Source organism: Macrobrachium rosenbergii, chromosome 42 (genome assembly GCF_040412425.1).
Source record: "Macrobrachium rosenbergii isolate ZJJX-2024 chromosome 42, ASM4041242v1, whole genome shotgun sequence".
Lineage (NCBI taxonomy): Eukaryota > Metazoa > Arthropoda > Malacostraca > Decapoda > Palaemonidae > Macrobrachium > Macrobrachium rosenbergii.
The window spans coordinates 56,236,728-56,363,700 of NC_089782.1; the positions used below are offsets into that span (position 1 = coordinate 56,236,728).

The following is a 126,973-nucleotide window of genomic DNA, read 5'->3' on the forward strand; positions in this document are numbered from 1 at the left end:
CGTCACACCTGGCGTGGCAGGTCACGCAAATCCAATCATTTAAACTATGTATATAATTGTTTACCTGTCTCCGATTTGTAAACCATGTATTCTTCTTTTGCAGGCATCAAGATTGTATCAACTTCAATTCTGTCCATTGGTATAATTTAAAGTGTACTCGTTCACTGTATTTATTGTTAATTATTATCGACCTCAGGTCACCCTTGTTCCCATTGTATTCCGCGGTGCGACGTCAGTCTGCCGCTATATAAACCGCCTGGATCACCAATAAACCAGCAGTACCTTTTTCCTGCTCGTCTTATTTTGCACCTCTTAAAGTGGTGAGCCCGGAGTGGTTCCCGGAGCCATTAGCGGACCGATACGGTGACTCAGTCTTGGCTCCAGGAACTACCCTCACGCCCCTAACGGTCTAACTATGGTGCTGTAACCAGCGTTCGGGCGTGCTGACTCTCGCTGGCAAATCACCAGCATCATTAACAGACTCACAAAGCGCGCTTCCCAGTGCGTCTTGACGTGAGTATCCCACTCCAATTAAGAGGGCAAGAGCAAGCATGGATGCGGACATCCCCTCCCTTGTTCTGTTAACCGCTAACCTCGCGGATTCGGATGTCTACCTCCCTCCCATATCACCCGAGCCCGGCCCAGCACCGAGGCTCTCGTGCTCCTCCACAACCCTGCCTGCACCCTGCACTCTCCCCTGCCCGGGGCCCTGCCCGGCAGGACAAGCAAGGGCCGCCCTGGCCATAAAGCTGCCGCCATTCACACAGGGGAACCCGTCGGCGTGGCTGTAAAGGGTCAAGAGTCAATTCAGGCTGGCGGAACTCAACGACGAGGTGCTACAAGCAGACACATTACTCAATGCCCTGCCAGATATCTGCAGAAAGCTCGTCCCGTGGATGTCCGCCGCACGTCCCCTCACCTACCACCTCCTGAAGAAGTCCCTCCTCGAGGCATGCTCCCTGCCGGTCGCCAAGCGGGCCGCCCACGCCCTCCCCTCCCCTCCCCGACACCGACGGCAGTGGAAAACAACTCGAAATAAGCCTGTCGCGGGAGCTCCTCCTCCATCAGCTCCTCCCGGAGGTCCTTTTCCAAATCCCTGAGCCCTACGCCATGCCCTCGAGGTCCTGGATCCGCACGGCGCAGCACCTGACAAACTCCATGAAGGCAACGAAGTGGGTACCAGCGCCCGCACTCCCCGTCAGTGTCATCCAGCAGGAGGAGGGCGCAGAGCAGGAGGTCAACGCCATCACCAGGAGGCGCCCAACGTCTCACAACAGGTGGAATCCCCCGGGTCTTTGCCACTACCACAGGCAGTTCAGCAAGGATGCCTGGAACTGCCTGCCGCCCTCTTCATTCGCCCGTCCAAAAAACGGGGGAGGCGGCGGCCAGCAGGACAGGCCGCCATGGCAACAGAAGAACCCAGGAGCCAAGAGCCAGTAGGCTTCTACATCCGCGACACCGTCTCCGGCAGGATGATGTTGGTCGACACAGGGGCCGTTAGATCAATCTTCCCGCTGTCCAGAGAGGACCGCAAGTGAACACCAGACCTGGCTGCCTCCCTGACGGCTGCCAACGGGTCCCCCATCCTCTCCTACGGCACCAGGCTCCTGTCGATCTCCATCCTTGGCCGGAGATATTCCTGGGACTTCGTCGTAGCGGATGTGAGGACCCAGCTCCTGGGTGCGGATTTCCTTGCCCACTTCGGGCTGGCAGTCGATGTCAGTCGGAAACGCCTCCTCGACACCGACTCCTGTCAGTCCCTCCCGTTAGCAACGGAACCCAAGGCGCCCACCATCTGCTCCGCTGCCCCCACCAGTACTCACAGCTGCTGAAGGAGTTCCCTGACGTGTTCAGGCCCGAGCTCTGCCAGGTACGTTCGGAGGCTTCCCCCTCGGCGCCTTCAGGAGGCCAAGAACACCTTCACTGAAATGGAGCGGATGGGAATATGCAAGAAGGCCTCCAGCCCGTGGGCCTCCCCGCCTCCACATGGTGCAGAAACCAGACGGCTCCTGGAGACCCTGTGGCAACTACAGGCGGCTCAACCTCTCAACGGAACCTGACCATTACCCCCTGCCAAACACGCAGGATCTCACGGCCCCCTTCCATGGGGCCAAAATATTTTCTGAATTGGATCTCTTGAAATCTTATTTCCAGGTACCAGTCACGCCAGAGGATGTACTGAAGACCGCCATCATCACGCCTTTCGGGTCCTATGTCTTCGCCTTCTCCACCTTCGGCCTGAGGAACGCGGGGGCGACTTTCCAGCGGCTCATGGACAGCATCCTGGGGACCTGAAGTTCTGCGTCTGCACGTGGATGATATCCTTATATTTTCCAGGTCCCACAAAGCACCAGAAGCACATCGGGCAGTCCTGCAGCGCCTGCAGAGAACGGCCTCGTCGAACGTTTTGACAAGTGCACCTTTGCCGCCCAGAAAGCCAACTTCCTGGGCCACGAGTATATCCTGGATGGTGTCCATCCCACTCGCATCAAAGTCGCAGCCGTCACCAGGTTTCCCGTCCCCACCTCCGTCAAGGCTGTCCAGGAGTTCCTTGGGATGGTGAACTACTACAGGAGGTTCATCCCGGGATCGTACACCATGGCCCCACTGGACGGAAACCCTAAAAGGCCAAGCAAAACCCTTAGTGTGAGGACCCAGCCAGCAGCAGGCCTTCTCCCTGAAGAAGGCCGCCCTTCGCGAGCAACCGCCTTGGCCCACCAGGACCCCAAGGCCCCTTACAGCTGACGACAGACGCCAGCAGCGTCGCCTGTGGGAGCTGTCCTGGAGCAGGTTATCGCCAGTGCTCCCAGCCCACCGCCTTCTTCAGCAAAGTTCCAGCCCCACAGAGGCCCGCCACAGCACCTTCGACAGGAACTCGCGCGGTATAACGGGCAGTCCAGCACTTCAAGTTCCTCCTGGAGGGCACGCCCTTCACAATCTACACAGACCACCAGCCCGCTGGTCCATGCCTTCACCAAGCAGGGGACGATGGTCTTCCAGGCAGCAGCGACACCTCTCAGTCATCGCGGAGTTCACCTGCTCCGTCACCTCGCCAGGAAGCAGGCCGCCGACCCAGAGACCCCACCCTACTGCATCGCCGAGGACTGGAAATACCAGCTGCCGTGGGTCCTCCTCGGGTTGAGAACCGCCCCCAGGGCTGATGGCGCCCCGTTTGCAGCTGAGAAACCCTACGGCAAGCCCCTCGTGGTCCCGGGCGAGCTAGTTACAGAGGACCACCACAACCCATCTGTCCAGAGGCTTCGCAACATAGTCGGCAAGTTCGCCCCCCGCAAGCGGACATATACCGACAGGTCGGCCACCTTCACGCCACCCGGCTTGTCCTCCACCACCCACATCTTCGTCAGAGATGATGCCGTCCGCCCACCACTGACCAGGCCCTACAGGGGGCCCTTCCGCGTGCTGGAGCGGAACAACAAGGCGTTTGGGCTCGCCCTTCACGGGAAGAACGACTGGGTGTTGGTAGACCGTGTCAAGCTCACCCTCCTGGAGGAGGACACAGACGTCACCACACCACACCCTCCACCTGGACAGCCGTCGCCGCAGCCGGCCCCCCGTAAGAAGCGGGCATGCGGTCGCCCCCGAAAGCACCCGCAGTCAGCCGCCCCAACACACAGGGTGTCTCTCCGATGTCCTCACGCAGCTGTGGCACCCTTCAGCGCCCCAGCAGACACGCCAACTAATCAGACGTTACCCACATCTGGGGGGGGGAAGTATTTGTAAAGTCTCTGCTGAGCAAGTTTTCTATGGTGACGTCCCATTTTCTTTGCCTCTACAATTCGTCACACCTGGCATGGCAGGTCACGCAAATCCAATCATTTAAACTATGTATATAATTGTTTACCTGTCTCTGATTTGTATACCATGTATTCTTCTTTTGCAAGCATCAAGATTGTATTCAACTTCAATTCTGTCCATTGGTATAATTTAAAGTGTACTCGTTCACTGTATTTATTGTTAATTATTATCGACCTCAGGTCACCCTTGTTCCCATTGTATTCCGCGGCGCGACGTCAGTCTGCTGCTATATAAACCGCCTGGATCACCAATAAACCAGCAGTACCTTTTTCCTGCTTGTCTTCTTTTGCACCTCTTAATCCCTAAATTCAGAGACAAAAAAAGATCAGGGAAAACAAAATATTGAGCTAAAATCTTACCTAATTTATTATATTTTCCTTAATGAATTGATATTTTGCTGTGTTCTACATTAATATTAATATCTGAAAATGTAAATCATTTATTTATCATACAAAACAAATAAACATACATGTACATATGCATAAAAATTCTCTCTCTTATCTGAGAGAGAGAGAGAGAGAGAGAGAGAGAGAGAGAGAGAGAGAGAGAGAGAGAGAGAGAGAGAACTCATGCACTAGCAACAGTACATACCACAGCATTGAGCTACAAGCTTTGTGAATGGCTAGTTCCAACTCCTTCAACCAACAGCATGTCGTCATGGTGAGAGACAGAGAGGGAGGGGGTGAACATCTTTTTTTTAAACAGCACATATTATGATGATAGATGATATTGAGGGATTTTCCTTTACCATTTGACTGATATTTTGTTGTTTTTTGCATTTTCAATATTAATATTTGAAAATTAGTAAATCAATTATCTATCATACAAAAAAAGGATACATGTTACATATGCATAAAAATTCTCTCTCTCTTATCTTAGTAAGAGAGAGAGAGAGAGAGAGAGAGAGAGAGAGAGAGAGAGAGAGAGAGAGAGAGAGAGAGAGAGAACAAAAATACAACTCACACTACTGACAGTACATAAAAAGCATCGAGATACAAGCTTTGTGAATAGATACTTCCAACTCCTTCAACCAATAGCATGTTGTCATAGAGAGAGAGAGAGAGAGAGTGAACATCTTTTTTTTATACAGTACATATTACGATGATAACAGATCAATATTGGTGGATTTTACTTTAACATTTGATTGATACTTTGCTGTGTTTACATTAATATTAATATCTGAAATTTAGTAAATAATTTTTTTATCATAAAATATGTACTTAGTCATGAAAATAAAATAAAAATACAGTAATTAGTGAATATTGCCCTGTGAAAAAATTTGCATATTGGTGAATTTTCTTTGATATATCTGGAGATAAGTTCCACAGAAAATCCCTCAAGTAAGTGAAAGGCGCGATTGCTGATCTGCGATCTAGCGGGGACCCACTGTATTGCAATCCGACGACACCTGAGCGATCTTCTCTCTTTTCTTCTTCCTAGCAAACCTCACCCACTGTTCAGAAGGCCAAACGCAGCACTCTGAACAGGGACTAATCTTGTTACACTCATGCCTCCCGTAGGAGTTGCAGTGGGTGTGAGGATCTACCTCTACGGAGGAGAGAAACCTAGTACCAGTTACTGTACACGCCCCATCCTTCCCTGGGCATCACCAGAAAATATGATATTTTTATAATAAAATAAAGTTTGTTCATACTTACCTGGCAGATATATATATAGCTGTATTCTCCGAAGGACCAGACGGAAATTCAAAACTTACGGCACACGCAGTGGGGCCAGGTGGTTAGTACCCATTCCGCCGGCTGGGGCGGGTATCAGAACCATTCCATTTTCTATTCAGATTTTCTAGTGCTACTGTCTCCTGAGGGAGGAGGGTGGGTACTATGATTATATATATCTGCCAGGTAAGTATGAACAAACTTTTATTTTATTATAAAAATATCATTTTGTTCATGAAACTTACCTGACAGATATATATATAGCTGAATCCCACCATTGGAGGTGGGAAGAGACAGACCAATGAGGAGCTACAATTCAGAAGTCAAGTTCTTCACGAACATTTGGCTAAAGCTGATTATTCCGAGTATACAGATAAAGTAGAGAAAGTGTTGAAAGAATATTTAGATATTATTGCTTTGAAAGGAGATAAGCTAGGGGTTACAGATGTTTTAGAACATTCAATCTGCTTCCAGAGAAAGGTACAACCTATATATTCCAGTTGCATTTAATTCCTTTTAAGATCAGAGAAGAAGTAGAAAAGAAGTTCAGGAAGTGGGAGTCGGAAAATATTAGGCCCAGTTCCTCGCCTTAATTTTCTCTTACTACGTCCCAAAAAGACGGTAGTATCAGAGTATGAGACTTTCGTAAATTGAACGAAAAGACATGCCCAGATAGATACCCGTAGCCTGTTTGCCTGATTTGTTTGTTGAAATCGTGGCAAGAATATATATTCGCCTCATAGATTCCATGCGAGGGATTTTTTGCAAGTTCCACTTAGCAATAGCCGTAATTTACAGCATTTTCGCGCAAGGGACATTACGAGTTTAATAGGATGCCTTTCGGATTACAAGGGTCCCCAATAACATTTACTAGGCAGGTTAACACAGTACTTCACGGTTTATTAGGAAAGTCGGTATTTGTGTACATGGATGACATTCTCATATGCACAGATACAACTGAAGAACATCTAAAGGTGTTAAAAGAAGTCCTCAAGCGATTACGGCTCAAGGTTAAAGGTCAAATTACAAATGTGAGTTTCAAGAAAAAGAAATTGTTTATTCAGGCTACATTCTAAAGAAGGAGTCAGGAGGAATGATGACAAAGTCAAGGCTATCGCGAGTTTTCCAGTTCCTAAACCAGGAAGCAGATTCGCTCATCTTGTAGGTATGTCGGGTTTCTTTCGCGCTTTGTGCGAATTTTTCTACAATAGCGTTCCATTGACAGATCTATTAGCAGAAGACGTTAAACTTGTTTGGGGTGACAGTCATAATTACTTTTGAGAAGCTTAAGAATGCTTTAGTGAACCCACTTGTTTTGAAGTTTCCAGATTTTAGTCAACTGCTCACCTTGGTGACTGACGTTGAGTCAGAAGCGTATAGGTGTTTGATGTGCAGAAATTTGAGGGAAAATTTACATCCAATTGCTTTTTATAGCAGAAAGTTCAAAACGCGTGGTAGTAACGAAAGGCTTATGTCAGTTGTGGACAAGGAGGCTTTCGCAGTCGTCTCTAGCCTTGTTCATATTTAAAGATGTTGTTGATGGAAATAAAGTTGAGATTTTTACAAATCATCAACCGCTACAGAGCTTTTCAATAAGCCAAATTTATCGCCCAAGAGAGCACGTTGGTTTTTGACATTGAGAGATTTTGATGCAAGCCTTAAATACATTGAAGGTAAGCATAATGTAGTTGCAGATACATTGAGCAGATATTTTCCGGTCGAGGATGAGGGAGTACATACCGAATCCTGTGAGGAAGACGAGAGTAGACATTTGGTGTCTCATGTCTCGGATACTAGTAGTTCTGAGATATTTCATGTAGGGGACAAACACGTTCCTATAGTGCATACTTCGGAGAGAAATAGTGTGTCGGCAGTCTCGGAAGAGATTGTTATTCGTGATGTTGAGGGAAACGCTGTGTGTTATATTACTGGTGAAAATGTCACTTGGGACACTCCTGCTCGAAGAGAAGCAAGGTGAAGATAAATTATCAGATGCTAAGGCATTTCCTTCAGAGGAGTTTCACTGAAGAAAGGGTATAAGCTGCCTTTTCTGACTAGAATTGGAAATAATTTATTGGTTAGGAAAGTTGGGCATAACTTATAAGTAGTCTAAGCATGGGGTGAAATTATTAATAAATCATCGTGGCCAGAGAGTCTAGTACCACAAGTTCTTAGATATTGCAAGAATAAAATTTGTTCTCCTCATTTAGGTGTTGACAAGACGTATGAAACGCCAGGTCAAAGTTCTTTGAAATATATGTTTTCCGCAGTAGAGGCCTTTGTGAAGAATTGCGCTATTTGGTAATGCGATTAGAGCCATGACGACGGGTGTCGCGGTCGCTTGGGTTCATATCCCATACCAACAGGCCGTTTCAGAGAGTGCATATGGATATTCTGGGTAACTTCTCAGAATCTGCTTATGGGTATAGTATATTTATTAGTGGTTGTTGACGAAGCTGACTGCTTTGTCAAGATTTTCCGCTGAAATTCAAATCAGCTGAGGAAGTAGCTTATAGCATTCTTTAAGGGGATAATTTGTAGATACGAATTCTGAATGTCTGCTCAAGACAATGGTAGGGAATTTATTAATAAGACTTGAGGGTCTTGCTTAATTTACTGGGAATAAAGAAAGTATCTATAATCTCGCATAGGCCAGAAGCAAACGGGTTATGTGAGAGGGCGATCGAAATAATTTGAGGCATTGGCGCACACAGTGGGTGGTTCCGGAGCACACATTGGGACAGATCTTTGGATGAAGTGCAATATAGTATCAACACTATGGCGAATGACACAATTAAGATATTCCAGAAGCTTCGTATAAGGTCATTGAAAGTGACCTTATGATTTGTTGTCAACAGAGTGCTAAGGGCGATACGGTTACTTCGTTGATAAATACAGCGAGAGAAAGATTTACGATATCAGTAAAGAACTGAACTTAGTTCGCACAAGAATGGTAGAGAAGAGTAACGCCAAATCAAGGAGTAGCTATTTCAATTTTATACAGGCAGTCCTGGTTGCTGTTGAACTCCAGTTATGGTGATCGGTTTTATGGGGCTTGTCTAGCGACAGAATCGGCAATTTTTGGCATAATCGCGTTTCACTTATTGGCACCAATAATTGGGTATTGGCACCAATACATACCTAACAGAGGCGCCGATAACTCAAAATCGGCACTTTTTGGCACTGATAAGCCCGAAAATCGCCAATTTTTGGTTAGTGGTGATTTTCAGTTATCATCACACACCCAGAACGGAACCCTCGCTGATAACCAAGGACTTCCTGTATATACATACCCAGTAATTATGAGTAGAACGCTCCCACCTCCCCTCACATGGACATTTCAGCACAAACAAACTGAAGCTATTTGCTAAGTTGTTCCTCTTCTTTCCCAGAAAGTGGGCGGTGTCTAGTCACCTACTCAAGCTCGAAGAAGTGTTACCTTGAATTTCAAAATTCAAGCTGCCATTTGAGTAGAAACTACAGCAATGTAATTACAGGGTAAATATATTCACTAAACTTCCTGTATTCATGGGGAATGTGTACCACACCCCCCCGCGAGTAGCTAAAATCCACGAATACCTAAAACCTCACTAAAAACGCTTAGAACTACCTATTTTGGTGGTTCAAAAAAAATGCTTCTACTTGAATATTTTAGCAGTTTTTTCACAAAAAGTGCATTGAGTCATGAAAATGATATGAAAATACAGTAATTAGTGAATATTTCTCAGTGAAAAATACAGCAAATGGGCGAACTTTCCGTGAATAATGTGTATATATGTTCCATAGAGAAATCCGTGAATGGGTGAGTCCGCGAATTGTAGAATGTGAATACAGGGGGTTTACTGTATAAAACTTTATTTTATTATAAAAATGTCATACTGTATACAAAAATACACATGAATTATTTGAAGGGTCTTGAGGGAATGATAGTTTCAGATTCTTCAAGTAGGATGGTGTGATAAGTTTGAGATTTCAGCCTTCTGTGTGGCCACAAACAAAAAATCTATAACGGAAAATTAATTTTATGAAAAAATCAGTATTTTTTAATAACTGCCTGAAGGGCACCTAAATATTAATTTATGTTTATGAAATTCTAAAATAAGAAAAAAAAAAAAATCTAAGTAGTTAAAAGGAGTAAAAAATTTCTTTATGTAAATGTCACTCTAAAAAGACCCTTTAAAATTTTGACAGACATATGATATTTATCATATATCTTAGTCAAATGTCAATGTATGACCACTAAATTGTTTGTGAATAAAGTATAAGCATTCTAGAATAAGAAACAAGTCCAAAAAAGTAAATCTGAGCAGTTGCTAGGTGTCAAAAATGAATTTTTAAAAAATTTCTTGTGAGAGGGTCATTTGAGTTTTGACAGACAGATGATATTTACCGTATATCTTAGTCAAAAGTCAATGTATGACCACCAAATTGTTTGTGAATACAAAATATAAATTACTGAAATGAGTAACAAAGTTTTTGTTCTTACCTCATTATTATTTACAGCAGTCACGGATGATACGGTAGTGGTTAGGACGGTTATATAATAACCGAGCTACAATATTTTGAAAATTGCACAACTTTAAACCGTTTTTCCTGCATTTTTATTTTGTGTCTTTACCCCCTTTCTACTCTGGGGGCCTCAAATAACCGAGCTACAATATTTTGAAAATTGCACAACTTTAAACCGTTTTACCTGCATTTTTTATTTTGTGTCTTTACCCCCTTCCTACTCTGGGGGCCTTATATTTATTGCACTTTACGCTGGTGACCCATGATTTTTCGTTTGAGGCCTGTGGACACAGGTGACACTGGTTCCTCTTCTTGGGGCCTGCAACTTCTTCAAATTCAGAGCTTACAGGGTCGATGTCTGCCCCTTCTTTATAGACAGAGCAAATCAGATACCTGAGTTCTAGGGGCAAGGTTTTGGAGTGTAGCCTAGAAAGAGACCACTGTCTAGTCAGCCCATCAGCCAGCTCTATGCCAAAGTCCTTCCTCATCACAGTCCTTCCCTCTTTTGTCTGTACTTGATGCAGGATGTAAGCATTACTGTAAGAAAGGTTGACAATATTTAAGAAAAACACATAGTCCATCTTTGCGTACTCCTGATGCAGGAAGTCTTGGCCCACAGCTGGTCAAAAGTATCTATGCCTCCCTTTTGAACTTCTCAATAACTGAGGGGTTATGGTGGATGGTGGTGATGAGCTGAACTCTTGTCATCCTACTGGCCTGGTGACAAATGTAAGTGTATACCAAAATCCATATCAAGAACAAGTCAGGTAATAAGGTACCCATCTGGGGATCAGCGATACTCAAAATTGCTTCAAAATGGCAAACTTAGGCATCCAATTACAGCACTTCTGCTCACAGTTGAGGCACACTGAGAGCTGAAGCTGCACACCTCAAGGGCCTGCCAAACACCACTTTCCCTTGTGTTATTACAAAAAATGCTGTTCTGTGTAGGTCCCCCATAGGGCCTGTTTACCTACCCAGGGTTAAAGTTTTCAAATCCCCTTGACGCGGCTTTGGAGCCCTATAATCAAGCCCACGTCAGCATAAAGAAGCAGCGACAGCAGCTGCCTATTACCATGTTCATCAAACGGATGAAGAAGGGCCCCTCCAAAGTCTCCTCCCCAAACCCCTGAAGAAGTACCTGAAGTGATTGAAGTGCCTGATGAAGTGTCTCCCCAAATGCCTGAAATGCCTTCCCAAGCACCTGAAGTGCCTCCCCAGTCACCTGAAGAAGAATCTCTCCAAGCACCTGAGGAAGACCCTCCCCAATCATCTGAAGAAGTGCCTCCCCAACTTGCTGAAGAAGAGGAAGACACGCCTTCAGAGATGTAACTCTCTGCTTTGCTCTGCAGTCATATCTTCATCGTCATTCATCGCACTGCACAGTTAATTCATCATCATTCATCTATAATCAACATTCATCATTGGTTAGTACCCGTATGATTGACGTACATAATCTTATAAAATACTGTTTTTTCCAACACGATATACAAACCATCGGTCCTTTACAACAGGAATTACTTTTAGCGAAGCTGGAAACGGCTGTTGAACTTTCAAACAAGGTGGTTAGGCAGTTAACTACTGTCCGGGAGGCAGAAGTCCTGCTTGCTCGTATGTAAACATTCCAACTTTGCTCTCAGCCATCGCGCAGTACAGACGTTTCTTCGCTCTCTGCCCTGACTTTCATTGAGCTGTTTTCCCAGTGAGATCTTTTCTTTTTCTCGCTTGCCTTGTGTTTTTCTTTCATAATCATGCAAGCGCATGAAGGAAATAAACCTCGTAAGCCTGCCTTCCCCCAGCTTGTGTGTCCTGGGGTTGGTGGGAAGAAATGTAACACATTAGTTTCAGATTGAAAATTGATGTGGACCCACATGCCCTTTTGCTCTTCTTGCAGGGGGTGTGTGTTCACGGGAATCTCCTTGTACCGAGTGTTGCTCCTGGTCGGCTGATCAGTGGGCGTGGTTTGAAGGGAAGAAACAGTACTGGAGAAACCCTTCCAAGGTGTCATCTGAGGGTTACACACCCCCAGTGACTCCCTTGGTGGCTAACCCTTCTGGATCATTTCTCTCTCCCAGCAAGCTTCCCCTTCTGACTGCCTCTCCTTTGGAAGAGAACGCCCCTTCGTCTTCTTTTCGCTCGCTTCGTCGAGCGTGGAACGATGTGGGGCAGCGGAGGATCAGGATGACCTCTTCTTCGGGGCCCCCTCCTTGCCCCGGGGGCGGGGCGGTTAATTTTTCATCCCCTGAGCGAGTGGAGTCTCCCTCCCTTAACCTGACTTTGTCCTCAGGTATGGTGGTAGAGGCTTCTCTTTGGGGGCAGGCCTCAGATCTTGACTCAACCTGGCTCCACCTGGGTCTTCCTGGTGTACTGTCACTGGAGGGTCTCCTGGCTCATCTGTCTGGCGGCCCGGTAGCGACCCATGCCGCGGCTACTGCTACAACCAGCACCGTTACAACGACTGCTTTTGCAAAGATGCTGGTGACTGTCTCTTCTCACCTGAGTACCCAGGTGACTGGTGACCGCTGCGCTGGCATCCCATCGTGCAGTGCCACTGCCTCCTGGCTTCCTGGCCCCGCTGTCCCAGCCAGGACCCTCCATGATGGTGACTTCATCCGCGCCCCATGTTATGGTCCCTGCTCTTGCTGTTCCTGGTGTTGCTGGCTCCTGGGCTTTCCTAGCTACTCCACCTTCCCCTGCTATCCCAGTCGCCCCAGTCCTGGCTCCTGGCTTACCTGGCTCTCGGCCCATCCTGGCTTCTCTACCTGCCCAGGCTGTTCCGGTTCCCCCAGTCGCTGCTCCTGGCTTCCCCGGCTCTCGGGCTGTACTGGCTGCCATGGATGCGTTGGTCTCCTCTGTTGACGTTTCTGCTGTCCGGGTTGCTCCCACAATCCTGGCCACCCCGGCTGTTCCTGTGATTTCTGCTGCTCCCTCGTGGATGCTTGAGTTGGCTGCCATCCTGAAGATGATGAAGAAAAAGTCAAAGAAGAGGTCTAGGAAGGTGTCGTCGTCTTTGTCTTCATCGTTTTCGTCTTCGTCTTCGCTGTTGTTGTCGTTGTCTGCTACCTCCTCCCCTTCTTCTTCTAAGGCTTGTCATTCAGAGAAGAAGAAGGCTGTCTCTCACCCCTAAGAAATCCCGTTCTGGGGCTTCTAAGGGACTGCCTCCCTCCAAAGAGGAAGCAGTGGGGTCTCTTGTCAGCTCTTCCCGTCCTTCCCGTCAGAGAACCGAATTGTTGACCCCTAGGTCTGGCATTTCGGGAGCTGCAGGCGTGCAAACCTTGGTCTGCACATCCGTTGCCATGCCTAAGAAGTCTGCTTCGAAGATTGGCATTGTGTCGGGCGCTCATTCGCGAGCCGCTCCGAGTATCCAGGTCTCTAAGAAGACCCAGGTATCCCGAACCAGTACCAGCGAGCCCACTCACCATACCGATTCAGGCACAGGACGGGAGAAAGAGCCAAGACATGCAGGTGTCTCGGCTCTGCCTGCTAGCACTGCCTCTAGTGCCAAGTAAGGTTCCCAGGTAGTGCTTCGGCCTCTCGAGTCTGAGCATCTGGTGAGACAGGGAGGAGGTCCCTGTACAGTCTTCTTGTGAGGCTCTGGCCTCGAAGATCATGTGATTAGCCCGGCTTGGTTGAGTCAAATGCTCAGCTCGGCTTGCGCGATGCTCTTCGCTCTCTTCGTGACAGCGCTTCACCGAGGCGTAAGCGTTCTCCTGGACCTGGGTTGCTGTCATCACTGCAGGTTGATGACCTCTCTTGGCCCGCTCCTCCTCCTGGTTCCGCCAGCAGGACCGGACCGGTGGGCATGCCCAATACTCCTCACCTGTCCCCTCAACCTCCTGGGGTTTCCCTGGGAGGTGCGAGTCGAATAGAAAGGAACTCTCCTCAGAGTTTGACTACAAAGGCATGCGTTCCTGGCGCGGTCCTCGGATCGACTAGGTTGTACGCCTGCTTAGTGCAGGAAAGATCCAAGGGGTCTGCAGAGGTTTGCCCTCCTGCAGGGAGAGTAGATCGGGAGGACCACACCCTGGAAGGACCCAAGGGTCCTCTCCCCCAGGATGCGGACACCTCTGAAATACAGAGGACTTTTGCAGAGGTCATTGCGTTGATACATCAGCACAACGACCTTGGGAAGGGACCATGGCCTCATCAGTGGATTGTCCTTCGCGCCTCGAATCCTTCTGGGGTCTGAAAAAGGAACCCAAGGTTTTGGTGGGGCTACTGTGGTCCACACTTGTAGAGGGGGTCCTCATTCAAGTGAATAATCTTATTTCTGGGCAAGATAATTCACTTCGTTCAAACTGCTTGGACAAGCTGCTTCCTCCCACTCTGCCTCGACAGAAGCGCTTGGAGAGGGCATTGCCAACTAAGCAGGTTGACCCAGACCTTGTGCATCTAGGCCCGGGTCTCTCGCGGCAGCAGTTTACTGTGGAAGGAATCGCCCTCTCGCAGCAAGAAGCAGTGACCCTGCAAGCCACCACTATGGCGGCTCTCCAGGCAGTCTCCTGGCTGGATCTGTGGTCTTTCACAGTATCCAAAGTGGCTGCCTCCTTGGGCACTATCGTTCCTGGGGAGGACTCCACTTTCGGGAGGCTGTGCCGGTCTGGAGGTAGAGATACCTTGCCCACCAGACGGCAAACCTGTGGGCGAACTTGGTGCTTAAGAGAAGAGACACTGTCCTTTCTCGCTTCGCCAGGTCTGTAGGTCCCAAGTCAGCAATGACCCTACAGGACAAGCAACAGACTGTTGCTGGGTTCTGCTTCTCTCTTCTAGAGAGGTGGTAGATGCTGTAGTGGACAAACATCATGCCGAAGACAGCGACCGCCTTGTCCACCAGGTAGTGGCCAAGACCTCTGGGCCTTCTCGCTCCACTGTGGCTCGGCCTTTGGGCCAGGCTAGCACTTCCTCGACCCTTAAGAAGTCCCAGACTTTGAAAGGTTCCTGTGGACACACCCAGCCTTCTTTTGCCGGGAAGGGCAGGCAGTTGCGCCCCTTTCAGCCCTCTTTCCAGTCCGGTAAAGGGGACAAGGAGAAGAAGAAGAAGGGGAAACACTAGGAGCGGTGTTCCCCTCCAGCTGCTGCCAGTGGTGGGGGTTGCCTATCGAGCCACTGGACAACTTGGCAGCAATACGGAGCCAAGACCTGGGTAGTGGATGTCCTTCGGGAGGGATATCTACTTCCCTTCGAGTCTCAATCCCCATCACCAACTCTCTGGTCCGTCTCCGTATCTATGTTCCTGGTACAATGAAGGATCTCACACTAATGCAAGAGGTGCAAGCCATGCTGAGCAAGAATGCTGTGGAAGTCGTGGCGGATCAGTCCCCAGGAGTGGTGTTCCCCTCCAGCTGCTGCCAGTGGTGGGGGTTGCCTATCGAGCCACTGGGCAACTTGGCAGCGATACGGAGCCGAGAGCTGGGTAGTGGATGTCCTTCAGGAGGGATATCTACTTCCCTTCGAGTCTCAACCCCCATCACCAACTCTCTGGTCCGTCTCCATATCTATGTTCCTGGTACAATGAAGGATCTCACACTAATGCAAGAAGTGCAAACCATGCTGAGCAAGAATGCTGTGGAAGTCGTGTCGGATTGGTCCCCAGGCTTTTACAGCCACATCTTTCTCGTGGAGAAAGCTTCAAGGAACTGGAGACTGGTCGAAGACCTCTCCCCTAAACCGATTCGTTCGCTAGACTCGGTTCATGGTCCACCAGTTCCAGAAGTGGTTCCACCCAAAGTCTTTCTCTGCATGGGTAAGCAGCATCCACAGATAAAGAAGCTGCTGCAAAATATCCAAAGACCTTCAAGAAACTCATAAAGGAGAAGGGCTACCATCCAGAACAGGTGTTCAATATGGACAAGACTGGCCTGTTCTGGAAAAAGATGCCGTCTCGGACATACCTCATGAAGGATGCAGCCAAAGTCTCCGGATTTAAGTCCCATAAGGATAGGGTTACCCTCCTAAAGTGTGGGAATGCGGCTGGCTTTATGTTGAGACCAGGCTTTATTTACAAGGATGCAAATCCCAGGACCCTCAAGAATAAGAAGAAGGTGTTGCTGCCTGTGTTCTGGATGCTTAACCCCAATGCCTGGATCACCAAAGTCAATGGTTCCATCAAAGCTTCATCCCTCAAGTTAGGCAGTACCTGAGCAACTTGGGCATGGAGTTCAAGGTGTTGCTGATTATGGATAATGCTGGTGGCTACCCTCTGCATCTTTATTACCAAGAAGCCCAGCCCGAGTTCTCCCCTGTCAACACCACCTCTCTCCTCCAGCCAATGGACCAGGGTGTGATCCCTGCCTTCAAAGAACTCTACACCCGGAACTCCCTCCAGCACCTTGTGAATGCAATGGACGCTGACAGTGAATTTATGTGGAAGGACTATTGGCGTAAATTCACGATTGCCACTTCTGTCCATCATCGACCAATCGTTGAAGGAAATGAAGGAGACCCTGAATACGTGCTGGAACAAATTGTGGCGGTAGTTATTCACAATTATAAGGGCTTCCCTCCTGAAGAAATTCAACATTCATCCATCGTAAGGTGGTCCAGTTGGCGAGTATTCTAAGTGGAGAAGGCTTCAAGGATATCACCGAGGATGAAGTCAGCACCCTCATTGATGCCCACTCTGACCCTTTGACAGACCAGGATTTGGAAGAGCTGACGAAGTCTGCCAGCGAGGAAGAAGACACGCCAGGTTCAGGGGTGAAGGAAGAGGAAGATGAGGGTCTGACTTTGGAAGTCTGTCCCAAATTAAGAGGGTAATTAATGAGGTGCAGGAGATGGTTTCAACATGGGATCCTTATATGGAATGCTCCTTAAAGTTTTCAAATATCCTTGATTTGGCATTAGAACCCAATAATCAAACCCTCATCAGCATGAAGAAGGAGTGACAGCAGCTGCCTATCACTATGTTTATTGAACATATGAAGAAGGACCCTCCAACTCCCCAAACCCCTAAAGAAGTGCCTCTCCAATCGCCTGAAGAAGTGCCTCTCCAGTCGCCTGAATTAGTGCCTCCCCAAGCACCTGAAGAAGTGCCTTCCGAAACCCGTGATGAGGCGCCTTCCAAAACCCCTGACAAAGCACCTCCTAAAGGGTGAAAAGGTGCCCTCAGAGATGTAACTCCTCTGCTTTTCTGTGCAGTCATATCTTCATCGTCATTCATTCGGGTTAAATTCAAGTTGTAATTCATCCTCATCATCTTTAATCAACATTCATTACTGGTGAGTACCCATATGAATCACGTAATCTTAATATGTAACGTGGTATTAAATTTTTTTAATGCATCGTATTTTGTTTTCTTCTCTCTCTCTCTCTCTCTCTCTCTCTCTCTCTCTCTCTCTCTCTCTCTCTCTCTCTCTCTCTCTCTCTCTCTCCTGTGAATTACCAATGTTTCCCCTGTAAAGAAAATGGGACAGCTTGAATAGTATCTGTATGAAAGAAATGTGCAAGCCTGAATACGTAGGGAGGACTGGATTATTTTCACGTAACTGTAAACCATACAGTACATACATATAATTTTAAGGGTAAAATGTTTAAGATGACTTTGAAATGTTATTAATAATATTTCAACGATTAATACAGTACAGTAATAGGATAATAGTTTAAGGTATATTTGATGTAGGAAGATATTTTTGGGTATGCATTTGGTGCTTGAAATTTCAAGGTAGGCAGTTATAAGCATTTTTTGAAAGGGGGGTTTAAGTATTCGTGAATTTTAAATATTCACGGGGAGGGGCCTTGGTATGCATCCCCCATGAATACAGGAGTCTACTGTACTTGTCCTATTCCACCGGAGAAGCTCCTGCTTTGAGAGCTGCTGCCTCCTCCCAGGGGGACTTCTCTGGTCTCATCAATTCATCTCAAAGATTGCCTTCTCGTCAGTGAAGATTATGTTCTCGTCAACAGAACTTGATCTTATGTATGCTCAGGAATATTTTTAAAGTTTTCGAAGTGTTCAGCTTTTTAGACTGGACTATGGGAGCTCTCGCCAAGAAGATAGAAGACTGTGGTGCCTTGGCAGGAGACTGTGCTTTGAACTGGCTTGCAGTGTCCTCGTGCAAACAAAGCCGTAAGGGTTGGTGCCATGGTGCTTGCTGCTATTTTCTCTCTGGGGGTCCTTAACCCTTAAGGGATGGGCTACATATATATCAAGCAAACCCCCAGACCAGGCAAACTTTAAGGTTGGCCAATTTAAGAAAAAACACATCAATAGAAAGAGCAAGATATACAAATGCACATGGTGTAAGAAAAAATTTCTAAAAATTTTCCCTTACCTTCCACAGGAAGTTGACCACAGGAAGTTGAAAGTGACTGTTTACAACCCTGTGTGGGGCCTCTTTTACAAGACATCCATAAAAATATGTTAATTTGTTCCGACACAATATACAAACCGTCAGTCCTTTACATTAGGAATTACTCTCAGCATAGGCTGGAAACGGCCATTGAACTTTCGAACAAGGTGATTAAGCAGTTAACTACCGTCCGGGAAGCGGGAGTACCACCTGCCCGGATGTAAACATTCCAATTTGCTTTTGACCGTCGTAGACTGCGGACGTTGTTTCTCGCTCTCTGCCTGACTGTTGAGCTTTTTCCCGGTGGGAACTTTCCTCTTGTTTTCTTAGCATGAATGTTGATAAGCCCTTTAAGCCCTCCTACCCCGTGTGTGTGTCCTGGGGTAAGATGCAAGAAATGTCATCCCTTTAGATCTAGCGTTGTTCCTGGGGAGGAGGCGCTAAGTTTGGGGAGAAACCCGCCAAGGGAAACCCGCCAGGAATCGTCTGAGGATAACGCCCCCGACGACTCCTGTGGTGGCTGATCCGTCGGGGGTTGTTTCTCCTCCTAGCAAGCTTCCCTTCTTGCTGCCTCTCCCTCGGGTGAGACTCCCCTCCCCCTCCTCATTCGTTTCATTGGGTATGGAAGGCCGGGGGCGAGCGGTTGCTCAGACATCCTCTCTGGGGCCTCTCCTCACTCCGGGGGCAAATTTTTTTCCCCCGGCGCAAGTAGAGGCTTCCCTTTTTGACCCAACTTTATCCTCAGGTTTGGGGGTGGAAGCGTCTTCTGTTGGCCAGGTACCCGATCTGACATTTGCCTGGCTGCACCTGGGTCTGCCTGGCGTGCCATCACTGGAGGGCCTGGTGTCACACTTGTCTGGCGCTCCGGTGACGACCCACACAGCCACTGCTTCCACCACCACGACTGTCACCGTGTCTTCTTTTGGCAAGCTGCCTGTGATGGTGGCCTCGCACCTCGACACCCAGGTTTTGGCTGTGCCTGTCACATTCCACTCCGTGCTGCTGCCTCCTGGGTTCCTGGCCCCAATGTCCCTGCCTGGCCCCTCGCACATGGTGACGTCGTTGGTGCCTTATATGACTATGCCTGCTCCTGTTGCTGACCCACGCTCGTTGTTGACCACAGTTTCGGCTCCTTGCTTCCCTGACACTAGGCCTAGCCTGGCTCCGCATGTGCCACCCGTGCCTCTGACCCTGGCTTCGTCCCTGGACCTGGCTCCCGTGCTGCTGTATCCGCCCCGGTACCTGCTGGCCCGAGACCATCTCTGCTACCCAGGTTGCGCCTGCTGCTGTGGCCCCCCTGGTTGCTCCTGCTTCTGTGGCCCCCTGGTTTACGCCTGCCTCCGTGGCAACCCTGGTTGCTCCTGTGCCTTCTGCTGCTTTTTGTGGTTTGGGGACTTGACTATGATCCTGAGGACGATGGCGAAGAAGTTGAAGAAGAGATCGCGGAAGGTGTCGTCGTCTTCGTCTTCATCTTCGTCGTTGTCGTCGTTGCCTGCTGCCTCTTCTTCCCCTTCTCCTTCTGAGGCTCCCCAGCCAAGGAAGAAGAAGCCTGCCTTTTCCCCCCCAAAGAAGTCTCGCACCGAGACCTGTAAGGGACTGCCTCCTTCCGCAGGGAAGGCAGTGGGATCTCTCGCTGGCTCTTCCCGATCCACGGATCAGGGAACTGCTGTGCTGACCCCCAGGTCAGTCGTATCGGGAGCCAAGGGTGTGCAGACCACGGTTCGCACTCCCCCTGCTGCTCCAAAGAAGCCTGCTTCTAAGGCCAGCAGGTCAGCGTCGGACACTCACTAGCGAGTTGCTCCAAGTAACTGGGTTTCTAAGGAAACCCGGTACCCAGTCTGGTAATGGGAGAAACCTCTCTGTACAGACTCGGGCATGGGGCGAGAGAGAAAGAGTCCGGGCATGCAGGTGCCTCGATTCTTCCCGCTGGTACTTCTTCTAGTACCAAGCCAGGTTCCCAGGAAGGTGCACCGGTCCCTCGAGTCTGGACACCTGGAGAAGCAGAGAAGAGGTCCCCTGCTCAGTCTTCCTGAGAGGTTTCTGCCTCAAAGAAGACTGGGGCGTGTCAAGAGGACATCGCAAGTTCGTGCCAGCCAGCTGTGCGCTCGACTCCTCCCAGTCCCCGGCCATGTCCGTGCACCCAGCCTGGCTCAGGGAAGGCGAGCATGTAGCTCAACTGGCGCGAGCAGCTCTGCTCTCCTCAGGAGACCGCTTCGCCCAGGCGAAAGCGCTCTCCTTGACCCAGGCTGCTGTCACCACCGCAGGTTGGTGACTGCTCCCGGCTCACTGCCCCTTTTGGTTCTGCCAGCAAGGCCAGTGGGAGTGCCTGATCCTCCTCGTCTGTCCCCTCTACCTCCTGAGCTCCTTCCAGGGGGCGCAAGTCGGACAGGAAGAACTTTGGCGAGTTGTCTCCCCAGAGTTCTACCTCGTGGGCGTACGTGCCTGGCTCGGTCCTCGGTTCGACCAGGTCTTATGCCCACTTGGTGCAGGAAGGATCAAGGGGGTCTGCCGAGGTTCTCCCTCCTGCAGGGAGAGTAGATCGGGAAGACCACACTCTGGAAGGACTTGAGGGTCCTCTTCCCCAGGATGCGGACACCCCAGAGACACAGAGGACGTTTGCTGAGGTAATTGCGTTGATTCGTCATCACAACGACCTCAGGAAGGGACCACGGCCTCATCTGTGGATCGTCCGTTGACGCCTCGAATCCTACTGGGGACCCAAGAAGGAACCCAAGGCTTTGGCGGGACTGCTGTGGTCCATGCTTGCTGAGGGGGGTTACTCGATCAGGTGAATAGTCTTGTGTCTGAGCAGGACAATTCTCTCCGATCGAACCGCTTGGACAAGCTTCTTCCCCCTCTTCCTCGCCAGAAGTGTTTCTACACACCGTCGGAGAGGTCATTGCTGCCTAAGCAGGTTGACCCGGACCTGGTTCGCCTAGATCCGGGTCTCTCGTTGCAGCAGCTTACTGCGGAGAGTATCTCCCTCTCTCAGCAAGAAGCCGCAACCATGGAAGCCACCTCCATGGCGGCCTTCCAGGCAGCCTCCTGGCTGGATCTGTGGTCCTTCACAGTATCCAAGGTGGCTGCTTCCTCAGGCGCTATCGTACCTGGGGAGGACTCCGCCTTTGGGAGACTGCCAGTCTGGAGGTAGGGCCATCTCCTACCTCGCTCACCAGATGGCAAACCTGTGGGCTAACCTGGTCCTGAAGCGAAGGACGCCGTTCTTTCTTGCTTCTCCAGGTCCGTGGGGTCTGAGTCGGCAGTGACCCTGCGGGATGGACAGCTGCTGGGTTCCGCCTCTCTCTTCCCTAGAGAGTTGGTGGGCGCTGCGGTGGACAAGCACCGGGCCGATTACAGTGACCGGCTTGTCCACTAGGCAGTGGCCAAGACCTCCAGGTCTTCACATTCCACTGTGGCCAGGCCCTTGGGTCAGGCTAGCTCTTCCTCAGCCCCTAAGAAGTCCCAGTCTTCAAAGGGATCCCGTGGAAACACTTCGCTGGTGGATGGACGACAGGAACCTCTTGATAGGAGCATCCCTGCTTACTCCCCCTCCGGACATGCTGCTGTTCTCAGATGCAATGACCGAGGGATGGGGCGCATGCCTGGAGGAGTTACTGGAGGAGGTACTGGTGCATCAGGGTTCAGGAGAACCCTGGGCATCGGTTGCTCCCATGCGCTTGGCAGCGGGAGCAGTGAAACTCAAGGTACTGCTAGCGAGCGACCCGGTAGCCCTATGTGTGGGAGCGGGCTGTCTGCTGGAAGCTCTACAAGACTTCCTGCGGGTGGGCGAGACAGCCTTCTTCTTCCTTCGCTTGCTAGCCTTGGAAGAAGAAGGGGAGGATGCAACAGCACTCAACAAGAAAGACAAAGATGAAGAATGATGACGACAACGATGACTTCCATCTCATATTCTTCGACTTCTACTTACCTAGGGCGGCTGTAGACAGCAGAGTGTGGAGGAGGATGTCACCAAGTGATGAAATTGATGCCAACACCAGGGGGCACATTACTGAAGAAATGTGCAGTGATACTGCAGCTGTAGTGGTTGCCCTCGAGCCAGTGGATACTGTAACTGTAGAAGTCATCAAGGTTATGGGTAGCAGCAGTAATGAAAAAGCCCTGTACAGCCTTCAAGTGGTGAATTATACCAGACACACTTGGCTCTCCCAAGAGACCTAGTGAGGGCCACAACTCCCTAAGTCCCTTGGGCTCCACGCACCTGTAACAAAGTTCGGGTTAGGGGAGACAGTCTTCCCCTCCCCCCGCCTCGAGAAGGAGCGTCCTCCCTTCGGGGCCTTCCACTGACGACGCAGCAGGAGTCGGCGAAGGGGAAACCACTCCCTTAGGAGTGGTAACAACTGTCTAAGTTTGGCTGGGGGCAAGAAGGAGCCAGAGAGAATCTTTGGTGTCACTGGCGGAGTATTGTAATCTGACGACACCGGAGAAACTTTTTTCTCTCTCTTTTTATTCCAGGCAAACTTCACCCACTGTTCAGAAGGCCAGACCCGATTGATTAAAGTCATTCCTACAGAATGACATGCACAAAGTGTGGGAATCAACCTTAATTAACAAGAGGAACTGATTACAAAGTTTGTCTCTCCCCAGGCAATGCCCAAGGGTTATTGGTTTCCTCTCTGTAGCAGGCAGTTGTAAATTGGTTTGCATACTTTATTATTTCACAGAATATACAAGGAAGCAAATTGGAAAACAAAAAGCATGAAAGCAAATGGCAGTTGGGCAGTGAGTGCCGCAGACATCTTCACTCGATGGTGGCCGAAAGCAAAATAGAGTGCAGACTGATGAGTGTACTGGGCTTTCCCCTGCCATTGGTAGTTAACGACCTTGTCTGAAAAGTTGAATGGCTGTTCCCATTAAGGAAGATGATGCTGATAGATCTGGAAATGATGTAGATAGGGAGAATACCATGCAGGAAATATTAGATAATGTTGATGAGGTCTTTTGTGGATTAAATACAGAAATTGAAGAATTCCAGGCATTTAGAAAAAGTAGTTCTATAGTTAGTAGGGGAATTTTAGAACAGTTAGTTGATATCAGGTTGGTTTGGACGGTAGCGATGAGACAGATGTACTAAGTAGCTCAGTAGAAAGTAGGTATGATATTTAGGATAGTTGTAAGGATGAAAATTATTCTGATTAAATTAATAGTAATAGTGCGAACTAATTTAAAACCCGTGACAATACTTTGCTGGATAAATTGGATGTAAATGGTAGGACAAAAACATAGGATTGTATTTTTGGTTGAAATAAGGTGTGTGAACAATGGCTGAAAAGAGGGAAGAGAATGTACAGTAGTGTTAAAAGATAGTTAATGTCTGTAAGTTAATGTCTGTAAAAATAAACTTTATTTTTTAAAATAATGTTCATGAATTTTATTTAATTTTTATTGAGCCATTGTTCAACAACCTTATTTAATAATGGACTTTTCTCCACAGAAGTGTTGTGGGAAGGTCTGCCCCTTGTGAGTGTGGGTTGACTGAAGCTTAGTGATTGGAGCTACCTGGATGTGGATGAAGGAGTTCCAAGTACTGTACAATGAAGACAATTTCTATACAGTGATTGAGGTTTGATATACTGCTGGCTATTGAGTGAGACCCAATAGCGATGGTTTGACTTAACCAGTTTGAAAAGAAAGGAAGACTTTTTCTCCCATCTCATCTAAATATTGGAATGAGAGGCTGGTTATACATATATATATATACTAGTGGTGTACTAAAAAAAAAAAGGAATATTTCTTGCGTGATTTGTGGACTTCTCTGGATTGGATTTTTTTTTTTATAATACTAATTGTATACATAGTTTTGGTTTTGGCCAAGACAAAATAGCAGATTTTTAAAGTAAATTGCATTTTTCCTAACATACAGTCCTGAAGTTCTTTACATAGGATTTAGCTTGCAAATGCGAGCTGGGATGGCTGTTCAACTTTCAGGCAAGGTCTTAAACTACTGGTGGTAGGGGAGAAGCCCCACAATTCGTAGGTCTGCACTCCACTTTGCTTTTAGACCCAGGTACAGTACTAGAATAAGGGGTGCCTGAGGTATGACGTAAATGTAAAGAACTTTGGGTTTGTATGACAGAAAAAATACAGATTACTTTAAAAATTTGCTATTTGTTCCTACACAATTACAAACCCTTGTTCTTTACATACGAGACTTACCCATTGGTGGGGGAAGTCTGTGCAGATCTCTGAACCGACTGGTTGGTTCTACCCACCTGGGAATACCTTCCTGGTCTGGGAGGGCTGAGGAAGGAGTCCTGCACCTCTAGCTTGTTGGACATATAGGATGTTGCAGCTGCTAGACTTCTGGGGTTAAAGTACGGTAAACCCCCATATTTGCATTCTCAAGGTTCACGGACTCAGCAATTCGCGGGATTTTCTGTGGAACCCATATGTAAATTATTCACGGGAAAACTCATTCATTCGTGGAATTTTTGAGCAATATTCTGTGTTTTCATATTATTTTCATGACTAAATAATGTACTGTACCTACATATACAGTTTATAATAAAATAATGATTTACAGTACTAATTTTCAAATATTAGTATTAAGTTTAATTAGATTAAATAATAACATTAAATAATAAAAATAATAATTCTCTCTCTCTCTCTCTCTCTCTCTCTCTCTCTCTCTCTCTCTCTCTCTCTCTCTCTCTCTCTCTCTCTCTTATTGAGGTGAGGAAATTTTTATGCATACGTATATTTATTTGTTTTATATGATAAATAAATGATATACTAATTTTCAAATATAATATTAATCATTTTCAGATGTTAATATTAGTATTAATATTAGTGTAAAGAAAATACTGTATAGTGAATTAGTAAGATTTTATTTCAATATACATTCTCTCTTCTGAAAGGTTTGGAGCAGGAGGGTGCCAGTGAACCTGTGAAATATGTCAAATTACTTGACATTTCTGGGCTCGACCTGTGTCACCCAGTGAAATAGTCCATTAGCACTGATTTCTAGGTATAAGTATTGCTAAGTATACCAGAGAAAAAGCTAACCATAATGCCAGGGTTACGACCCCTGGATCGAACGCCATTAGATGGTGTCAGTATACACAAGGAGTGAGTGGTTGCCACTACCACAGGTCTCCGTCCTTATAGATCTCTCCAATCTCAAAACCCCGAAAAGTGAGGGGCCGTTCTAAACCTCATCCTCCGCACCCAGCCAACCACCACCCCGGCTGCCATCTTATAAACATTCCAATTTAGCACGCCTTTCAGATCACACTGTGTTTTTTCTTGGTGTTGTGTTTTTGGTTTTTTACTGATACGATATGTCTTCCCACCCAGAATTCCCACCATCTAAGTTGAGTACCATTTCCTTTTGGTTTTTTATTACAGAGGCATATTATTTGACTGTTCGTATATTGTTTACCAGGTTAAATAGTGCTTTCATGGCCGGCGTGGGCTGTGTCTGCCTCTGCCATGCTTGACCCTCAGTCTTCGCATGTTATTAGCAGGAAGTTCTGCTAGTTTTTATCCATGCTCCATTCCATTGGAGCCTTATTTGTAGAAATTACCATTTCGCTGACAGGAGGCTAGGGAGCCCGTATCTGATTGATCTAGGCTAGGGATGGAGGTATTCCCCTCCCCTTTTTTCTGATCATAAATTTCTCCCTTTTCCCCTGGTTTCCTTCCTCCACCAGCGAGTTGGTACCTTCTAGATGGTGGTATTGTTATGCTCATGATCATAACTGATGTGTACGAGGATGGATGACATGTCTATTCTTGGATTAGTTTTATATGTGATTCGGCATCAGAGGCGGCCATCTTGGGTATCCCCGCTTTCGTATAACGGTTGTTGTTTGGCCCTCTCTGCCGCTGAGTCATTTTGTATTCATAAGTATATATTTTTAAGTATATATAATTTTAAACTTCTCACATCGAATGGTCCCCTTTTTTATGTTAGTACTCTTGACGTCAGGTAGTTTTATTCGATTAGGTATAGCCTAGCCTACTCAACCGTACCATAATTGGTTTCGGAGAGTTAGGCTGGACAGGATAGGCGCTTTTCACGATGCTCATGCTACCTAGCTCACCTGACCAGGCCGTTTTGAGGTTTTGGAGGGAGTTGTTAGGTTTGTGAGGGAGTTCCTCGTTCTCTCTTGGCCCACCTGACCAGGCCGTTAGGTTTTGGATGGTGAGGTTAGGCTAGTGAGGGAGTTACTCTTCCCCCTTAGCCCACCTGACCAGGCCGTGAGGTTTTGGAGGTGAGGTTAGAATAGTGAAGGTCTCCTCAATTCATAGTCTTCCACCTGACCAGGCTGTCGGTTTTGGAGGTGTGGCCAGGTTATGCAAGGTTCCTTCCCCCCCTCACCTGTAGCGCTCATCCTGGCCTTCCTGATCAAACCAAGAAGTTTTGGTTTTGGAGGGTAGGCTGGGATCGAAGGTTGCACAGGTTATTTCGTGTATGTAGCCTAGCCCTTCTTTACCTGATCAGTTAGTTTTTGGTGAGCGACCTAGGCATCTTCCTAGCAGAGGGAAACCGATCGCTTGCGTTCGGCACCCCGTGGGGAGTTTTCATTCGGCTTCCAGAGGGTGCTACCCACCCGTCTGGTTGCCGTTCGCCGGGTTTTCGCCACTCTGCTACCTTTCCCTTATCGGGCGGTGTTTCGTTTGCTCGCTTTCCACAGTTATAGCTGGAGCGTTGAACACTGTCCCAGGGATGCAATCATGAGTTCCGTTACGTTCAGTCTCCGCCAGGTTAGTTGGATCTTTCATTGTTATCGTCCATGTTACCACTCAGGTGGGTATGGTTTTCGGTTAGTTGGCGCTTTCCACTATGTGGTTTCCGCCCTGGGTGATTGAGAGTTGGGGCATATCACGAACACTCCTTTCCGCCACCTACGCCGTTTCCATAATATGTGACATAACGAGATTTCGTGGCAAATCACGGCGAAGTACCATAGCGCCAGACTATCTTAGAGCACTTTTGTTTACATGATTAGTAGTTGGCCATTCTGTAGCATAACCTATGTTTATTACTCTGTACTGCCGGATTCAATTCCAGCGGGTTTTACCTGATGACACGCATATTTCATCACCCATAAATCTGTGTATTAGTCTTGTACTACCGGATTCAATTTCGGCGGGTTTTGCCTGATGACACACATGTTTCATCACCCATAATCTATGTTAAGGTAGCCTATTACCGCTGGACCTACTCTGGCGGGTCTTGCCTTGACGTTACTCACGTACCGCCATTCCACTTACAGATGGTACGCTGTCAGGAGCCAGGGTGCACAGTGGTTCTCCAACAACCCTGTGGACACGAGGTGTGTCGGTCGCACTCCAGCTGCTCAGTCCACGTTGGGGACCTGATCGTCTGGCACCCAGATGGCTGTGAAGTCTGCTACGCTCTGTACGAGCTAGTGGTGGATGAGTCGGTAAGTTTTAAGAGACCGCTAACCTTTAGTCTCTTTTGACTTTAATGATTTATATAGACATATACGGGTTATTGGAGAATATTCTCAGTAAATCCTGCCCTTTCTTACAGTCTGACCGGATCATCCGTGACTCTTTGCTGTCAACTCTGAAGATCTGGGTCGGGGAACGTTGCGTCTCAAAGACCTTATGTCCTTTCGGAGGGAGATTTGCAATCTCCTCTACCCGAGCCTGGATCTCTGCTGCAGTGCCGGTGGAATTGGCGCCCCTATCATCGAGAGGATCCGGGAAGAGACGCAGCCCTCCCAAGAAGACAACCTGTGCGGAGAGGTGACGGAAGAGGTGGCGGCTATCAACATCCACCTCGAGCCGATGAGTGTGGACTTGGACCACCAGGTAGAAGGTAAGGTGGTAAGTGAGGCAGGGGGAGAGTTTTGGTAGTCCCCTTTTTGGTTCTCCTTCTTCTTCTTCTTCTTCCTTTCAAGGGTTTCCTAAACCAGCTATCCTTGAGGACAGATCTAGGTCCGTTGTCCCCAAGGTGAAATCCTTGAAAAGAAGGACTTACCAAAGTCCTCTAGACCTCAAAGGTCTAATCCATCAGCTCCTTAAGGTCGTCACTGGCTCTTAAACCAGTGGCGTCCACTAGTCAAGGCTACTCCCCGTCCAAAGGGTCAAGATCCAGGGTGTCCAAGGCTAATCCTCCACAGCCTAACTTTGACCCTGAGGCTTTTTGCTGAACTTCTGATGCAGAAGTTGGACTCTAGGGTTGAAGCTAGGATTCAAGACCTTTCTTCCCAGCTTGCTTCAAGCTTGAGACCTCTGGTCAGTCAGTGCTGTCATTGGCACAAAGGATGCAGGCCCAGGAAAGCTTGCTCTCCGGATTTATCCAATCCGGAGCAGTACAGCACTCTCATGTTGTTCCGGATGCCTCCAGACTGTCCCCCTTTGATAAGGGGAACCCGTGGCGGCTGGCTCTTCACGCCCCCCTGCATAATGATACCCTGACCATCGAGGGCTTGGGCACTCGTCGTCTGGAAGAACTGGAGTTCTTTCCACCCGACCTGGTGCCTCCCTACCCAGGCTATGCCAGGCTAACAGAGGAAACCTGGATTAGATCAGACAAGGCCCCGAAGGAAACAGTTATCTTTCCCAGGGACCAAGCCCAATCCACCCTGATGCGCGCTCTCACTGACTGGGAGTGCGAGAATACAAAGCTTACTCCCTTTAAAGGGACTTTTACGATGTTTGCGGTAGGTGACTCCATCCCCACCCCCTGCACAGCTAAGGTCGCAGTGTTGACTAGTCAGGCGGGAATAGAGGGCAAACCGCTGCCTCAACTCGGGAGACAGATCCCACCTCCCTTCTTTTCCCGGTGATTGAATTCTGGTCAGGAGCTCTGGCACGTTCACGGTGGGTAAACTTGACCCTGAGTGTGCCTCCACCTGTTCAGTGAACAGCTTCCCAGGATTCGGAGGCCCTTCTGAAAGCGGAGTTTGAGGCTAAGTGCAGGTTGAGTCGCTCCTGCATTCCATCACCATTACAGAGGTAACAGCGTTAACTTACGCTGATGAACCTCTGTTCCAGGTCCTAACAAAATCACTGTTAGCGTCATTTCAGTCGGACCTTTATGACTTTGTAGTGGCGAGACAAAACTGCCGGAAGCATATCTTCGCAGATGCCACTATCAGACATGAGCCCAATAGACTCATGAAGAGTTCTATCTGGGGACCTAACATCTTCCCTGAGGATGAGGTCAATAATGTTCTAGCGGAGGCAACCAGAGCAAATCAAAGTCTTCGCTCCCGCTGAAGTCTCCCTTTAAAAGGAAATCCACCGAGACCTCCGGACCTCAATCCAGGGAAAAGAAGAGGTTCAGGAGATATAGGAAACCCCAGGCTCAAACTATGCTTCAGGCTGTACCGGTCTCTCAGATCGGACAGCCTTCCACTTCCAAAGCTCAGCCTCAGCAGCAGTTCGTACTGATGCAGCCGGCTCAGCAAACCCCTGCTCCGCCAGCCTTCGTAGCGTCCCCAGCCTTCAACGCTTCGTTTGAAAGCCAAGGGGCGTTTCGAGGCTACAACAGGCATGCGAGGGGGAGCAGAGCCAGAGCTGCCTACAGAGGTAGGACTGCACTAGACCTCTCTCCATGGAGAGGAGGCCGAGGAGGCAGAGGAAGTAAGTCCTCTTCCATCCAATGAGTCTCCTCAGGTAGGCGGAGGTTATATCTCTTCGGGACCATTGGACCTTCAGTCCGTGGGCCCCACAGCATAGTTTCAAAAGGTCTGGGATGGAGCTGGAGCAGAGAGCCTCCTCCGCCAGTCAGATTCCATCAACCTCCATCCAAAGACTTACTTGACTTTGTAAAGACCTTCTTCAAAGAAGGCAATAAAGAAAGTGAGACACCTGAAGTTTCAGGGCCGTCTGTTCAGTGTCCCGAAGAAAGACTCAATCCAGCAAAGAGTAATTCTAGACTTGTCTCGTCTCAACTTATACATTCACTGCGACAAGTTTCGCATGCTTACAATCTCGCAGGTGCGAACCCTACTTCCCTGTGGGGCCGTCACCACCTCTATAGATCTTTCAGACGCATATTATCCGTCCCGATTGCAGAAACTTCTCTCCTTACCTAGGGTTCAGACTAGGAAACAAGCATACTTGTTCAGAGTCATGCCATTCGGGCTCAACATAGCGCCCAGGATTTTTACCAAACTGGCAGAGACAGTAGTCCAACAGCTACGGGCCCAAGGGATTATGTTAGCCGCATACCTGGACGATTGGATAATTTGGGCATCCAACGCCAAGGAATGTCAGCAACATTCATAGTGATCAGCTTCCTGGAATCCTTAGGTTTTCAAATAAACAGGAAGAAATCCCGTCTAGTTCGGAGGCTCAGTTTCAGTGGTTAGGAATCCAATGGGATCTAAACACACACAAACTGTCACTTCCGCCAGCCAAAAGGAGGAAATAGCCAAAGCTACCAGGCAGTTCCTCAAAAACAAAAGAGCCTCTCGTCATTGCCCAGGAAAGAGTCCTAGGTTCTCTTCAGTTCGCGTCAGTGACAGATTTGCTGCTGAAAGCCAAACTGAAGGATATAAGCAGAGTATGGCGGAGACGAGCCAACAGCAGGAACAGAGACAAAATGTCTCTAATTCCGCCGGTGTTGAGGAAGAGGCTTCGACCGTGGTCAACAGTCAAGAGTTTGTCAAGGTCAGTGCCTCTCCAATTTCCCCCTACCATCATTAGTGATCCATACGGATGCTTCCCTGAGCGGGTGGGGAGGATACTCTCAACACAAGAAAGTTCAAGGAACGTGGTCAACTGTATTCCGCCAGTTCCATATCAACATTCTAGAAGCAATGGCAGTATTTCTAACACTAAAGAAGCTACGTCCAACCAGACAGATTCATATCAGACTGGTACTGGACAGTGCAGTAGTTGTGCATTGTATAAACAGAGGGGGCTCCAAGTCGAGCCATATCAATCAGGTAATGATTGCAATTTTCTCTCTGGCAAGGAAACATCTTTGGCACCTATCAGCTACCCATCTGGCAGGTGTTCGGAATGTCATTGCAGATTCACTATCCAGGACAACTCCGCTGGAGTCGGAATGGTCATTGGACAAAGCATCATTCAGTGGATTTGTCTTCAGGTACTGGGTCTCCAGGTGGACCTGTTTGCCACAGAGAGCAACCACAAGCTTCCGTGTTACGTTGCTCCCAATCTAGACCCTCTAGCTCACTCCACGGATGCGATGTCAATAGACTGGAACAGGTGGCAAAGGATCTATCTGTTTCCACCAATAAACCTATTAATGAAAGTTCTACACAAACTCAGATCATTCAAAGGTCAAGTAGCACTTGTAGCACCCAACTGGCCGAAGAGCAATTGGTTTCCTCTTCTTCTAGAGTTGAAACTCCGGCGCAAACAAATCCCCAGTCCAAGATTGACACAAGTAGTACAAACTCGGACTGTGTCAGCTTCCTCAAGAATTCTGAATGCCCTAGCTTTATGGACTTCATGAAGTTTGCAGCTCAGAAAGACGCTAACATTGATCCTATTAATACACTGTTCATAGAATCAGACAAGAGGGAATCTACTCTCAGACAATATGACTCAGCAGTTAAAAAGTTAGCATTATTTTTGAGGGAATCTGAAGCTCAGGAAATGACCATGAACCTAGCAATCTCTTTCTTCAGGTCATTATTTGAGAAAGGACTGGCCTCTAGTACTATTACTACAGCAAAATCTGCTTTAAGAAAAATATTTTTACATGGCTTCAATATTAACCTTACAGACTCATATTTTTCGTCAATTCCTAAAGCATGCGCTCGTCTTAGACCAGCAACCCGTCCACACACGGTTTCCTGGTTCTTAAATGACGTACTTAAATTAGCATCAGACACTGATAATGAATTATGTTCATACTCGAGTCTGTTAAGGAAAACGTTATTTCTAGTAAGTCTGGCCTCAGGGGCTAGAATTTCTGAACTGTCTGCTCTCTCTAGAGAACCGAACCATGTTGATTTCCTCCCGTCAGGAGAAGTTCTGTTGTCTCTGGATCTCAAGTTTCTAGCAAAGAATGAGGATCCACAAAATAGATGGTCTCCTTGGAAGGTTATTCCCCTTCCACAGGATCTGTCTTATGTCCAGTTAACACTTTAAAAGCTTATTTAAATAGAACTTCTAATAGAATGTCTGGCCCTCTTTTGTTAGGGAAAATGGAGGAACCATTTCCTTAAAGGCCATCAGGCAACAAATACTGTATTTCATTAAGCAAGCAAACCTGGATTCAGTACCTAGGGTACATGATATTCAAAGGTGGCCACCTCAGCTAATTATTTTCATAATATGAATTTTGATGACCTTAAAAGTATACGGGCTGGAAATCACCAACAGTATTCAAACGTCACTATCTTAAGTCTCTAGAGGCCCTTAAATACTCCACAGTGGCTGCAGGAAGTATTGTTCCCCCAGCCCTAGACTAGTTTATGTAACCTTAGTTTATCCTATTGTTTATTTCTCTCTCGCCTACCTGCCTCGTTTACTTGCCTTGCCCTCTAACCTTTAGGTCAGGCCTGCTTCACAGCCTGACTCTGGCCGTTCATGGATTTCATGTTGTAATCTTTTGTTAGCCTTAAGTGTCTTGGTGTTAGTTATTTTATGATTTAGACTGTGTGCCCTATAATGTTAATTATGTTTTTATTATAAATGTTTTGGGTTATTAAAACACAGTAATTTTCTCATAGTTTTATTTAGCTCCATTAAGGTAATTCTTAGAGGACTCCACAAGCTTTTGTATGGCTGATTCTCTGTCACGATTTCACTGGGTGACACAGGTCGAGCCCAGAAAGGGATTTTGACAAAGGAAAAATCTATTTCTGGGAAGACCTGTGTCACCCAGTGACCCATCCCTGTACTTCCTTTTTTTCCCTCCCGAGTGGCATACCAAGCTTGGGAGGTGCTAATTTGGGATGTTTATAAGATGGCGGCCGGGGTGGTGGTTGGCTGGGTGTGGAGGATGAGGTTTAGAACGGCCCCTCACTTTTGGGTTTTGAGATTGGAGAGATCTATAGGAGGAGACCTGTGGTAGTGGCAACCACTCACCCCTTGTGTATACCGACACCATCTAATGGCGTTCGATCCAGGGGTCGTAACCCTGGCATTATGGTTAGCTTTTTCTCTGGTATACTTAGCAATACTTATACCTAGAAATCAGTGCTAATGGACTATTTCACTGGGTGACACAGGTCTTCCCCCAGAAATAGATTTTTCCTTTGTCAAAATTCCTTTTCTGACTGCAAGGGTAAAAGATGTTGCCACTCCGTGGTCAAATAAATTTCTCCCTTCCTTCCTTTCTTAGTTCTCTCTCTCTCTCTCTCTCTCTCTCTCTCTCTCTCTCTCTCTCTCTCTCTCTCTCTCTCTCTCTCTCTCTCTCTCTCTCTCGGGTAGAATGTGAGAAATGGATGGATAGATAGATAAATAGATACTTAGTTCAGGCCCCTCTCTCTCTCTCTCTCTCTCTCTCTCTCTCTCTCTCTCTCTCTCTCTCTCTCTCTCTCTCTCACTGAGATGAGAATTTTTATGCATATGTAATATTTACGTATGTTTATTTGTCTTGTATGATAAATAAATGATTTACTAATTTTCAAATATTAATAGTAATGTAAAAAGCAAAATATCAGTTCATTAAGGAAAAGCTCAATACAAATTCTTTTAATTCATCTATATTGCAGTACACTCCCTGAACACCTGAATTAGCCCTGGTCACTGACCAGCCCAAACTGTATCCCCATAATTTTACCCACAAAGTGGGTAATTAACTGTCAGCGTTACCAACGCTACAGGAAAAATCTTGTCAAATGAGTTACTGGAGGTACCATTGACAACGCTGCTGCAAATACCAGCCGACAGAGGCTGACATCCCTAATTGTTATTTGTTCGCCGTGGTGTGTGGGTGTGTCCCACATCATGAGAACTTTTGGTCATTTAGCCGGACCCCCATTTAAAGAATTTGGACATCAGATTACGATCCTGGACTTTTTTCAATACCTTTTCTCCTGGATTTATACTTTATTGATTGGATTTGGAACTTCTCTCCTGGTTTTAACTTTGGATCAGTACTTTGGACTCGACTGGATAAGTCAGACAAGAAGACATCACCGTCTGCTAGCGCTGCTGTTTCCACTTCATGTACATCTTCGACGACCGAGCCTTCTACTACTGTACTGGAGATGCTGCCGCTCATCGGTCCTGCGTGTCTTGCAAGCAGAGGATGAGTACCCTCAAACACGATCTACATTCTGTTTGTATTTTATGTAGAAAGGTTCAGTGTAGTAGTAGTCAGAGATGTACGAGTATAGGTCTTTGTCAGTAGATCAAATGGAGGATTATTTGAAACACAGAAAATCCTTTACCTTGAAGAGCAAGAGTAGGTCAGGATCAGCTGTAGGGTTACAATCAGTAGATAAGGAAGCTGTAGATTCAGAGTTATTCAAGAAGTTAGAGGACAGTTTTTCATCCAGTATGTCTAGCCTATTTCTAGCCTGATGAGTAAGTTAACAGAGAATAGAGATAGTGATAGTAGTAGCATAGTTGATTTTAATCGTTCTTTTTCAGCCTCCCTGCCTGTTCCAGAACCAGCCCTAATGTGTGCCGGGGGTCATGGAGAACCACAAGCCTTGAAGGTAGGTTCTGCCGACTCCCCGGCGCGGAGCAGGCAGTGTTGGCAGCAGATTCCCCCCCTTCCTACTCAAGATGTAAGTTCTGAGGTTGATGTAGAGTTAGGTAAGACAGAAACAAGTAGGGAAAATAGGTCAGGAAGTATTCAGGAAGAGAAGTGGAAGGTGCAGTCTTCTTCAGGTTGGGGTTTCTAGTGTGATGACTTCGTCTTGGATCCATTTTCGGTTTTATTTCCTGCTTCGAGTTCTTTACAACAGAAGGTTTCTAAGTCTGTGGTTTGTCATTCGGATGTGGTTTCGGGTTTGTCGGGTTCTGTAGTGTTGGAGAGTGCTCCTTCGTCCTCGAAGGTTCCTTTTCCTTCGGTGGATGAGTTTGGTTCGTCTTGCAGTGGTGGTAATTCTGGTGATAGAGTTTTCAATTTGGCTCAATATAATGCAGAATTGTTGGGTTTGTCACAGGGTTATAGATTACTAGTTAGGCAATCTTCAATTTTAGGTTTTCCAATATCCACGATCATGCCTTGAAGAATTTTCCTGAGTTTGCTAGTGATGTTTGTCAAGATTATCAAGGGGGAACAGAGTCGGTCTAGCTTCTTCCTCTAAAAAAAAAAAAAATTATGGCCTCTTCTGCTGCTTCTGAGTTTTCCTTTTTCCCCGATTTCTTCTAAGCCTTCTTCCAATGTCTTTACACAATCTTCTTTATCGGGTCACTCTTTGGAGTCTCCCCTCGCTCATCCTGTTTTCTTTGCCATTAAGTCAGCAGAACAAAGAATTTTCATTGGTTCAATCCTGTAACGTTGGAGTTTTCAGTGGCTCCTTCTCTCTCTCTTGGGGTTTGAGGTAAGGTGTACCTTTGGCGGGGCTGTCTTCTTTAGCAGCTTACATGGGTACCTGTAGTTTTCTCAGGCTTCTGGTCTAGATGCTTCACAGGCGGTTGCAGAGTCTTCCGCAACTCTGTATTTTCGTCCTTTACTGGGTTGAAAACATAATGTGTCCTCCGCGGTTCTTGCGGATGCTACGGTATTTGGCGTATCATCTGTGTCATCATTGAGTGTATCAGTACCGATGGTGTCCTTAGCCTCTCCTTTTCACTAGAGTAGCTGGTAATTTTCCTTCTTTGGTCTCCATTGGTTCTGCAGCTTGTAGCTTGCCCTGAGAAACACCTTTGAGTACTGGACCAGTTGGCATGTTCTCCACCTGTCCAACATTGGCGATAGGTGCTTCGGTGGTTATTCTGAGTGTGGCTGCTTTCTTTTATCTCCTTCTACTTCTTTCTCAACTTTTACTGTGGCTATTTCTGTTCCTCCTTCTAAGGTGTTCAATGTGGGTTAGGCTTTGGTTCTGGGTCATCAGGGAGCTCTTCCTCCCTCTCCCTTAATCAGTATGACTTCAGCTCCTGATACCCGTCCTGGTGCGGTGTTGGTTCATCTGGCATTGGGTGGATTGGGTGTTTTGGCCTCTCCGCTCGCAGGGGTGGGTGTTTGTCGCCCAGGTGTGGTCGGCCCAGGTGTTACGTCATTGTCGCTGGGTGGTGCAGGGTTTGCGCAGTTGAGTGCGTCTGACTCAAGAGTTTTGTCATCAGCTTTAGTTGGTACAGGGTTTGCGCAACCGGGTTACGGTTGGCTCGGGTATGATGGGGTCAGGTATGTCAGGTGTTGGTCTCGCACATCCTGGTGTCGTGAGTTCCGGGTTATCGGGTGCAGCTCTTGCAGGTGGTCAGTCTGTCTCTTTTCTTGTTCCGGTTTGGTCAGACCAGTCTGACAGAGAATGCTCTTTTGAAGAAGAGGAGCCGGTACCACATTTACAGTAGGTTTTTTTTTTCTCCAGTGAATGAAAGCGAGTATATATAAGTGGATGGTGGACTTTATCCATTCTCTCTATTCGCAGTCCAGGCTCCTGAGGAACCTACACAACCAAACCAAGCAATGTTGGAATTATTGTTTGCAACTAAACCAGTAGTCTCCCAAACATCAAGTAAACCGGTCTGGTTTGGCCGAGTCGGGCGGGTGTTGAGGGAGGTGGACTCTGGGTTAGCTTCTCTTATCGGGTCGGGTAGACAGGATTCAACCTTGCTTCCTAATCTGAAGGGGTTCTATAGGCTAGCGGGTAACCCTTCTGCCGGTGTCAGAGTTCCTCTCAACGAATCTGTTGAGGTTGTTCTCTCTCAGGTTCCTTCGTCGAACCGTTTGGTAGCGGTTACATCTCGTGAGGCTTGTATTTTGTAGGACACTTTTCGCAGCCAGTCTGAGGCCTTGTCCCACTCTTTGTGGATGTTGTCTGGGTTGATGGGGTTTCTCAAACAAGTTGGATATACTGCCTCCAATCCTGTACTGTTTGACAACCTCATCACTTCGGTTTCGATGGGGTTGGCATACCAGGCTAACATTTTCAGCTGGCTGTACAACATTCTTTGAAGAAGAGGAGGGACTTCTTTTTACATCATTTTCCGCCTCACTATCCGGACATACATAAGAGGGTTCTGTTGAGGGCACCTTTTTGCACTCTGCAACAGTCCTTTTAGAGAGGAGGATGTCTCCTCCATGGTCTATTTCGTGTCGTCGTCAGCAGTAGCGTCACAGGAAGCCATGATTTGTGTGGCTGCTCAGGGTTCAGGTGATGTGGCCAGTATGACGAACTTTGTTGCTTCTAACTTGTCTCCGGTGTCGGCAATTATGCATCGTCGAGGGTACAGAATGATTGAAGTATCTAGTCCTTAGTTGATCCTTGCCTCCTCTTTGGAGGAGCTAGTAAGGGCGAGGGACTTCTTATTGAATCTGTGCAAGATACTAGGGGTCCCAGAAAATTGGCCCAGCCCTAGTGGCTTGGTCACCCAGGCCAGGCAAGAAGAGGTCTCTTTCTCAGTTTCTCCGTCTGTAGAAGCTCTAGCTTCAAAGAAGACGAGCATGCTCTTGGGATAGCCCCTGCCCACTTTAACGTGTGGGGGACCCCTCTCTCCGACCTGTGCAGACGCCATTATCGCAGTACAAAGCCATCTCCTTTGCTGTGTGTGAAGAGAACCTTGCTCACAGGAGACACTGGGCAGTCTCCATACATGAAGTGCCAGCACTTCCACTACCTGGTGATACCACAGGGGATTCTCTCTTGGGGCCTTGATAACAGAGCTAGCAGGTCCAGATACCACTCAGTGTGTGGCCACTTGGGAGCCACCAGTCAACCTGAGATTCGGGGTGAACATGACTTTGTTGACCACCCAGTGAGACAGAATGAAGGGAAGGCGTATGACTAGGGTGTCCCATGGATGCTGGAATGTAACCTTCATTGTAGCCCATGGGTCCAGCACAATTGAGCAAAGCACCAGTAACTTTCTGTTAAACTGGGTCATGAACAGGCCAATGATGGGAAGACCCCAAAGTTTGAAGAGACTTACTGCAGTGTCTTGGTGTAGGGATCATTCCGTCCCTATCACCTGACTGGCAACTGAGCTTGTCTACCACCATATTCCAAGACACCAAAATTTACCTAGCTGACAGCTCCACTGAATGCTCTACCGCCCACTTGTGCACCTGCACCATCAACTTGTGTAGCTGTAAGGAAACTAGCCCCAGTGCTTGTTGATGCATGCCACCACCATGATTTTTTTGCTCATCAACACCATGGAGCGCCTGTCCTATCATGCAGTCCTGAAACCCCTGAAGAGCTAAAATAGTCGCCTTGAGTTCCAGGACACTGATGTGGAGGTGTCTGTTGTTCTGGTCCACACACCTGAAATTAAAAGGTGTGCGCCCCATCCCTTGGTCGATGCATTAAAAAGCGTAGGAATCCCAGGATGGCGAGTGCCCAGTGATACTCTTACTACAAGGTTCCTATCATCCTGCCAAAATACCATATCTTTCCTATCCTCCTCTGACAAAGGAATAGGAAAGAAAGGAGGGCCCCTCGCTGGAGATCAAAACTCCTTCATCCTCTACTGAAGGGAGCGGAGGTGAAGCCGCCCATGAGGGACCAGCTTTTCAAAAGACTGAGAATGACTTGCCACTGTTGAGCAGGTTGTTCAAGATAGGAACTCCTGCTCTGCCTCTCTGAACCTACTGATACGCAAGTCTGAAGGGAAGACTCGCTGCTGCCATATCTATCAGTATGCCCAGATACTTTACCCCCTGGTTGGGAGGGAGATCTCACTACTCCCAGGTCATAACAAACTTTAAGATGATCTCTGTCCTGAACCAACTGTGGCAACAAGCTCGCCAGGACCAGCCAATCTTCAAGGTACCTCAAAAGACGTATCCTGTGCAAATGGCCCAAGCTGAGATCAGTGTGAACATGTGAGTGAACAACAGAGGTGTCATTGAGAACGTTGTATTTCCTAGAGGAAGTGTCTTGCATGAATGGCTAGACCAAAGCAAATTCTCTTGCCCAGAAACTAGAGAATTCACTTTGTCCGAGACCCCATCAGCAAGTCTAGACTTCATGGCTGATGAACAGTCTGCAGGAAAAACCAAGGTTTTTCCTCGAGATCATTATGATGCCCTATCATTCGAATGATCTCTACGAAATGCCTCTGTAACTCAGGGTGTCCGAGTCCTGGGGCATAGGTCCCTCCAGGTCATGGTCTTCCTGAGTCACTCCCTCTGCTGGAGAGGGACACTCACCAGGGCCCCTTGGCAATCCCTTAGCCACTGGAGTATACATCTTGTCCGGTCCAAGGACCAAACTAGGTACGTATGCTTCTGTGGACAGGCTGGGATAGGAGCGAGAATCCTAGGCCTATCCGGCTCCTGGAAAACCAAGAGGAGGTCGAGTGGGCAGGAAAGGGTCACGAGCACCCTTGCTCAGCCTGTTGAGGTCAAAGTCTCAGCAGGTGAGCGAGGCCGTGGGCGGTTGTCAACCCACTGTGATGACATCTGCACAGGCCTGGAAGAGCAGTCTCATTCACGCGAACGTAGGTGGCGGCTGTCCCGTAAGCATGTTCCTGTCTCCTTAGAAGCTGAGGCTCTTACAGATGATTGAGCAGGGACCTCCTCTTGCCTTGCCCAGGTGATGAGGCCGGTCAGCCTGGGCCACTCTTTTTGAAGAGCAGGAGGGTGGGGTGAGGGAGCACCTGCACACTCACTGGTCACATTCCCTCATTGGGCCCTACTGGCAGCCGGGCCTGAGTCTGTAGACTGGCGACCTTCACCAGATAAGGTAGGTGAGCTACTGGGACTGGTAGTGGTGCACCGGGTGGCTGGGGATCCCTGAGCAGTGGTTTCTCCCGTGCGCTCGGCAGTGGGAGTAGTGGTACTCGCAGTACTGCTAGCGAGAGACCCAGTAGCCCTCTTTGTAGGAGAGGGCTGGCCGCTAGAAGCTCTACAAGACTTCCTGTGGGCGGGCAAGGCAGCCTTCTTCTTCCTCCACTTGCTAGCTTCGGAAGAAGAAGGGGAGGAGGCAACAGCACTCAACGACGAAGACAGAGATGACTGCAACAACTTCCTTCTCCTCTTCTTAAACCTCTTCTTGCTGAGGGCAGCTTTAACAGCAGTATGTGGAAGGGAACATCATCCAGTAACAAAGTCTTCTCTCCCCCGGTGGCTCTCAACTGATATTGCAGTGGGAGTCGACAAAGGGAAAACCCCTACCTTAGGAGTGGTAACAGTATAGCTGAAGTTTAGCTGGGGGTAAGAAGGAACCAGAGAGAATCTTTGGTGTCACCGGCAGAGTATTGCACTTAGATGACATTGGAGAAACTTTCTTCTATCTCTTCTGTCTCACCCACTGTTCAGAAGGCTAGACCCAGCATTCTGAACATGAACTAGATTGATGCATTCATGTCTACAGCATAAAACACAAGGAGTATGAGGATCTACCTCGATAAAGGAGAGGAACCGTTTACAGGGTCTGTCCTTCCCTGGGCATCACCTAAGGTTAGCAGCATCCTTTCCAAAGTGGGCTTTAGTGATTGAGGGGTTTGCATAATAATTCTACTATCATAAAATGACAAATTTTAAAAGTAATTTGTGTTTTTCATAACTATACAAACCTGAGATCTTTACATGAGGAATTTGCTTCAGCTTAGCTGGAAAATGGCTGTTTAAAACTTCTAAACAAGGTGGTTAGGTAGTTAACTACCATCCGCCTGGTGGGAGACCTGCCCACCCGGGCGATAAGCATTCACTTTGCCTTTCGGCCCAGTTATCAGAATGAGGGGTGGCATGAAGTGGGCAGTAAATTAAAAGACCTCAGGTTTGTATAGTTAGGAAAAATACAAATTACTTTTTTAAAAATTTTTCATTTGTTCCTACACAATATACAAACCATCAGTCTTCACATGAGGAAGACTTACTTCCTTGGTGGGAGGAATCTGAGTAAGCTTCTGAACTGACTGGTAGTTCGCCACACCTGGGCCTCTTTCCTGGTCGTGTAGAGCAGAAGGAGTCCCTGCTTCTGACTTGTTGAACAAAAGTGTACTCAACTGTCAGGCTTCTGGACCTTTTCGAATGAATGGGTTTATAAGCGACATTAATTAAAAAAAGGCTAGGTTGAATCTAAGTCAGTGACAATAAAGCTATATTCTGTACAACCAGATTTATTGCCAGGCCCTCTCTCCCATTGTTAGAGAGAGGGTAGGACTTGCTCCTATTGATCTAAAGAATACAGATAATAGAAAGGTGCTCAGTTGCACAGCTCACCTGCATCAGTCGCCAGTCCAGCTTGTGATGGCTCATTAACCTCCCCTGTGTCTGCAGGGAAGAGGAAGGTTAGGGAAAGAGAAAAGGGAGGTCAGTCACTCATGCACGCACTTTCTCTTTCACAACTGAACACCTTAGGCGATAAGATACCTGGGTAAGCTACACAACTTGTTGAGCAGCTACCACAGGACCCAAGGGAAAAAGTGTCCAAGTACTTGTGGGGAACATCCAAAGGTAGGAGGTGAAGGTGGTCTGGTGCAACTAAACCCCTCTCCTTCAGTACATGAGGAACCAACAGATTCTTCCTGAATGCGAAGGACAGAGCAATGCCCCTGACCTCGTGAGCTCTCCCCTGGAATGTACTGGTGTCCTCCTTCCCAGATGCAGAGTACGCTCGTTTGATCGCGCCATGAAGCCAGAAAAAGATGGTGTTCTTGGACACCTCTTTCTTGGTCGAGCCAGTGTTAACAAAGAGCCGTTGACACTTAGGCCGGAGATGTCGAGTACTCTTAAGATAGCACTGTAGCACCCTAACAGGACAGAGTAGCATCTCGTCTGAATCATTATCAACAAAGTCCTTTAGGGAGGGGATTGAGAAGGACTCGAACCTCTTGCCAGTGATCGACGGATTCTGAGTCTTTTGAAATCGTGGATGAATTTGAGCATGACGGATCCCCATCCCCTCAAGTGCTTAACACTGAAGGAAAGTCCATGAAGTTCACCTACTCTGTTCGCTGATGCCAGGGCAAGCAAGGAAACGGTCTTGAAGGTCAGATCCCTGTCTGACGACTCTTGTAAAAGCTCATGCACGAATCAGGCTCCTAAGAAAGAAAGTCACATCCCATGCAGGGGACCTGAGTTCCCTGGGAGGACAAGACCTTTTGAAACTGCTCATCAGCAAAGAAATTTCCAGCGAGGAGGAGATATCAACACTTTTCAGGCGCAGGACTAGACCCAGGGTGGCCATATAGCCTTTAACAGCTGAGACAGAGATGCTTCTCTCGATGAAGAAAGACAAGAAAGTCTGCTAACTGCTGAACAGTACCTCCAACCAGAGAGAGACCCTGTCTACGACACCAACCACAGAAGATGGCCCATTTCCCCTGGTACACAGATGCAGAGGATTGACGTTGGTATCCAGACATTTCTGTCACCGTGCGGCAAGAAAAACCTCTCGCATGCAGGAGATGCTGGATAGTCTTCAGCAATGAAGTGAAAGGGACTCCACAGATGGTGGTACCATTCTGTGTGTGTTGACAAAGAAGGTAGTGCCAGGGGGGGAAATCTTTCAGTGCTTTGGAGAGCAGAACTAGCAGGTCCGGATACCATAAGGCATGTGGTCATTTGGGAGCCACCAGGGTCATCCTGAGATTTGGGGTGATCATTGTTCTGTTGATCACCTTGTGAATCAGATGAAATGGAGGAAAAACAAATATGTCTAGGTTGTCCCATGGGTGCTGGAAGGCGTCCTCTGCTGCAGTCCATGGGTCTGGCACAATGGAACAAACACCTGTAGTTTTCTGTTGTACCTTATGGCAAACAGATCAATTGACTGTCAACCCCAAAGGTCAAACAGTCTCTATGTAATATCTGGGTGAAGGGACCACTCTATCCCTATCACCTGACCCTGTCAACGGAGATTCCCTGCCACTACATTCCTCTTGCCTGGAATGTATCTGGCCGATAGCTCTACCGAGTGTGCTACTGCCCACTCTTGCAACTGCTTTGTCAACAGGTGTAGCAGAAGAGATGCTAGGTCCCCCTGCTTGTTGACATATGCCACTACTGTGGTATTGTCACTCATCAACACTACCGAGTGCCCCATTACTCGATCCTGAAACTCTTGGAGAGTCAGGAAGGCTGCCTTGAGCTCCAGGATATTGATATGAAGGTGCTTGTCATTCCGGCTCCACACACCTGAAATCAGAAACTCCTCCAGGTGTGCACCCCATCCCTTGGTCAGTGCATCGAGAGAGGAATGGGGATTATCTTGCTGGAGACCAGAACTCCTTCATTCTCAGCTGAAGGGAACGAAGGTGAAACCACCCATGAGGGACCAGCTTCTCCAGGGACGACAGGTGACCAAAAATGTCTTGCCACTGCTGAGCTGGTTGCTCCCCAAGACAGGAACATCTGTGCTGCCTCCCTGAACCTGCTGATACGTGAGTCTGAGGGGGAAGGCTCTCACTGCTGCCATATCTGTCAGCATGCCTCGGTACTTTATCCTCTGCTTGGGTATGAGATTGGATTTCTTGAAGTTTACCACTCGTAGTTCATGGCAAACTTGAGAAGGCAATCCCTGTCCTGGAGCAACTGCGACTGAGAGCTCGCCAGGACTAGCCAATCGTCCAGATACCTCATGATATGTATCCTGTGCAAATGGGCCCAAGACAACACAAGGGCGGACACGCGTGAGCACCTGGGGAGTGTTCGAGAGCCCGAAACACCGTCTCCCCAAGGGTAAAGCGGAGGTACTTGTGGGAGGACGGATGGATGGGTACTTGGAAATACGCATCCTTCAGGTCCACCGTAAGCATGAAGTTGGACTTCCTGAGTGATGGTTGCGAGCACAGAGTTTGTCATTTTCTTAGTGAACCAAGTCTGGAGAATGAATCGGTTCAAGGGAGAGAGGTCTATGACCAGCCTCCAACCCCCCATCACTTTCTCTACGAGAAAGACTTAGCTGTAAAAACCGGGGCACTGGTCTGTCATAGCTTCCACAGCGCCTTTCTTCAGCTTCACTTCCACCTCTCCCCATAGGACAAGGTCTTTCGGTGAGCCGAGAACGTAAGTCTGGAGATGGACCGGACTGTTGGTGAGAGGTGGCTGAGACTTGAAGGGAAGTAGACATCCATCCCAAAGGACATCCACTACCGAGGTCTCTGCTCCATATCACTGCCATGTTGCCCAATGGCTCGATAGGCACCCCCCACCAATGGCAGCATGTGGAGGGCAAAGCTGCCTCTAGCATCCTCTCTTCATGCAACTACCCCCTTTTGACTGGAAGGAGGGCAGAAAGGAGCCTAGCTGTGGACCCTTCCTGACAAGGCCAGAAGGCTGGGTGTTCCAATGAGGACCCCTCAAAGCCTGGGACTTCTTAGGGCCTGTGGAGGAAGTGCTAGCTTGACCTGAAGGTCGGGCTGCAGTGGCCCAGGGGTCTTTGCCACTGCATGGTGGACAAGTTGATCATTTTTGTCGACTCAGTGTTTGTGTACCGCAGCATCCACCAACTCTTGAGGGAAGAGAGGTGGAACCCAGCAATGGTCCATTCTGTAAAGCCAATGCTGACTCTGGGCCCACGAACTTGGATTCTTGGGTCAGGACAGCGTCCCTCCTCTTAAGCACCAAGTTTGCCCACAGGTTAGCCATCTAGTGGGCTAGGTAGGTAATGACCCTACCTCCAGACCAGCTCAGTCCTGCAAAGGTGGTGGTTTCCCCCTTGGGGTTCATGAAACCCGAAGAAGCAGCAACCTTGGGCAATGTGAGGGACCACAAGTCCAACCACGAGACTGCCTGAAACACTGCCATGGCAGTTGATTCCTGTTTAGCTGCTTCTTGCTGCAAGAGTATGATACCTCCGCACCAAGCTGCTGCAGAGACAGACCAGGTCCCAGACGAATCAAGTCTGGGTCAACCTAATTGGGCGGCAAGGGCTTCTCCGAGGGCATATAGAAGTGCTTTTGTTGAGGGAGAGGAGGAAGAGGAAGCCTCTTGTCTGAACGGCTAGAGCAAAGTGAATTCTCCCCAGAGACCCGAGAGTTCACTTGTTTCAAAACCCCTTCAGAAAGACTGGACCATGGCAGACCCAATGAGGCCCTGGGTTCCTTCTTGGGTCCCCAGTGGGCTTCGAGGGCAGATGGACAATCCATGGATGTGGCCATGGCCCCTTCCCCAAGATCATTGTGTTGATGTATCAACCCCACGATCTCTGAATAGGTTCTCTGCAGCTCAGGGGTGTCCGGTCCTAAGGGAAAGGACCCTCGGGTCCTTTCAGAACACAGTCCTCCCTCGGGTCTTTTCAGAACACAGTCCTCCCGGGCTACTCTCCCAGCAGGAGGGAAACCCTCAGCAGAACCCCCAGGTCCCTGCTCGACCACTTGGGCATATGATCGGGTTGATCTAAGGACCAAACCCGGAACGTACGCCTTCATGGGAGGGCTGCGTTGGGACATGGCATCCCAACCATGAGCCCTTCTGTCTGACTCGTGGCTCCCGGTGTAACCCCAGGAGGTTGAGAGGTCAGGTGAGAGTGGCTGAGTACCTTTCTTATACCTGCTGGAAGCTGAAGCTCCGACAGGAGAGGAAAGCCATGAGCAATTGTCAACCTGCAGTGATGATGACTACATGGGTCTAGGAGAATGCATGCACTGACACGAATGTGGGCTAGGGCTGTTCTGGAAAAAGTGAATAGGTTCACGTGAAAGTGCACAGAAGCTATCCCCAGGTGAGCAGGCTTGTTCTTGCGAATGCGAGGCAAGGGCTGACCTGGGGAGAGTGATTGCGCACTCTCGGGCATGCACTCAGGCTGTCCTCTCAACGTACTCCAGTCTTTTTGAGGCCGTGGCCTCTACATGCCAAGAAGACTGTATGGGGGACCTCAACGAAGCTTCTCCAGGTGAGCAGACTCTTAGAAGAGCCAACACCAGCCCGAGGACTGGTAGAGGTGACTCTGGGTTTCGAAGAAACCCGAGTACCTGGGGTGACGCGGGTCTCCCTGGAGGCCCAATCACCTGGAGCCCCCAAGCCATGTGAGGCACAATCATCAGTTGCTTCTTCTACCCGACTGTCCGGAGAAACTTTGGCAGATGTAGGCTCTATACTAGTGTGGGAAAGTGACCTCTTGGAACTAGTGTTGGTGACGTGGGTCCTTTTGGAGGGCTGCAAGTCTGGTGCTCCAGAGTCATGGGGTCTTGGCGAGATCTATGGACCAGTCCCCAAGTCCAAAGACTGGGGAGGGCACCCAAGAGACCCCTTTGCCTCTTCCGTGGAAGAAGGCAAACCTTTGGAAGCCCCTGGACAAGACTTCTTCCAGTAGGGAGAAGCTACCTTCTTCCTTTGATTGTGAGATTTGGAAGAAGAAGGTGGGAGGTGGCAGCAGACAACGAAGACGATGGTGACACCTTTCAGCTCCTCTTCTTCGACTTCTTCCTGCCGTATGCCTTCTTCATTAAGGAGTGCAGAGAGCATCCCCCATCCGGAGGATGGCAGCAGAAACACAGGAGCGTAGATGACAGGCTTAGAGATCATAGGAACCACTGCCACAGCACTGGTTCTCGAACCAGTTGACATGGTCACTGTGGCAGCAGACATAGTGACCAAAGCAGCTGTCACCGGAGGGGCATGAGAGTCCCTTAGGTGGCTGAGCAAACCTCGCACCAAAGGCACACCTGAGAGACCCAGAGAGTGCCAAGTCTCTTGAAGCTCCTTTGTTTCTCCAACACCTGCAAAAGTTTGGTAAGTAGGGGAAGCCTCTCTTCGCTCCAAAGGGGATTCCTCTCCCTCTGAACGAACAGAGATCACTGAACAGAGATCATCCTAGTCCCCAGCCCCCTCATGGAGGCTTACACCTGATGAAACAAGTGAAGACGACGAGAGGAAAATTGCTCCCGTAGGAGTGACGGCAATGTGTAGGAGTTTCGCAGGAGGTGGGAAAGAACAAGAAGGATCGGCAAACACAAGAGTCGTCGGGGGTGTTACCATCAGACGAAGCCTTGGAAATCTTTTTCTTGTACTTCCTCCTCTGCAAAAGCCTCACCCATTGCACAGGGGACCAGTCACGACACTCGACACAGACACTTTCAGTATTACAGTCATGCCCTCTGCAACTTGTGCGAAGGACACGAGGGTCAACATCAACAGACAAGCAGTAATGGTTGCAAGGCTTACAGGCAGTACCAGGACACACACGCTTAGTACCAGCCTTCTGCTCATCAGGCTTATCAAATGATTCATAGGTTTTGCGTGATACACTATCACAAACGCAAATATACACAATATATTACAAAAACAACAAGAAACAATCCCTCCGGGAATGTCGTAAGAAAAAACCAAAGCAACATGACTGGCAGGGCAGAGGGTACAAGAGAGTTCCACATCGCACAACGGCCGAAAGCAAAGTGAGTGCTTACCGTCTGGGTGGGTGGGACTCCCACCAGGGGGACAGTAGTTAACTACCTAACCATCTTGTTTAAAAGTTAAGTGGCTGTTTTCCAGCTACACTGAAGCAAATTCCTTATGTAAAGACCCATGGTTTGTATATTGTGCAGAAACAAATATATTTCAATTGATGGAGTCCGAAAGCAAGGTGGAGTGCAGACTGACGAATGGGCAGAGCTTCCCCTCTACCATCAGTAGTTAACCATTTAACGCTGACTGGACGTATTTTACGTCTACAAAAATTGTCTGTCGGGTGCCAAGTGGATGTAAAATACGTCGACTACAAAAGTTTTTTTAAATATTCGCTGAAAAATACTTATAGGCCTCGTTTGCGAAAAATTTTAAATCACGCGCCTTGAGGGATGCTGGGAGTTCACGGATCACGCTGTTGTTTTGTTTACAAGCGTGACCCAGCTGCGCATCCGCGAATTTCTTTCTTACCCCAAAAGAAAGCATCAGCTAACTCTGCTGAAAATCTCAGAAATTCTTTAGTCACTTTGTCGTAATTTTTGCACCGTTTTCTATTAGCCTTTACATAAAGTTTTATATATGAAAATGTGTGCAATTTCATGTAGAATACAACAAAAATAACCCATGATTGTAGCTTTTATCAATTTTGACATATTTCCATATAAATCACGATATGTGCCAAAATTTCAACCTTTGGTCAACTTTGACTCGACCGAAATGGTCGAAAAATGCAATTGTAAGCTAAAGCTCTTACATTCTAGTAATATTCAATCATTAACCTTCATTTTGCAATAAATTGGAAGTCTCTAGCACAATATTTCGATTTATGGTGAATTTTTGACAAAAACATTTTCCTTACGGCCGCTCGGTAACTCGGCCGAACATCTCAGAAATTCTTTCGTCACGTTGTCGTAATTTTTGCACAGTTTTGTATTAGCTGTTACATAAAGTTTTATATATGAAAATGTGTGCAATTTCATGTAGAATACAACAGAAAATAACTCATGGTTGTAGCTTTTATCAATTTTGACATATTTTCATATAAATCATGATAGGTGCCAAAATTTCAACCTTCGGCCGACTTTGACTCGACCGAAATGATCGAAAAATGCAATTGTAAGCTAAAACTCTTACATTCTAGTAACATTCAATCATTTACCTTCATTTTGCAACAAACGAGAAGTCTCTAGCACAATATTTCGATTTATGGTGAATTTTTGAAAAAACCTTTTCCTACGATCCCATCTAACTGCTGAAAATCTTGTAAGAGCCTGGCGCCGTCTCTTCCAAACACGTGTGTGTTCGTGTGTTCGTCGTCCATCGGGTGGACAAGACAACAAGAGCATCTCGTTTTCTTTCTCTAAAGGAACACAATTTCAACCATACAATATTTCCGTCTGTTTCTCCTAACCATTGTTGTCTTGATGTATGTACAATCACCACTACTTGCATTGCCATGCAAGCATTCTAATCATGTACTCATAATGTTCCAACGAATCTTCTGTATCAAACTGTGTGTATGTTTCTGTTTGTGAAGAGGCCAAACGTCTTGCCACTCTGATGGATGACGAACACACGAACACACACGTGTTTGGAAGAGACGGCGTCAGGCTCTTACAATCTCAGAAATTCTTTAGTCACATTGTTGTAATTTTTGCAGAGTTTTGTATTAGCCGTTACATAAAGTTTTATATATGAAAATGTGTGCAATTTCATGTAGAATACAACAAAAAATAACTCATGGTTGTAGCTTTTATCAATTTTGACATATTTTCATATAAATCACGATAAGTGCCAAAATTACAACCTTCGGTCAACTTTGACTCGACCGAAATGGTCAAAAAATGCAATTGTAAGCTAAAAATCTTACATTCTAGTAATATTCAATCATTTACCTTAATTTTGCAACAAATAAAAAGTCTCTAGCACAATATTTTGATTTATGGTGAATTTTACAAAAAACTTTTTCCTTACGTCCGCGCACGCTAACTGCTGACAATCTCGGAAATTCTTTAGTCACTATGTCGTAATTTTTGCACTGTTTTATATTAGCCGTTACATAAGGTTTTATATATGAAAATGTGCGCAATTTCATGTAGAATACAACAAAAAATAACTCATGGTTGTAGCTTTTACCAGTTTTGAAATATTTTCATATAAATCACGATAAGTGCCAAAATTTCAACCTTCGGTCAACTTTGACTCGACCGAAATGGTCGAAAAATGCAATTGTAAGCTAAAACTCTTACATTCTATTAATATTCAATCATTTACCTTAATTTTGCAACAATATTTCGATTTATGGTGAATTTTTGAAAAAAACTTTTTTATGTCCACGCTACTTAATTCATGCATCATTTTGTGATAATATTTTCTCTGTGTTGCTTTGATCGTTTTACAATTTGTTATATACCAAAATCATCGCAATTTAGTGTACAATACAATGAAAAAAAAACTCATTAGCTATAACCATTTTGCTCACAACACGATTTGTATACAATTATATATGAAATTTTTTTTTTTGCACTGTCATATATTCCAATATTTATATATGATAATGATATTTTTTTCATTTCTGATGATTGCATACTAAACTTCAGGCAATGAGAAAAAAAGGAGCCAAAAATGAACTCTTAATCTTAAAAACTAAGCGTGCTGTGATTTTTTGAAAAAAACTTCCTTTCCGCTTCGGCGTTAACTCTCAAACCCCGTCGGCATACGGCAGACACTTTTGTAAATAGAGGCTCGGCGTTTAAGGGTTAATGACCTTGTCTGAATGTTAAATGGCTGTTCCAGCTTGCGTTGCAAGCTAAGTCCTATGTAAAGAAAAGAGGTTGTATTTGTGTAGGAACAAATATTTCCTCTGATGAGCTAGAGAAAAGTGTCTTGCATGACCAGCTGAACCAGAGAGATTTCTCTTGCCCAGAAACAAGAGAATTCACCTGGTCCAAAACCCCTTCTGCATGCCTAGACTATGGAAGGCTGATCGAAACTGGGTTCTTTCTGGGGTCCCCATAAGATTTGATGGTGGAAGAATGGTCTGCAGGAAAAGCCATGGTTTCTTCCTCTAGATCATTAAGGTGACATAGGAATTGCTAAGAGAGTTTTCAGATAGGGATCTGACTCTAAAGACTTTTTTCTTTCCTGTCCTGGCTTCGGCGAAGAGAGTAGATGAGCTTCATGGCCTTTTCTTCAATGTCAAACACTTGAAGGGATGGGGATTTGTTATGCTCAAGTTTGTCCCGGAGTTTGTAGCAAAGACTCAGAATCCACTGGTCCCTTTGTTAATATAGTGGTTGGGATGTGATGTTTCTTTGTCCAGTTAGGGAGTTATGGTACTACTCAAGAGAACTCGACATCTCAATCCTGAGTGTTGACACCTCTTTGTTATTACTGCCTCAGCCGAGAAAGAGGTGTCCGAGAACACGGTCTTTTTCTGGCTTTGTGAGATAATCAAAAGGGCATACTCTTCATCTGAAGAGGAAGGCAGAGTACAGTCCAAGTGAGAGCTTATGAGGTTAGGATCATCTTTGAGACCCAAGGTGTTCCCAGGCGGGTAGGACCAACAAGTTGGTTCAGAGATTTGCCCAGACTCCCCTACCAATGGGTAAGTCTCATACGTAAAGAATGAAGGTTTGTATTTGTGTAGAAAAAAATTAATTTTTAAAGTAATCAGTATTTTTCTTAACATACAAACCTGAAGTTCTTTACATTTATGTCCCACTTCAGCCACCCTAGTATCCATTGCAGAGAATTTCAGGTTTGTATGTTAGGAAAAATACAAATTACTTTAACAGTTTTCTGATTTTCCTAACATACAAGTCTGAAGTTCTTCATGTGAATGGCCCACCTCAGTCACCCCTCACTCTGCCACCTGAGCTAAGTTTGAATGGTCATTCCAGCTTTGTTCACAAGGTAAATCATTTGCCAAGAACATAAGGTTTGTATGTTAGGAAAAATACAAATTACTTTTAAAATTTGCAAATTGTATTTTGTTAAACTGCAATTTTAATATTTTCAAGCATGTTTTTCTTTGCAGTGTGCTGATGTGAGGAAGGAAGGAATAGTATCATATAGCAGAAGCATAAAAGTAGAAGATTTATGCCATGATTTGTGTGAGCAAGATATAACAGCCAAACTAGAATGTAAGGCATTTCATCTTAACAAACCAACAGTTTTTGTACTAAACCAAGGTACCAAAAAAGTTGTTAAGTCCGCTATAAATGCAGAAGAACGTGAAGAAGCCTTAGGAGAGACTGAGGAGGTAATAGACATAGCTTTAGTTGATTGCATGTCATGTGAACATCAGAATGTTAAGTTCAGTCCTCATGTCATCTCAAGTTTTTTTTTTGGCTCTTGACAAAGTGAGTGATCATTTCCATCTACTTCATTTCAGCTTTTTAATGAATATATATTTGTTCCTACACAAATACAGACCTTCATTCTTTACATAGGATTTAGCTTGTGAATGCAAGCTGGAACGGCAGTTTAACTTTCAGACAAGGTTGTTAATTATGGACAGATGGGGGAAGCCCCACCCACTAGATGGTATGCACTCCACTTTTCTTCTGGCTGCTGTCATGTTTGGACATCTGTGTACTCTCTGCTCAACTTGCCATTTGCTTTCCTGTTATGCTTTCTGAGTATTTATTTTTGTTTTGTATGATTGTTGATGACTTGTTTAATAAAGAACAATGAGTCAAACCCTTCAGTCATGGTAGCCTTCTACCTTTACAGGAAATCTCAGTTTGTTCATGAAACTTACCTGACAGATATATATATAGCTGTATTCTCCGAAGGACCGACAGAAATTCAAAACTTACGGCAACGCAGTGGGGCCAGGTGGTTAGTACCCATTCCCACCGCTGGGAGGCGGTATCAGGAACCATTCCCATTTTCTATTCAGATTTTCTCTGTCACCGGTATTGTCAACACCGTTGTCAATACCTCCGTCGCTGATTTCGTAAAAACTTTTCCACTTGAGTATTCTGATTGTCTTTTGGTTTTTGACTTTGGATTTGTGGATAGGCATACGCTTTTGTGGACTGTTTTGATTTTGGCTTTGACTTTTCTTTGACTACGATGTCTGGATCTAGTTCTGCTAGTTTCAGGGTGTGTGGTGTGAAGGAGTGTAAGGTGAGGCTACCGAAAGCTTCGGTAGACCCTCACACAGTATGCATGAGATGTAGAGGGCATGTCTGTTTGTTTGATGATCGCTGCAAGGAGTGTGAGTCTTTGCCTGATGCCGATTGGAAGGTTTATGACTCTTATGTGCGCAAGTTAGAGCGTGACCATATCAGGAGGTCTTCCTCCAGGAGTGTGTCTGCTGGTGGGAGTCAGGGTAATAATAATTTGTCTCTTGTTAACCCGTCTGTAACTTTGCTTCACCTATCCCTGTAGTGTTGCCTTCGGGCCCTGTGGTTGCATCTGCGGAAGGTAATGCCCTTGCGGAGATTTTGAACTCCATTCGTGCTTTGGAGTCTAAGGTGCTTGCGATTGAAAGTGTTGTGAAGTGCAGTGATCCCCCTAGTGTTGTGGAGGGGGCGTCAGATCGGCCCTATAATGCCTCTAGGCCTGGACCTCTGCCGAACTCCCAGGACTCAGGGAGTGGGCAAGTCGAAAGCCGCAGGAGGGTTACGGGGACTCCCCACCGATCTGGCGTCCCTTCGGCAGGCCCTGTTGTCGATTTCCAGGCTGCCAAGGATTGTGCTTGCGCGTGCATCCTTAAGGATTGCTTCTCGTCCTCTGAGGCGCCCTCTCCACGCAAGGGGTCGTGCTCTCGGATGGACTCTCGCGCTTGGAAGAGAAGCTTCGCAGAGGAGGACGCTTCTCCTCCTCTTTCTCGAGCACTCGTTTCTTCTCCTGATTGGTTCCACGAGTTGCCGCTGCAGAAGAGGACCAGGACTTCTTCCGAGGAGGACGCTTTTGAGCGTCCCAGTCGCCCCAAGAAGAGAGCTGTCGTCGCCCCTGGTAGAAGGAAGAGGGCGTTCACTCCCCCCTCTTCTTCTCACAAGAACAGCCCTTCTCCTGAGAGGGAGTCTTCTCCTTCTAAGCGTCTTCTCCTGGACATGCAGCGGCAGTTGGCGTCCCTCCTTGCTGCAAAGGAGTCTGAACCTCGAGGCTCCCCAAGGATTTGAAGCTGCCTGTTAAGAGGTCTAAGAGGTCTCCCTCTCCTGCTCTTGTTCGTCTCTCTCTCCGGCGAGTTCTCCTGGTCGCCCTCATCGTTCGTTGGATCGTCGGGTTTCTTTGCCTTGTCTTAACGCTCCTCAGGCTGCTGGTCCTGACGTTTCTCTTGCTTGTCAGGACGCCCCTCTTGCAGTTCGACAAGACGCTCAACTGGAAACGCGACAGGGCGTTCGGCATGACGCCGTCTGGCCTCTCCCGCCGCGTCATTCACGCTCTTCAGGATGCTCGGCAAGACGCTTCTCAGCACTCTCGTCAGGACGCTCTTCTTCAAGGCTCGGCAGTATTCTAGGCAGGACGCTCGTCAGGACGCTCGGCAGGACGCTGCTTTGCGGGACACTCCAGAGCTTTCTTCTGCACTCTCTCGCAAGAAGAGGTCTCTTTTACGGATCGGGCCACAAGGCCTTAGTCTTCCACAAGTTCCGGAAGCCTCTCCTGTCGCTCCCGTCGAAGAGGGAGAGTTGTCTGCTGAGTCGGAGTCTGCAGAGCAGGAACAGCCCCCATTGTCGTCTTCTTCGGACTACCAGGTTTTGGCCAGCATGCTGAGAGAACTTATTTCCAGATAAATTTCAGCCTTCTGCTCCTCTCTCTCCCCTTCGCAGTTAGCCGTCGAAGGTGAGGAAATCTCCCAGTTTCCTTCAGATGAAGACTTCGCTCGCCACCAAGGGAGCTTTTAAGAAAGTTAACTCTTGGATGGAGGATCGGAAGACACAAGGCAAGTCTTCCTTTGCCCTACCTCCGTCTAAATTGTGCGGGAAGGCGGGAATGTGGTACGAAACTGGAGAAGATATTGGTTCCAGAGTTCCTTCTTCTTCCCAAGGAGACTTCGCGAGTCTGGTCGACGCTCCAAGGAGGGCCCTCCTTTCTTCAGCGAAGGTGACCTGGACGCTTTCGGAAACGGACCATCACCTTAAAGGGCTTTTCAGGACTATGGAGGTCTTCAACTTTTTGGATTGGTGCTTGGGGGCCTTGGACTTGAGGACTCGGAGTCCAGACTCGATCACTCTGGGGGAGCTGTCCAGTGTGCTGTCGTGCATGGACAAGGCCGTCAGAGATGGTCTTGGATGAACTGGCTGCTCACTTTGTACGACCCTCTTGAAGAAGAGGGCCTTATACTGCAATTTTGCAGCAAAGTCAGTTTCTCCTGTGCAGAGGGCAGAATTGCTTTTTGCCCCTCTTTCTAGCCATCTCTTCCCCCAGCCTTTAGTCAAGGATCTCTCCTCCAGCCTTAAGGAGAAGGCTACACAAGACCTCCTCGCACATTCTTCCAGGCGTCCGAATGTCCCGTCCACGTCTTCTCAAGGACTAACCTCTAAGAGGCAGAAGCCCTTTCGCAGTAGAGCTTCCTCCTCAAGATCCTTTCCTCGAGGAAGAGGCCTCTCCAGAGGCGGAGTCCCTTCTAACCCAAGGGGCAAGAAATGATTTACCGGACCTCCAGACACCAGTAGGAGCCAGGCTTCTTTTGTTTTCGAAAGCCTGGAAAGCAAGAGGGGTGGACTCCTGGTCCCTCAGTGTCATCGAAAGAGGTTACAGGATCCCGTTCCTTGAATTTCCCCCCCTGTCCTCAACACCCAGGGAACTGTCGCCCTCTTACCACCCAGAGAAGCAACAGATTCTTTTCGATCTGCTCGAACAGATGCTCGAGAAGAGAGCCATAGAGCAAGTCCTGGATTTGGATTCTCCAGGATTCTTCAATCGTCTCTTCTTGGTTCCAAAACAGTCAGGGGGGTGGAGACCAGTCCTGGACGTCAGCAGACTGAACCATTTTGTTGTCAAGGAGAAGTTCAAGATGGAGACGTCTCAGTCTGTTTTAAGTGCTTTAAGACCAGGCGACTGGATGGTCTCGCTGGACCTCCAGGACGCCTATTTTCACGTCCCCATTCATCCTCGGTCAAGGAAGTACTTGAGGTTTGTCCTGGGAGGACAAGTGTACCAGTTCAGGGCTCTTTGTTTCGGACTGAGTACGGCTCCTATGGTCTTCACGGTTCTGATGAGGAACGTGGCCCGATGGCTTCACCTAGCGGGCATAAGGATCTCGCTCTGTTTGGACGACTGGCTCATTCGAGCTTCGTCGGAGGAAAGGTGTCTGGAGGACTTGCACTCAACGTTGGAGGTGACGAAGTCCCTGGGACTTCTAGTGAACTTCGAGAAGTCACATCTGATCCCTTCTCAGTCCATTGTTTATCTGGGGATTCAGATGGATTCAGTGGCTTTTTGAGCCTTTCCATCCCAGGAACGTCAGCAGCACTGCTTCGACAAAGTTTCAGCCTTCCTGGGGAAAGAAACATGCTCGGTGAGGGAATGGATGAGTCTGCTGGGGACCATTTCGTCGCTGGAGAAGTTTGTTTCCCTGGGGAGGCTGCACCTCAGACCCCTCCAGTTTTTCCTTGCGGAGAACTGGACGAACAAGGAGGATCTAGAGGAGTCTCTCAAGATCTCTCTCTCTGCCAAGGACCATCTAAGGTGGTGGCTCTATCCCGCAAAATTGGCAGAAGGGGTTTCACTCTCTCTTCAGAACCCCGACCTAGTGTTGTTTTCCGACGCGTCCTTGTCGGGATGGGGAGCAACACTAGCGGGGAAGGAAGTGTCAGGCACCTGGAAGGGGGAACAGGTGTCCTGGCACATCAATCCAAAAGAATTGGGAGCGATTCGTTTAGCTCTCCAGTTCTTCGAAGATCAGGTTGCAGGCCGGGTGGTTCAGATCAACTCGGACAACACCACAGCCCTGGCGTACCTCAAGAAACAGGGAGGTACTCACTCTCGGTCCCTGTTCTTGTTTGCAAAGGAGATCCTGTTGTGGGCCCATTCTCGACAAGTTACGCTTCTCACGAGATTCGTGGCAGGGGTCGAGAACGTACGCGCGGACCTTCTCAGTCGACAGCGACAACTTCTTCCGACAGAGTGGACCCTGCACGTAGAGGTATGTCAGGAGCTTTGGAAGCTTTGGGGGCGTCCCCTGGTAGACCTTTTCGCAACGTCGAGGACGACAAGGCTGTCTCTGTACTGCTCTCCCGTGCTCGACCCAGGGGCAGTAGCAGTAGATGCCCTCCTATGGGACTGGAAGGGTCTGGACCTTTATGCCTTTCCCCCATTCAAGATCCTGGAGGAAGTCATCAGGAAGTTTGTGGCCTCGGAAGGGTCGAGGATGACATTAATCGCCCCTTTTTGGCCTTCAGCGGAGTGGTTCACAGAGGTCATGACATTCCTAGTGGACTTCCCAAGGATGCTTCCCATGAAAGTAGATCTTCTCAGACAGCCCCACTTCGAGAGGTACCACAAAAACCTCCCCGCTCTGAGTCTGACTGCATTCAGACTATCGAAAAGTTGGTCAGAGCGAGGGGTTTTTCAAGACCAGTGGCTAAGGCTATCGCCAACGCCAGGAGAGCCTCCTCCAATGCGGTGTACCAGTCGAAGTGGGCCATCTTCAGGAGATGGTGTAAGCTTAAGGGATTTCCTCTACCACAACCTCTGTGTCCCAGATAGCCGACTTTCTTTTTATTTGAGGAAGGAACTAAAGCTGGCAGTACCTACCATCAAAGGTTATAGAAGCATGCTGTCAGCGGTTTTTAGGCATAGAGGCCTCGACCTAATGGACAACAAGGACCTTCACGATCTTTTAAGGTCTTTTGAAACTTCTAAGGTAGCTCACCCAAAGCTGCCTTCATGGAATTTAGATGTTGTCCTGAAATTCCTTATGTCCAATCAATTCGAGCCTCTACATTCTGCATCCTTCAAGGACGTATCCAGAAAGACTATTTTTCTAACTGCTCTGGCGACGGCGAAGAGAGTTAGTGAACTTCAGGCTATCAGCAAGATTATGGGTTTTAGAGGCCATGATGCGGTATGTTCTCTAAGCCCTATGTTTCTTGCAAAAAATGAGAACCCGTCTTCCCCTTGGCCCAGGTCCTTGAGATTAAGGGTTTGACGGAGATCATGGACAAGAACCAGAGAGAACCCTGTGCCCTGTCAGGGCTCTGAAATTTTATTTACAGAGGCAGAGGACAATCTGTGGTGCTCGGTCAAGAGGCCGGATTTACCTCTTTCTAAGAATGCACTGGCGTTCTTTTAAGGAACACCATTATAGATGAACATTCCAGTGTTCAAGACAAGGATTTGAGCCTTTTGAAAGTCAAGGCTCACGAGGTGAGAGCCATTGCTACTTCAGTGGCTTTCCAGAAAAACTTGTCTCTCAATGACATTCTGGGTGCCACTTTTTGAGAAGCAATTCAGTGTTTTGCTTCACACTACCTTACTGAAGTGAAGACTTCTTACGAGAATTGCTGTGCACTAGGGCCTTACGTTTCCATAAATACGATCTTGGGGAAGAAAGCGACACTCATCCTATCCTGTAGTAAATGGTTAGGTGTGTTTTTTTTTTTTTGGTTATGGTGTTTTTTATGGTTGTTGGGTCACCACCGGGGTGGTCGTCCCAGTCCTTAGTCTATGTTATGACTTCATGACGTAGCTAGGCTTGGTCAGGTGGTTGTTTCTTTTGTCGTTTGCCCTCATAGTAAGGTCATATGGTCTAGTCACATTGTGGTCTCACCCCGTTGACAGATCATCTAGCTCACCAGCTTTATAGGTCGCTACCTCGCTGGAGACTCTAGTAAAGCAGAAGCAGGCTTGGGTGACAGTAATCACGAAGTCAGCTATGCTAACAGGTAAGGAACCAAGGCATCAATCTCCTACAAATGTTTGTTTCCTAAATCCTATTCTGTCTCTTCCCACCTCCAATGGTGGGATTCAGCTATATATATATCTGTCAGGTAAGTTTCATGAACAAAATGATATTTTTATAATAAAATAAAGTTTGTTCATACTTACCTGGCAGATATATATAATCATAGTACCCACCCTCCTCCCCTCAGGAGACAGTAGCACTAGAAAATCTGAATAGAAAATGGGAATGGTTCCTGATACCCGCCTCCCAGTGGCGGGAATGGGTACTAACCACCTGGCCCCACTGCGTGTGCCGTAAGTTTTTGAATTTCTGTCGGTCCTTCGGAGAATACAGCTATATATATATCTGCCAGGTAAGTATGAACAAACTTTATTTTATTATAAAAATATCATTTTTTTTCTGTTGTGATCCCTTTGAAGGATATTAATAACAGTAACTGATTCATAGGTTTTCTCCTCCGGCAGTTGTGGTAGAAAGTCACAGTGAAAATAGCAACTAGAAAATGAATAGTGTAACAGATTTGTTATTTCAGTATTTTTAAAATTGGATTCTGAACAGTGGGTGATAGTTTGTTTGCTTTTTCATACCTAAAAGGAGAAGATCGCTCAGGTGAAGAAACAGATTGCAATACAGTGGGTCCCCAAAGTTGAGAAACAAGAATGCCTTTCAAACATGGGGATTTTCTGATGAACTTATCTCCAGAAATCAAAGAAAATTCACCAATAAGAAAAACTTTTTCACAGGGCAATATTACTAATTACTGTATTTTTATTTTACACATGACTAAGTACATATTTTATGATAAAATTAAAATTTTTACTAAATTTCACAATATTAATGTTAATGTAAACACATTTTGTATCAATCAAATGTTAAGGTAAAATTGAGAAATATTGATCTGTTTATTGAATAGTAGTTCTGTACATTTGGTTATCTTTAGAAGAAGGTTCTCTCTCAAAGAATCATTCTTCTTCAGTGGAAACTCTGATTCTATGACAAAATTGGTTGAAGAGAATTTTCATTATCCATTCAAAAGCTTGTAGGAAGAATTCTTTTTTTATGTACTTCAGTGACCTGCAGTTGTATTTTTACCTCTCTGCTCTCTCTCTCTCTTAGAAATCTCTAAAAGTTCTCTCTCTTACTTAAGATGTTAGAAAAGACATTTTTATGGATAAATGTAACATGTAAATTTTTTTTGTATGATAGATAATTGAGTTACTAATTTTCAAATATTAATATTGAAAATGCAAAAAACAACAAAATATCATGAATCAAATGGTTGGAAAAGCCTCAATATATCTATCATCATAATATGTGCTGTTTAAAAAAAGATGTTCAAAAACCCATACCTCTCTGTCTCTCATAATATAACATGCTGTTGGTTGAAGGAGTTGGAACTAGCCATTCACAAAGCTTGTTTATGTTTCAATGCTAAGTATGTACTGTTGCTGGTTGAGAGTTCTCTCTCAACCAATATGGATTGATGTTCTTCTCTCTCTCTCTCTCTCTCTCTCTCTCAGATAGATAGAAAATTTTTAGTTCATATGTACATGTATGTTTATTTGTTTTGTATGATAAATAAATGATTGACATTTTCAGATATTAATATTTTAGAACACAGCAAAATATCAATTCATTAAGGAAAATATAATAAATTAGGTAAGATTTTAGCTCAATATTTTGTTTTCCTGATCTTTTTGTCTCTGAATTTAGGATTAAAGGTGACAAATGAAGACAAGTGCAAGCAGCTTTCTGCTGGTTTAAAGAATCAGTTATATAGAAGAAATAGCATTTTCATGGTGAGATACAATGGGAACAAGGAAGACCTAGGTTATAATAATTAACAATAAATACAGTGAAGACTTGAGAACCATTTAAATTATACCAATGGACAGAATTGAAGTTGAAACAATCTTGATGCCTGCAAAATGTTTGAAGAATACATGGTATACAAATGAGAGACAGGTAAACAATTTAAATATAGTTTAAATGATTGGATTTGTATGACCTGCCATAGCCAGGTGTGAAAGCTTCATTGAGAGGCAAAGGAAAATGGGAACGTCAGTGAATGCTTGCTCAGCAGAGACTTGATCAATTAATGCCCAGATGTGGGTAACGTCTGATTAGTTGGCGTGTCTGCTGGCTTGATGAAGGTTGTGCCACAGCTGCGTGAGGCATCGGAGAGACACCCTGTGTGTTGGGGCAGCTGACTGCGGGTTTTTCGGGGCGAGTTGCATTTTGCCCTTTCCTATCTGGGGTTATCACATCACTGAGGGTCCAGGTGGAGGGTGTGGTGTGGTGACGTCTGTGTCGAAAAAATCCAGGAGGGTCAGCAAAAATAGAAATTTTATGCCAACAACAGTTCGTTTTCTGTCCTTTTTTTCTAAATGTTTATATTTTATGGTGGAATCCAGTCAGAATAAGAGTCCCAGCCCCCTAAATAGGGCCTGGTCAGTGGTGGGCGAAACGGCATCTTATTTTTAGATTGGGTGGTGGAGGACAAAACGGGTGGCGTGAAAGTCAGTGAATTAATTATTTTTAATGATGTCCGCCAACAAAATTCCCGAAATATTGACATATAAAACTCTGGACAGATGGGTTGTTGGTGGTCCTCTTGATAGAAAGAGGGTGGGAACAGAGGGGCCAGCCTATGGTGGAATTATCAGCTGAAAAATATTTTTTGTCAGCCCTGGGGCGGTTCTTTTTCAGGAGGACCCAATTAGCTGGTATTTCCAGTACTAAAATGGGGAGGCCTGTTGAAGAATAAAGGTGAAAAGATGACTGAAGGTGGCGCTGCTGCCTGGCAGACCATCGTCCCCTTTTGACGTTAAGTTGATGGACCAGCGGCTGGTGGTCTGTCAACATTGTTGTTCGTGCCCTCCAAACTATAACAGTTGAAGTGCTGGACTGAATTGTTTTACTGAGAAAGTTCCAAGAAAATGCTCTAAATATCGGCCTCTAAAAGGTTGAACTTCTTGCTGAATAAGGCCAGTTGGCTGAAAATTAATCGAAAATGCTCAGGACAGCTCCACAGGCGACGCTGCTGGAATTATCGTCGACATTTTTTTTAATAGCGGTAGCTCAGATATTTTTCATAGAAATTACTTTGTAAATATACAAAAATCTTCAGGGGAAAGGTTGCTGAATAAAGCTGAGAGTCACAAAAATGGTTTTGGTTGGCCAAGGGTTTCATTTTCAGTGGGGCCATGCTGTTGAATGCGATCCCGGGATGAACATCCTGTAGTAGTTCACCATCCCAGTTAGGTGAACTCCTGGACATTATTTTTTATGAGGTGGGGACGGAAACCTCTCTAAGTATCACTTTGGATGATAATGAAAAACACCATCCGGGGAGCCCGTGGCCCAAAATCCAGTTGGCTCTTATGTGACTTGTCAAAACGTTCGTTTTTCTGCTAGTTTCCTGCAGGCGCTAAAAACTGCCGGATGTGCATGTTGGAAACTGTTCTTGATGGGACCTGGAAAATAAACAGATATCATCCGTGTTTACCCAACTTCAGGTCCCCCAGGATGCTGTCCATGAGTGCTGGAAAGCCAGGCCCCTGGGTTCCTCAGGCTGATGGTGGAGAAATTTACATAGGCCATGGATTTGGCGTGATGATGGCGGAACTTAAATAATTTATAGAAAATGACTGGTACCTGGAAATAAGATTTCCAATAATCCAATCAGAAAATATTTTATAAAAAGGGGCCGTGATACGAGATCCTGCGTGTTTGGCAGTGGGTAATGGTCAGGTTCCGTTGAGAGGTTGAGCTATGCCTGTATTTGCCGCAGGGTCTCCAGGAGCCGTCTGGTTTCTGCACCATGTGATGCGGGGAGGCCCACGGGCTGGTAGGCCTTCTTGCAAACCCCATCTGCTCCATTTAAAAAAATTTCTTACCACCTGAAGGCGCGAAAAATGTCAGTAAATTTGTGTAAAGGGGGCGCTTTGTTCAGAAAAGAATGTAAGGGGTAGATGCCATGTTTGGCTGGGGTCAATTGAACAGGAAAGTGTTAATAACACGTCAGGGAACTCCTTCAGCAGCATCTGGAGTACTGGTGGGAACAGCAGGAAGATGGTGGGCTTTCTAAGAAGGTTCCTTCAAATTGGAGGACTGATGGCTTTTCTGCCGGGATGAACAAGGCATTTCCGACTGACATCAACTGCCTGTGACCAAGGGGGATCAGAAATCATTATCCTCATGTTGTTGGGGCCCTCACATTGACCAACATAAAAGTCCAATGGAATATCTCCGGAAAGGATGGAAATTGCAGACAGCCTGGTTTTGTAGGGAAAGGAGGATGGGGACCGTTCCAGCTTCTAGGTGGCTAGCCAGTTCTGGTGTTCAGTAAACTGTCCTCTGAGGACCTGTTATCCTCAGATTGGTTGATAGTCTGCAACCAACATCATCCTTCATGGAACGGTGTCGCGGATGAAAAGCCTACTACATCTCTTGTCTGTTCCTAGGGTTCTTCTGTTGACCTTGCACCAGCCTGTCCTTTTTTTATTTAGCCTACCATTTTTGAAACCTGGGTGATCTTTGAAGAGGAAGGTGATTCCAGGCATCCTAATCTGAACTGCCTGTAGATAGTAGTGAATGACCAGGAGATTCCACCTGTTGTGAAGGGTAGCTGGACTTTTGGTGATGGTTTGACCTCCTGCCTTGAGAATGTCCCTGCTGGTCCCTGCTGACGGGATATGAGGGCGCTCAGAACCAGAAGGTTGTAAAGATCAGAACTTTTCGAAAAATGAGTAATTGGCTCAAAGTCTAGCATTCATTACACTGACCTCTAAGAAAGATATTGATTTAAGCTAAGTTTCATATGAAAGCCCTTGTTTTTAGAACTTTTTGTGAAAATTTGAAAAGATTGTCCTGTATCATGCGTTAGCATTCAAAATGTCCACCTAACCCCTCACATCTGTGTATATTCTAGTCATAACCGCCGGCTTAAACCATAATGAAATGTGTAAAATGATAATAAAGGTTCTTATAGGTGGTAGGTAACAACAATGGATGTATAATAATAATCCCGCGGGATGAGTAATCAGATATAGTGTGAGGGAAAATATTAGTAATAATAATCTTAGTAGCAATGATGTTCGATGATAGTTCTGCCATCCTCATAATGTTTAACCATTGACCCTTTACAGCCACGAGTTTGTCTTAAGCTGATTGACTTGTTTAAGTGGTTATAGTATTTCAACCTGAATAGCATCAGAATTTATTGAGATTTTGTCAAGAAAAGCTTGAATTTTTCCTGCGGGCCAAGGCCCCGTAAATTGAGAAGTGCAGGGTGCAATCAGGGTTGTGGAGGAGCCATTATGACTGAAATAGAAGACTCGGGCAATCTGGGATGAAGGTAGACATCCAACAGAAGGGAAGAAAAAGCTGTTAAGCTGAACAAGTTGGGGATGTCCGCATCCATGTTGCTCAAATTTAATTGGAGGTGGGATACTCACGCCAAGAAGAGACTTTCTAGAAGCTTTGTAGTCTGTTAATGATGCTTTTGATTTTCCATAAGTATAATTTCAGTCCTCTGGTTACAGCACCATAGTTAACCGTTTTGACTATTCAGTTATTTGGAGCCAAGACTGAGTCACCACATCGGTCCGCAAACTGGCTCCGGGAACCACTCCAGACACACAAACTTTCAGAGGAAAATAAACTAAGGAATCAGGTACTGCTGGTTTTTGGTGATCCAGGTGGTTTATATAGCGGCAGAACACTTGTTGAATACAATGGGAACAAGTTTTCAAGCTTTTATGTGATAATAATTAACAATAAATACAGTGACGCAGTACACTTTAAAATTATCCAATGGACAGAATTGAAGTTGATACAATCTTGATGCCTGCAAAAAAAAGTTTTTTTAAAATTGGAGACAAAACAGTTATATACATAGTTTAAATGATTGGATTTTGAAATCACGCCAGGTGTGAGGATTTTAGAGCAAAGAAAATGGGACATCGCTCTTGTTTTGTTTAGCAGAGATTTACAAGGGAAGGGCTGAAGGCCTGTCAATCATCTTGACATATTGACAGAGCATCAGCGACGCACCTCAGAAATCTCTCTCTCTCTCTCTCTCGTCTTTCTCTCTCTCTTTATATTCTCTCTTACATCTCTTTTATATATGAAAAGGATGCAATAGAATGTAGAATATGGACAAAAAAGGTAGGTAGGTAGATAGATTTTATACAGTTTTAAATATTAGAAGGGAAAGTGGTCGATAAGTGCCAAAATATAACCTTTTTTAACTCAATGTAAACATAACTCAGTTGTGCTTAAAACTCTACATTCTAGTAATATCTCAATCATCTCTCTCTCATTTTCAACTCGGGAAGTCTCTCTCAATCTTTCTTTATGGTGAATTTTAAAAAATTTCCTTAGATGGATGGATAGATAGATAGAAGGGCTGGAAGTAGGAATCACACAGCTTTATGTTACCTCGTTACATTGTTTTATATATGAAACAACATGCTATTGGTTGGAAAATACAACAAAATCACACAGCTGGATATCAGCTTTGCTCAGTTTTGAAATATTGGCTTGTAAATCCGATGCTGTGCCAAAAGGGTGTTCCTCTTTTTTTATGATTGATTGTTCCCAAATGAATACAAACCTTTGGCCTTTACTTTAGGCTAAAATTCTTCATGTACAACATTCAATCATTTATGGAAAAATTTTGCAACAATGGGAAGGTATGGCACAGTATTACATAGTGTCACCCAATGGGACCAGCGAGTGGGAGGAGCCTCCTCTCGCTTGAAAATCTCAGAATTTCTTTGAGTCACCAGTGTTCTTTTAACCACCATTTCAAGCAGATGTACATGCTGCTCATTTCTCATGAAAAGCTGGTTTTTCTCTTCTAGCCATACAACAAAAAATAACTCAGTTCTAAGTTCTGTGTTTTGAAATGGTGTATATAAATCACGATTTATGTAAAAGTAAACCCCTTTAACACTAAAACCCTCGAAATGGTTAAAACTCTTGTAAAAAACACTTAGAGTCTAGTAATTTAAATCAGTTCAAACAAAAAAAAAAAGTCTCTAAAAATGCTGATTTAGGTATTATCCTAATTAAACTTGTTTTAGGTTCCAAAAACCAATCTTTTTTGGAAAAAATTTATCTCTTTGTTGTTGCTTTGACTAGGGTGTTACAATTTGTTATATACATAATCATTGCAATTTAGTGTACAATACAATGGAAAAAATAACTCATTAGCTTTAAACCCTCCATATTTGCATTCTCAAGGTTTGCAGACTCAATTATTCATGGGTTTTTCTATGGAACCTATCTAAAAAAATATTTGATAAACTTTTTTCATTTTGATGGTTTTTCTATGGAACATATTTATAAAAATATTCAAAAGTGAACCTTCATATTTGAAAACTAAGATGCAGATTTTTTGTCTTTTTTAACTCCCAACGCCACGCATAACAAGACACTGTATTTTCATATTTATTGTATAATAACATTAAATAATCATGTAAATCAATAATAATACTGTACTACAGTACTGCACATATAATAGTAATAGAAATTAAATAATATTATGTAATACTACACTGGGTACCTTAATAATAACAAATAATAAAGTTAAATCATACCGGTAGTAACTGGTGATGAATGTTGATTTCAGTATGCTGTAGATGATGATGATGATGATGAATTAGCTGTGCAGTACAATGAATGACGGGAGGCGCTGTCATGTTAAGGTATTTGAACATGGCAACGAAGGTGGTACAGTAGGGCTGTATGAGTATTTTACCTTGTTCATGCTCAATGCAGGTGACCGCAATTAGTGTCATGCTGTAATGGGCTGCTACTTCTCCGTGACTTTTGCCCTCTCTTAACAAAACAATCATGTCTACAGTACTTTCTTCTCATCAGTCATTAATTGTAGGCTATTGGCCAGAGGTCTTAGAAGAAGCAGAGCATTCAGAGGACATCTTAATGCACGATTTCAAAAAATATTTTTAGGCCAAAGTATTGTACACGCAAAACACACAAAAGAGAGATAGCAATAAAACGAGTTATATTGGGTCATTTGCCAATAATTTGCTGCTACGGTATACGCATGGTACTACTGGTTGTACGTACATATACTAACACTGATCTTCTGCGCATACAGTACGTACATTTTATAAAATGTTTTGTTGTAGGATGATTTTTAAATATTACATACAAAAAGTGTTTTAGGATGATACGTAGTACAGTATAGTAGTATGGGTAGTACGTAGAGCATATCTAAAATACGTAAGACAACAGGAATGCTGCAGGGTACGTATGTTTACATCTGCAGTACTTAGCATTTTCATGTATGTACTAAGTATATATTAATGACTACTGTAAGTACATTTTGTAAGATGAAAAACGATTTACTAATTATCAAATATTACAGTACTGTAATATATTAACGTAAACAGCAAAATTTCAGTAACATATATTTGTTTTTCTTAAAAGTGCTTCACCCAAGCCACCTCTGCAAATATAAAGAACTCGCGATGCTGGACGCTGTGTACCCAGGACCAGTGATACTTGACACACAATTGGCTGTCATCTGCAAAGCAGCCAATCCAGAAGCACCATTCATTTTCCTTGGCGCTCATTGGCTGTACACTTGGCGCTGATTGGCTAAACATTCACAACCAACTCGCGAACATGGAATTCTGGGAGACCGCATCCACGGCATCCTTCTCAGTTGTGCGTAGTTTGCAGCGTCTTCTTACCATGTGAAATCGTGCGTCTTTCCGTTTGGGTTTTTTATCTTTGTGCATCAGCAGTATTCAGCCCTAAAATGCCTCCTAAATATTGCCCTGCTCCTTCAAAGCCTTCTGGCAAAGAGCTCTGGCAATCTGGATAAAGGACTGCGGAAGAAGAACGTGCCCTCAACTCCAACATCATTCGTGAGAAAGTGCGACAACTCTACCAGCAGTTATCAACTGATAAGAAAGGCGACAACGTAGTACAGGCAGAGGAAAGGCGTTGAAGAAGGCGTAATTAGAATTCTTAGGCTTTGTTGAACCAGCAGAAGAAGAAGAGGGGAAGAGCCCAAGCAGGACCATCAATTGCGCCTCAAGGTTTCCAGGCCAGCAAGGGTGGTTCCACTGATTTCAAAAGCGGTTCCACGTAAAGTCTGTTACATTACATGGGGAATCAGCATCTGCAGACATTGAAGCAGCCGCGAAATATCCAGAGGCCTTCAAGAAAATCATTGAGGAGAAGAGCTACCATCCAGAACAAGAGTTCAATATGGATGAGACTTGCCTGTTCTGGAAGAAGATGCCTTCCCAGACATACCTTATGAAGGACGAAGCTAAAGCCTCCGGATTCAAGGCCCAGAAGGATAGGGTTACCCTCATCATGTGTGGGAATGCAGCTGGTTTCATGCTTAAACCAGGCCTCATTTACAAGGCTGCAAACCCCAGGGCCCTCAAGAATAAGAACAAGGCATTGCTTCCTGTGTTCTGGATGCATAACCCTAAGGCCTGGATCACCAAAGTCCTCACAGAGTACTGGTTCCATCAGAGCTTCATCCCTCAAGTTAGGCAATACCTGAATGACTTGGCCATGGAGTTCAAGGTGTTGCTGATTATGGATAATGCTGGTGGCCACCCTCTCAATATTTCGTACAAAGGAGTCCAGCTTGAGTTCTTCCCTCCCAACACCACCTCTCTCCTCCAGCCTATGGACTAGTGCGTGATCCGTGCCTTCAAGGCACTCTATACCGGGAACTCCCTCCAGCACCTTGTGAATGCAATGGACAGTGACAGTGAATTTATGCTAAAAGAATGTTAGCGTAAATTCACGATTGCCACATGTCTGACCATCATCAGCCGATCACTGAATGACATGAAGAAGGAGACCCTGAATGCATGCTGGAACAAGTTGTGGCCAGAGTGTGTTCATGATTACAGGGGCTTCTCTCCTCAAGAAATTCAACATTCAGCCATTCATAAGGCTGTCCAGTTGGCGAGGATTCTAGGTGGGGAAGGCTTTGAGGACATTACCGAGGATGAAATCGGCACCCTTATTGATGCTCACTCTGACCCCCTGATGGACCAGCATTTGGAAGAGCTGATGAAGTCTGCCAGTGAGGAAGAAGATACGTCAGGTTCAGGGGAGGAGCAGGAGGAAGAGGAGAGCGGCCTGACTTTGGAACGTCTGTCCCACATTAAGAGAATGATTAAGGATATGCAGGAGTATGTTTCAACGTGGGATCCTTTTATGGAGCACTCCTTAAAGTTTTCAAACATCCTTGATTTAGCATGGAGCCCTATAATCAAGCCCTCACCAACATGAAAAAACAGCGACAGCAGCTGCCTATCACCATGTTCACCAAATGGACAAAGACGGTCCCTCCAAAGCCTCCCAAATCACCCGAAGTAGTGCCTCTCGAATCGCCTGAAGAAGTGCCTCCCCAATCGCCTGAAGTAGTGCCTCTCGAATCGCTTGAAGAAGTGCCTCCCCAATCACCTTAAGTAGTGCCTCCCCAACCACCTATAGTAGTGCCTCCCAAATCAACTGAAGAAGCGCCTCCTGAAGGTGAAGAGGCACCCTCAGATGAGTTGTAACTCCTCTGCTTTGCTGTGCAGTCATATCATCATCATCATTCATCGCACTGCACAGCTAATTCATCACCATCTTTAATCAACATTCATCGCTGGTGAGTGCCCGTATGATTTACGTATGTTGTAATCTTAATATACTGTATAAGTAATTTTTAAAAATGTGCATACGTTTTTTTTATTTTTTGTCTCTCTTTTTGTGAATTACGTATACAGTACGTAAATACCAATGTTCCCCCCGAAAAGAAAATGGGACGGCTTGTAACTGTATGAAAGAAAATGTGCATGGCTGAATATGTAGGGGGGACTGGATTATTTTCACCGACAGCTGTAAACCATACACGTAATGCGTGCGTATAAATGTAACTATAAAATGTTTAAGATGACTTGATATTATATTAATAGTATCATTTCAAAGATTAATACAGTAATAAGGTAATAGTTTAATGTATATTTGATGTAGGCTGGTATTTTTAGGCATACAGTACTTTGGTGTTTGACCTTTCATGGTAGACAGGTACAAATATACGTAGTGTTAAATTTTTAAATGTGCATACGTTTTTTTTTATTTTTGTCTCTTTTGTGAACTACATACTGTATACGTAAATACCAATGGTTCCCCTGAAAAGAAAACGGGACAGCTTATAACTGTATGAAAGAAAATGTGTGTGGGGCTGAATATGTAGGGGGGACTGGATTATTTTCACCTACAGCTGTAAGCCATGCAGTATGTACATATAAATGTAATGATAAAATGTTTAAGATGGCTTGGAAATTATATTAATAGTATCATTTCAAAGATTAATACAGTAATAAGGTAATGATTTAATGTATATTTGATGTAGGCTGGTATTTTTAGGCATACTTTGGTGTTTGAACTTTCTTGGTAGACAGGTATAAGCCTTTTTAGAGGGGGTGGGTTGAAAGTATTTGCAGATTTGAGCTATTGGTGGGGGCATCTGGAACGCATCCCCTGCAAATATGGGGGTTCACTGTAGCTAAAATCCGCGAAAACTAAAACCCCTCCAAAAACACTTAGAACTGCCTATTTTGATAGTTCAAACACAAACAACCCTCTAAAACTGCTTATACCTGAGTATTTTAATAGTTTTATCACAAAAAGTGCATCTAGTCATGGGAATGATATGAAAATACAGTAATCAGTGAATGTTTCTCAGTGAAAAATACCGCGAATGGGGGAATTTTCTGTGAATAATGTGTATACATTATATGTCTCATAGAGAAATCCGCGAATAGGTGAATCCGTGAATCGTGAGAACAAGAATACGGGGGGTTTACTGTACATACCGAGTGTGACCTTTAACAATAGTGTATGGAGGAGGTGGGTATCACCCAGATGTATGTCATATATGGCAGCACCTGCACATCACCAGTGCTGCTTGAGGGGTTACCAAGAAAGTAGTAGCAGTCCTAAAGTTGGCGGATACCGTGACTGATGAGGTCATCATTGTATCAGTTGAAGGAGATACCGGAAGGCTCCTCATAGCCTACAATTGATCAAGAAGTTCAGAGACACTTGGCTCCCCTGAGAGGCCTAGAGAGGGTCAAAACTCCGTAAGTCCCTCGGCCTCCACAACACTTGAAAAAGAAGTCGGGTTAGGTTTATGGCATGGCACACATAATGAGTAAGGGTCAACCGCAATAGAGGAGAGAAACCGATTACATGCCCTGTCTTTCCCTGGACAGCACCCAAACCTTGTGGTTTCCTCTCCAAAAAAAGGCTTAAGTGATTGAGGCATTTGCATATATAAAAACAAACAACAATCACACAATTATATTTCAGGCAAAACAACATAAAACAGAAGGCAAACGGCAGTGGGCAGAGAATTGCAGAGATGTCTTCACATGAAGGCTGCCAAAGCAAATTGGGGTGCAGACCGACAGGTGGTGGCCTCCCCCACAGTCAGTAGTTAATAACCTTGTCTGTATAGAGGGATGAATGAATTTTTATTTAGCATTTCCCATTTTGTGTGTGAGAGAGAGAGCGAGTGTAATTGTCGTTAGTGTTTCGGTTGTTGGAAGAGGGATAAGGGTCGTTAGTTGGAGTTTGTTTACGGCGCTGTCTGTCTGTCTGTCTGTCGGTAGTTCAGTCTTGAGTTGAGGTTCAACTTTAAAAGTAGTCAGTTCAGTTCGTCTGAGTTTTTGATGCTGTTGTTATCGGTGCATGTGTCTCGTCTTCCTTTTGTTATTGTATGTTTGTGAGCCATGTGTTTTCCTGTTTAATGCCGTTTGTTGGTTGAGAGTCCGTTTTAGTTTTGTTTGTGTGGTTTTGTGTGCTGTGTTGGCAACCGTGGACCCTTAATCCATCTCCCAGCAACCGAGGATCAGGGTGAGTGTTCTACGTATCTGTGTTGTGTGTTGTTTTTGTGTTTTGAATTCCGCCACATCTGAAAGTTAAACAGCAATTCCAGCTCACATTCGTAAGCTAAATCCTATGTAAAAATAAACGATGGTTTGTATTTGTGTAGGAACAAACAAAATGTATGATCTAGTTCATTTTATTTTCAACTAATTCTTCAACCTGTACTCCTATGCTTACAGTATCCTTCCTTATTTTTCCTTTTTCCCTCTTTTTTCCAGTCTTAACGGTCTCTATTAAAACTAATTGTTTCTCCTCTAGCAAACCTTCCCAACAAACCCTTTTCATACTCCATTTCCCTTATTCTACTCTCCATTATCCCCATTAACACCTTGATTGTTAATCGACTTTCTACACTCTTGTTGCATGACTTACTATCTAACATATTGCACACTTAGACCTAGGCCTATCACACATCCTGGCAGAATGACCTGTCCTACTGCAATTTCCACATACACCTACATCTTGCAATTCACAATTTCTTGCAACATCTTCTAACTTCCTACACCTGGAACATCTGTCTCCACCTGTGTATATCCCTTCACATGATGTCCTACCTTACCACAGGCAAAGTAGGCTCCTGATGTCCATCTACATTTGCCTATTTCATGGCCTTTTCCCCTCCACACTTATAACACTTAACTTCTGTCACTGCTTTTTTCATAATATCAGTGACATTCCTTTGACTATTCCTGCTCCCACTTAAACTTCATCCAAAATTCTCACTTGTGCTTCTATCCTGGCTTGTCCTAATACCGTTGCTCCTTCTAGGATTCATATAATTGTGCATTATTTGTACTGTTGTGAACCGTTCATATTACTAAAAGGGGTTGTCATAGGAATGATGTAAGCAATAATTTATAAAGAAAGTATCTTTAGGCTAATGTAACTATGGTATGATCGTTATAAATAGTAGGAAAGTGATTGATTGATTGTAGGTTAGTTTCTGGTTAGGTAGGGATTAGGGATTGTCGTTTTGGAGCTTTTTCTTTGTCCCGGGATTCCGGGATAAAATTAGTCCTAATCCCGGGATCGCGGGAACTCCCGGGATTTTCAGTTTTCTAAAATTACACATTATACCTTGTTCCCCTTTCAGGTTTTTGATGTGCTTAGCATTACTAGATATGCAGAATATTACTGTAGATTGACTGTCTTATTAATTCCACCTAATATTTAATTACAGCATACACTTTGTTTGTCAACAAAGTAAGAGGAATAAGAACAAGAGCTAAAATATGCTTTGTTTACTACTTTATTTTTGTTCTGTTTCCAAATTCCAGTGCGAATGAAAATGTAAATTGTAGTTCATTATCATTGGTAAAAAAATACATTTGTTTTCGTTTATACTCAGTGAAATGAAAAGAGTACTTAATGACAGAAAATGTAGTAAAAATAAATGAAGAAAAATTAAACGTATGCATTCTTTATTTGTAACATGAACTAAATGAATAAGAAGTTTCTCATAGAATAAGATCTTATATAACACGACACGGTGGACAGTACCCCACACGGGCTGCAGTTACTCATAACAAACACTTCTTGTTCAAAACCTGGTGCAAACTTGTTCAAAGCATATGCTCTATTGGGACTGCTTCGTGTGATTACCGTCCCAAATATACAAAATAAAGTATTAGGTAAACATTAATACTACGTATCCACATGATAAAGAAGGAATATGTTCCTCTTTAAAAATCTGCAAACTTATACATGATTATTTTATCACGGTTTTATACCCCTGTCCCCTATAGATTTAGCTACTGCAATAAACTGGAAACACTGAAACAGATGCTTTATCTTCCCTCCATGGATTTATTTGACAGGCCTTATCTTGCAAAAGCATTGCAACTTGAAATTTTACAAGATTTTAGCAATTTTGCAAGATTTTAGCAATCTTAGCAAGATGCTATTGATGGGAAAATACAGTTCACTGAAAATATAAAGCATTTTATATAAATTTCAAAACAGTGACATAATCTAGACATCCATCATTATTATCATAAGGATAATGACAGAAATTGTCTGTATTTACAGTATATAAAAATATAAACAGAACAACAAGTCCACAACCATCCTGCAGTCAAATTTGTCCCTATTTTTGTACTTAATTTTTATCCCGGGATTTGCAAAAATATCCTGGGATTATTAAACCTTGAAAACTGTCTGGGATCCCGGGGTTCCCGGGATCCCGGGAAACAAACCCTACTAGGGATTGGTTCAGTAAACTGTTGTCAACAGGAATAGAGATGACCTGTGCTGACTGTAAAATTTTTGTAAATAAAATTAGTAACAACTAAATCTAGGTTAAATAGTGATTATGTGATTTACTCTCCAAGATTAAGTAAAACCACTGCTCTTGCCCCACACCGCTTCAGTTAATTAACACTAGTTCCTTAAAGAAAAAAACAACAGTCAGATCATATTTAACTCATTTTATCTTTATGACGTTGCCCACAAGTCCTTAAACACTTTTTCCTTGGATCCTGTGGTGGGTGCTCAACAAGTTGTGTAGTTCATCCAGCTCCCCTAAGGTAACAGGTTGCATTTTGTCTAAAGGTAAGGGTAAGCGAGGAAGATTTTGCTAGTGACTGGTTCACCTCCCGTTTTTCATTGCCTGTCTCTTGCGTAAAATAGAAAGTCAGGATGCTAGGCTGATACTGGATGGATGGAAATGGAATACAGGTAAGCTATTCAGCGGGGCACCATTCCATTGTTTTTTCCGTGTGAATTCAGTTGGACGCAAATTCCCCCCCTCCCTTTTAGCAAGGGGAGAGAGGGGCAGGCAATAAAACAAACCCTTTGTTGTATTGTTAGCTATTTTATTATCTCCAACACGTACTGGTTCTCTCAGCCTTTATTGGGTAATGATAGCAAACTAATTACTGTATGCTTAGAAGTCTGTCAACTGTAACATCTAATGTTTAGCAGGCTAGAGGTGTGAGATACCTTCCTCTACTCCTCCAGACCAGGAAGGTACATCCCAGGTGGGTTGAATATACCAGTCAGTTCAGAGAGTACAGTACCCAGATTCATCTCACCAGTGGGCAAGTCTCATGTAAAGAACAAGAGTTTATGTTGGAACAACCAGCACATTTTTAAAGTAACTTGTATTTTTCTAAACATATAAACCTGAAGTTCTTTAAATTTATGGCTCACTTTAACCACTTCTAACTCTGACATTTTGGCTGGAAGGCAAAGTGGAGTGCAGATCGACAGGTGGGCAGGGCTTCTCCCTAGTTGCTGATAGTTAATGATCTTGTCTGAAAGCTAAATGGTCGTTCCAGCACATGTTTGCAAGCAAAATCCTTTGTAAAGAACTTCAGGTGTGTATGTTAGGAAAAATACAAATTGCTTTAAAAATTTGCAGTGTTGCTATCATTTTCTTTTGCTGATGGATTGTAATTGTAAAATAGATAAGTTTTCAGTTTCCTCTGGTACCTGTTGTGAGAGGACAACTGGATAGTTTGCTCCAATTGTCCATCAGAGATGAGGTTGGTGTATGGATATATAATACTAATTTGTTCCTACACAAACACAAACCTTTCTTCTTTACATAAGATTTAGTTTGTGAACACAAGCTGGAATGGCCGTTTAACTTTCAGACAGGGTCATTAACTACCGAAGGGTAGGGAAAGCCCTGCCCACCTGTCCTACTGCACTCCACTTTACTTTCAGCCACCATGGTGTGAAGACATCTTTGCACTTCTCTGCCCGACTGCCATTCGCTTTCTGTTTATGACTTTTACTTTGAAATATATTGTGATTGTAGTAGTATGTTTATAACTATGTAAGCCCTTCAGTCACTTCAGCCATCTTTGTTGGAGAGGAAACCACTGGTGTTTAGGTGCTGTCCAGTGAAGGACAGGCTGAGTAACCGGTTTCTCTCCTCTATTGAAGTTGACCCACACACATTGTGTGTATCATGTTGCAAACATGATTGCAATCAGCAACCATGCTCAGAGTGCCAGGCTTGGCCTTCTGAACAGTGGGTGAAGTTTGCCAGGGGAAGAAGAGAGAAAGGAAGATCTACCCGTTGCCCTTGGAGTGCAGTACTCCGCCAGTGGCTAGTGGCACCACAGGTTCTCTGCCTCCTGGCAAACTTCTGCCTGCTGTTACCACTCCTCAGGAGCAGTTTCCCTTTCACTGACTCCTACTGTTGCTTTGGTAGAGGGGTGTTGGGGGACGACCAACCCAGTTCCTCCGGGAGCCTCTCATTGCTCTGAGGAATTTTCCTCTGCCGGACGTTTGTTCTCAGGGCATAGGGAGGTTGTCTCACTAACCTGACGTGTTTCAGGTGTTGTGGAGGCTGAGGGGCTTAGGGAGGTATGGCCCTCCCTAGACCTCTCAGGGGAGTCAAGTGTTTGTGGACTAACTGATCACTTGAAGACTATGCAGGCCCTCCGTAATTGCTTCAACTGTGACTGTGAGGACTTCAACAGTCACAGTATCTACCAGCTCTAGGACTGCCCCTACTTTTTGGTAACCCCCACGTAGCATCGGTGATTTGTCCCCAGCTGCTGCTGTCAGTGTTGTCTTTGGGTGATGTCTTCCTCCACACACTGTTGTAGAAGGCCGCACTTGGCAAGAAGTCCAAGAAGAGGAGAAGTCATTACTGTCATCTTTGTCTTCATCTTCGTCATCGAGTGCTGTCGCCTACTCCACTTCTTCCAAAGCTAGCATGTGGAGGAACAAGAAAGTTGCTTTGTCCTCCCAAGGGAAATCACATAGAGCTTCCAACGGCCAACCCTATTCTGCAGAGAGGGCTGATGGGTCTCTCGCTAGCAGTACTGCCGCTCCCATTGCCAAGCTCATGGGTACAACTGGCACCTGGGGTTCTCCAGACCCCTGGTGTACCAGTACTGGCTCCGGTAGCCTGCCTACGTTGGCTGTCAAGGATCCCTGGTCTACAGACCAGGGCCTGGCTGCCAGCACAACCCAGCAAGAGAAGGGGAGGAGAGAGGATGCAGGTGCTCCCTCACCCCCTTCTCGCTCCTCTAAGAGAGTGGTTCAGGGGTCCCAGATAGTGGCCCAGCCTGACTGGCCTGGTCACCTAGGCCAGGCAAGAGGAGGCCGCTTGCTCAGTCTTCTTCGCCTGTAGAAGCTCTGGCTTCTAAAACGACTGGAACACATTCACGGGATAGCCCCCGGCCACGTTTGCTTGAGTGGGACTGCTTTCCCCAACCCGTGTGGACGTCGTCACTGGGGGTTGATGGCTGCCCACTGCCTCGCTTTCCTGTCAGGACTTCTGCTTATGACAGGCTGGGCAAGGGTGCTCGCAATCCCTCACCTGTCCCCTGCACCTCCTCGGGGTTTTCTGGGAGCCGAACAGTCCAGGGCTCAGGACCCGGACTGTTCTCACTCCAATCCCAGCCTGTCCTTGGAGGCATACGTTCCTGGATTGGTTCTTGGACCAGGCAGGATGTATGCCCGAGTGGTCAAGGGGTCACCTGGGAGCTCTGGTGAGTGTTCCTCTATTGTGGAGGGAGTGGCTCAGGAGGACTGGGACCTAGAGGGGCCTGAGGGTCCTACGCTCAATAACTCGGACATAATCATTTTAATGATCTTGAGGAAGAGACCTTGGCTTCTCCTGCAGACTGTTCTGCCATTGAGTTTCTGGGGACCCCAGAAGGAACCTAGAGCTTTAATTGGCCTGCCATGCTCTAGGCTTCTGATTGGGGTTTGGACCAGGTGAATTCTCTTGTTTCTGTGCAAGAGAATTCTCTCCAGTCTAGCCATTCATGCAAGACACTTCCTCTACCTCTAGCTCACCAGAGGAAATATTATTTCTTTCTACACAAATACAGTGCTTCCCCATTTTTACATGGGGATAGGTTCTAGAACCTACCATGGAAATGCAAAATCTGCAGAAATGCAAAAATCCCCTGTAAAAATGCTTATAACTGGCTTATAACTGCCAAATACCTTGTACCCCTTTAAACTGAAATGCTTATAACTGCCTATTTTAACTTTTCACTGCTTAATTTGATATTTCAAACAAAAATATACCTTAAATTATTATACTAAAACAATTTAATATAATTTCAAACAAAAATTCCCCCCCAAACCATCGTCCCAAAAACACCCAAAGTAACCTTACATTACAGGACTCTCCTACTACTGTTACTCTTAAATAGGCTACATTCACCCCTAAAACACTTATAACTGCCTATTTTAACAGTTCATCACCAAACTTGACAGTTCAAACAAAAATATACCTCAAACTATCATCCCAGAACACCCTAATATTATTTCAAAGTCATGTTGCAAAGTTAAGTACCAGCCTACAACTGTTACTCTTAAGTATCCCATCATTCAGACACTCATGTTTTCTTTGGCTTACATAACTTTGCGCATACTGTAATGCACTGGGCATACATTTTACGTGTATTGATATTTTCCCCTGTTGTAAGATTTTGAAATGATATTTACTGTACAGGTATGTATTTTAGGATAGTACTACTATATAGAGCATATCTAAAATATGTGGGTAGTTTAGAACAACGGGACACATACCTCCAAACAGAATGCTAGGTTTGTTACGTCATGTTAATATTTTTGTGATTACGTGCAAATACATTTATGATAAAAAAATTATTTACTACAGTAAGTTCTTGATTTATGTTGTTTTGTGTTTAGTCCTCACCATCTCCCATAAATTTATGAAAAAAAATTCTTGTGCCATCATTCTCTCTCTCTCTCTCTCTCTCTCTCTCTCTCTCTCTCTCTCTCTCTCTCTCTCTCTCTCTCAGTATCTCAGTAGTACATACTGTATACTTTAATGAGAAAAACACTGCAAAATACCTATAACATGTTATTTCACCTTCAGAATCCATTTATACGGTATTGATCTAGTCACCGTAAAAATATTTAAAATCCAAATTTCATACTTAAACATAAAAAAAAAACATGAAAATAAACAAATCCAGCAAGTTCACGACAGAGCGATGAAGGTGGTGTTGCCATATGTATTGCTTTGTCTGATTTATTGTACCACATTTCATTACAAGTTTAGTTGACTGATTATCACCCATATTATAACGGTACTCAAGAGGATATTTTGTCACTGTTGATGTTTCATCTCTAATCCTGGTAAAAGTATTTAAAACCCGAATTTCATACACAGGCAACACTCAATATTCCTACTCTCCTCCCAGCCATTGTAAAGTCTCGTCCCCAGCAAGTTACTGTGATCTGATGTATTAACACTAAAGAAGTTCTCTCTCTCTCTCTCTCTCTCTCTCTCTCTCTCTCTCTCTCTCTCTCTCTCTCTCTCTCTCTCTCTCTCTCTCTCTCTCTCTCTCTCAGATAAGAGAAAGATGGATTTTTTATGCATATATGTTTGTTTTGCACAGTATAATTTTACAGATAAATGTGATGTTACTTTGTCATTCATTTTTCCATATTTTCCATGCAGAATTATTGTACAAGGTTTTGCATTTCCATAAAAGCAGATTGGAAAATAAAATTAAAACAATTAACAAATATTTCAGATACTGTACGGTATGCTCTATCACCCAAAAACACTTTACAGTACAGTAATATAATTTCAAGTACATCTTACATTACCTGTAAAAGAGAGAGAGGAAGAGACATTGTAAACTTGTTAAGCTCATTCTGGGGCCCCCGTCATTCCAGGGTGGGCCTCAGAATGAGCTTAAGTTTATGATTTGTATTAAAGATTTATTTAATTTGTATTATTGTAAACATTTTGTAGATATTTTGCTGTATTTAGAGAGAGAGAGATTGTAAATTTTTTAAGCTCATTCTGAGACCCACGTGTCATTGCAGGGTGGACCCTAGAATGAGCTTAACAAGCTTACAATTTGTATTACAGATTTATTTAAATTGTATTAAACATTTTATAGATATTTTGCTGTGTTTACATTAATATTAACATTTAAAAATTAGTAAATCATTTGTTATCATAAAAATGTATTTAGTCATGAAAGTATAGTAATTAGTGAATATTGCTGTATGAGAAAATTTGCAAATTAGTGAAAATTCCCCCGCAGACAATTGAATAATATGTTCCACAAAAATCCGCAGCAAAATGAAACGCTGAAATTAATGTTACGGGCGGGTCATGTTTATGACTGACTCCAGGCTGTTACGCCCTTTAACATTAAATAATGAAGAAAAAAAATATACTTATAGGATACCTTCAGTGTAATTGGTAGGCATAGAGAAAGAAAGCTTTAAAATTAAGATAATTATATTTATAATAACGTAACTGTAATAATGATGACGAAAACAATAAATCCATAGAATGTTTAAGGTCAAAGGGCTCTGATGATGGTGGAGTTTTGAATGTGCAAAGGTTCATCAGAGCCTGGAAGTCCATTGGTCAGATATCCATAGAAGACATACAAAGAATATCCTCCCTCTGAAGAATCCTACGTTGACTAACAATTGGAGAAGAAGCAGATGTTTGGCTGGTGAATATGGAGGTCGCTATCCACAGTTGGAGTCGAGTTCAGATAATCTCCTGTAAGTTCGTCAAGGATTGACGGGGGGAAAAGCAATACATATTCAGTGGGCAATATGTTTTCACTGGGGCATGAGCAAACTGCCCAGTGTGCTGGCCAGCAATCTCTAGACTGCGAACTTCCAAGACTTCCCCTGAAGTCGTACCCTTGCTATGCAATGTTCCTGAGCAGTCCAATAACATCCAATAAAAGACCATCCAACAGGTCCATCAATATTGAGAGCCGTTCCTCTCTTGCAGTCATGTCCAAAGCTTTTCTCCACGGGATCAGGGTTACACCACCCAACCTCACCTTATGTAACTGGAGAAACAAATACAAATACGGTTCCTCAACTGTTCGATTACCTTTATAACAACTAATTTCCTTTCTCCAGTACTGTTACTGAATAACATAAAGGTAAATACATATTTCTGTAACACCCCCACCAAAAAGAAAAGTTTTACAAGTAAAACTTATACATACAGTACCACTGTTCACACAAGTACAAAGCCTCGAGGCAGTGCCTCTGCAGCCTGGTTGTCGACACGTTTGGCATGCTTTATTTCCAGCTCTTAGTCCTGCAACATCAGGCTCCATTATGTAAGCCTTTTATTTTTATTCCTGAACTTACTGAGGAATATTATGGGATCGTGATCTGTGTACACCGTAACTGGGCTGGTCCCATTAGAGACATACATCAAAATGTTTAAGTGCTAAAACAAGAGCAAGCAGTTCCTTTTCAATTGTACAAACCTGTTATCTTTACATAGGATTTAGCTTTCAGACAAGGTCGCTAACTACCAATGGTAGGGAAGCCCTGCCCACTCGTCAGTTTGCACTATGCTTTTGGCCACCATTGTGTTTTGACGTCTTTACGCTTCTCTGCCTGACTGCCATTTGCTTTCTTTTGTTTTGTTTTTTATTGATATATTTTTGTGTGATTATTGTTTGTGATATAATTATATACAAACCCCTCAATCACTTTAGCACTTTTGAAGAGGAAACCACTGGGTTAGGCACTGTCCAGGGAAGGACAGACTGTGTACAGTAAATCCCCGTATTTACAGACTCACCTATTCGTGGATTTCTCTGTGGAACATATATACACAGTATTCGCAGAAAATTCGCCCATTCATTGTATTTTTCACTGAGTATATTTTCTATTACTGTATTTTCATATCATTTTCATGACTAAATGCGTTTTGTGATAAAACTATTAAAATACTCAGATACCCAGGTAGTGCTTGAGTTACGATAATTCGCCTTACAATAATTCGATTTTGCGATGGGGTAAGCAATTAATACCGATACAACAATATTTGTAAAATATTTTAAAATTTTGCGTGGGCACGGGCAGCAGCATACAGTCAGGCACCGAGAGAGGCCAAATTACAAGAGACCAACTTCTTTTCCTCCATTCCTTTTCCCATCTTCTATTTAAAAAAGTAAAAGAGAATGATAAAATATTGTTAGTAATGTTATACTCTTGCGTAAATGTGTACAGCCATAAACAACCGAATGAGAAACTAATGTTTTGCTTATAACCGAAAGGATAACAAGAGCCGTTTTGCTTGTATTTTAACCATCGTACGGTAGTAAACAATTACTGTTGTGTTACAAATGACATTAAGTAGAATAGGATTGATATATTTTTACATTATACCCTTATTCTCTATGGATAAAAGATCGGCAAGGAAATATACTGCTAAATTTAAGCTGCAAGATGTAGTTGAAGCTGAGAGACAATGTTCAAGCTGCTAATGACTATAAACTATTGTGCATCGGCAGCATGGATGAAACTCGACCGTGATTAAAATTTGAGAGAAAGTATTTTAATCAAAACTACTGGGCATGAAAGAACACATATTACTGCTGTTTTTACGCCGATAAACAATAAATACGTAAAGCTCATAATATGATGAAATCAAGTGAAAATAGCCAATGGAATCTTGATTTTTTTTACACAAAACAAAAATGCCCCCAAACGGCCAGTGTCATCTATTAACAAAAAAAATAGCTAAATTAATTTCTCAATGAGACGTATTTAAGTTATATTTCAACTTAAAAACACTTCGTATAACGAAAAATAACCTTGCCCCATATAAATAAAGTATCTAGAGATTCATTTACGCTAACTAGAAACAAGAAAAGCACTCTGAACTGAGTTAAATACGGCAGAATAAACTTACCACATAATCGATTTCCAAACCAAAACATTGATGGCTATGATCGCAATTTATAATACAAAAGCAATATAAGAATATATACAATGTTATTGAACACAGTGAAGTAAAGCGCAACATTTTAAAAGATCCATGGAAATGGTGCATATTTGTTATGTTGATGCTTGTATAGTACGATATTAATATGTGAATATAGAGTACAGTATAATGTAAGCTGGCTACTGTATATGTATACAATATACTGTACCATAATGTAGGCTAAGCTAGTTCTTGTTTGTTATTCAATTTCTCTTTGTATTGAATTATCATAAGTCACTCTGCATGAACCTCCAGAATTAGCTGATATTAATAATTACTATACTGTGCATGTATAGAGTATACTTTATAAAGTAGGCTAGGCTGCCATATGTATACATGGTACTGAATACCCTAGTGTAGGCTAGGCTATATTTGAGATATGTTTTTTCCAATAAACGATGGCTTTTTTTGTAACCTAACCCCATCGTAAGTAGGATAGTACATGTATAAATATTTTTAGAGTTCTTTTGTATTTGAACTATCAAAATAGGCAGTTCTAAGTATTTTTAGAAGGGTTTTAAACATTCGTGGATTTTGGCTATTCGTGGTCGGCGGTGTGGTACTGGGGTCCACCTTGAATACAGGGGTTTACTGTATTTGGTTTCTCTCTTTTTAAGGTTGATCCTCATTTATTATCATCTATTATCGTATGTCACACTGTGACTTGAGTGTAATAAACAATCTAACCTGACTTCTTTTTTCAGGTGTTGTGGAGGCTGAGGGCCATAGAGAGTTATGTGCCTCTCTAGGCCTCTCAGGAGAGCCAAATGTCTTTCGAACTTAATGATCACTCTTAGGCTTGAGGGGCTTGTCAGTATCTGCTCCGACTATGCCCAAGACATCTTACAGGCCATGGTGTCTGCTAGCTGTAGGATTGCTCCCACTCCCCCTCATGCAACATCAGGATTGAGTTCCCAGGTACTGCCATATACATCATCTCAGTGATTTTCTCCTCTACACGCTGTTGCCAAAGGCACGTTAGGTGAATTCAAGAAGAGGAGAAGGAAGTCGTCATTGTTGTCTGTTTTTTTTTGTCTTTGCTGCCATCAAGTGCTGTCACCTCCTCCCCCTTCGTCTTCCAAGCTGGCAAGCAGAGGAAGAGGAAAGTTGCTTTGTGCTCCTGTTGCTTTGCGTATGGGTGCAACTGCTACCTGGGGTACTCCAGAACCCGGGTATACCGATACTGACTCCGATAGCCCGCCTATCTGGACCACTGGTTCTGGTCCAATAGTACCAGGCCTGGTCTCTTGCCAGAGATACCATGGTACCTCTGCTCCCGTCGCTGAGCACATTGGTGCAACCTCTACCCTGAGTTCTTCAGACCCCTGGTGTAATGGTACCAGCCCCAGTAGGCTTCCTACCTGGACCTTCAGTACCAGCCCTGTTCTCCTGTTAGCAGTACTGCTGCTGCCATTGCTGCTTGCCTGGGTGCAACCACTACCTGGAGTTCTAAGGACCCTGGTGTACCCATACCGCCCCAGCAGGCCACCTACTCAGGCTGTCAGTACTGTCCATGGTTTCTTGCCAGCAGCACTGTAGTACCACGGCTCACATTGCTGACTGCATAGGTGCAACCGCTACCCGGGGTTCTTTGGACCCCAGTGTACTGGTACCAGGCCCAGTGGCCCACCTACCTGGGCCGCCTGTCGGTAATGGTCCCTGGTCTGCTGACCTGGTCCCAGCTGCCAGCGCATGCCAATGAGCAAGGGTGAGTAGGGAGCATGCAGGTTCTCCCTCCCCGCCTCCTACTTCAAGAGAACGGTCCAGGGGTCCTGGGACGGCGGCCCGGTGACTGGTTTGGTCGCTTGGCAAGGCAAGAGGGTGCTCCCCTGTTCAGTCTTCTTCTCTTGTAGAAACCTTGGCTTCTGAGTAGATTGAAACATACCCACAGGACAGCCCCTGCTCACATTTGCTTGAGGAGGACCACTCTCCCTGACCTGGGCGGACATCATCATCATGGGTTGATGACCGCCCACAGCCTTGCTTACCTGCCGGTACTTCAGTCTTTGGCAGGTAGGGCGAGGGTAACTGTGATCTCTCACTTGTTCCCTCTTCCTCACAGTTTTTTTCCGGGAGACAGTAGCTGAACAGGTTTGGGGCTTGCAACCAGAAATGTTCTCGTTCCCATTCCGGCCCATGACACAGAGGCTCACATCCCTTGTCCAGTCTGCAGACTGGACAGGACGTATACCGAATGGTTAAGAGATTGCCAGGGGCTCTGGTGAGTGCTTCTCTCTTACGGAGTTAGAGAGACATTGTGGAGATCATTAGAAAGATACGCCTTTTTAATGATCCTGGGGAAGAGACATTATCTTTGCTTGCTCTGTGCTTCCCCAGGCAAGATAATGCTCCCTGGTCCAGCTGTTCATGCAAGACACTTTCTCTGCCTCTAGCCCCACACAGGAAATATGTTCTCTCAGATATCATCACTATCTTTTAAGTTGACCCGAACTTGACTTGTCTGTGTCCTGGTCTGTCCCTAGAATGTCTCCATGCAGAGGGAATCTCCCTTTGCAAGTGGAGACAACAGCACCAGAAATGATTGCCAGAGCAGCATTCCAGTTAGTCTTGTAGATCGATCTTTGGGCCCATCATTACCAAGTTTGTTTTTACCCTTGGGCCTCCATACACCCGAGGAGAATACAGCCCTGGAGACTGTTACTCTGGGAGTCAGTGATATTATCTGCCTCCCCCACTAGACAGCAACCTGTGGGGGCAAGACATAGTGTTGCTTCAAACTTCTAGGTCTGTTAGTCCCGAGTTGGCTTTGACACTTGGGGTTGGACTTGTTCAAGGATCCTGGCCCCCCCTCTTTGCTAGAGGGAGGGGAAGGCCATAGTAGACAGGTTTCAGCATTTTTAGCACATTCACAGGTAATGGCTAAGTCCTTTAGGTCTTTGTGCAGCTAGGGTTAAGCTGGCCCTTCCCAGTTGCTGCCGATGGGGGTGGTTCCTGTTGAGCTGTTGGGCAAGCTTGGCTGCAACATGGAGCAGAAGGATGGGTAGCAGATGCCTATCAGAGATAGTTCCTCTACCCTTAGAGTCTTTGTCATCCCTCACCCTCTTTCCGGTTTGGTTCCGAATGTTTGTTCCCCGCTCAAGGAAGGCCCTTAATCTGTGGGAAGAGGTGAAGGCACTGTGGGAGTCTTCAATCCCTCTTCCCGCAGAACCAGTTCGTTCACCAGAACCAGCCCTAGATGGAACAGTCCGTTCTGTTCCCGATTCCATCAGAGAGGGTGACTTCTTTCTGTTTGGGGATTTGAATACCCATTGGTCCTCTCGCAAGTAGCTCCTCTTTACCCTTGAGAGGGGGACAGTGTTCTAGCTGAAGGCACTTGTTTTGGACTCGTAACCACTCCCCCAAAAGGGTTCTCTCAAGTGTTAATTTTTTATCTCTACTCGAGCTCGGTTGCTCAGATATGTCTACGGAAGTACCAGTGCGATTGGCTGGTCCTGGCAAGCTCGTTGCCTCAATCGTTAGAACAGAGATCGACTTCTTGACTTGAGTATAGTGATCAGCTTCAAGAAGTCAGATCTCATGTGCAAGCGGAGGGTACAGTATCTGAACATGCTGATAGACACAGCAGCAACGAGGATGATTCCTTTGGACTCTGGTATCGACAGGTTCAGAGTGACAGTGCAGAAGTTCCTGTCTCAGCAGGAATAAACCGCTCAGCAGTGACATTTATGGGTGCCATGAGACAACCCCCTCCCGAGGTGCTCTTGTCTTTTGGATGCATCTGCTAGGGATAGAGCACACACTTGAAAGAATGTTCGTACAGGCATGTGGGACCAGAATGACAGATACCTCCACGTCAGTGGCCTGAACTCAAGGCGGCTATTTTACACCAGCAGGAGTTTCGGGGCCCGAATAGTGGGACACTCCATGGTGTTGACGAGTGGCAACACAGGTTGATGGTGCAGGTACACAAGTGGGCAGTAGCAGACTCAGTGGAGCTGTCAGCCAGGTACATTCCGGGGTTTTGGAATGGGGTGGCAGACAAGCTCAGTTGCCAGAGCCTGGTGATAGGGACAGAGTCCCTACACCAAGACATTGCGGAGAGACTCTCCAAGTTATGGGGAGCACGGCTCATTTGTGCAGGACCGTGGGATGCGATGGAGGACATTTTTCAAGCACCCAGGGGGCATTTTAGAGGCTTATGCCTTCCTCTCTGTTTTTGTCTGATTCATTAGGTGATCAACAGGCTTTGATCACCCCAAATTTTGGTTTGACTTGGTGGCTTCCAGTGGTCACACACTGAGTGGTTCCCGGACCTGCTGGGTCTGTTTTATGAGAGAGATTGTCTCATGGGACAGCCTTCTGTACCAGCTGCATATGAGAGGTATTACCAGTCAGTGGAGGTGAAGGCACTTCACGCCTGGAGACTATCCAGCATCTCCTGTGAGCAATTCTAATCTTTAAGAGCCTAGCTTAAATGCCATACAAGCTCTTGAGTTAGTCATCAGACAGAGTTCTAACTCTTAAGATTGTTTTCTCTCTGCTTATCCTAGCCTCTGCGAAGAGAATAAGTGAGCTTCATGGCCTTTGATGCTAGCACTCGATAGGAAGGGGATATGTTACGCAAGGGTTGGTCCCAGAATTGGTAACTGAGACTCAGAATCCTTAGGTCCCTGATGCAAGATTCAAGTGTGTTTCAGTCCCCTCCGGAAGGACTTTGTGGATATGATTGGAACGAGGAGCTACTTTGTCTGATTAGAGGGCTACAGGTTCTTCATTGTGCAAGTCGGTAGAGTTGTGGCCTAGCACTCGCTAGGCCCGAGTTCGACTCTCCGACCGGCTAATGAAGAGTTAGAGGGATTTATTTCTGGTGATAGAAATTCATTTCTCACTATAATGTGGTTCGGATTCCACAATAAGCTGTAGGTCCCGTTGCTAAGTAACCAATTGGTTCTTAGCCACGTTAAATAAGTCTAATCCTTCAGGCCAACCCTAGGAGAGCTGTTAATCAGCTCAGTGGTCTGGTAAAACTAAGGTATACTTAACTTAACCTTCAGAGAACTCGGCATCTCAGGCCTTAGTGTCAGTGCCTCTTTGTTAGTACCGACTTGGCCGTGGAAGAGGTGTCCAAGAGCACATACTCTTTCGAGCTTCGTAAGACAGCAACCTGGTTGCCCTTCATTTGACAAGGTAAATGGGAGTTCAGTCTGGGCGAAAGATCACGAAGCAGGGCCATCACCCCATCCCTCATATCCTGGAAGAACCTGTCTGTTCAGCATGTAATATAGGCAGGTGCGTGGTTGCACCGGACCACATTTATCTCGTGTTATCATCAGGACATACCCGTAAGTCTTTGGACATGCTTTTCCTTGGATCTTGTGTTGGCTACCCGACAAGTTGTGTGGTTCATCAGGCTCCCTTATGGGATACATGCATCTCGTCTAAGGTGTTCTGTAAGCGGGAAAGAAGGGGTGTGAGTGGCTGGTCTCCTCCCTTCTCTCTTTTACCCTCTCTCTTTTAGGCAAGAGACAGGTAGCGAGCCATCTGGACGGAAGAGTTTGCAAGTTACTACATGGTGAGGGCATCCTGTCCATCTTACGTATATGGTTTGGGTGCATGTCGTCCCTTTCTCTAGACAGGGGGAGAAAGGGATAGACAATAAAATAAACATGTTGGTCTAGTCAGCAAGTTTTTTATTGTCTCTGACACTCTTGGGTTCTCCCAAGCCTTATTTTCAAAGTAATGATGCAACTCATTACTGTAAGTCTGGAAGTCTAGCAGTTGTAACATCCCATATGTCCAACAAGCTAGAGGTGCAGGACTCCTTCCTCAGCTCCTCCAGACTAGGAAGGTATTTCTGGGTGGGTAGAACCAAACCAGTAGGTTCAGAGGTTTACTCAGACTCCACCCTCCAATGGGTAAGTCTCCTATGTAAAGACCGAAGGTTTGTATTTGTGTAGGAACACATAGCAGATTTTAAAAGTAATTTGTATTTTTCCTAACATACTAACCTGAAGGTCTTTACATTTACGGCCCACCTCAGCCACCCCTCATTCTGATACCTGGGCCGAAAGGCAAAGTGGAGTGCAGACCAACGAGTGGGCGGGGCTTCCCCCCCACCATCAGTAGTTAATGACCCTGTCTGAAGTTAAACGTTTGGCTGTTATAGCTTGCATCTGCAAACTAAATCCTATGTAAAAACCTTCGGGTTTGTATGTTAGGAAAAATACAAATTACTTAAAAATTTGCTGTTTCCTCGGAGAGCCCATTGCCAACCAAGCAGATTGATCCCAACCTGATTCATCTGTGTTCTGGTCTGTCACTGGAGTGTCTCAGTGTGTAGATACTCTCCCTCTAGCAAGCAGTGGCAGTGGCAGTGGAATCGACTGCCATGGCAGCATTCCAGACATTCTCTTGGAACAATCTTTGGGCCCTGACAGAGGCCAAGATCGCTTCTTCTTCGGGCACCCACATACCTGAGGAGGATGCAACCTTTAAGAGATCAATGCTGTCTGGAGGTAGGGGTGTTACCTATTTACCTAGACCTGATTCATCTGTTTTCCGGTCTGTCGCTGGAGTGTCTCTGTGCGGAGGAAGTCTCCCTCTTGCAGGAAGAGGTAGTGGCTCTGGAGTCAATTGCTATGACAGCATTCCAGACGTTCTCTTGGAATGATCTTTGGCCCAAGACAGAGGCCAGGATCACTTCTTCTTCAGGCACCTGTACACCTGAGACTGATGCTGTCTGGAGGTAGGGCTATTACCTACCTTGCCCACCAGACAGCAAACCTGTGGGTGAACTTAGTTCTGAAGATGCAAAATGTTGTCCTGTCTCACCTCTCTAGGTTTGTTGGTCCTCTTTGCTAGAGGTGAGTTGGAGGTTACATTAGACCTGTTTCAGGTCAACAGTAACAACACCAGGCAGTGTCCAAGACTCCGGGTCTTGATGTGGCACTACAGCCACTGACCCTTCCTCTTTGGGTCAGAGAAATTCCAGGGCTTCCTTAGCCCCTTTCTTCTGCCCTAGTAGCAAAAGGCATGCAGCTGTGCCCCTTTCAGCCCTCCTTCCAGCCTAGGAAGGGGCCAAGGGAAAGGAGAAGGGTGGAGGTGCTGCGGAAGTTGTGAAAAACCAATCTCCATGCTTTTACAGCCACCTGTTCCTGATGGAGAAGGCGGCAGGAGGCTGGTCATCAACTTCTCTTCACTGAACCGGTTCATTCACCAGACCCGGTTCAAGATGGAAATAGTTTGTCCAGTTCTCAATTCCATCAGATGGGGCAACTTCATGCTTTTGTGGACTTGAAGGATGTGTATTTCCAAATACCTATCCATCATTCCTCTCAGAAGTACCTCCCTTTACCCTTGTGGGGTTGGGGACAGTGCTCTAGTTCACGGCACCTTGTTCCGGGTTCTCAGTAGCCCCCAGTGTTCACACAGATGTTCACGTTGATTTTATCTTGGGCTCATTCACAGGGTACATCTTTTAAGATACCTAGTCAGTTGGTTGATCCTGGTGAGCTCATTGCTACAGTTGCTTCAGGACAGAGATTGATTATCTTCCCAAGTTTTGTCATGGTCTGGGTGTAGTGATCAACTTCAAAAAAGTCAGAGCTCATGCCCAAGCAGAGGGCAAAGTACCTGGGCATGCTGATAGATGTGGTAGCAGCAGGATTCATCTCTTTGGATTCTTGTATCAGTAGGTTCAGAGAGGTAGTGCAGAAGTTCCTGCCTTGACAGAAACAGCCTGCTTGGCAATGGCAGGATCTTCTCAGTCACTTGTCGTTGTTCAAGAAGCTGGTCCCTCATGGGCGACTTCACCTCCCACTCCGTTCAGTGGAGGATGAAGGAATTTTGGTCTCTGGCAAGGGACCCTCCTTTCTCCTATTCCTATGTCGAAGGAAGTGAGGAGACACCTTGCTTGGTGGTTAGACAACAGGAACCTCTTAATAGGGGTGCCACTGGGCACTCCCTCTCCCATGATGCTTCTGTTTTCAGATGCATTGATAGAGGGATGGGGTGCACACCTGGAAGAGTTGTTGGTTTCAGGTGTGTGTGGGACCAGAACAGTAGACACCTCCAAATCAATGTCCTAAAACTCAAGGCAGCTTTCTTAGCCTTGCAAGAGTTTCAGGACCAAGAGATAGGGCACTCCATGGTGTTGATGAGCAACAACACCATGGCAATGGCATACGTCAACAAGCACGGGGGACTGGTCTCCTTCCAACTGCACAGGTTGACGGTGTAGGTGCACGAGTGGGTAGTAGCATATTCGGTAAAGTTAGCAGCCAGATACATTCCAGGTTCCGGAATGTAGTGTCAGACAAGCTCAGTCACCAGAGTCAGGTGATAGGAATGGAATGGTCCCTGCACCAAGACATTGAGGAGAGACTTTGAGTTATGGGGAGTCCCAAACATAGACCTGTTCGTGAACCAGTACAACAGGAAGTTACCGGTGTTGTGCTCAACCATGCCAGACGCATGGGCTGCAGTGGAGGATGCTTTTGTGGGACAACTCAGAAGCTTACACTTTCCTTCTGTTTTATATGATTTGTCAGGTGATCAACAGGGTTCTAATCACCCTGAATCTCAGGTTGACTCTGGTGGCTCCCAAGTGGCCACATGCCAAGTGGTCCCAGACATGCTGGCTTTGTTGTCCAAGGTTCTGAGATAGTTTCCCCTGTGGCACAACCTTCTGTGCCCCCCGCATGTTGAGAAGTATCACCCATGCCATGGAAGCTCTGGCACTTCATGTCTGGAGACCATCCAGCATCTCCTGCGAGGGAGAGGGTTTTCTCGATGCACAGCAAAGGAGACATTTGGATACCTGAGGAAATCCTCAGCAGCTGTATACCAGGGGATATGGGCTGTCTTCTGTAGTTGGTGTTGTTGACAGGGTATCTCAGCGGTCAGAGCTTCTGTTCAGCAGGTAATGGACTTTTTCATCTTTTTTCACCGAGAGAATCTCCTCTTTTACCTTTTTCTCTCATAGGGTGGAGAGGCAGGTAGCTAGGCATCATGCTCTGGATGGACAAGATTTGCAGGTGAGTACATGATGGGAGTAACCTGTCCTTCATCTGGTTTGTAGATTGATTGGATGCATGTCCCCCTCCTCTCTAGACAAGGGGAGAGATGGATAGACAACAAAATAAACCTGTTGGTTTTAATAGCAAGTTTTATTGTCTCCGACACTTTTGGTTCCTTCAAGCCTTCATCCAAGGTAATAAAATAAACTCATTACTTCATAGCCAGAAGACTAGCAGATGCAACATTCCATATATCTGCCAAGCTAGAGATGCGGGATTCATTCCTGAGCTCTTTCAGACCTAGAAGGTATTCCCAGGTGGGTAGAACCAGCCAGTCGGTTCAGAGATTTACCCTGACTCCCCCCCACCAGTGGGTAAGTCTCCTATGTAAAGAAAAAAGGTGTGTATTTATGTAGGAACAAATAGCATATTCTTAAAGTAGTTTGTATTTTCCCCAACATAAAAACCTAAATCTCTTTACATTTATGCTCCACCTCAGCCACCCCTCATAATACCTGGGCCAAAAGATGAAGTGGAGTGCAGTAAGACGGGTGGGTAGGGCATCCTCCTACCCATCAGTAGTTAATGACCTTGCCAAAAAGTTAAATGGCTGTTCCAGCTCACATTCGCAACCTAAGCCCTATGTAAAGAACTTCAGGTTTGTATGTTAGCAAAAATAAAAATTACTGTACTTTAAAAATTTGCTATATTTGCTTTGGTCAAGCAGTCTTTTTGTGAAGTATCCAGAGAAATTACAAATACAGACATCTGAAATTTACTGTATTTAGCTGGGATTCTGCATTCAGATATGACTTTTCTTGATTCTAGGAGCTCTCAAACAGGTTCTGCAAATCTAAACTTAAGTGTCTGGAGTATTTGAAGACCGATATGTTGGCTTACTATAAGTAATTAGTTTTTATGAAAAAATTAATTTTGTTTTTAAAAATACTTCATGGTTTGGGGTTTATTTATTAATTAGTGCTATGTTGATCTTCCTTTTAAGTATTCATTAGGATTATTCTCACAGTGTGTTTTTGCATAAAGTAGGCCAAGTAATTGCAAGGTTGGGATAAGGTTTAAGGGAAGCTACCATATGCTAGGGTTGCCACTTGCCCAGTTCCATTTTTCTTAGATTTTCCCAGTCTCCTTCTCCCTGGCATTATTAGGACATATCAGAGAGATTAATGCACAGTACAGGCAGTCCCCGGTTAATGGCGATCCAGTTTTACGGGGCTTGTCTAGCGACGAAAATCTGCAATTTTCGGCGCTGAAAATCGCTGATTTCCGCTTATCGGCACCGATAATTGGGTATTGGCGCCCGATACATACCTAACAGAGGCACCGATAACCGAAAATCGGCGCTTTTTGGCGCTGATAAGCCCCAAAAATCGCCGAAAAAGCCCCAGAAATCGCCGATTTCCGGTTAGTGGCGATTTTTGGTTATCATCACACCCCCAGAACGGAACCCCCGCTGATAACTGAGGACTGCCTGTACTTTGTTTACATTTCCAAAGAGGTACTTCAGAGTTTTCATATAGAGAGTGATATTGTTAGTGACAAGTGAAATAATATTTCATTTTAGTTTAGATCTAGTGTTAGGGTAACATCCTAATTCACATTTTTATAATTCATTTTCCATTTGTAGGAAGTTCCCCTGTTAAGATTAACCTTGAAAGTGACATTTTTATAATAAAATAAAGTTTTATATATACTTACCAAGCAATACATAGCTAACAGCTTCACACCACTGCAGACCAAAAATTCAAAAGTGACTTACCAAGCAATTACATAGCTGACTCCACATTGGGAGGAGGTGGGCTAGATGGGCATAAACTAATCCAAAACATTAAAAGATAATGACTTTGAACTAGAAGTTTGCTAGCATTGAGACAATGCTTGTTGTACCTTTACCTGGTAAGAGAGCTGCTACAGGTAAATACTGCCTCTGGTGGTACTCATCTTAACCTGTAGAGGGCATGGCGATTGGCAAAAAAAAAAAAAAAAAAATTAAGTATACCTTAGTTTTACCAGACCACTGAGCTGATTAACTGCTCTCCTAGAGCTGGCCCGAAGGGTTAGACTTATTTTACATTGCTAAGAACCAATTGGTTACCTAGCAACGGGACCTACAGCTTATTGTGGAATCTGAACCACATTATAGCGAGAAATTAATTTCTATCACCAGAAATAAATTCCTCTAATTCTTCATTAGCCGGCTGGAAACTCAAACTTGGGTCTAGCGAGTGCTAGGCGACAACTCTACCGTCTTTCCCAACGAGGAACTGGCGTATTGGCCAGAGTCACCTCTACTTCAGTGGGTACTTTGCAGCTGTGGAGGTACACCGACAGCTGACAAAGGCAAAAGGAGGTGCCCTTGCCTGGGCATGACCAGAATGAAAAAAAAAACAGTGTCACCTACACCACAATAAAAACTAGACAACCAACACCCCAACCATAAAAAATCTGGTGGATACTCCAGGTATGCTTATACCCCCAGGCTTCCCAACATCTCAACACCTGAAAAACCAATGTGAGGAGACAGTAGAGGGACAGTTCGCCCCCTGTGCTTCCTCTCCCAACACCATGCCAGCCATGGATAAAGGCCCTAACATACTACAATTATCAAAAACTGCTTCCACGTCTTTCAGGTAGTGAGAAGCAAACAGATTTCAATCTACAAAAAGTCGATTGGAGAATGGACGACAATGACATATTATGACGAAATGCAAGAGAAGTGGCGATGGCTCGAACCTCATGAGCCTTTACCCTCAGGATCAGGAAGGCGTCCTCTTGGATCTGAGAATGCGCCTCTGAGATAAGGCTCCTTAAGAAAAAGGAGAGGGCATTCTTAGAGAGCGGGCAAGAGGGGTTTCTCACCGAACACCGGTCTTCTCAGTCTTGCGGATGTAAAGCCGCAAGGCCCTCACAGGGCAAAGAAGTCTCTGTTCTTCTGGCCCAAGAATGTTCTCCGGGCTCTTAATAATAAACAAGCGGGGCCACGGATGAGAAACGTCCTCATTCTTGGTGAGGAAATCAAGTGAAAGAGAGTAAACTGCACCTCCTTGTGCAAAACCAACTTTCTTATCCATTGCTTGAGTTCAATGACTCTCACCTCACTGAAGCCACCGCTACAAGAAAGAGAGTCTTCTGAGTGAGTGACTTCAAAGAGGCAGAACGAAGAGGTTCAAAAGAGGAGCTCACAAACCACTTTAAAACTACATCCAAATTCCAAGGGACTGAAGAGCGATTCTCTGTCTTGGAGGTCTCAAAAGACTTGAGAAGATCACTAATATCCTGGTTCATAGACAGGTTAAGGCCTCTGTGCTTGAGCACTGAGCTAAGCATAGCCCTATATCCCTTAATTGTAGAGGGTGACAGTCTCTAACAGCATTGAGAAAGAGCAAGACGTCCATAATCTGGGCTACAGAGGTTTCAGGAGAAGAGACATTATTCTGTGCATACCACCTTCTGAACACTGCCCACTTGGACTGGTAGAACTTGCTAGGAGAAGCTCTTCTACATCTAGCAATACCCTCTGCAGCCCTATGTGAAAATCCTTTTGCTCTGACGAGGCTCCTGACGGTCTGAATCTTGTCAGGGCCAGATCAGACAACCTTTGATGGTACCTGTGAAAATGTGGCTGTTTGAGAAGGTGACTGTTCTTGTGGGAGAAGCCTCTGAAAATCCACGAGCAGTCTCAGCAAGTCCGGAAACCACTCCTTCCTCAGCCAGAAAGGAACGACGAGTGTCATCAAGATGTTCCGATGAGAACTGAACTTGTTCAGAACCTCCCGAATCATCCCAAAGGGGGAAAGGCGTAGACTTCTAGGCCTGTCCAGTCTAACGACATTGCGTCCGACATCCAAGCTAAATTGTCAGGGACTAGTGAGCAAAAGAGAGGAAGTCAGTTGTTCTTTAATGTAGCAAAGAGATCTATGGAGGGCTTGCCCCAAAGCCTCCACAGATCGCTGCAGACTCTGGAATGCTAGCTCCACTCTGTAGGGAGAACCTGGTGACCACAGCTTAACTGGTCCACCAGAACATTCATCTTCCCCTGCACAAAGCAAGGGAGCAGCTTGACTTGATTCTGCTCCGCCCATAGAAGAAGGTCCTGGGCTGCCTCCCAGACACTGAAAGAGTAGGTGACCCCCTGCTTGCAAGTGTAGGACAGAGCTGTGATGTTGTCTGAGTAAATTGCAGCTATTTTCCCTGATGCAAGTGGAGAAAAAGCCTGAAGGCCCAGGTGAAAGGCTTTCATTTCCTTAATGTTTATATGTAGCGATATCTAAACTGCGTCCACGTCCCTGACACTCTCTGACTCCCTAACAGGGCTCCCCACCCTATGTATGAGGCGTCGGAGTAGAGTTCTAGGCTGAGGTTCAGAGGAAAAAGAGAGAGTCCTTCCTGAAGTCTGTCCTTGGATAACCACCATCGGAGATCCTCCTTGATCTCTGACGTGACTGGGAAGACTATGGAGTCTGACTAAGTCTTCCTGCACCAATTTTCCTTCAGGAAGAATTGCAGGGGCCTCGTGTGAAGTCTGCCCAACCTCACAAAAGATTCCACTGAGGCCATAGTACAGAGAAGGCTCATCGACCAGAGAGCAGAACACGTCGAGAGGCTGAGAAACTCCTGCACAGTCCAAAGACACGACTCGACCCTCTTTGGGAGAGAGAAGCCCGAAAAACTCAAAGAGTTCAGAGTCATCCCCAAATAAAGAATGCTTAGAGACAGAGCCATTTGGGACTTCTGTACATTTATCAAGATGCCTCACTCCTTCGTTAGGGCAAAGGGTCCTTTGTATTTCCTTCAGTGCACTGCTCCTCTGATGGGAGAGGGGGAAGCCAATTGTCCAGGTATAAGGACATGTTGATCTCCAAGAAGATGAAGCCACTTGCCAAGGGGGAGCGAGGATTGGGTAAAGACCTGTGGGGCTGTGGACAGGCGAAGCTCAGAGCCCGAAACTGGAGAATCTGGCCCCGAAAGATGAACCTCAGGAACTTCCTCGAGACTGAGTGGACGGGGACATGAAAATACTCATCCTGCATGTCCAGGGTAACCATCCAGTCATCCTGATGGAGAGAGGACATGACAGACCAGTTCGTCTCCATGTGGAACTTGGTCTTTGTCACAAACAAGCTTAGAGCGCTGACATCCAAAACAGCTCTCCAGCCCCCGGAAGCTTTGGGGACAACAAAAAGCCTGTTGCCTGTTGTGAAACCCCTCCAACAACTGGTCTACAACTTCCTACACCGCTCCTTTGCGAAGGAGAGAAACCACCTCTAGAGCAAGGGCCAAAAACTTCTCGGACCCTGCCAAGTAAGGCGTTAAGGTGATCGCCAACTTTGAAAGCAGAGGAGTCTGTTTGAAAGGAATGGAGTAGCCTGTCTTCAGAACCTGCACTACCCAAGGTTCTGCACCCCTGGGACTCCATTCCTCCTAAAAAAGGTGCAACCTGGCACCTATTGGGGCACAAAGGACAGAGGTCTCATTTACTGGTGGCCGGTTTGGCCAAAGACTTCTTAAATGACTTCGCTCGTGGATGAAGGTTCGGGTGAGGTCTGGACTGGGTTCTGGATCTTCCTCCATGAAAGGACTGAGGCTACAGAGGTGAAAAAGTCTTGGAAATGACTGCAGGAGCTACCTTGGGACGCTTCGACGATTGGGCCAGAAGATCAGTAGTCAATTTTTTCTGCAGAGCCGAAAGAACTTCTTTAATGGGTCCTGGGGAAAGAGGTAAGACTTATCAAGCTGAGCAAATAAGAGAGCTGACTTCTGGATGGTGGTCACTCCTTTAGTAGCAAAGGAGCACTACAGCTCCCGCTTCTTCAACGAACCTATCGTTTATAATGAAGTAAGTTCAGTTGAACCGTCCCTCACTGTCTTGTCTGCACAAGACAGAACATTAAGCCAGTCCTAAGCAAAGTCTTCTGCAAGGGCTAGACAGTTTTCAATTTTCCATGTCAAAACCCCCACTGCCCAATCCAGGAAACTAAAAATCTCCAAAACCTTGAAAATATTACAAACAAGATGATCCAGTTCAGGGGATGAGAAGAAGACTTTTGCCAAGATGAAAGCAGTACGACACAATGCATCAACCAAGCCAGAGAAGTCCCCCTGTGAGGAGGCAGAAATTCCCAAAGAAGGTGCTTCCCCAATGGCATAAAACCTGTACCTCTTCAAGAAACTTCGAAGGAGGAAAAGCGAAAGTAGCCTTGCCAGCAACCCTCTTTGAAATCAACCACTCATCGACCTCTTTCAACACTCTCTTCGACGAAGAGGAGAGGATGAGCTTAGGAAGGCAAGGGTCAGAGACTTGCTCCCTCATCAAAAACATAGAGGCAGGAGAATCCGGAGGAGCAGGCTGGAAGAAGTCTGGGAAGTTCATTAACCCTTTAACGTCGACTGGACGTATTTTATGTCAACAAAAATTGTCTGTCGGGTGCCGAGTGGACATAAAATACGAAAAAATACTTATAGGCCTAGTTTTGGAAAATTTTAAATCATGCGCCTTGAGGATGCTGGAGTTCGCGGATCACGCTGTTGTTGTTTTGTTTACAAGCGTGACCCAGCTGTGCATGCGCGAATTTCTTTCTTCTCGCACTACAAAGCATCAGCAACGCATCATCAGAGAGCAATTTCTCGATGCATTCGTGTTTTGCCGAACTTGTGCAAGTGTTAACGTGTTTGTGACGCAATAGGACGTTTGCAGAGATGTCCCAACGTCGTCAGGACCGTGAAAGGCGCATATTGCCTGTCAGTAGTGAGCGTGTGAGGTGCGTTTTAGATTTGGATGCTGGAGAGGGACCAAGCACCCAAGGTGACCCAGCTTTTCAACGCCGTGTTGTACGGCCACGTGTGGCCGAAAGGGACCAAGAACCGTACCCTGTGCCTTTTGCGACCCCTAGGAAACATCGGGGTGTCCTGAGGAGCATTCATAAACATTTGGGAGGCCTCCAACAAAAGGACATTGATGAGTACTTGTTGGAGCTCGATCGAGAGCAGGTGGAAAGTCCTCATTTTGATGGCAGTTGGTCATCTAGTGACGAGGACGTCACGCCTGATGTCAGTGATGACAAGTATTTGCCCCCAATGTCCGTACGAGAGCCAAAGCATGAAAGTGAACTCGAGTTCAGTGGTTTCAGTGCTTATGAGGGAGAGTCTGAGGAGGAGAAGGAGGCACGGATTGTGGCTGGCGGGGACGAGACAGAAAGTGATGGTGAAAGTGAGGAGATGGGCATAGGGGGGATGTGTTGCGAAGTCATGCGCGCTGCGTGCCTGTAGAAGGTCGCAACGTCGCGGCAGCTTAGGTGAAGGTCGTTCGTCCGAAAGTGATGAGGGGTGGTTGGAGGACCCCACCCCACCTAACATGCACCCATTCACAGCAGCACCTGGACTGACCGTCCCTGTGCCTCTCACTGCACTGGGGTTCATTCAGCTCTTCCTTACGCAGGAATTGCTGGAATACCTCGTTGCAGAGACGGCGGATTACACTCGGTACTGCCGTGAGGAACTGCAGACGATGTTGTCGTATCGATGGCGGGGCTGTAACCTCACGAACATGGCGCATTTTTTGGGGCTCCACATTTTTTTTGGAATGATGCTTGCTGCCGACGTCAGGCAATATTGGAGGCGGAATTTTTTTTTAAGTACGCCCAATGTGCCCGGCATTATACCCCGTGATAGTTTCCTGGCATTGGACAGATATTTCAACGCCTTCAACCGAAGGGCCATACCCCAGAATAACCCAGATCGCCTCACCTTAGTCTGCCCAGTGTTGGAGTACATTCGTGAACGGTGCCAGTTTCTCGTGGTTTCTTCCAAGAACCTTTCTTTGGATGAGGGGATGATGCCATACAAAGGGCGTCTAAGCATAAAAGTGTACAACTCCAAGAAGCCAAAGAAATATGGTGTGAAATTATTTTTTATTACGGAATCCAACACTGGATGCGTCATTGACTTCTCTGTATATTCGGGGGTCTTCTCCACGCTGCGTGACACTGTCTTCGGTCTTGTGGATCGTTTCCATAACCAGGGATACCACCTGTTTATGGATAATTATTATAACTTGGTATCCCTGGCCCAGGAACTGTATGAAGCAGGTGTGCACGTCAGTGGTACCCTTCGGTTGGTGTGTGGGGCCCCAAATGTCCTCAAGAGGTTCGCTAGCCAGCCGCAACATCTGGCAAGAGGAGAGACAGAGTGGCGGCGGAAGAGAGATGTCTTCGTCATCTGTTGGAAGGGGGTCCGACTCGTGCCTATGATTACGACGAGTCATGAGCCCATCTACAAAGAGGTCGTTCAGCGGAAGAAGACACGTCAGCGGGGCAGAGTTACATACGAGGAGTTTCGTGTCCAACGGCCTACTGTCATTTGGCACTACAATAGGCACATGGGAGGAGTTGATCTCTTTGATCAACTCATCCAGTACTATCCCTTCGCCAAGAGAACCAGGAGGTGGACACAGAAGCTCCTCAAATACCTCCTTCAGTTGGCCCTCCAGAATGCCTACATCCTCTACTGTGGGTACAATTCAGACACCGGTGGTTGTCCCACATCCAGTTTCTCAGGTGGCCGGGAATGCCCTCATAAACTTTAATCCTGAGGTGGCCTTCCAACACCGCCCCCTGCCCGAGCTCCAGATCTGCCCCGAGAGGATGGGGGACAGATGTCGCTAGGAGGGCCAACCTCGGTCGTCCTGCTCCTACTGACGCTGCCCCTGCTGCCGCCACCCTTGATGATGCGCCCCTGCTGATGCCACCGCCCCTGCTGATGCTGCCGCCCCTGCTGTCCCTGTCCCTGCTGCCGCCCTCCCTGACATTCCAGTGTCCCGTCGGGTAGTGGACCCTGTGTGTCGGCTGCAGGTAGGGGATCACACACTGGAGCCCGTAGAAGGGCGTAAGCAGAAACGGTGCCGGGTGTGCATATGAATGGCAGAAGAAGAGACACCCGGTTTGTCTGTCGCACCTGGAAGGTAGCACTTTGCAGGATCGGGAAGTGTGACCGCAAATACCACACTGCGGTCATATATTGGAGTGCCCCTACCCGAGGGACACTGGAGGGCGCAGCGGACCGCTGAAGGGCGGCCCATCTGCAGTAAGGGCGCGCGTCTCCCTCCACATGTACCTCTTCATGTCGAGAGGAAAAATGCAAGACTCTTCAATGGAGGAGGGAGATAACAAGAATAGAATGAAGGGTCAGGATTATGAGTGAGTATTCTGCATTGATTTTATATTTAATTTTATATTTATTACAAGTTTTTATATATCTGTGTTTATTGGTGTTTTGTATATATAAGGGATTTTGACAAAGGAAAAATCTATTTCTGAGAGAGGTCCCGTGTCACCCTGTGAAATTCCATACTAACACGAATTTCTAGGTATAAATATTGCTAAATATACCAGAGAAAAAGCTTTCAGGAATGCTGGGTTACTACCCCCAGATCGGCGTCTTCTATATTGAAGACGGGGTATAACCAAGGGTGAGTGAAAGAATCACAACCACAGAGCCACACTCGATAGACATCCCCATGTCAAAACCCCGGGAAGAGCGGGAGCTGTACCAGCTCCCACACTCACCCGCCCGCCAGCGGCGACTCCAGCGCCATCTGAACCATTCCAGACTAGCACCACCCCCAGGCTTGGCATGTGCAAGTAGGGGGGGTAAACCAGTTCCTGGGAGGGTCACCGGGTGACACGGGACCTCTCTCAGAAATAGATTTTTCCTTTGTCAAAATCCCTTTTCTGAGCTCAGTCCCGTGTCACCCGGTGAAATAGTGAGAGAGAATCATGCCAAGACTGCAAGACTACAAAGGAAAACAAAAGGTGATCATGAACAAAAACATACGCTATGAAAAAATAGATTTAATTATGATATCTCATCAATGCAAAACAGATCAAATTACAGATAAGTATGGGTGGAACAACACACCCAACAATATAATGGTACAAACAGGCAAATGTAAACTAAATCTAAGAGCAATGCTCAATAAGAGATATACAACATCAAAATGTGAGGTACATGAAGCAAAATAAAAACAGCTCAAGTACCTCTAGGCTAAATCTAAATACACAGCTTATCAAAACACAATCACCAAGACAAATAATAACAATGGCAATACTATCATCAATTATGAGGAGCAAGGCAGTGAGGCATGATTGATCCAGGAGAACAGGCAGAGAAATAAATGAGGCAGGCGGGCAGTGGGAAAAGGATAAGGGTTAAGGATAATTAAGGTGGGGAAATGACACTCCCCACAGCCACTGTAGAAAATTTCAGGCTTGAGTGATTTTAGATAGTGGCGTTTAAACACTAGAGGTGATTTCCATCCCGTATATTTGGTAAGTTCAGCAAAATCCATATTATGAAAATAATTGGTAGAGGTAGCTTTTGCACGGATATCATGAACTTAAGGGACTGAATCCAGGTAGGCTTGTTTAATAAAATACAGAATTTGCTGTCTTATAGCGTTCAACGAAAAGAGTTCCACCCTTTTCCTGATAAAAAGAGGACCCGACTTACACTGTGGAGTTCTTTGTAGGTAAGACTTTAAGGTATAGACTAGACATAAGGACTGGTCCTGTGGAAGAGGCACCACCTTCCAGGGGACCACCTGTCCTGAGGGTCTTCATTTTTAGCTAGGAACCTATGATCAGGAAAGGAGGACTTCTCCGGACGGAAGGAAATCAATATGATCATCACCTCTAGCGAGAGCCGATAGCTCTGAAATTCTGGCACCTGAAGCCAAGCTAATCAGAAACAAGGTCTTCCTTAACAGATCCAAATAAGAGCATTGTGAGTTATTAATGTCAGAGGCTAATTTCAGAACATCGTTAAGGAACCAGGTAACAGAATGTGGGCGTGTTTCGGCCTCAAACGCGCATGCTCTAGGGATGGATGAAAAGTATGAATCTGTAAGGTCAATTTTAAAACCATACAAAAATACCTTCTTTAAGGCTGATTTAGCTGTAGTAATAGTGGGGCTAGGCCTTTTTCAAACAATGATCTAAAGAAAGTAACCGCTAGGTTAGTAGTCATAGTTTGAGCTTCAGATGCCTTCAAAAGGATGCTAATTTTTTTGACTGCTGAATCATATTGCCTGAGCGTAGAATCCCTCTTATCAGATTCTAGAAACAGAGTGTTAACTTGGGATCAATGTTGCTCCTTTATTTGCAGCAAACTTTATAAAGTCCATAAAGCCAGGGCATTCTGAATTCTTAAGGAAGCTGACACAGTCTTGGTTTGTACTACTTGGGTCAGTCTGGGTTTGGGTATCTGATGACACCGCAACTTGAGCTCCTGAAGCAGAGGAACCAGTTGCTCTTTGGCCAGTAGGGAGCTACCAGAGCTAGTTGGCCGTTGAATGACCTGAGTTTGTGCAGTACTTTCAACAACATATTTATTAGGGAAACAAGTAGATCCTCTCCCAACTGTTCCAATCTATGGTCATCGCGTCGTGAAGCGGCATGGGGTCCAGGTTGGGAGCCACATAACAGGGAAGCTTGTGATTGCTCTCCGTGGCGAACAGATCCACTTTGGAGTCCCGGAATCGGCGGCAAATCCAATTGAGCGATTCTCCGTCCAGAGACCACTCCGTCTCCAACGGGTAGTCCTGGACAGGGAATCCGCCACCACGTTCCGCACCCGGCTAGGTGGGTGGCTGACAGATGCCAGCCGTGCTTGTTCGCCAGTGAGAAGATAGCTATCATCACCTGATTTCTGCGACCTGACTTGGAGCTGCCCCTGTTGATGCAATGAACCACCACGGCGCTGTCCAACACCAGCCTGATGTGAATCCGACGGCGGGGCGGAGTTTCTTTAGGGTCAGAAACACTGCCATAGCTTCCAAGGTGTTTATATGGAACTGTTGAAACATTGTAGACCATGTCCCCTGTACTTTTTGTTTTGGTGAGTACCCTCCCCAGCCGCTTAATGAAGCGTCTGTGTGGATAACCAGAGCTGGAGGGGGAAATTGAAGTGGGACCGTCTTCGACAGGCCCTTGACTGTGGACCATGGCCGAAGCCTTGTCTTCAAGATCCGTGGAATTGAAGAGACCCTGTCTCTGAGTCTGACCTTGGCTCGTCTCCGCCACACTCTGTTTATGTCTTTTAATTTCGCTTTTAAGAGCAGGTCTGTCACTGAAGCGAACTGAAGGGAGCCGAGAATCCTCTCTTGAGACCAGCGGGATGCTACTTTGTCCTTCAAAAATTTCCTGGTAGCATGCGGCTACCTCCTTCCGCTTGGACGGCGGGAGAGATAGTCTGTCGAGACAGGTCCCATTGGAGACCAGCCACTGAAACCGGGACTCCGAGTCAGGCGGGACTTCTCCCTGTTCAACTGAAAACCTAACGATTCCAGGAACTTGATCACTATGGCTGTAGCTTTCTGGCACTCTTGTACTGTTGGGCCCAGATTATCCAATCGTCCAGGTATGCTGCCAAGGAGATCCCCCGGGACCGGAGCTGCTGAACAACTGTTTCCGCCAGCTTTGTAAAAATCCTGGGGGCTATATTGAGACCGAAAGGCATGACTTTGAAGGAGTAGGCTTGTTTCCTAGCCTGAAACCCAGGAAGGAGAGAAGTTCGTGCAACGGGACGTGATAGTAAGCGTCTGAAAGATCGATAGAGGTGGTGAGCGGCTCCACGCGGCAGTAGAGTCCGTGCCTTGAGCCACCATAAGCATGCGAAACATCGCATTTTATGTAAAGATTTAGACGCTTGAGATCTAGAATCACTCTTTGCTGACCGGAATCTTTCTGTGGGACAGTGAACAGCCTGCCTTGAAATTTGAGGTGCCTTACTTTCTTTATTGCTCTCTTGTTGAGAAGCTCCGTCACAAAGTCCTGTGGGGCTTTGGAGGGGGGTTGGTAAAATCTGGTCAGGGAGGATCCTTGACCCAGCTCCAACCCAGACCTTTGGACACAATGCTGTGTGCCCAAGGACTAAAGAACCACTGGTCTCTGAACCAGTAAAGGCGACCACCTACCTGACTGGTCTCAGTGAGAGGAAGCAGGTTTGTTTCCTCTACCACGGCCAGTTTTTTTCCCCGAGAGGCAGATCCAGCCTTACCTCTGTATGGGGCTCGACCTCTACCCCCCCTTGCGCTCCTATTAAGGCCGTGAAAGACCCCACGGCCCTCATAGTAGTGTTGTACGCTGGCGAGGAGACGTACGAGGGTGCAGCAAGGGATTGAGCTGGTTGAACCAGCACGTACTGTTGGGGTTGAGCCTTGGAGGTGGAGGGTTGGCCCACCGCCGAGACTGGGACTGCCTGAACTACCGTCTGGTGTTGAGGTCTTCTGTGCTTTCTGGAACGTTTCCCAGACTTAGTCTAGGGGTTGCCAGATTCGGGGGTCTTCCGTTTGAAGTAGGAGGTACCCCAACGGGAGCACAAGCTCTGGTTGGCCCTGGTTGCTTCACTCAGGACACTTGCGACTTCGTCTTCTGGGAAGAGGTTGTCCCCCCAGATAGAAGTCTTCATGAGCTTGTTAGGCTCATGACGAATGGTGGCATCTGCAAAGATGAATTTGCGGCAGTCCAACTTTGCCACCATAAAGTCGTACAGGTCTGATTGAAACCCTGCCAACAGGGATTTAGCCAGAACCTGAAACAGAGGCTCCTCTGCACAGGAGACGGCGGTCGCTTCCGTCAAGCACAGCGAGTTTAGGGACCGGCTCAGCCGACACCGTGCCTCAAACTCCGCCTCCAGGAGAGCTTCCGGGAGCTTAGGAAGCTGCTTACTGAACTGAGAAGACGCGCAATCAGCGTCCAATTTACCTACTGTAAATGTGGACGGGCGATCCTTCCAGAACTCCTCACCTCCTGGGAAGACCAGAGATGTAGAGTCTGTCTCCCTTAGCTGAGGCAAAGGTTTGCCTTGAAGCATGCCTGAGCAGTTGCCAAAGCAACTTTGTTCAGGCAGGAGTGGGCAACCTATCACCCAAAGAAAACATGGTATAGTTGCCCTTGAAGGGGTCAACTTGGTATTGTCTGCCCGCCACTCAGAGAGTGCGCAAGAGAGCAGATTGCGCTTGGTCCCTAGGGAAGATCACCGTCTCCTTGGGACCTTGTCTGAGCGTATCCAGGCTTCCTCCATCAGCCTAACGAAGCCTGGATAGGGGGCAAGAGATCAGGTGGGAAGAACTCCAGTTCCTCCAGACGCCTAGTACCAAGACCCTCAATGGTCATGGTGTCCTCGTGCCGGATGGCACGAAGAGCAAAACGCCACGGGTTCCCTACATCGAAAGGAGGGAGGTCAACAGTGTCCGGGATCTTGTACTGCGGACCGGCCTCGCCGGAGCGAGCCATATCCGCCAGCCGAGTCTCCTGACTTTCAAGCCTTTCCGTAATCTTGGAAAGCTTAGCCTCAACCTCCGTAGAGATTCTCTCCAGCAACAACCCTGCAAACGCCTCAGGGTCAAAGGCAGGCTGGCGAGGAGGGCTGGGCTTGGCAGCCCTCTTACTCGCTCCTTTGCCCGAGGTACTGGTTTGCTCCCGGAGGCCACAGGTTCAGCAACCTTGGCCTTCGGACGGGGAAGGGAGATGCCTTACGGGAAGACGAGGACTTGTAGCCTTCGCCTTCCACGACGTCTTCAACTTCAGCTTAGGGACAGCAGATGGAGCCCTGTCCTTCAAGATAGAAGACTTGCCAAACCCTGAAAATGAAGAAACAGAGGAAGATGGGGAGTCAAAAAGGGCGCCCGCCCCCGCTGCCTCACTTACCTCACTACCTACCCCTGGTCCGGCTCCGTGTTCATCGGCTCCAGGTCCAAATTTAAGGTGGCGACGTCCTCCGAAAACTCCGCGTACAGGGGGTCCTCTTGAGGTGGCTGGGTCGCGGCCCGGATCTGCTCGATGATGTGCGTGGCCAGATCCGCAGGTACGGCCGCAGCGAGCGGGGCCGGGTAAAGCAGATCCCCTCAACCTCCCGTCAAGGGCGTAAGGCTTCCCGACGGCACATTCCTCCCGAACCCAGCCACCCAGGCGCGGAGAGACTCTAGGGCCTCCTTCTTGGAGGACTCGTCAGCCTGAAGGAGAGCAGGGAATCAGGGCTAATATAATGTAACATAAAAGAGCCGTGACATACAATATGACCACATATCAGACTGAAACTAACGTGAAGAACGACAGTCAATAGCTTACTGACTCGTCCTGGATGCTTCCGCACAGAGCGAAGCAAACCTCACACCAGTCAGGATGCCAGACGATAAGGTCATCAAGCCGGACCGCACAGCCAGCGTGGGTCCGGCACACCACATGCCCGTAAGGTTGATAAAGGGTGGCGGTGCATCCTGGCTCCTCACAACGCACAGTCTGTAAGTGTGAAAAGTACATGAACTTACCACTCTAAGAAACTTAAACTAAGCACGCGCAGGTATTTTCAAACCATGCTACCGGAGTACTCCGGCGGAAAGAAAAACCCCCGTCAGAGACGGGCCTGCACAAACAAGTAACTTAAATATAGTGGTAAGCAAGAAGCTCTCCGACCACCGGAATACTCCGGCGGAACGATAGAGCTGAGGCAAACAGGGCCTCACCACAAGGGATGCTGGGAATAAAACGGCAGGACCCAAGGGTAGGATCACCGGACTCTGATAATAGAAACAATATATGTCTAACGGCGGAGTGAACCGCCAGGACAAAATAAATGTATATATACATATATAAAATACAGAGGATGGTAACGTAACTGGTTAACAATACAAAAATTCCGCATACTCCGGAGTCCGGAACCACCCCCTCCGGAGATCCCAAGCCTCAACCGCTAGAGAACAATAGTAGGGTGAGGCTATCAAACACCACCGGACCACGAGGGCCGGAGTAAGCGCCAGTCAACCCAACTAAAGTATCTCGAACGCCAAGCGAACGCGGATAAAGGGTGAGAACAATAATCTCCTAAGAATGTTCGAAACCTGCTCGATCCTAGGAGAGCGGGTAACAAGACACTGAGCCAAGCAAAAGCCATCGGGGACTTGCCCTGGGAGGGGCGAATCCCTCCACCAGGAAAGCCCACAACTCGGAGTGAACGCCAGCTGGACGTCACCCGCACGAGAAGATGACAAGAGCTTGACCTAGGGGTAGGTGGGGGGGGAGGAAAGGGTTGGAGGGTAGGGATGGGAGTAGACCAGAGCAAGTGAAAACAGGAGACTGGGAAGATTCTTCACCCGCTCGACTGCAGACACACACCACGCCAAGTAAATTAATACCAGCAGTGGAAGGTCATAGCCTACTCCGAATATGGGAAGGAAGGGATAGCAACCTAAGGCCTCAGCGCACTCGCCCCGCACCTAGGCGTAGCCCAGGCTAACACCCGCACCTAGGCGTAGCCTAGGCTAACAGGAGGGAATAAGGGAAGGGAGAAATGAGGAAACAACGGGGAGAGAAATTCCCGTGCTGAAAACCCACCAGAGCCGAACGAAAGGGGGGGGATGCTATAATAGCACCGAGGAGACACACCCACAGAAAAAGCCTCTACCCCTCCATAAAGAAGGGGGAGGACAATGGGGTCTCACTCTACGACCCAAACAACGGCCAAAGGAAGGAACAACAACAGAAACTCTCTCTACCTGCTGATCCCCTCCTCACACCTAACCTAACTCAGGGTGAAAGGGAGAGCGGGAGGCCAAAGGATGCAAAATACAAGCCTAACGTGACATAGGCAGGCTAGGGGAACCCCACACAACCAATGTAACCAGATAAAAATAAATCACCATCACTAAGAATAATATATATACATAAACAATAATTTAATCTTGTGCTTGTGCAAGGCGCATAGCCTAACCGAGAGGAGCGACAGGGAGTAAACAATAAAACCGTACCTGACGCTCCCCCGTAGAACATAATCAAAGCAATAAAACACCTGATTAAAGGCACCAGCACATCACAACATAATTATAGCTAAAACTGTCAAAGGGGAAAACATCCTGGGGTGAAACCTAAGCGGGAAAATGACGGGAACCCTAATGAAGGAACCCCAATATGCGGTTCAATAAAATCAACATAGAGAAACACCGAAACAACCCGCCCAGGAAACGCCACCAGGATGAATCCTAGGGGGATAACGATAAGTAATGTAAACGACAAGGAGAAGCCCCAAACAGAACAAGCTGGATGGGCGAAACTCACGGTCGACATGGCTGACTGGGGGCGCCGGCGTCATAACAACAACCACGTATAATATGAATATACGGGCGAAACAGTCAAACTTATCATAAAAACCCCACAATAAGATGGTACTTAACTTGGTGACAGAAAAGCTGCTCGGCGACATGCTGAGAAAAAGGCAAATTTAGCCAAAAGCACGAGCACACAGAAAAACAAATCTTGAAGATCACGTGCTAGAAATGGAATGGTTCAAATGGCGCTGGAGTCGCCGCTTGGCGGCGGGTGAGTGTGGGAGCTGGTGCGGCTCCCGCTCTTCCCGGGGGGTTTTGACATGGGGATGTCTATCGAGTGTGGCTCTGTGGTTGTGATTCTTTCACTCACCCTTGGTTATACCGGCGTCTTCAATATAGAAGACGCTTTCGATCTGGGGTAGTAACTCCAGCATTCCTGAAAGCTTTTTCTCTGGTATATTTAGCAATATTTATACCTAGAAATTCGTGTTAGTATGGAATTTCACCGGGTGACACGGGACTGAGCTCAGAAATATATATATATATATATATATATATATATATATATATATATATATATATATATATATATATATATATATATATATATATATATATATATATATATATATATATATATATATATATATATATATATATATATATCCCACAGGAAAAAGAGAGGCAGAAGTTCAGTAGTACCAAGCGCTTTCACGTTTATTGGCCATCGTCAGGGCACAAATGAGACACAAATATGAAGAAGGTTACAAGGTAAACAAATAGAACAAGAAATACCAGATGGTCAATTGTCAAAGGGTAATAAACAGAAAGTTAATCCAGGATAATCCGGGATCGAGCTGTCACAAACTGAACCTAAGACCAAACAAAATGACATTCTAAAGTTTAGGCTTACAAAATCCAAAAGCATGTATAACCTTGAATACCAGATGGTTAATTGCCAGGGGGTTAAAAGAAAAAGGTTAATCCACGGCAAATCCGGGATCACGCGGTCACAAACTAATCCAAATATATACTTAACCATAAAGAAAACGGAATATTACCCATTCAGATTGCAGTAACGTATAAAAATTAATATCAATTTTGCTTATATTTATCAACAACTTTTTTAATTATTAAAGAATCAAGTTTAAATAAACCAAGACTTAAATTTAGAACACTTTCATTATTTGACTTAATAAAACAAGATTCGATGATATTCCTTTTAACTGTCATTGCAAGGGACTAAAGGTCTTGCTTTACTCCAGTTAATAGGATGATCTAAATCTCTCATATGTACGAATAATGCATTCGATATTTGGGCAGTTCTCACAGTGTTGTTTGATTCTTTGTGAAAGTGGTTTTCCAGTTTGTCCAAATATCGAATGCATGCTAACTCTGCTGAAAATCTCAGAATGTCTTTAGTCACTTTGTCGTAATTTTTGCACCGTTTTCTGTTAGGCATGACATAAAGTTTTATACATGAAAATGTGTGCAATTTCATGTAGAATACAACAAAAAATAACTCATGGTTGTTGCTTTTATCAGTTTTGAAATATTTTCATATAAATCATGATAAGTGCCAAAATTTCAACCTTTGGTCAAGTTTGACTCAACTGAAATGGTCGAAAAATGCAATTGTAAGCTAAAACTTTTACATTCTAGTAACATTCAATCATTTACCTTCATTTTGCAACAAACGGGAAGTCTCTAGCACAATATTTCGATGTATGGTGAATTTTTGAAAAAAACTTTTTCCTTACCTCCGTGCGCGCTAACTCTGCTGAAAATTTCAGAATGTCTTTAGTCACTTTGTCGTAATTTTTGCACCGTTTTCTATTAGGCGTTACATAAAGTGTTATGCATGAAAATTTGCACAATTTCATGTAGAATACAACAAAAAATAACTCATGGTTATTGCTTTTATCAGTTTTGAAATATTTTCATATACATCACGATAAGTGCCAAAATTTCAACCTTCAGTCAACTTTGACTCTACCGAAATGGTCGAAAAATGCAATTGTAAGCTAAAACTCTTACATTTTAGTAATATTCAATCATTTACCTTCATTTTGCAACAAACGAGAAGTCTCTAGCACAGTATTTCGATTTATGGTGAGTTTTTGAAAAAACTTTTTTTATGTCCGAGCATTACGAATTCATGCATCATTTTGTGATAATATTTTCTCTGTGTTGCTTTGATCGTTTTACAATTTGTTATATACCAAAATCATCGCAGTTTAGAGTACAATACAACGAAAAAAAATAACTCATTAGCTTTAACCGTTTTGCTCACAGCGCATATATTCCAATATTTATATATGATAATGATATTTTTTTTCATTTCTGATGGTTGCATACTATACTTCAGGCAATGAGAAAAAAAGGAGCCAAAAATGAACTCTTAATCTTAAAAACTAAGCGTGCTGTGATTTTTTTAAAAACTTTCATTCGCGCGGGCGCTAACTCTCAGACCGCGCCGGCATACGGCAGACACTTTTGTAAATAGAGGCTCGGCGTTTAAGGGTTAACAGGAACCTGAGGAGACTCGAATAAGCTGAGGAAGGCTTTGAATCATTGTCCTCTTCTTCCTCCTCTGATGAAATAGGAGAGAGAACTAACTCCTCGGACTTAGGTACCATCTTCTTCTTAAAGAAAGCCATCAAATCATCCAGTTGGCGCTTAATCGGGGCCAAAGATGAATCCTCTTGAGGTGACGAAAGAGGGAGAGGCAGCGATGCTGCTGGGCGCTTAGAAGAAGGAGTCGAACAGTCCCTCCTTCCTCATAGATGGACGTATTTTGGCTCAAACGAATTGATGCTTCCTGCTGAGTTGTAATTGTCAGTCCCAATAGTGTGCAGGACCCTGTCACCTACACTAGTGATGGTGGCACCACCACCAAATTTGAATTTTTGGTCTGCTGTGGTAGGAAGCTGTTAGCAATGTAATTGCTTGGTTAGTCACTTATATAAAAGGTATTTTAAAATACAACATAATTAGTTTCAAAATTTTTATGTAGAATTGAAGATCTCGTAAGTTTTTATGTTTCATTAATTTGACCTTTTACTTTTCTTCCTCAGGAATATTGGAACACGAAAGCAGCAAATCCATATATCCCATCAAAAGATGAATTTATGCATATGGTTAATATATATGTTGGAAATTTCATTGATGGAGAAGTTAATCAAGACATATTATCTAGGTTAACTGATCATAGCAATGTCTATCAAGGTAATACAGAGTCGATAGTTAACCACAGAAATTTTTGGTTGCTTACCCAAGACCATGAATTCCTGACATCACTCCTCTTTGAAGAGTACAACATCTTCCCAAAAGTTCTTGGGACCTGTGGAATTTATTATTCCATGGAATACTTCCAGCCCTTAACAAAAAATGCTATGAGACCTTTTGACTTCTCATGGCGGGAAAGGCTCTGGAAAGCTTTGGATATTGTCAAGTATGTAGGACGACTAGACTCAGTGTGGACAGAGCCTTTACATTTGTGTGATGTTAAACATGATCACTTTGGTTGGAGTGATAAAAATAAAGTCAGTTTTTTAGATCTTGACTCTATTCTAACAGATAGTGTTTTAATAAAGACGTTGGAGCACACACCAGCATGTACAGATAATGAAGACTGCTCTTATTTTGACTGTAAAGGGAAGTGCCACCAGAAAACAGCTAAATGTGGTTTGGAACGCACAAATACTAATTTGCAAGTGATATGTGACAAAATTTTTCTTGGGAACACTGAGGGTTTAATATCACTTTATGGCTTACTTGTATCTCATGAAGCAAATGAGGAATTGTTAGAGGCTTTAGAACTATGCAGAACCAATCGTGGAATGACAGTCGATGGTATTGCTGAGGTCATTAAAAAGGCTGCTAGTCTTCTTATGTATTAGTTTGTGCAGAGGAACATTCATTGATTAACAAGCAACACACTAAAGATGATTTTTAAATACGCTGCTAATGAAGACACAAGATCTTTACAGAGGAGTCTTATTGCTCAAATTTTAAACATCCTCTAGGTAATTAAACACTGTATTTTGTAGTAGCAATTTGCGTTGCATTAAGCATTATTGGTTTCAGCTGTGATTTCAAAATAGTTACATCTGACAGCTGGTAACCACAAGTGATTTGGAGGTACAACAACGTGAGAATTTTAGCAGAAGTATATTTATTCAAAATGTGTTCATACAAATAAACAACCCTTGTATTTTTACTTGAATATGAATATGTAGTTAAAATTGACAAGCTGAATGAAGAATTGCATTTAAAATTAGTTAAAGTAGTGGTTAGTATGTAAGACATTACCTGCTGGGATAGCTTTGCATCATCTGTCAAGTGCTTATATTTCATGATTCCCTTTCAATAGGAACTAACATTCGCTTAAGGCCCTATTGACAAATTCTGTTCCCAATACATTATTTTCACTGCTTCAGAGTGTATGTGGTATTCGGTTTTTAAAAATTTTTCATTCATATGCTAACATAATGTTGGATTGCAACTTTTTTATATTAGTGATTCGGTTGGTAGTTTGAAGCTAAGTATTTGTTTCACCAAGGTTTGCTCACCTGTCTCTTTTGTCTATGAATGTTGCTGCACAGGTGCAGGACCTTCTGATTAGGCAAGATGACGTGTATGAAAATGTATGTCAGGCATTCAAGGAGGAAGCATATTTTCCATGTGTGTGATTTTTTGGGTGCTTGTTTGCATGGCTAACCACATACTGTAAGGCAGGACTTTTTCATAATAGGGATGCAAATATCACTAGTTATGCCCCAGGGAAGTTCAAAACTGAAAGGGAACAGTATGATGCCTTGAAGTGCAAGTACAGCATTAATGCCAATCTGCAGTGAGATTTCCACAAAACTTCTTAAGACTACAGAAAGGATGAGAATCTTGAGTCTTCAAAAGTGGTGAGATGGGAACTACGATGATTATGTTAGCTACAGCCAGCTAGTGATGTATTTTGACTGGAATCCAGAGTCATTATTATTATAAAAAGTTTAAGCTTAACCAGGAAGTGGGTAAAATTTTTACTCTGAAGGCTGGTGTAAACTATTTTAAGCAAGGTTCTCTGAGAGGTGGTGTGAACTGTTGTAAGCAAGGTAAAGTTTGAGAAGTTGGGCAGCTAGTTGGGTAGAGACAAAAGGGAATGGATAAAAAGTAAAAGGCAAAGAACCATACAGCTAGCTGGGTGCTGAAGAGAAACTGCAAAGAATCTTAACATGTCTACATTGCAGTCGAGGAAGGACATTCTGAGAAGACTGACTGTCTGTGGATGACTTAGGACTTCTTTTCTGTACAGTATTTTCATCTTTGTTTCAGTTGACTTTATTTAAAATTACCAGTCTCCTGTATCTATAGAGGAAATGGTCAGTGTAAGCAACCATTAGTAAAATTCTGAGGGGATTTGGCAAGTCAAGGGCCTTTTGACAAAATGAGTTCAATAGGAGGGCTCCTACATATGCAAGAATACAGGTATGTCTAATGTCCCTACTGTTACATGTTTAGTTTTGATGCTCAGCCTCAACATCCCGCTATTTTTATTCAAGCTAAGAATGGTAAAGTAATTTGGTATGTGAGTATGACAGTTCATGTCACTCCTTGTGATGTGTGGTTAAGGTAGTTTGCAAATGCTGATTGCTGAAAGTTTACATGTATGTGAACTACGTTTATTCCTACACAAATACAAACCTTTGTTCTTTACATAGGATTTAGCTTGTGATGCAAGCTGGAATGAGCCATTCAAACTCATTGACAAGGCAGTCAATTACTTACAGGCGAGGGGAGCCCCGCCTACCTGTTGGTCTGCACTCCACTTTGCTTCTAGGCACCTTCAAGTCCAGACATTTCTCATGATTCTCTGCCTGACTTTTGCTTTCCAAACTTTCATGATTAAACTTGAGTATTCCTTTTCCCTTTTTGGTTGTTGACTATGGGTTTGTTTTGCATGTTCAAACCCATTGGTTAAATAAGCCTTCTTGCAAGGAATATGAATGCTGTTTTCTTCCGATATGTAACAGTGTCTGGTAATTACACAACAGCTGTTTTGTTCTCCAAAATACTTGCTAACATATTTACCTTTCAGGTACAGTAGATTTAGCCACTTGGAGGTTCTGTAGCAGTAGGATTGCCTTAGATAAGGTAATCCTGCTGTCATGGCCTTCCTTTGTATTCATTGGAAATAGGCTGGGTATCCTTATTCCTTTGATTTCTCTGACTTAGTCTTTGTGATTTTTGGCTGCTGCAGATGAGGCAAGTTTCAACAGTGGTGGAAGGAGGTCAAAATGTTCTCTTTCCCTTTATCATCATCATCTATGTCACGCTTTTGAACCTCACCTCTGCTGGGACTCGGCTGCGAGTTTAGAGTTTGAGGAGGGGGGTAGTCTGCCCGATGTTTGAAGGCTTATTAAGCTTCTTTCTGTGTGCCTTTTCCTATGGGGTGGGGCAGGGAGACTCAGTCACCATTGGCGATTGATTTCCTGGGCAGGGCTGGCACTGAATGCCATTCCCTTAGACTTGAGTTTCTTTTCGTCTCATCTCAGTAAGCTTTTTGAGCTTGCTTGAGTCAATTCTCTCTTTCTGAGAGAAGTAGTGTGGTGATCCTTTGTGCAGCTTGTTTGCTCCTGATTTTCTCAGTCTACAGGCCAAATTGACAAGTGGCAATGAGTCTAGGGTGTTCTTCCTGCTTTTCAATGGCTGAATAACCATAGTAACAGGCAATCACTTCTTTTGCTACCTGGCCTGCAGGTCGGGTTAGGTGTTCTCACTATCTTTCCTTGGTCAGGCGACCAGGGTGATAGGGATGCACTTTGGCTTTTCCTTAGTGGTCTTTTGGGATCGTACAGGGAAGGGTTTGCGCGATCTGCTCACACGGCTCATTCATTCCTGAATTCTTGGTATTTACTTGAATTTAAGGTGAGCCATGAGCCGGTGTTCCCTGTTCTTCCATGGCTGGATGGCCGGGTAGCACTTTAACCTGTCTGTGCCCGGCTCTTCAGGGCCATTAGAGAGGAGTTAGCACGACCTGGCCATGTGGCTGAAACACTATTAATGGCTCCAGTCTTCGGATCAGGTTGTTCAGTAGTGACAGGATTTGTGGAATTCTCCATTGGCTCTGATCTTCCTCTTTCAGTACTTTTGAGCATAAGGAGAATAGGGCTAGGCTACTATATTTGACTGTCAGTGCAGGAAGTTTTGATAGGCTCCCAGGATTTGGTCCTTTTCTGGAGAAGAGGAATGATTGCCCTGGGCCTGGCCAATTCCCAGGCCAGGCGACATCTGGGGCCAACAGATACACGGGCCTGGCCGATCCCTGGGCTGGCTGATCCCAGGGCCAGCCGATTCCCGTGCCGGCTGGCGCCCAGGCTGGCCAATACCCAGGCTGGCCAGTCCCCGGGCTGGACGATCCACAGGCCAGCTGATTCCTGGGCTGGCCGACTGATACCTGAGCATGCCGGTCCCTGGGGTACTGGTCCTTGACGGCTCTCATACCTTTGGTCCAGGATTCCCTGACGCTACCTGTGCTCCATGCATGAGTGCAACTGCTGTCAGGCTGACTGAACCAGTCAAGGCTCTTTGACTGCTGGTCTGGGACAACACCCCCTCCCCTGCTACCCCATGCTCTGTGTGAGGGTTACAACCACTATCGGGTCTCCCTGAGACCCAGGGTGCAGGCTGGCCTAGCTAGCCAGGCTGTTTAGGCCAAGCAAGGTACCTGTATTATCTGTACAGGATCTTTGGATTGCAGGGTTCAGGAAAGTGACAGGGCCTGTGCAGTCCTGTTCTCAAGACTTAGGGGTTTATTTCCCCCCCTCACATTTTCTGTAGGTGTTTGTCTTCTAGGAAGGTTTGGCACAATCATGGATAGCCCTTGCCCACATTTTGTTGTCAGCTTACTCTGACTACCTTGCATGGCTTGGCTTACCTGGTGGAGGTCTTGCCTCTATAGACAGGGCAAAGTTGCCAGGGACCATTTCCCCTTCTATCTGGGGAGGAAGTATGTACTTGTATTGGTCTTAGAACCAAACGGTTATATGCCCAAGTGGGGAGCGATCCTGTGGGGCTTTTCAATGGAATGGTTCCAAGAGTCCTGCATGCCAGGATTTAGATGCCAAAGTGCAGAGTCCGCTATTTCTAGAGACCATCAAGCCTGATTGAGAACCAGACGGCCTTGGAGAAGCTCTGGGACTTTTTCTTCAGTTTTTCCTGGCCACTGAGGGAGCTAAGATTCTAGCTTAGTTGCCTTGGTCATAACTTACTAGTAGTGTTATGAACCATTGACCTTCACTTGTATCTGTAGAGGCAATTCACTCAGGACCAATCAGTGTAGTGAATCTACCTATGCCTCTGACTCATTGAAAGGTCTTTATCTCAGTCAGTGCCAACCGATACCACAAGTATCGCTCTTGGTGTCACAGGTGAAGCAATGGATGATTTGTAAGAGAGTGTTGGTCTCTTTTGAGTCCCTGTCAATTCATACCTTTTTCTGGTCCATTTTCCTTGCCTTATGTGTAGCCCACAATGGGACCTAACCCTTAGTTGGGGTGTATGGTACTAGAAGTCGATGGGGAGCGACTCCTCTCTTCTTTTGAGGAACTGAAAGTATGGGTATTTTTCAGATACACACATTGTAGTCATCTCAGAAACAGCTCAACTTTACTTTCTGGGAGGAAGGTCTTTTGTCGGGACTTTCCATCACCTTCCCCAAGGCCTAATGAAGAGTCTACATTGGTGTTGACTCGTACTTTTTTGTGAGGGGCATACTGGATGTTTTCAGAGTGATTTTTCCAGGCAAACTTGTTGCAGTTTTGGCTATAGGACAACCTGCTTTCTGAAGTTCAGTGGTGATGAACTTCAAAATTTTTACCCTCTTCCCCAACCAGAGAGTGACCACCTGGGTTGCTGGTTTATGGCAGCAATGAGATTCTTTCTCTAAGGATTCTAGCATTAGCAAACTTGTAGGCTGCACACAAGTTCCTGTTGTTTTCAGGTACAACTTGCTTAGAATTGTCACTGTTCTGTAGTTCTTTGTAGAGGCAGGTTCTGAGAACAGCTTTGCCTCCTCTTATGACTTAGTCTCATGAAGTTTCTTCAGGTGCCTGAGACTATGACAGGATGATAGGAACTGTACTTGGGAATGCCAGCAAGTTTCCCCAGGGATGCTTTTGTGGTTGAATGCATCCAATGAGGGTGGGGACTCTTCTGAGCATTGCTTAGAGTGATGAGTCTCTGTAGAGCTGATGACTAGATCCTTTGATACCAGCTCTACAATTGGAGACAGGTAACAGGGACATTGGTCCCTAATCACCTGTATAGCAAAGAAGTTGCCTTAGATTCCAGGTTCTGAGCTTTAAGACCGGTTACCATTTGGCACAACTGGTAGCTCTGGTGCTTGCTCTTCTCCATGCTTACTTCGATTTAAGCACAGAGAAAGGGTTCTTGCCTGGAAGGCAACTGGACCTTATGTCTTTATTGCCATTTCGCCTTTTTAACATGCCGTCAGTAGCAAGTTGCTTTCTTTTGTGTCCCTGGCAAAATCTTGGACTCTCCATCTGTTTGTGCCTAGTAATTTCTGGATCTGCCAGGTCTGTGGTTCGAGGTCTAAGAGATATTCCTCTCCAGTTAACATCGGATTCAGCCACTCATACCTGGTATCTCCAGGCGTTGGGAGCTCTGGCATTTCACACCTGGATGTTTTCCAGCCTCTCTCCTGGTGAGAGGGTTCTTTCCTCGCTCACCATTGGAGTGCTTGGATACTTTTGTTCCTAGAGCAGCTGTCTACAAGACTAGAATTGTCTCCAATTGTTGATGTGGAGATGATGTATCTCTGGTCAGAGCTTTTTGTCAGCAGGTAGTGGTGTTTTGCCCACCTGCCATTGCTGTAAAGCTTCTTTCTGCCCTGGGTTTTTGGAAAGGCTTGGTCAACCTTCAATCAGGGTTTGATGCTAGAAGTAGATCTTTCCTTTTTGAGAGAGATCTTTTGTACTTATGAGAAGCTATAACAGTCTGTATCTCTCTCGGGGATTCAAACCCAGGAGGGTCATGACTCTCTTGCAGGAGTTGGACTTGTAGCTTGCACGAGTCTTTTCGGGGTTTGTCAGACTTATGCCTGAATTCAGAGACTGGCTGGGTTAGCCATGACATCAGCAAGGTATTGGTGAGCCATCTTGGCTCTCGTATGTTGGCATGCGGGAGGATGGAATCTGTTCGGGATTTTCTCGAATTTTGTAATAAAATTCAGCATTGTTGGTCATGAACCTGTCTCATTGTCCTCTTTGAAGAAATTCAGTAGAGACTTTTGCGAGATACTACTGAGTTTGGTTGAGTGCTGTAGTACTATCTTAAAGGTATTCGATACAGCAGGTTTGGATGTCAACAACTCTTCGGTTAGTACTAGTAGAGCTGAGGAAGGAGTCTTTTGAATACACTTCCTCCTAGCTCTGTAAGTTGACCCTTGGGCATCTTCTCTTCCAGGGTGAAGAACATTGCTCACTAGCCTTGGACACACTTTCCATGGACCAGTGGTAGCTGCTCAACAGGTCAGTTAAGCAAACCCACCCCCCTTTGGGAAAGGTAGCACCTCATCTAGGTATCCAGTTAGCAGGAGACAGGTTAGGAGTGCTTGGTTCTACTTCTCTTGCACTTCCTTCTTCTCTGGTAAACGGAGAGTCAGAGTATCATTCCATATACAAGCTGGATGGACATGGGTGCAGGTTAGCTATCTGACTGAGCACCAGTCTATTCATTGGCAGTGAACGGGTGCAAGTGGCCCTCCTCTCTTGGCAAGGGGAGAGGAGGACGGACAATAAAGCAAGCTCGTTTATCTTTTGTGCCTGTTTTATTGTCCTCGACACTTCAGTTGGGTACTTACAGCCTTATTAAGTATTGGGGTTACATCTCATATGAGCAGTACACTAGAGCTGCAGGGTTCTTTCTCTGCTCCTAATGGACCAGGAAGGTAACACCCCAGGTGGGGCGAACCTACCAGTCGGTTCAGAGATAACCCAAACTCCTCCCACCAATCGTTAAGTCTCCTATGTGAAGAACAAAGATTTGTACTTGTGCAGGAACAAATAGCAAATTTTAAATGTAATTTGTATTTCTCCTAACATACAAGCCTGAAGTTCGTTATACCAGAGCCACCCCACACTCTGGTATCTGGGCTGGGAGGCAAAGTGAAGTGCAGATCGACAGGTGGGCACGGCTTCCCCTGCCTGTCGGTAGTTGACTACCTTGTCAGTAAGTTTGAATGGCTGTTACACCTCGCATCACAAGCTAAATCCCATGTAAAGAACTTCAGGTTTTTATGTTGGGAAAAAAATACAAATTAGTTTTAAAATTTGCTATATTTCAGACTTTGTATATGGGCAGGCCAATGACCAGCCAGTTTCAGCATTGTCTTCCTCTCTTTCCCTGTTTAGCTTAGGATGTCAATATACCTCAAATCAAGGCCCAAAATAGTGTCACAAACTCACAGCAGGTTACCTTGGTTTTATCATTTTTTGAAGGAGATATCCCCGTAAAACTTCCTTTATGCTCTGGCTACAGTGATTTTATACACTACAGTTCATGTTTATTGCAAGTCACAAGGATTTTATAAGAAATTATCCTAGTAGAAGGGATCTCTTTTCCAGTTTAATAAACTTTATTTTATATTTATTGAATAAAGAGCCTCTGGCTTGAGTGCCCATATCCCATCTCCTCAGATTAGTGAACATCTCTGGGTCACAGAAATACCAGTGCTTGACAGATCAAAGAGTGGGTTCTTCCAAGTGAGAAAAATCTTGATTTTCATCCCTCTCCCACATTGCATGCTTTAGCAGTAGTTTAGCATTCAAGTTGGGTATTAAGCATATGTGGAGGTAAGGGGTTGTATCACTAATTATTTTAGATTTTGCGTTAGTTTGCACAGTGAAAGAACAAGAAAAAATTATCAGAGGTGTGGTCAACATTCATGATCAGTGTGTTCTGTCTGGAATAATACTTATTGTAAAACAGAAAAATTCAGAGCAAATCATCAAAAAACTTCATGAAGTCAATATAGAAATTGTAGTGTCTTGCGATAGGTCTTCACAATGTTTTGAATAATGGATGCCAGAGAAAAAGTAGCTGTTAATATTACAGTCTGACCTCGAAAATCTGGCATTCTGTGGTCCGGGAACTCTCATGATCCGGGACGTTTTTGAATCAGCCACCATTAGTTCCTGAGCATCTACCAGGGCAGCACCACACATTTCAGTTTTCGGATTATTTTGGATTTAGGAGCTGAAGCTAGCTTAATAAATACACGAGCACAGTTTATTTCCAACAAAAACATTCTGTGAAACTCAAAAAATATACAGGATACAAAGAACCTTAATGTGTATATATACTTGTGTATCTTCGATCTCGTGTATCATGTGATCATTGAGATTTTGTCCAAAAACATGATTTCATCATATACGTCGTGTATAGTGTGAGATGTATTTTCAGTAGATTACACTAGGCTAGGCTTTCTATGCCTGTCTCAGCTTCGATAGATACCATTAATAATGCATATTATATCTGAGTTAGCTTTTAACTAATAAATAGGCCTAGAAGCCAAAGTTCATAAGGGTAAATGGAAATATTCATGCATTAAATCAGGCTTACCAACATTGTGACTTGTCTAAGAATTCATCACTATTTCTTATAATTAACAAACGCTTACTCCTGTGTGCAAGATACTGTCATAAAAAAAGCAATTAGAGTACTGATATGAACAATCGAATTGAGAAACAGCCGTTTGCTGATGTCAGTTACCATAACTAACTTGTTTATTAAGGGTTGCGTACTTGTTGTCAACTTGTTAAAAATTTGCGGTAACTTCTGTAAATAAGAATAAAATAACTCTTTATTCTGTAAATAAGAATAAAATAACTCTTTATTCATCTTTCACTCAATGGAGAGGAAAGTGTTAACAAAGTATGCCACTAAATTTACTGTTGTAGCTGTGGCAGAAGAAATGAATACTGTAATTTGCAGGCCACAAAACATTTTGGAAGAGCCAAAAGCAACATCTGATACTGACGAAATCACAGTTTTACTTCATTTAATTTACTGCATTTATAAATAAAGTAAGTTGCATTTTTAAACTGCTTTGATAATTTACGTATAAAACATATCTTCGAAATACGTTTCATGTAGCAACTGATGTCTCTGATGAAGTTAGTAAAATACAATCAGCTGGAGATTTTAAGAATGTAAACATTAGCAGAATGCAAAAGGTGCATGTTTACTATGTTCATAAATTATAATACAATATTATGACAATAGTGTATAAAATATAATCGCATACAGTCACGTAAAACAGCAGCTTTACTAAATTATCATTATTCATAATACAACTGTATTATTTGACTTTTTGCAAATGGTTATCTGTTTGTGTAATAATCTGACCAGGCCAATAGTCTCTCTCTCTCTCTCTCTCTCTCTCTCTCTCTCTCTCTCTCTCTCTCTCTCTCTCTCTTTCTCTCATGCAGGTTTAAAGAAACAAAAGCAGCAGATTTTTAGGTTTTTGCTGAAAATGAAAGCCAGAAAAGTGTACTCTTTGTTCATGGTTATTTGTTAAATTTGCAAACACTATTCAGAGGGACAAGAAGAGATCATATTTCCTGTACATATTGTACATTGCCATTTGAACTTGCTGGATTTCATTCATTTTTACTCCTGCTACGTAAATGGTTTGTTCAACCATATACGTAGCAGCAAGAAATGATTGAAGGTGCAGATTCTAAAATGTTTTAGCTTCTTGTAGTAATTAAATTCTTCACTGATAGTTGACAGGTGATTACTTACTTCCACTAGCAGATCTAGGGGGGCACCTGAGCATGAAAAATAATGACAAAATACTAATATTTTAGATTTAGATAATAACATAAATGAGAAATATAAACATGGGAAAAATAAGAAATTTATTATAAAAATTATACATATTATATATATATATATATATATATATATATATATATATATATATATATATATATATATATATATATATATATATATATATATATATATATATATATATATATATATATATATATATATATATATATATATATATATGTATAATACAAGTAAGTATGCCTCGCCCAGAAATTTTCTGGATCGGCTAGTGTTTACTTGCATGAATATAAAAGAAATGTTTCTAGTTTATCTGTAATCTTGCATACAAGCTCTAGGAGTGGAGCTGAATAGTGTAACCACATTAGAACATTCCAAAACTGTCATATAGTTTATATTGGAAAATTTTTGTAATGCATAAAGTGTAAGTAAAATAATTTGATAGCTATAACAACACTGAACTGTTTTTAAGGGATAAGATCTGCCTCCATTTTGAAGCGAGCAAAATTGCTTTCATTATAAATACAGTTTTTATAGAAATGATTTTATTAACGATGTAAATATGAGTTTGATACGGATATGTGTAAATTTTTTTTTACTTTACCAAGCAGGTTTTATACACGTAATGGAGATTTTATACCAAAGCTTCCATGTATAGTCATTATACAGTACATTGTAATCCTATTATATCTGCCTACTTTTGTGAAGCCATTATTCATTGTAGTACATGCAGTATTATATTTATGAATCTGATGTTACTAAAATTTCAGTTTTATAAGAAAAGATTAATGCAGCTTAGGTTAGTACTGTACCTATTTCTCTATTGAAGTAACTACTTAAGTATTAGGTTTGCCATTAAGTAGGTAATTATTATAGTCACTAGTGGTTATGAATATGAGTAGTATTATTTTAGCTTTATTTAGAATAGTTTTGGTCTCTTAGTAATTAAGCTGGATGGTATTATACAGATCCTCTTGTTTTATTGGTAATGCAGCAGTGCAAAGAATGGTAATGATTTCCAAGATTTTGGAAATGAAGTACCACTTACTCTTTCTTTTAATGGTTTTTGCATTTTGTGAATGGAAGGCTTGAAAAAACTAACCCCTTTGAATATAATTCAAGGGAGTTACAAGAAGTGGCCAAGTTTTAGTACAAATGATATTAGTTAGTTTTAAATTTTGTAAACCATGAAAAAGGCATGTGATTTATAGGCTTATTTCATAGAATTAGCTAATTTATGCACATCTTAGATATATTGCTTACAAAACACAGCTTGGGTTCACTGCAATATCTTAAAAAGGTTGACAGGTTATAAAATAATCTGCAAAAAATTGAAGTGACTCTTATTTAAATGTTTCCCCCTTTTGCACTGTTATATTGGTAGCTGACAACTATTACATTAATAAATTTAGGAATGTGACAATACTCTTCATTAGTAGACTCATAATAACTCTGCAATCAAATTGAACTTTAATGTGAAGGCCCTTACTCACTCACACTTGTACTCAGATAATTGCCTTCCTTCTCCATATTTAGGGAACCTAGACTATTGTAGGGAACTTTACTTGTAATGTTGAAGTATAGTTTCATCCAATTTTTGCAAATTAGTTGACATTAGGAAAAAGCAAAAAATTACAAGTTATATATATAGCCTACAGTATTTGATTATATGTATATAAATGTAATATATTTATATATATATATGATTATTATCACTTTTGTACGTGATTCATTTATCACACATCACCACAGGTGAAAAATAAGAAACGGGGTGTAGGTCCTGACCGGTTTCGACTTTATTATATATATATAAATGTGAATATAAGAAGGCCCATAAAACACTATTTAAACGTTGCAACCATATATTTCGGGCACTTGCTTCTGTGCCCCTGTTCACTAGTAGAATATGGACAGCTGAAATGTTACAAGGGTATATATACAAAGCATATAGGTGTGGCATTAAGTCTCTGATGGTATGCTGGTGACCGTTTCTAAGAAGGAGGAGAATAACCAATTCCCTAGTGGTTTTGGCCTCATTAACTCCCGTTTTGGCGACGATTCTGGAGAGTCGTGTTCCTGGGACATCTTCTTCATAAGCAGTCTGAGGATTAAAGCGTCGATGTCGTCCGATTTCCAATGTCCTCCTGACAAGTTCATATTTTTGGTTTGATTGATGATAGCAGATTCCAGCATCTTTCTTTTGTATGGACAGCTACTTTTGAAAACCAGTTCCACCCCCTCCAGTTTGTGGTATGGCTGGTATCTCTGATATATAGGAAAATCCCTGAACTCTCTGAAGCATATCTTACCAACCTTTTGTGCTCTATTATTCTTTGCGAGAGTGATCTACCTGTCTCCCCTACGTAAATCTCACTACAGTTGCTGCACGGTATCTTGTAAACTCCGGCTTCTTCCCCTTTGTTATTTAAGTATACGTTAATGATCCAGCTCCTGATGGATTTGGGATAATGGAAGATGAAAGGATTGTTAGACCTGAGTTGTTCTGTGGCTTTTTGGATGTTTTCATCGTACGGAAGCTTTATTTTGTTGTTAAAATCTATTTGTCTGTTGTGAGTGGGACCTTTGTAGTATAGGACCTTTGTAGTATAAAATATACTACAAGGTCCCCTAACAACAAATAGATTTTAACAACAAAATAAAGCTTCCGTCTGACAAAGCATCAAAAAGCCACAGAACAACTCAGGTCTAACAATCCTTTCACCTTCCATTATCCCAACTCCGCCGGGAGCAGGATCATTGCACGTATGCTTAAATAACAAAGGGAAGAAGCCGAGTCTACAAGATACCGTGCAGCAACTGTAGTGAGATTTCGTGGGGAGACAGGTAGATCGCTCTCGCAAAGAATAATAGAGCACAAAGGTGAAGTAAGATATGCTTCGGAGAGTTCAGGGATTTTCCTACATATCAGAGATAACAGCCATACCATAAACTGGAGGCGGAACTGGTTTTCAAAGTAGCTGTCCATAAAAAGAAAGATGCTGGAATCTGCTATCATCAATCAAACCAACAATATGAACTTGTCAGGAGGACATTGGATATCGGACGACATCGACGATTTAATCCTCAGACCACTTATGAAGAAGATGTCCCAGGGAATACGACCTCCAGAATCATCGCCAAACGGGAGTTAATGAGGCCAAAAACCACTATGGGAATTGGTTATTCTCCTCCTTCTTAGGAAACGGTCACCTGCATAACATCAGAGACTTAATGCCACACCTATATACGCTTTGTATATATACCCTTGTAACATTTCATCTGTCCATATACTACCAGTAAAAAGGGGCACAGAAGCAAGTGCCTGAAATGTATGGTTGCAACATTTAAATAGTGTTTTATGGGCCTTCTTATATTCATATTACAATGTGGTATTACAGGAAAAGACATTCATATATAAATATATTTAATATATATATATATATATATATATATATATATATACAGTCACAGTAAAAAAAAAAAAACGCCCACTACATTTGTAAACAAATCATAGCAATGATATAAAAAAAGGAAAATAAAAGGAAAATTTTAGTTCACTTATATTTTTTTCAATACTTAGACATTTCTCCATTATTTTTAAGTACAGCTTTTAACCTTCTTGGCATTGAATGTGCTAAATCTTTGAAATATTGTGCATCCATGTCTTCAAACCAAAACTTACGGATGGCATCCTTCAATTTGGGGAGGGACGTTTTCTCATCTGCTAGTGCCTTCAGTTTCCGTTTCATGTATGCCCAGCAATTTTCAATTGGGTTTTAAATCTGGTGAATTGCCTGGCCAGTCAATTTCTGAATATTAAATTCCTTAAGAAGGTTTGTGACCTTGTGAAATCGGTGGCAAGGTGCTCCATCTTGCATAAATACACATGCCCAAAAAGTTCCTTGTAAGGGACTAATTCATTTTCAAGACATTTTCATAAATCTCTCCATTCATTGTCATGCTCTCTGGGAGAAAATATAATCCCCCCACTACCCCATATCCGCTGAAACATCCCATACCATCACATAAGCTGGATGTTTCACAGTCTTAAACTGTGTATTTTGATGCATAGCGGTTAGATCCTTAGGGGCCTCCTTACTTTCTTGCCAGCGCTATGAATAATGTGGAAGTTAGATTCATCGCTAAAACTACCCTTTCCCAATCCTTTTCAGTCCACTTCAAATATTTTCTGCAAAAAGCCATCTTTTTTTTTTTTTCATAGGCTTAGTGAGGTGGCTTCTTTGCTGCAACACGATGCAGGAGACCAAGGTCTTTCTGCAATCGATGTTGCGGTCCGTTCAATCGTTCCTAAGCAGATCAGGGTTTTGAGACTTCAAAATTTTGGCTGGCATTGATGGATGTTCCATAACAATCCTTTTAAAATGTTATCCGTTCTTTTGTAGTTTGTGGCCTCCCTGAGCCTTTCTTCCTTCAGTGATGAATCAAGGTCTCCTGTCTTGGGCGGTTGCACCACAATGAGACGGTGCTTTTAGAGATTCCCAGCTCTCTTGCAATAGCTGACATTGACTTGCCAGTTTTCCATGGGGTCACAATTTCTGCTTTCTTAACCAAGGATAAGGAAGTTTTAGCCATAATTCATTAGCTAAGCGATGCAGAAGGCGCCAAATGTGTGATGTGGCGTGAATGGGGCGCGGCGCATACAATGACAACCCGGCGTTTGTGATAGCATGGTTGAGTATCACTGAAGTGCATTAGAAACTCATGGTGCCGAACAGCCGAGACAATACAGGCTGCCAGATGAGCGATAAATTGGGAAAATATATACTTCTCGGCGGAAATCGCATAGAAAAGTCATATAACAGCTTATTAGAGTAATATATATCA

General features: G+C 44.9%; 2 protein-coding genes across 2 annotated transcripts; one reads left to right on the plus strand and one right to left on the minus strand.

The window, feature by feature from the left end:
- Positions 1-11,367: 11,367 nt before the first annotated feature.
- On the minus strand, positions 11,368-12,956 carry LOC136827844 (uncharacterized). Its single transcript, XM_067085302.1, has 2 exons — positions 12,498-12,956; positions 11,368-11,406 (listed from the first exon to the last, which is right to left on the minus strand). Exons 1-2 carry the CDS (start codon positions 12,954-12,956, stop codon positions 11,368-11,370), a joined length of 498 nt encoding a protein of 165 aa, XP_066941403.1.
- Positions 12,957-23,741: 10,785 nt separating this feature from the next.
- LOC136828447 (divergent protein kinase domain 1C-like) lies at positions 23,742-114,549 on the plus strand. The gene is made up of 3 exons (XM_067086517.1): positions 23,742-23,870; positions 51,667-51,891; positions 111,331-114,549. Exons 1-3 carry the CDS (start codon positions 23,811-23,813, stop codon positions 112,153-112,155), a joined length of 1,110 nt encoding a protein of 369 aa, XP_066942618.1. The 5' UTR covers positions 23,742-23,810; the 3' UTR covers positions 112,156-114,549.
- Positions 114,550-126,973: the final 12,424 nt, after the last annotated feature.

Bases quoted from the DNA above. Each gene is read 5' to 3' on its own strand.
- LOC136828447 (XM_067086517.1), top strand. From the start codon at position 23,811: ATGTGGATGAAGGAGTTCCAAGTACTGTACAATGAAGACAATTTCTAT. The intron at 23,871-51,666 runs GTTTGATATACT...TTTTCTTTGCAG, and splicing joins ATTTCTATACAGTGATTGAG to TGTGCTGATGTGAGGAAGGA. The intron at 51,892-111,330 runs GTAATAGACATA...TTTCTTCCTCAG, and splicing joins CCTTAGGAGAGACTGAGGAG to GAATATTGGAACACGAAAGC.
- LOC136827844 (XM_067085302.1), bottom strand. From the start codon at position 12,956: ATGGCAGCCAACTCAAGCATCCACGAGGGAGCAGCAGAAATCACAGGA. The intron at 11,407-12,497 runs GTGAGAAGAGAC...TGTTGATTATAG, and splicing joins CCAGTCACCTGGGTACTCAG to ATGAATGATGATGAATTAAC.